This window comes from Salmo salar, chromosome 13, assembly GCF_965601325.2.
Source record: "Salmo salar chromosome 13, fSalSal1, whole genome shotgun sequence".
NCBI lineage: Eukaryota > Metazoa > Chordata > Actinopteri > Salmoniformes > Salmonidae > Salmo > Salmo salar.
This window is the reverse complement of record NC_138303.1, coordinates 71729368-71870132: the sequence shown is the minus strand read 5'-3', so window position 1 is coordinate 71870132 and position 140765 is coordinate 71729368. Positions and strand designations below refer to the sequence as shown.

Sequence of the window (140765 nt, the reverse complement as noted above, 5' to 3'; positions counted from 1 at the left end):
AAAATATGTCAGTCATTATTTGAATATGTTGGTAACCCGTTGTATAAAAGTGATAATGCCCTCGAAGCCGGTGTTTGGAGTATATATCAACTTTGTCTCGGGCTTAACACCCGTGCCAATATATCCTCCAAACACTGGCTTCTTGAGCATTATCACTTTAACAACCAACCCATTTATACTACTCATACACTGACTATAAAACATTTTCACTGCGCAAATCTCTGACCATCTAACCATGAGGGGCTGGTCAGCAATATCCCAAAGACAGCGTGCAGTTTGAAAATCACAGACTTCGAATAGTTCTTATTACCTTCCTTGTAGAAAGCAATTGGTTCCAAATATGAAACTTCTTTAAACCCCAAATAGGAGCATAATCGTACCTGGCCTTTTGAGGGAATTAGTTGTAGGTCTTGTGTTTCTCATAGGAGTTGAAGTGGAAGATGCACTCGATGAAGTGCTGCGAGAACCTCACTGGGTTCTTCTTGAGCAGGAGTTGGAGGGGAGGGTGGGGATTAATTTAACAGTTCCCTCAGTTAATTAATTTGGTAATTTTTTTATTGGAACTGGTGACTGATGAATGATCATCACTTACCTAGCGATAATAGGGTCAGGATCCACCAGCACGGCAACGAAACGGATGAACAGTGAGCACTACCATTTGACAAACTCCTACAAACAGCGATAGACAGGATTCATCATTACACTCTTTCTGACAGTGCCAGGTTTATTGGGAAAAACTTTACATTGTGGCTTTGGCAAGCTGAATTTAGGTGTAAGAATTGTTTTATTTTATTTATTTAACTAGGCAAGTCAGTTAAGAACAAATTCTTATTTACAATGACGGCCTACCCCGGCCAAACCATTTACATTACATTTACATTTTAGTCATTTAGCAGACGCTCTTATCCAGAGCGACTTACAGTAGTGAATGCATACATTTCATACATGGCCCCCCGTGGGAATCGAACCCACAAACCCTAACCCGGATGACGCTGGGCCAATTGTGCGCCGCCCTATGCAACTCCCAATCACAGCTGGTTGTGATACAGCCTGGAATCAAACCAGTGTCTGTAATGACACCTCTAGCACTGAGATGCAGTGCCATAGACCTCTGCGCCATTCGGGAGGATTAGACAGAAAATAGGATTAGAAATAGGATTAGACAGTCCTATGCGTTGAATAGGAATCCCAAGTATATCGACACTACTGTTCAAAGGTTTGGGGTCACTTAGAAATGTCCTTGTTTTCCATGAAAACATACATTAAATTAGTTGCAAAATGAATAGGAAATATAGTCAAGACATTGACAAGGTTATAAATAATGATTTTTAATTGAAATAATAATTGTGTCCTTCAAACGTTGCTTTCGTCAAAGGTAATCTGTTGAGGTAATCTGAAGAGATTTCACCCCATGCTTCCTGAAGCACCTCCCACAAGTTGGATTGGCTTGATGGGCACTGCTTATGTACCTTATGGTCAAGCTGCTCCCAAAACAGCTCAATAGGGTTGAGATCTGGTGACTGTGTTGGCCACTCCATTATAGACAGAATACCAGCTGACTGCTTCTTCCCTAAATAGTTATTGCATCGTTTGGAGCTGTGCTTTGGGTCATTGTCCTGTTGTAGGAGGAAATTGGCTCCAATTAAGCGCCGTCCACAGGTTATGGCATGGCGTTGCAAAATGGAGTGATAGCCTTCCTTCTTCAAGATCTCTTTTACCCTGTACAAAACTCCCACTTTACCATCACCAAAGCACCCCCAGACCACCACATTGCCTCCACCGTGCTTAACAGATGGCGTCAATCACTCCTCAAGCATATTTTCATTTTTTCTGCATCTCACGAAAGTTCTTCTTTGTGATCCAAACACCTCAACTAAGATTCGTCTGTCAATAACACTTTTTTCCAATCTTCCTCTGTCCAGTGTCTGTGTTATTTTGCCTATCTTAATGTTTTCTTTTTATTGGCCAGTCTGAGATATGGCTTTTTCTTTGCAACTCTGCCTAGAAGGCCAGCATCCTGGAGTCGCCTCTTCACTGTTGACATTGAGACTGGTGTTTTGGGTGTACTATTTAATGAAGCTGCCAGTTGAGGACTTGTGAGGCGTCTGTTTCTCAAACTAGACACTCAAATGTACTTGTCCTCTTGCTCGGTTATGCAGCAGGGCCTCCCACTCCTCTTTCTATTCTTGTTAGAACCCGTTTGCACTGTTCTGTGAAGGGAGTAGTACACAGCGTTGTATGAGATCTTCAGTTTCTTGGCAATTTCTCGCATGGAATAGCCTTAATTTCTCAGAACAAGAATAGACTGACGAGTTTTAGAAGAAAGTTCTTTGTTTCTGGCCAGTTTGAGCTTGTAATCAACCCCATAAATGCTGATGCTCCAGATACTCAACTCGTCTAAAGAAGGCCAGTTCTATTGCTTCTTTAATCAGAATAACAGTTTTCAGCTGTGCTAACATAATTGCAAAAGGGTTTTCTAATGATCAATTAGCCTTTTAAAATGATAAACTTGAATTAGCTAACACAACGTGCCATTGGAACACAGGAGTGATGGTTGCTGATAATGGGCGTCTGTATGCCAATGTAGATATTCCATAAAAAATCTGCAGTTTCCAGCTACAATAGTCATTTATAACATTAGCAATGTCTACACTGTATTTCTGATCAATTTGATGTTTTTTTAATGGACAAGAAAATGTGCTATCGCTGATTGGTATTGATACATTTGAATCATATCACAATCAAGTCATAGTAGCATAGTAGTGTCACTTCTACTAATTTTCAGTCTGTTTATTTTCCTTCGGCCACTAGATTTACATTTTAGTCATTTAGCATTTAACTATTTTCCAGAGCACTTTACAGTTAGTGCATTCATCGTAAGATCGCTAAGTGGGACAACTACACGTCACAGGCATAGAAAGTACATTCAAGTTGAGGAGGAGGATTATTTAAGATACTGTTTGAAGGGTTTTAGATGTTGTCAGGAAGATGGGCAGTGACTCTGCTCTCCTAGCTTCAGGGAGAAGCTGGTTCCACCATTGGGGTGCCAGAACAGAGAAGAGCATGGACTGGGCTGAGCGGGAGCTGCCCTCCCGTATGGGTGGGAGAGCCAAGAGACCTGAGGTGGCAGAACAGAGTGCTCGGGTTGGGTGTAGGGTTTGACCATGTGAGGATATGACAGAGCCGAGTGACTTGTATAGAGTGAAGAAAGCCTAGAACTGAGCCCTGCGGGACACCAGCAGTGAGAGTACATGGTGCAGACACAGATCCTCTCCACATCACCTGCTAGGAGTGGCCTGCCAGGTAGGATGCAATCCAAGAGTGTGCATAACCTAAGTGTGCATAACCTCATCTCCACCCCAGCCTTGAGAGGGTGGAGATGAGGATCTGATAGTTCACAGTGTCAAAGGCAGCAGATAGATCTAGGAGGATGAGAAAAGAAGAGAGAGAGTCAGCTTTGGCAGTGTGGACAGCCTCTGTAACACAGAGAAGAGCAGTCTCGGTTGAATGACCCATCTTGAAGCTTGAGTGGTTAGGGTCAAGAAGATCGTTCTGAGAGAGATAACGAGAAAGTTGAGCAGAGATAGCACACTCAAGTGTTTTGGAAAGAAAAGAAAGGATACAGGTCTATAGTTTGACGTCAGATGAGTAAAGTATTGGTTTCTTGAGGAGGGGAGAAACTCCAGCCATTTATAAGTCAGAGGGGACGCAGCCAGTGGTTAGGGATGAGTTGATGAGGTTAGTGAGGAAGTCTCCAGAGATGGTCTGGAGAAGGGAGGAGGGTATGGGGTCGAGTGGGCAGGTTGTCGGGCGGCCAGACCACACTAGTCGCAGGATGTCATCTGGAGAGAGAAGGGAGAAAGATGACAACTTTTTTTCTAAGTCGTCCACAGAGAGGGAGGGGGTGGAGGATTAAGGAGGGAGGAGAAGGTGGAAAATAGTTTCCTAGGTTTAGAGGCAGAAGTTTGAAATTTAGAGTTGTAGAAAGTAGCTTTAGCTGCGGATACAAAGGAAAATAAGGTTGAGAGGAGGGAGTGAAAGGATGATAGGGCCCCCGGAAGTTTAGTTTTCCTCCATTTTCACTCAGCTGCCCGCAGCACTGTTTCGGTTTATGGATGAAACGGTACATTTTGTGCTTTTCTATCACTCATGCAATGATGTCCGAGGGAAAAAACAGTGTTTCATTGTTTGCAGTAACTTCTTTGTTGTTGTAATATCCCAAATGGACGTGGCCGTTTCACCATTAAGAATTCCAGCTTTAAAGGGGTTAGCTACTTGTGTCAAACAAGTACTTGAGGTTAAGGTCAGCTAAACAGAAAAGACAATGCAATTTGCAAGTTACACTCTTAATAAAACAGTTCTTACTTGTGATGTGCGATCAGTTCTTACAGTGGACACCTCAGGTTCAGTAACATAGGGTAACAACGTTTTCAATTCCTTGGATCCATTTTTTATGACAATGGCAGTATCCAGTTTCAGTGAATTCAAAATCCCACCCTTGCACAAAAACACCAACAATGAATACATTTCAACTCTTTAGCAAGTTACTTGACCCCAACTCTTTTGAACAATGAATTCAAGACTGACTTGACAATACAAAGTATTTTTCCTTGGCTCCTTGAATTGTCGCTATAAGTTGCTAGATTATGTTTTGCCATTGCCACGACGACGTCACCAAACATATGTAACTAGTGACGACCCAACAACAGATAGAACAATGAAACAGATATTTCACTGGATGTATAAATATGTAGCATCCGCTTGACATTTCCACTCGCTACCAAATATGGTCTCTTAACCAACCGTGCTGTTTTTTTTTCACATTGTTTGTAACTTATTTTGTACCTGATATTGCTTCTAACGTCTCTATGACCGAAAAGAGCTTCTGGACATCAGAACAGCGATTACTCACATCGAATTGGGCGAAGAATTTTTCTTCAATGAGTCGGACATGAAGGATATAATTCAAACACCCGAACAGGCTGAACGACAACATTAATAACATACAGCTAGCGGGTTATACACTATCGGCAGGATAGAACAGCAGCCTCTGGTAAGACACAGGGTGGGGCCGATGTATTTTTGTAAACAACAGCTGGTGCAAGATATCTAAGGAAGTCTCTAGGTTTTGCTCGCTTGAGGTGGAGTATCTCATGATAAGCTGTAGACCAAACTATCTACCTAGAGAGTTTTCATCTCTATTTTCGTAGCTGTCTACATACCACTACAGACCGATGCTGGCACTAAAACCTCACTCAATGAGCTGTATACCGCCATAAGCAAACAGAAAAACGCTCCTCCAGAGGCGACGCTCCTAGTGGTCGGGGACTTTAATGAAGGGAAACTTAAATCAGTTTTACTTCATTTCTATCAGCAAGTTAAATGTGAAACCAGAGGGAAAAAACTCTAGACCACCTTTACTCCACACACAGAGATGCGTACAAAGCTCTCACACACCCTCCATTTGGCAAATCTGACCATAATTCTATCCTCCTGATTCCTGCTTACAAGCGAAAATTAAAGCAGGATGCACCAGTGACTCGGTCTATAAAAAAGTGATCAGATGAAGCAGATGCTAAACTACAGGACTGTTTTGCTAGCACAGACTGGAATATGTTCCGGGATTTTTTTGATGGCATTGAGGAGTACACCACATCAGTCACTGGCTTCATCAATAAGTGCATTGATGACGTCGTCGCCACAGTGACTGTACGTACATACCCCTACCAGAAGCCATGGATTACATGCAACATTTGCACTGAGCTAAAGGCTAGAGCTGCCGCTTTCAAGGAGTGGGACTCTAATCTGGAAACTTATAAGAAATCCCGCTATGCCCTCCGACGAACCATCAAACAGGCAAAGCGTCAATACATAACTAAGATCGAGAGAGCTGCCCAGTGACACGAGCCTACTAGACAAGCTAAATAATAAGTAACACTGAAACATGCATGAGAACATCAGCTGTTCTGGACGACTGTGTGATCATGCTCTCCGCAGCCGATGTGAGCAAGACCTTTAAACAGGTCAACATTCACAAGGCTGCAGGGCCAGACGGATTACCAGGACGTGTACTCCGAGCATGCGCTGACCAACTGGCAAGTGTATTCACTGACATTTTCAACCTCTCTTTGTCTGAATCTGTAATACCAACATGTTTCAAGCAGACCACCATAGTCCCTGTGCCCAAGAACACTAAGGTAACCTGCCTAAATGACTACCGACCCATAGCACTTACGTCTGTAGCCAAGAAATGCTTTGAAAGGCTGGTCATGGCTCACATCAACACCATTATCCTAGAAACCCTAGACCCACTCCAATTTGCATACCGCCCCAACAGATCCACAGATGATGCAATCTCTATTGCACTCCACACTGCTCTTTCACACCTGGACAAAAGGAACACCTACATGAGAATGCTATTCATTGACTACAGCTCAGCGTTCAACACCAGAGTGCCCTCAAAGCTCATCACTAAGCTAAGGACCCTGGAACTAAATACCTCCCTCGGAAACTGGATCCTGGACTTCCTGACAGGCCGACCCCAGGTGGTAAGGGTAGGTAACAACACATCCGCCACGCTGATCCTCCACACGGTGGCCCCTCAGGGTTGCGTGCTTAGTCCCCTCCTTTACTCCCTTTTCACCCATGACTGCTCGGCCAGGCACGACTCCAACATCATCATTAAGTTTGCTGATGACACAACAGTGGTAGGCCTGATCACCGACAACAATGAGGCAGCCTATAGGGGAGGAGGTCAGAGACCTGACTGTGTGGTGCCAGGACAACAACCTCTCCCTCCACGTGACCAAGACAAAGGAGATGAATGTGGACTACAGGAAAAGGACTGAGCACGCCCCCATTCTCATCGACGGGGCTGTAGTGGAGCAGGTTGAGAGCTTCAAGTTCCTTGACGTCCACATCATCAACAAACTAACATGGTCCAAGCACACCAAGACAGTCGTGAAGAGGGCACAACAAAACCTATTCCCACTCGGGAGACTGAAACGATTTGGCATGGGTCCTCAGATCCTCAAAAGGTTTTACAGCTGCACCATCGAGAGCAGATGGTAGTGTGTACGGCCCAGTACATCCCCGGGCCAAGCTTCCTGCCATCTAGGACCTCTATACCAGGCTGCGTCAGAGGAAGGCCCTAAAAATTGTTATAGACTCCAGCCACCCTAGTCATAGACTTTTCTCTCTGCTACCACTCGGCAAGCGGTACCGGAGCGCCAAGTCTAGGTCCAAGAGGCTTCTAAACAGTTTCTACCCCCAAGCCATAAGAGTCCTGAACATCTAATCAAATGGCTACCCTGACTATTTGCATTGTCCCCCCCTTCTACGCTGCTACACTCTGGTATTATCTTTGCATAGTCACTTTAATAACTCCACCTACATGTACATATTACCTCAATTACCTCGACACCAGTGCCCCCGCACATTGACTCTGTAACAGTACCCCATGTATATAGCCGCTCTATTGTTATTTTACTGCTGCTGTTTAATTATTTGTTATTCTTTTATTTTACTTGTTATTCTTACTTTTTTGTATTTTCTTAAAACTGTATTGTTAGTTAAGGGCTTGTAAGTAAGCATTTCACTGTAAGGTCTAGACCTGTTGTATTCTGCGCATGTGACAAATAAAATGTTATTGTATTTTGGGAGAAGGTTGATGGGAGAAGGTTGAAGAAGATTTTGGCCTTCATTCTGCAAATTGTCTCATCATGAAACATTTGATCTCAATACAGTTTTATGTTCCCAAAACTGGAATCTGTTATGAACTGAGTGGACTACGTTTTTTAGACTTTAGCCTTCTTCAAAGTTTTTAAAAATCACGTTGTTTAGGAGTGCAAAGTTGATTGAGTTATTGCACACATGTATTTCACAGTATGCGTTCCCTAACGGAAATATGCAAATATGTGCTAGAACGGGCCAATAGGATCTCGCTAGCTCGTATTTGGCTCTGCCCACTTCCTTGCTTGTTCTGCCCACTATGCCTCATATGTTCCCATTGGAAACGACAGGCTGTGGTTTATCTTGAATTAGTTATAAAAAATCTGTGACCCAACTCTGCAGGCGCGGCACTGCGCGCTTGTTTTATGTCATCAGTGGTTGTTTTCGCACCAGAAATGTTGGGTTGAAATGGCGCAGAATCTGACGCTAACAGCAAAGATATTGGATAAATTAAAATGTCCCACTCAGGCCGTTTACCGTTGATTCCGTTCTACTTAAGAGGTGGCTCTCTCGATAGCAGTGGGGACTTGTCTACTAAGTGCGTTAACTGTATATGACCCAGTATATGACTATTTTAACCAGAAAAAAATGAGGAAGTGGGATGTGTCACTTCTTCGGTCTCTGCTGACAGCTTTGGCTGAAGCTGACATATCTATCTTGTTTCATTTATTTAGAATATCATAATTATCATAAAGAGAGAAACCACCTATCTGAATGTCTGTTTTTCTAATGCACCCTGCACTTACACGCATGCGCATTTAAAGAGGACGCTCAACATTGGACATTGCTTCATCAACAGTTGCCCTATTTAGTTTAGGTAGTTGCATAGTACAGCACAATCTAAATTTCGGAAGAAATCACTCGCTACTGTAGCAAGGATTTGAAATACAGTAACGTAGGATTTTTGTTGTACATGCAGAATCTACAAAGGCTCTGAAACAAGGTGCAGTGATGAGCTTTTTTAGTTTAGGTCAAAGTGCACAAATCGATATAGTTTTGAATGACGCTGAGACAAGAAAGAAAGCCGAACATAAGACCGAAGATGGGAAAAAGGACCAATATTTTCTGTTTTATGATGGCGATACAGTATCTGGAAAAGTCAGAGTTTATTGGGCAAATTGGTAAGTGTGACAGACCCATCTTTGTGTTGTCTCTACCAAAATAACTAAATAAGCTACACAAACATCCATGGTGCAAAACATTATTAACAAGTCTCTGTTCATGATATTGTCATCCTAATTAATTGCCAGGCTGATCAAATTAGCTATCTGTGTCCATTGATTGAACAGTGACGCAACACGTAGCCATGCCATGCTCATTCACTGCATGCAACTTGGGCACGGGTTAAAGCATCGTGACCTGTGGTGGGCTGCGTGATATACTGGAAGTGATCAACAGAAGAACCATTGTGCCACAGAAACTCTCCTAAAGTAGATTCTGCCTGGTCAGAAGTTCAAAAATGTGTGAGAATCATGAGGCTAACTTAACCAGTCAGAAGTTCAGATGTGCAAATCATGAGACTAACTTCACCTGTCAGTTACACTTGGTCTGTATCATGTCCTTTATAGTTAGGCCTACATTGTAATAAACGTTATCAGTATCCGCAGACAGGAATAAAGAACTCTCCGGTGGTGTAATTTTTCATTAACTACTCATGGTGTGATTGTGATAACATACAGAAACTCAAGTCCTTTTGTTCACCCGACCTAGAATACCTCACAACCAAATGCCGACCCCATTACCTTCCAAAGATAATCATCTTCGGTTATAGTCACATCCGTGTATATTCCCCCTCAAGCCAATATCACGACGACACTCAAGGAACTACACTGGACTTTATGCAAGCTGGAAACCACATTTGAACACCGCCTCGATTCGGTCCTATGTAGCAAAATTCATATTTTTTTAATTATTATTATTATTATAATTTTTTTTTGTACATTGGCTAAAAGTAGAGACTCGGAGCTAGAAAATCGAATATTATACTCTGCAGTTGCGGAACAATGAGAAAGTAATTCTGCTTTTAAAGTTGATAAATTCCACTTTTGAGAAAATGGCCCTTGGATGTTTTGGTATTGGAGAGCTCCTCTGTCTACGCCAATTCAGCATCGTTCACAACCCTCTTAAGCATTAGCCCCACCCATCTCTTTAAGGATTTACATGTGAGGCCATGTAAATGTAAATGTATTTGTCACATGCACAGGATACAGAAGATGTAAACGGTACAGTGAAATAGTTACTTGCATGGTAGCAATATCAAAAACATTAAGTGTCCAGATACGATATTTTTGTAATTATTAGAAGACGCTTACCCGACACTTGTCTAAATTGATGGGTCATGTGAAGGAAATGCTATAACCAACCCCAACAACATCTAGCTAAGTGGATGGGTCACTATTCTCTAGACATGTACACATGTTCATTAAATACAATAGATAGCCGTAATCACCCCCATACATACCTGCTAACTTGATGGGCCATTTACTAATCCGGCCGAAGTGGAGTCTTTTGTTTAGACATGTAGCTAGCTAAACAATGGACCGGCATAATCCCAACTCCTTCTACTACCACCAATGCAATTATCATAGCTGTAGTATGAATCTGCAGGTAGCTAAAGCTAACAAATTAGGTTCAATGTTAGCTAGCTAACATAAGGCTATAACTAGCAATACAAATGGGTTTCTGATTCAAATAATATTACTACACAGATCATACACGTAACATTAGCTAGTGAGCCAGCTAGCTAACAGTACGCTTTATCTTGCAATGAAAATGACTTTCTGACAAAATTAGTAACTTATATCTGAAACTATAGCTAGACTCTTACCCGTATACATGGATGAATGCTTCACGTCAGACTGGAACTATTTAACTCCGCTTTGTTTGTAGCTACATCTTGTTGGCCAGGGTTGTTTCAAGTCACTCTGGTTCACACTGACCGTGGCGTGTGCAGAAAGTAGACCATAATTTTTTCCAACTGATCTGTCGATAACGCCTGTTAAATTCAGGGCATCAATATTGTTGAGAAGTTGCAACTTTTGTAGTTCTTGATGGCTAATGTTATATCTTTCAAAAACGGCGAGGCAGACCAATCCAAACTCATCTCCCGGCATGTCCAGCCCATCCATTAACTCAGCCAATCATGGCCAGCGGGAAGGTTCCTGTCTTTTTCCATGGCTAAACCAACTAAACTCAGCAAAAAAAGAAACGTCCCTTTTTCAGGACCCTGTCTTTCAAAGATAATTCGTAAAAATCAAATAACTTCACAGACCTTCATTGTAAAGGGTTTACACACTGTTTCCCATGCTTGTTCAATGACCCATAAACAATTAATGAACATGCACCTGTGGAATGGTCGTTAAGACACTAACAGCTTACAGACGGTAGGCAATTAAGGTCACAGTTATGAGAACTTAGGACACTAAAGAGGCCTTTCTACTGACTCTGAAAAACACCAAAAGAAAGATGCCCAGGGTCCCTGCTCATCTGCGTGAACATGTGGCCAGGGCAATAAATTGCAATGTCTGTAGTGTGAGATCCCCAAGACAGTGCTACAGGCAGACAGGATGGACAGCTGATCGTCCTCGCAGTGGCAGACCACGTGTAACAACACCTGCACAGGATCGGTACATCCGAACATCATACCTGCGGGACAGGTACAGGATGGCAACAACAACTGCCCGAGTTACACCAGGAACACACAATCCCTCCATTAGTGCTCAGACTGTCCGCAATAGGCTGAGAGAGGCTGGACTGAGGGCTTGTAGGCCTGTTGTAAGGCAGGTCCTCACCAGACATCACCGGCAACAACATTGCCTATGGGCACAAACCGACCATTACTGGACCAGACAGGACTGGCAAAAAGTGCTCTTCACTGACGAGTCGTGGTTTTGTCTCACCAGTGGTGATGGTCAGATTCACGTTTATCGTCGAAGGAATGAGCGTTACACCGAGGCCTGTACTCTAGAGCGGGATTGATTTGGTCTGGGGCGGTGTGTCACAGCATCATCGGACTGAGCTTTTACTTTTAGATTTGTCTGAATTGTTAGATACTACTAGATAACTTGTTAGATAAGTATTTTGCTACACCCGTAATAACATCTGCTAAATATGTGTTTGTGACTAATAACATAAAAAAATGTACACCCTTGTAAGATGCAGTAACCAGTAGTAATTTTGTTGCATTACCTTGAATCTCTCTCTATAGTACATGTAAGGCCTTTTAAAGGGATAGATTAGAAAGTAATCTGTAAACTGGTGATACCAACAACCATTTCTCTCTTGTCAGAGCTGTACTACGACAGGGGAAACAACTTTGAGTTTGTGTCTCTGGTTAAAGACTTGGCCCAACCGGGAGAGCTAACGCAGTCCCGAACCTTCGACTTTGAGTTCACAAATGTGGAGAAACCATACGAGGCCTACACGGGCCAGAATGTCAAATTACGGTAAGCAACAGCAAGCATCTGGCAAGACTAAACAAGTCTATTCTCTGGATTTATGGTGCTTTCAAAACAACTGAGAACTCTGGGGGGGGGGGGGGGGGGGGGGGGGAAACAAGGTTGAATCATGATGACATCATTGATCTTCAGGTCGTAGCTCTAGAAAGAGGCTGGATTCACAGTTGGATGACCGTTCAAAATGTATTTTCCCAGTCGGAGCTTGTTTAACTCTCTGAAGTCAAGTTTTCGCAGTTCCGAGTTAAGTTGTTTTGAGCGTGGCACAAATCATGCTTCATTGATAGCATGGCCTATGTTGAATGTTTATTATTTTAAACTTGGAAAAGAGCCCCTTAATCCCAGATTTGTGATCACACAGCCACTGTCACTGATTCCTTCCAAACCACTCATTGTTGAATTTGCGATTTCAAATTGGTTGTGTAATGTTTATGTCCAATGGTCGATGAGCACCGATACGTTTTATCTATAATTTCTCTTCATATGAAAAAGAATTTGCCAGTAGCTTGTTGACTTGATTCATGATGATGAATGCTAGCTTGCTAGCTATGATTTTGAAAGTATGATGTTGACATGATCAGTCAGTCAAAGCTAGAGTAGATATATAACGTGATTTTACGTCATTTTATCTGTGGCCGATGACCTTCAGCCTTCTTGGATGGGCACTTCTAATGTAACTTTATGGCAGCACCCAAGGGGCTCAAATTTGAGGTCTACCCTTAGATATGGTGGTGACGTAGTGTCAGAACACTGAGCCAATCACGGCTCAATGCTCCTTATTTTCTGTTGGCTTGCCCCACACCACAGAAAGCACTGAGCTAGGCTGAAACACCAACATTTTGGAGCTGCCTTACTCAAGAAAACAAGGAGACCATGTTTGTATGCAGCTTTATTAACTAAATTATATATATTTTTTAATGGTTTGCAAACTGATGTGACACGTATTAATGCCAAAATAACATGCAAAACAGGCAAGCCCCCTAAAAATGTGGGGCTCAAAACAGGGGGGCCTGAGTTCCAAATGCGATTTCACTGTTATTTCTATCGCCTAATAATAGTGCATTCTAGTTGTTGTCTTTGGTAACAGGTAATTGTTAATTGGTTGCATGCGATTCTAGGCCATTTAGTTAAATGTAACCATTTGAAGAATCGTAAAACTGATTGTCTGTGGTAAAAATGCCTGGGTCTGAATGGATTCACCTCCAGAGTGCCATTTTAAGAGTTTTGGATTCAACAATAATAAAAATGTACTGTAAGTCGCTCTGGATAAGAGCGTCTGCTAAATGACTAAAATGTAAACAAAACAGAATTGTTGCCTTGGCAAATAGAAACAGAAATGATAGAAACTGAAAATAGAGACAGACTAGACTAGAGTCTAGAGAGTTGCCACTTCCCATGTCTCCAGGACAGTGCATATCTACAGTATCTTAACTTCTGTAAATATGTTAACTCTAGAGAATCATTTGTCTTTTAAGTGAAGTGCATATTTATTATTTTTATTTATTTGTCAGGGACCATGTACAACATTCCATTGCATCAGATTTAATTAGATGGCTCATTTTCATCTGTAATCCCTGGGCAGAAAACAATGAACATCAATACAATGCTACAGTATAACACACTATTAAAATATCTATATGTAAAAAATATACAGTGCCTTCAGAAAGTATTCAAACCCCTTGACTGAATCTACATTTTGTTGTTGCAGCCTGAATTTAGTGTATTGATACACCATCCAAAGCCTAATAATAACTTCACAATGCTCAAAGGGATATTCAGCGTCTGCTTTTTTATTTTGACATGTTTACCAATCGGTGACCTTCTTTGCGAGGCATTGAAAAACCTCCCTGGTCTTTGTAGTTGAATCTGTGCTTGAAATTCACTACTCTATTGAGGGACCTTACAGATAATTGTATTGTGTGGGGTACAGAGATGTGGTAGTCATTCAAAAATCATGTTAACCATTATTCTTGAACACGGAATGAGTCCATGCAACTTATTATTCGATATGTTAAGCACATTTTTACTCCTGAACTTATTTAGGCTTGCCATGACAAAGGGGGTTAAATAATAATTGACTCAAGACATTTCAACTATCATTTTTTTTAATTAATAAAAAAAATACGCTTTGACATTATTTGGTATTGTGTGTAGATCAGTGACATGATCTCAAATGAATCAATTATAAATCCCGGCTGTAACAACAACAACAACATTTGAAAAAAGTCAAGTGGTGTGAATACACCTCCCTGTAGGCTGTCTCGTCATTGTTGGTAATCAGGTCTACCACTGTTGTTGTCTGCAAGCTTGATGATTGAGTTCAAGGTGTGCGTGACCAAGCAGTAATGGGTGAACAGGGAGTACTTATGGTAATATACTAGTGTAAACAGTAGTAATAGTGACCGTAGCAGGATAAATAAATGGGTACTAATGGTAATTGCAATCAATGAACATCAGCATAGTGGTAGTATTACATCAAATCAATAATAATTTTAGCAGCAGGGTCGTTGTGAGGGGGAGCAGTAGTTGTTAGCTATTTAACAGTCTTATGGCCAGGGGATAGAAACTGTTTTTAAAGGGATCCTAATTAGCATTGGCTCATGAAGCTATCTCTTAACTTCCTTCATACTGGACACAGAGACATAAAAATGGTATCCACGAGTTCATATGACCCTGGGAATGTAGATAAAGGGCCTTATTGCCAAAATCCCGATGTATCCCTTTAAGAGTCTGTTGGTCTTTGCCTTGATATTACTGTATATGCATCATGGCTCAGACTTCACTTGATTTCTTCTATGTCTCACCAACTATTTGTGGTCTTTATGGAGAGAATGTGACTCCTATCAGTGTTATTGGTGACCTTCTGAATAGTTTTTTGTGCATCCTGTATTATTACCCAATAGATTAGTTGACTCTTTTTCTTTTTTATATTGCAGCTACTTTCTGCAGGTAACTGTAAGCCGGAGACTGAACGACATCAGTAAAGAAATGGAAATTGTTGTTGCACACGCTCAGTATGTACCCAGAACTCAACTCGTCTATCAAGATGGAAGTGGGAATCAAAGACTGCCTGCACATCGAGTTTGAGTACAACAAGTCTAAGTATGACTCTGTTACCATGGTTTATCATATACATTGATTGGAAGTCTTGCGATATTCTTGTTTTTGAATGGCGTGAGAGATAGCAGAGCTTTAGTGAAACTTCAGTCTCCCTGGCTGAACTTCCCTAAACTCCCATGATAATAGCGTTTTTATATCATATGATTTGTGAGGGAAAAACCACCTGAACATAGTAGAACATTTGAAGTAGCTTTTGTCGCAAATCTATATAAACACTGACCGGTTTGAGGGGAGTGAAACATTGTCGTAGTTCTCGTTATTATGACAACTTCTGTCAGTACTGTTTATTAGCATTTGATGGTAGTGACTAGTTAAACAAAACCAGTTTGGTTTTCAGTCTCTCCTTGTCCATAGACCGCTCTCAAGGTAAGGAAACCAATACCTAAATATGTAATTTTTGCTGTGAACTGTCATTTTAACACAGGTACCACCTAAAAGATGTCATCGTGGGGAAGATTTACTTCCTGTTGGTATGGATCAAGCTCAGACACATGGAGATTAATATCATCAAGCGAGAGATGACTGGCACGGGCACAAACGTGTACCATGAGAACGACACTATAGCCAAGTACGAGATTATGGATGGAGCACCAGTGAGAGGTGAGTGGCATTGACAACCAGTGGAGGCTGGTAGAAGGGGAAATCGGAGGACGGGCTCATTGTAATGGCTGGAATGGAACTGTATGTTTTGATAATTTTCCATTCACTTCATTCCAGCTATTACAATGACCCCATCCTCCGATTTCCCCTTCTGCCAACCTGCACAGTTGACAAGGCTGGATTTACACACTGGGCATGGGACGTGGACAGAAAGCGTCTAAACAACGTTTTGGGATTTTACAGTGAACTATCACTTTAATAATATGGGTTTTGTCTCTTTCAGGGGAGTCCATCCCTATTCGACTTTTTTTGGCTGGCTATGAGATCACTCCTACGATGAGGGTCATCAACAAGAAGTACTCTGTGCGATACTACCTCAATCTGGTGCTCATAGACGAGGAGGAGAGGTGTTACTTCAAACAGCAGGTACATGCAGACACACGATAGAGACAGTACAAACACTAGACCCGTGGTAGAGAGAATGGAAGATGGGTAGGTGTTGGTTCATAATGCTCTACGCTGTTGTTCTATTTGGTATAATTTGTGGTACATCTCAATAGTCAAGGTCAGCACCTTGTTCATTTCAACTCTGTGCATGAGTGCTGTGCAACAGTACGGCTTTAACAATACATTGATTTTGTATAATGGATGTAACGAAAGGAAACCAAATAGAGGTCTTATCATACCTGTATCACACCATGCTGAATCATAACATGAGGTGTACACCACTATATACTAGTTGACTGTGTGTTACCTGGGGTGTGTTGATTAGCGCAACAGAAAAGTGATATTGAACATTCTTACTGGACAAGTCCAGGTAGTCTCTCCCTGATTCCTTCTGTTTTTGTCCATTTGGTGCCTCATTAACGCTACCCTGTTTTGTTGCGTTGTTCTAGGAGATCACTCTGTGGAGGAGGGGGGACGTAGTGAGGAAGAGCATGTCCCACCAAGCGGCCATCGCCTCACAGCGCTTCGAGTGCTCGTCCAGTGACGACAAAGCCCTAGCTCATGCCCAGGCTACGGAACAGTAGCTAAGCCCCAGCATAGTCTACAATCCATCGCTTCGAAAAGGTGTGTGTGTGTGTGTGTGTGTGTGTGTGTGTGTGTGTGTGTGTGTGTGTGTGTGTGTGTGTGTGTGTGTGTGTGTGTGTGTGTGGCAGCACTATGTTGTGCACATGTCTGTGAATCTACGACTGTGAGAAAGAATGCATGTGTGTTGACTGCATCTATGAATGTGTGCGTGCTCGTCAGGTCATATCTATGACAGAGCATGTGCGTGTGTGATGTACAAAATTATGTGAACGGCAGCCATTTTAGGCATTTATAACCTCGCCCCTTTCAACGTCGTCATCTCATCAACAACACTGATGATGTCACTTTCTCCAACAACTGCAGCTGAAAAGGGATGAAAGATGTCACTTTATAATTCAATGTTTGAAGAAATAAGGTGTTCTCATGGTATATTTTATATGCTTTTAGCCAGGTTTTTCTGCTGTACTGATTATCGTAATGTCTTTTTTCTGCCCTTTGAATTAGTGATGTTTCTTAACTCAAATCAAGGGTGTAAACAGCTGCTGTTGAGAAACCTTTTAGGCATCTCTTAATGAGTACTTCTCTTTGGCAGTTGGACTCAATGGACATGCAAGACCTCTTAAGGCCTGGTTACACCTTGCATTAACATGTGGGCGTCATCCAATCAAGATGATCAGATCTCTATCTGATCAAGGTTTGTGGTGTACACACATGGTATTACAATTAGTCTCTTATCCGTCCACTGTATGCGTCCAGTGTCCGCATGTTAGTGCAAGGTATAAACGTGGCTTTAAAATCAGAATGCGAAATGTCATGCAACTTTAGATGCACACCAGCTTAGGGAAAATTACATTTGAATCGTCAAACAAATCATTTGTATAAAACATTGCATTCCATTTGAATTCCACTCTATCATCAAAAATAACATTACATTCCAAACTTTGTCATTATCAGTAGATGCAAACATGTATATTTTTTATGTATTTGATATTTTATCAGCATTATACATGTTCTGGGTTTGTCTAGTTGACTTATGTCCATTAACATTGGGTGAGTTGGTTTTGCATGGCCCAGTGTGGTACACTAATGGTTTCTCGGAACTGATGGCTTCTACGGTTGCTTTAGGGTAGTTAAAGTAGTAGGTTAAGATAATTAACGTTACAGGTTAGGATAATTAATGTAACAGGTTAGGATAATTAACGTTACAGGTTAGGATAATTAATGTGGCAGGTAGCCTAGAGGCTAAGAATGTTGGCACTGTAACTGAAAGGTCGGCGGTTCGAATCCCCGAGCGACTAGGTGAAACATCTGCCGACGTGCCCTTGAGCAAGGCACTTCACTCTAATTGCTCCTGTAAGTTGCTCTGGATAAGAGCGTCTGCTAAATTACTAAACCTAATTGTCCTAACATTTCACATTTAAGGTTAGGAAAAGGGTTAGGCTGTGCAAAAATGCGCTACTCCATCCTACCATAGAAACCATCAGTATCACCACACCGGTTCCCCGGGTAGGCAGAGTTTTCTCATTTTAGACCATTCCATTGGTCCTGATGAAATCACTACCCACCCAAAACAAACTCCGCCCACTGCTACTGCTGTTAATACAAGTGTGGCAGATTTTGGTGTAACCTTTCCAACGTATGAACTGAATATATGATCAATTTAATATATATTTTTTATTTGCACAAGATCCACAGTGTTCTGTCTGTGACTGGTTTGACAAGTACCTAGAAAACATTACCAGCACTGGTTAACTTTTTTTCTTATGGTTAATTGCCAAATGGTTCTAGTTCAATTCTAGAAACATCACAGCTTATTTATTCTGTCATCTCCAACCATTTTACACCAGGTACATGACTTCCGGTGTGAATGCACTGAAGTCCTCATAATGTGTGCCGGCACTGTAGTACTGACTGGAAATAATATGAAGAAACAAAGAATGTGTTAGTCTTTTAGAATGGTGTTTGTATTATGCTCTAACTAGACTTCAGGCTAGATTCAATCAGGTTCACGCTAGCCGACTCCCTCATAGCTGTTGTTTTGAAGGTGTCGGAGGTGGAACTGGGTTAGAGCTGTCAAATCCACAAGGGTCTCCCGGGATTATACCTATCGTGAACATTGCCATTGGCTGCACATAGTCGCATTAGTATAAATCCCATGCAGCCGTACATTCTCATTCTGAACTTCTAGCGTGAGTAGGGTGGTTGTGGTTTCGTGACAATGAACACACGAGCAGTTGGTCACCAAATTACATATTGCTTAAATAAAAACAAAGATCTGCCTTGTGTGTACTGGTTAACGCTGAAGTGAATTCATCTAGGCCTTCATACCTTACATTTACATTTGTCATTTAGCAGACGCATTTAGCAGACGCTCTTATCCAGAGCGACTTACCTGATAAATGAACTGAAACTGTATTGTTCATAGACATGTGGGTTCATTAAATCCTATGGGCTGGGCTACAAGTGTCTTTAAAAGTCCCATGTATTATAATTATTACTGCGGTTTCTCAATGCGGGCTTTATTTGTAGCTTGATTTACTTGATAGTGTCCCTGAGTCTGAAGGGTAACACTGTGGATGTGTCCCAAATGGCACGCTATTCCCTATGTAGTGCACTACTTTTGACCAGGGCCCATAGGACAGTGCACTATTACCTATGTAGAGTGCCATTTGGGACACAGCCCTATGACTCTGTAAACACTTTTTAAAGGGGCACTTCTCTACTTTTTATCAGCATACTGTATTCGGGTTAAAAACTGCTGAAGTGTCCCTTTAACCTTCCATGACCTGGCTTGTCGCTTTTGGTGTAAAACACCCATCAGAAGATATTGCAAATTATCACTGTGTATCATTTTAGAGATTAACACTTTGCTTTGCAATAGGTTCGATTTCTGAGTATGCTTTATCAATGCTAAACAAATGTTCTTAAACATATTAGAGAATGGTGGATTTAATTCAAAATGACTCAAGAAATGGACATAGATCAAACATAAATATGTTAACAAAGTCATCATACCAACCTTTTAAAACTACAATCTGCAATTGGAAAAACTACAAAATGTCCATCCTGCCACTTATTTTGGTATACAGCCAAGGGATGGGAAAATATAACTCCACTTGAATGCATAGACAGCGCTCCAGATGCAAGGACTGACAGTTTTGAGGCTATAAATTGTTTGTTTACGATGTCATTGTTTACAAACAATTGAATACAACAAGCGCATGGGTTGTATTCTTCAAGAATCAATGCCTTCAGAAAGTGTTCACACCTCTTGACTTTCTCCACGTTTTGTTGTGTTACAGCCTTCATTTTAAATTGATTAAATTGAGATGTTTTGGTCACTGGCCTACACACAATACCCCTTAATGTCAAAGTGGAATTATGATTTTTGAAAAATGGACTAATTCAATGAAAAGCTGAAATGTCTTGTCTGAGTATTCAACCCCTTTGTTATGGCAAGCCTAAATAACTTCCTGGAGGAAACATTTGCTTAACAAGTCACAATATGTTGCATGGCCTCACTCTATGTGCAATAATAGTGTTTAACATTTTTGAATGACTGTCTCATCTCTATACCCCACACACACAATTATTTGTAAGGCTTCTTAGTCGAGCAGTGACTTAAAACATTTTAAAAGCAGACATTGCATATCCCTTTGAGTATGGTGAAGTTATTAATTACACTTTGGATGTTGTATCAATAGACCCAGTCGCTACAAAGATACAGGTGTCCTTCCTAACTCAGTTGACGGAGAGGAATGAAACCGGTCAGGAAGTTCACCATGAGGCCAATGGTGACTTTAAAACAGTTTGAGTTTAATGGCTGTGATAGGAGATAACTGAGGATGGATCAACTATTGTAGTTACTCCACAAAACTAACTTAATTAACCTGTACAGAATACAAATATTCCAAAACATGCGTCCTGTTTGCAACAAGGCACTAAAGTAATACTGCAAAAATTGGGGCAAAGCAATTCAGTTTTTGTACTGAATACAAAGTGTTATGTTTGGGGCAAATCCAATCCAATACATTACTGAGTACCACTCAATATTTTCAAGCATGGTGGTGGATGCATCATGTTATGGGTATGCTTGTAATCGTTAAGGACTGGGGAGTTTTTTCAGGATAAAAAAAATAAACAGAATGGAGTTAAGCCCAGCAAAATCCTAGAGGATAACCTGGTTCAGTCTGCTTTCCACCAGACACTGGGACATTAATTCACCTTTAAGCAGGAGCATAACTTAAAACCCAAGGACAAATCTACACAAGTTTCTTACCAAGAAGACAGTGAATGTTCCTGAGTGGCCGAGTTACAGCTTTGACAAAATCGTCTTGTAAATCTATGGCAAGACTTCAAAATGGCTGTCTAACAATGATCAACAACGAACTTGACAGAGCTTGAGGAATGAAAAAAAAAGTATGAATGTGCAAATATTGTACAATCCAGATGTACAAATCTCTTAGACTTACCCAGAAAAACTCACAGCTGTAGTTGCTGCCAAAGGTGATTCTAATATGTATTGACTCAGGTGTGTGAATACTTGAGTAAATAAAATATTTCTGTATTTCATTTTCAATACATTTTGCGAAAATTAAAAAAAACATGTTTTCACTTTGCCATTATGGGGTATTGTGTGTAGATGGGTGAGGGAAAAAAAATAGGTTTAACTCATTTTGAATTCCGGCTGTAACACAACAAAATTTAGAATAAGTCAAGGGCTGTGAATACTTTCTGAAGGGATGTCCCTAGCTTGTTGAGACAACAGTGTACAAAATAATACATTAACACCCTATATAGTAAGTGGTTAAAAAAGCCAAAGCAAGAAGTATTGCAGACTATATTTCAATATTATCCACAGCCAATATGACAGAGCTTGAAGAATTTAAAAAAATAATTATGGCCAATTGTTGCACAACCCAGGTGTGGAAAGCTCTTAGAGAAAGACTCACAGCTGTAATCGCTGCCAAAGGTGGTTCTTACTGTATCTTGTCAAGCTATATTAGTATTTTTTTTACAAGTGTTTCTTCCACTTTGACATTACAGAGTATTTAGTGTAGATTTAAAAAAAGACAATTAAATCCATTTTAATTCCACTTTGTAACACAACAAAATTTGGAAAAAGTCAAGGGGTGTGAATACTTTCTGAAGGCACTGTATAATTCTTTAAAAGACAAAAAGTGGATGTACCAATCCTTTAAAAAAAAAAAAAGTGGATGTACCAAGCTTTAAGTGTATTTACAGAAATGTAGGTATATATCTTATCCTAAAATAAATGTAATGTATCTTTCATAGCAAGCTATAAGGTACTAGCCCATTTGTGAAAGGGAATGTTAGTATACAAACAAAAGCTGTAGGCTAAATGGCATACAGGATACAAGTACACAAAGTTACCTTTTCCCTTTTAATAGTTGTATTTTGTGTTTCTGTATTTGAAAATAGTTTTTAATCTAATTTCTCTGATTTAAAAGAGAGACTAAAATGGTCATGTTTTTATTAAATGCCTGGCTTGCTCCTCTCATGATGTGAAGCACAAACATGATCACTAGGGGGCAAGCTTGCATGCACTCCTGGTTAGATATACCTTACTCCCATCTTTTTCTGTAATATCTTTCAACCCATTCAAACACAGAGGATGCAAGTAGTCTCGGTTGCTCCCGCTCATCTCCTTCATCTGTAATGATGAAAGATGGTGAAAGCAAATTTAGGTGAAAGCTAATTCCTGATAGGCATCCACAATATTTCCACCTATCCTGTGACTCCAAATGAGTGTAAAGGAGATAAGGAAAGGAAGCCACTGTAGACTATTAAGATACACCCTAAAGTACATGCATTACACTGTGAGTGAGCGTCCTTAGTACTGACAGAGGCTGGTTGCTAGAGGAGATGGATAGTTTATTCTAAAAGATTGCTGATAGAATGCTGCCACTGACTGACTAGTGTTCTAACTCCTCCATGCTTAGGCTATTGGTATTGATTGAGCAGCAAATGCTGCTGACTGATGTATTTTTATCAGTTGAGGAATGAAGTCATGGGGAAAAAGTGTGCTGTGTTCTTCAGTATTGATTATTTTCAGGTAAAGCCCACTTATCCACTGGGCCTGTTGAGCTACACACTATTAGACTACGTTGCACCCCAGAAAATTGAACGGCAGCCACATTGACACATTCTTAACGTTGGACACCAACAGTGGAAGTGTATGGTCTTCCCTGTGTTTGATTTCACATTATGGTTCTTCCTATTCAATCAAAACTGCTATCCAGGTGTTGCTGGTAATGTACACAGAAAGGATTTGCTCAACTAGAAAGGCCCACAAAAAAAGGCCCATAGGCCAACTATTTCTATTTGTTTAATCATGATGTCCTTTATGTATGTGACCTTGCATCACCTATTGGGGTCACATTAAAGGTAATGCATTTCTAGATGGTAAAGCTCTTTGAGTTTTATGGTTTGTTTGATTCTTACGTTATGCAGCTGACACATTTTAGAGGAACTGTGGCTCCCTCGTCTCGCAACCACGGCAACCACCTCTAGTGCAAAGTTCAGATGTGTGAGCCAGGTTTCCATGGTAACGGGGGCCTCTGTCGGAAGTGCGTTTTTTTATTACTTTTTTTACTGTTGTAGTGGGGGGGGGGGGTTGTGGCTTATAATGCAGAGTTATTAGATTGTTGGCCAGTGTTGATTCCAGAAATACATTCTTACAACATGAGGACCATGAATCAAATATCATCGAAAAACATGAGGTGTGTGAGCTGAATCCTGGACAATGAACATAGAACCATCCTATCACATCAATAATGCAACAGCTGGATATTTCATAATGACATAAGACACTATCCACTTCACAGTTAGTCCTGTAAAATCCTAATTTTACCAAAGATTGGTAATATATTGACAGTAATAGACATTTTCTCACACGAAATAGACTTATCTTGCCCCTCAAACTGATTAATGAAAAAATAACACGATTTAAACGTGTAATGAGTCTGTCTGATATCGTGCCTCATCCCTTTCTACCGCAGCAGGTGGGCACAGCGCCTCTTGAGTGATGTCATTTCTGCCATTGAGCTTGGCAGAGTTCCCACTCTCTCTTTTACACTCTGTTCTACATGATTCTAACCACTCACACCCTTTTGCGCCTTCTCTTCTTTGCTCGCTCTCTCTCCCCCACTCCCCCCCCTCTCTCTCACGGTTCCTTTATCACACTCATTTACACTCGCAAATCCACTCTCTGCACTCAACGGTTGTCGAGGGTTAATTTAGTGCCACTCACGCTGAGTTTCCATCTATCGAAATGGCCATAATTTTGAAACGCTAAATACAGTGGGTATCATAAGTATTCAGCCACCTTGGATTTTTTCACATTTTGTTGCGTTGCAAAGTGGGATTGAAATATATGTAATTGTGATTTCTTTTGTCAGTGATCTGCACTAAATACTACATAATGTCAAAGTGAAATAGTTTTTTTACAAATTAATATTTTTTTTTTATAACTAAAATATACTTGTATAAGTATTCATCCCCTTTGTTTAGGTAAGCCTAAAGTAGTTCTGGAGTAAAATGTGGCTTTACAAATCACCTAATACAGTAAGTTACATGGACTCTGTGAGATAATAGGGGTTGACATTCTTTTTTTATGACTACCCTTTCCTCTGTCCCCCATACATACATCTGTAAGGTTCCTCAGTCAAGTATAACATTTCATGCCCAGATTCAACTACAAACACCAGGGAGCTTTTCGAAAGCCTCATAAATAAGGGCAGTGATTGGTAACAATAACAAATCAGACATTGAATATCTCTTTAAGCATGGTCAAGTTAATAATTATGCTGTGTGTGAAGTATTAAACCACCCATACACACCAAAGATAGTCATCCTTCTGAACTGAGCTGCAGGACAGGAAGGAAACTGCTCAGGGATGTCACCATGAAGCCATTGGTGAGTTAAATAGCTATGATGGGAGAAAACTGAGGATGGATCAACAACATTGTGGTGATTCCAAAATAATGACCTAAATGACAGAGTGAAAGGAAGAATACAGATGTACAGAATAAATAGATTCCAAAGCATGCAATAAAGCACTAAAGTAATACTGCAAAAAAACAAGGCAAAGGAATATACTTTTTTGTCTAAATGCAAAGCCTTATGTTTGGGGCAAATACACCACATCTCTGAATAACTGCATCCTTATTTTCAAGCATGGTGGTGACTGCATCATGGGATGGGTACAGTATGCTTGACATTGGCAAAGACTGGGGTGTTGTTCAGGATACCAAGAAATGGGAAGGAGCCCAGCACAAGCTAAATCCTAGAGGAAAACCTACTTCAATCTGCTTTACACCAGACACTGGGAGAGGAATTCACCTTTTGAGCAGGACAATAAGCTACAACACATGTTGAAATTTACATTGGACGTGCATACCAAGAAGACAGTGAATGTTCCTGAGTGGCCAAGTTACAGTTTTGACTTAAATCTGCTTGAAAATCTATGGCAAGACTTGAAAATAGCTGTCCAGCCATGAATCCCCAACACCTTGACAGACTGAAGAATTTTGAAAAGAATAATGGGGAAATATTGCACAATCCATGTGTACAAAACTCTTAGAGATTTACCCAGAAATACTCACATCTGTAATCACTGCCAAATGTGTTTGACATTGTTTTATTTTTCCTAATTCTTTTTTGGTGAGTATTTTTCCTTCCAGACTCATATTAAGCATCTTCAATCCAAAATTAAATCTAGAATCGGCTTCCTATTTCGCAACAAAGCCTCCTTCACTAATGCTGCTAAACATAACCTTGTAAAACTGACTATCTTACCGATCCCTGACTTCTGCGATGTCATTTACAAAATAGCCTCCAACACTCTACTCAGCAAATTAGATGTAGTCTATCACAGTGCCATCCGTTTTGTCACCAAAGCCCCATATACTACCCACAACTGCAACCTGTATGCTCTCGTTGGCTGGCCCTCGCTTCATATTCGTCACCAAACCCACTGGCTCCAGGTCATCTATAAGTCTTTGCTAGGTAAATCCCCGCCTTATCTCAGCTCACTGGTCACCATAGCAACACCCTCCCGTAGCACGCGCTCCAGCAGGTATATTTCACTGGTCATCTCCAAAGCCAACTCCTCCTTTGGCTGCCTTTCCTTCTAGTTCTCTGCTGCCAATGACTGGAACAAATTGTAAAAGTCACTGAAGCTGGAGACTTATCTCCCTCACTAACTTTAAGCATCAGCTGTCAGAGCAGCTTACGAATCACTGCACCTGTACACAGCCCATCTGTAAATAGCCCACCAAACTACCTCATCCCCATATTGTTATTTATTTTTGCTCTTTTGCACCCCAGTATCTCTACTTGCACATCATCATCTGCACATCTATCACTCCAGTGTTAATGCTAAATTGTAATTATTTCGCCACTATGGCCTATTTATTGCCTTACCTCCCTAATCTTACTACATTTGCACACACTGTATATAGATTTTTCTATTGTGTTATTGACTGTACGTTTGTTTTATCCCATGTGTAACTAGGTGTTGTTTTTGTCGCACTGCTTTGCTTTATCTTGGCCAGGTCGCAGTTGTAAATGAGAACTTGTTCTCAACTGGCATACCTAGTTAAATAAAGGTAAAATAAAATAAATAGGTTGACCACTTATCGGTTTCCGGGTCACGGAGAAGAGGAGGACGGAGGAGTCTAGGGGAGGACGGACCTTTGCCCAATTGAGTGAAGGCCATAATCTTCAGTTTAATTTTGTATTGATGCTTGGGTGTCAGTTTGGAAATCTATTTGAACTTTCCTTCTTTTTGAAACAAGAAGTATATTTATCATGTTCTGGGGTGTATTCATTATTGCACACCATAGCAAAATGTTTTGCAATGAAAATGAGTTTCTTTTATGTCCCCTTTCGTTTCGGCCTGTTAATTTCAGTTTGGTTCCTAGTAAATACACCCCCAGTTTAGATCAGTGAAAAAACAAAGCGCATGAAATGTTGGTTTAAATTTATTTTTTTTGTGTTACATAAGCACACTGAGTCAGTCACACAATATAAGCTCATTGTCACTTGTATGACTTTGCCACAGTGGGTAGGGGAACATTGGAACTGTGTAATCTAAGCACTGGGTGACCATAACCATGTTCTGATCGGTAAATTACGGTGATGATGTTACGGCTTAGAAACTCAGCTCCAAAACATTACATCAACAGTCATCTACAAGACAAACTGCATTAGCCCCATAACAGACTGCCTCTAATCTGATATGCTAAACCATTTAGTGCGGCTAGCAGAAGAGTATAGCCCTAATGTACCAAGGAGAGATCATGGCATGGCCATATGTGTCTGCATCACTCTGTGCACCACAGTGTTAAAATAGTGTGTAAAACTGTAACACGAGCAAATCGGGTTCAATTCCTATGCCGGCTATGAGGCTTTCAAAGGGATTTCATCTCCACCACAGAATCAGATTAAATCCAGTCAGGGATTAGGGACAGGGAACAGGCCAGGGATTGACAAGGAGCTGAGTGGGTTTATATTGTGGAAGTGTGTGTGCGGGGTGGTGGGGATCTGTTGGTGTGTGTGTATGACGTAGTGTGTGTAAAGCCATCTGTAACTCACATGGTGACAAAAACCAAGTTGACAGAAGTGCCTCTACAACAACCATCTTTGTCTTCTGGCATGGTGGACTGCTGCCTGTTTGGCATTCTCTCAATCTTTCACTGCCTTTCGGTCTCTCTCTCTCTCACTCTCACTCACAGTCACACACACTCACAGGACCACCAATAAATACAGGTACAGTAAAAATAAAAGGGCAGGTTTCTTTGACGTCATCACAGATTCTCACCATACTCCCTCTGCTTACCGCTCTCATTGAGGTGGGACCAACAATTACAACCTTCTTCCTTCCCAAGCTAGCAAGCAAACTAAACTAACCACTACCCCTAGTCTCAGGGCCCCTCCTTTCAGCTTTGTTTCCGCACCAGCAGCACTCTGTCCCTGTCAAAATGCTAATCAGCCTAGCATATTCACAGGCATGGTGCTAGCTGGCTCAGTTGAATTAAGCTAGCTTCCCTGCAATTCTACCCATAGAATGATAAGTAGCAGGTTCCGGGAAAATATAATAATGCAGCCATGGCAGACAGTCTGCATGGTCTCTACAGTACACACAGGGTGCAGCTGCCTCTCCCTTCTCCTCATTAATATTGAGGGTTTGAGCCTTGGAGGAGGGAGGTGTGGACAAAGGGAGAGGGGGAGAAGGAGGAGGAGAGAGGGGGATGATGATTCCGCAGGCAGGCTGTAGAGAGCGAGCGAGCAACGCACAGGCTCTCTCTCTCCAGTAAGGTTGAGGCTGAGGTTGCGTATTGTTTGGAAAACAACGTGCAGCTGCTGCCAGCGGAGAGAGATAAGCAAGGGGGCTGTGGGCTACTGGAGGAGAACGGACAGACAGAACAGCACCGGCCATTGTCTTTTTTTTTCTTTCTTTCTCTCTGTTTCTTTTCTCTCCAGTCTCTGGAATGACTGTGATTGCTGTTGGTTGGCCAGTGTTGGGATTTGCAGAGGAAGGTGGCGTATTGCAGATCTGCCTTGCCTAGGAGGGACTGTCTCTCTGTTTCTAAGCCATATTACAGGAGGCACAGTTACTGCAGGTAATCTATCGTTCTATCTATCCTTCTCTACCTCCACCTCCCCCCTCCATCTCCCTCCCTCATATGTAACCATGGTCTTGTCTTCCATCTCTTCGTCCTCTCATCCTCTCCTTCTCTCCCTCCCCCTCCTGTTTTTCACCCTAAGAAGCACTGATGACATATACAGTCAGTGCTTGGTGTCCATTTTTATTATAGCAGTATGCCTGCCGAACACGCATTGATTTTTGTTATATCAATGCAAAAGATGCTGTGTAAATTATATGCCGGTATGAATGTTGGAATAAAGTAGCTTTCAATTTTGTTATACTGTATCTTAGCCAAAACCATCTTCTTCCACAATGGGACTGACAAGGATGTTCTCATGAAGCCAATGGTGGTAAAAGATGTAAACATATTCATGTTCACCCCAGGAGAGGCTTCGGTAGGCAGCCACACAGCCATATGAATATGAATAGCAAAAGACATGGGTTTGTATTGTTCTGAGATAAATGCAACCATATGATCCACCCATCACTGTTGCAATTTAATTGAAATCACCCAAATATGTTTAAAAAAATCAACAATATAAAAAATGGGCTTGATTTATTTTATTAAATTATGGCAATAGATTTGGCATAGCAACAAATATTGATTTGTTGTCCAGTCAGTGGGCTGGCAGTTATTTTTTTCCAGTATAATATGGGGACAGCCATTTATTCCTCTTTGTAACTTTTTGGGCGACCTGACCCAATTCATATAGAAATGTGAGTTATAAATCTAAGAAGTGGTAGATTCATTCAATGTGCTCTATTTCTATGCATCCTGTTCTTAAGTTTCGTTTTTGCGTCTTTTACTTTCGGTTTTGTACACCAGCTTCAAACAGCTAAAAATACAATATTTTTGGTTCTGGAAAAAATATTTCACAGCGGTCTAGATTGTACAATGATTCTCTACACTACACTTGCTTGTTTTGTTACATCAACTGAAATTAGGCAAACTATTATTATTTTTTGCAACCAGGAAATGGCGGAGCAATTTCTGCATAGTGTATCTTTAAATTACCTCTGATGAGGTTCTATGATTGGTTGTTTTTGGTGTTTTTGGCCTCTGGCAGGGAGCGAAACAGTGGGAGGGTAACACAGCCATACACCTGGGTCCATTGGTTAAGGTGAAGGTCAAACGTCACACACATGAGTGCATACACTCATGCACATACAGTACATTCACATACACAAACACACACACACATCCATATTGTCACTCTCAGCCTGCTGTCATGATTTCACTTGTTTACCAGAACAAAAGGATGTTCTCCTGTTTTCAGTATTTTCTTTGTATCCACCTGCAAGATGTCCATTAGCATATGGTCTAGGAACAAACAAAGGCTAAAAGCTTCTTATGTAGCCATAAAAAGCTGCAAATATCTTTAACAACATGACTAAAATGACATTGACACTTCATTTTAGTTGCCTAATAATTAATTTGAAGGAACAATAATACACATGCAATGTGCCAGAGCGCATGTCACATTGCCATACATGCATTGTGTGTTTTCAAATGCCAGTTGTCAGTCACATAATGGAGACGGGATGATTCATCGTCGTCTCTGTTGGAAGGGATTGTGGGACTTGTAGTCATTTCCTGGACTGTGCATTTCATGTCAATTAGACATGATCAGCGCCCATTTTTTACAAAGCATCTCAGAGGAGGAGTGCTGAGGATCAGATCCCCTCTGTCCATATAATCTCATTCATTATGATATAAAAGGCCAAACTGATCCTATATCAGCACTCATACTCTGGGATGCTATATGAATACAAACCCAGAGGCTTCTCTGCAGAAAATAAGGGCGGGTATGACGGAAATAAGAGACAAACAGAGAGAGAGGAGAGGCTGAAGAATAATATCTGGCTTTTGATGAAGCGGCACTTTGCTGAGTAATGTGATGGAGACAGAGGAAGACGCTTACACAAGCTTGTTTTAAATTGGTTTCTCTCCACTCCACTCCCTGGATACAGGCGAAGATCCAGGAAAAGCGTTAGTACATCTAGCCCTCACTCTTGTAATTGCACTGCGTCAGAACTTGGACTCAAACACAACTTTTATCCAACAGTTCTTGCTTCATTATCTATTATCTACAAGAATCCATTATATACAGGAATCAATAGTTCTTGGCAATTTCATACAGATCACTCTGTACTTTCCAGAATAGTTATTAAGAACAAGAATTACATACAGAGTAATTCACCATTGGGGATGACTGATTTATTATTGCAACAGTCAGTGGTGTAAATTACTTAAGTAGTAGTTTAAAGTATTTTTACTTAAGTAGTTTTTTGGGGTATCTGTACTTTACTTTACTACTTATATTTTTGACAACTTTTACTTCATCACATTCCTAATGAAAATAATGTACTTTTTACTCCTTACATTTTCCCTGACTCCCAAAAGTACTAGATACATTTTGAATCAAATAAAATTGTATTGGTCACACACACATGGTTAGTAGATGTTAATTAATGCGAGTGTAGCGAAATGCTTGTGCTTCTAGTTCCGAAAATGCAGTAATATCTAACAAGCAATCTAACAAATTCACAACATCTACCTTATACACACAAATGTAAAGGGATGAATAAGAATATGTACATATAAATATATGGATGAGCGATGGCCGTGCGGGATAGGCAAGATGCAGTAGATGGTATAGAATACAGTATATACATATGAGATGAGTAATGTAGGATATGTAAACATTATTAACGTGGCGTTATTTAAAGTGACTAGTGATACCTTTATTAAGTCAATTTATTAAAGTGGCCAGAGATGTGAGTCTGTATGTTGGCAGCAGCCTCTCTATGTTTGTTTTTTATTTAATTTATTTTTATTTCACCTTTATTTAACCAGGTAGGCTAGTTCAGAACAAGTTCTCATTTGCAACTGCGACCTGGCTAAGATAAAGCAAAGCAGTTCGACACATACAACAACACAGATATAGCCTGACAGTGATATAGCCTGACAGGATGCTCTCGATTGTGCATCTGTAAAAGTTTGTGAGTATTTTAGGTGACAAGCCACATTTCTTTAACCTCCTGAAGTTGAAGAGGCGCTGTTGCGCCTTCTTCACCACGCTCTCTGTGTGGGTGGACCATTTCAGTTTGTCTGTGATGTGTACGCCGAGGAACTTAAAACTTTCCACCTTCTCCACTACTGTCCCGTTGATGTGGATAGGGGGGTGCTTCCTCTGCTGTTTCCTGAAGTCCACGATCATCTCCTTTGTTTTGTTGACGTTGAGTGAGAGGTTATTTTCTTGACACCACACTCCCAGGGCCCTCACCTCCTCCCTGTAGGCTGTCTCGTTGTTGTTGGTAATCAAGCCTATCACTGTAATGTCGTCTGCAAACTTGATGATTGAGTTAGAAGTGTGCATGGCCACGCAGTCATGGATGAACAGGGAGTACAGGAGAGGGCTGAGAACGCACCCTTGTGGGGCCCCAGTGTTGAGGATCAGCAGGGTGGATATGTTGTTTCCAGCTGGTCTGTGCATGCTCTGAGAATGCGGCTAGGGATGCCGTCTGGGCCGGCAGCCTTGTGAGGGTTAACACGTTTAAATGTTTTACTCACATTGGCTACGGAGAAGGAGAGCCCGCAGGCTTTGGTAGCGGGCCGTGTCAGTGGCACTGTATTGTCCTCAAAGCGAGCAAAGAATTTGTTTAAAATGTCTGGGAACAAGGTTTTCTTTTTGTAATCCGTGATTGATTGTAGACATAGGTCTCGTGTTTGAGCCGTTGAATTGCGACTCTACTTTGTCTCTATACTGACGTTTTGCTTGTTTGATTGCCTTGTGGAGGGAATAGCTGCACTGTTTGTATTCGGTCATGTTCCCAGTGGCCTTGCCATGATTAAAAGCGGTGGTTCGCGCATTCAGCTTTGTGCGAATGCTGCCGTCAATCCACGGTTTCTGGTTAGGAAAGGTTTAAATAGTCACAGTGAGTACGACATCTCCAATACACTTGCTAATAAACTCGCTCACCGAGTCAGCGAATACATCAATATTATTGTCTGAGGCTATCCGGAACATATCCCAGTCCACCTGATCGAAGCAATCTTGAAGCGTGGAATCCTATTGGTCAGACCAGCGTTGGATAGACCTAAGCACGGGCGTTTCCTGTTTTAGTTTCTGTCCATAGGCTGGGAGCAACAAAATGGAGTCATGGTCAGATTTGACGAAGGCAGGGCGGGAGGGCTTTGTATGCATCACGGAATCCAGAATGCAACCAGCTCGTGTCGCGCATTCGATATACTGATAGAATTTAGGAAGTCTTGTTCTCAGGTTAGCTTTGTTAAAATCCCTTAGCTACAATAAATGCAGCCTCAGGATGTATGCTTAGCAGGACAGGAAAATTGTCTAATTCACACACTTATCAAGAGAACATCCCTGGTCATCCCTACTGCCTCTGATTTGGCAGACTCACTAAACAAATGCTTCATTTGTAAATGATGGCTAAGTGTTTAAGTGTGCCCCTGGCTATCCGTACATTTAAAAAACAATAAAATCATGCTGTCTGGTTTGCTTAATATAAGGAATTTTAGATTATTTATACTTGTACTTTTACATTTGGTACTTAGGTATATTTTAGCGATTACATTTACTTTTTATACTTAAGTACATTTTAAACCAAATACTTTTAGACTTTTACTTAAGTAGTATTTTACTGGGTGACTTTCACTTTTACTTGAGTCATTTTCTATTATGGTATCTTTACTTTGTATGACAATTGGGTACTTTTTCCACCACTGGCTACAGTATATATATATACGTTTTTAGGATTTGTGCTAAATTTGGTAAGTGTCCGACTTGAACAATGTTCACCAAGTTTGATGGTGCTTAGTACCATTTTGTTGTGACACAGAATTTGCCACAGAGATACATCTATAATTAGCACATTATCAAAATGTAGGGCTAGCTAAGCTATTTCTTTTGTTGAGTGTCGAGACAAGTTAGAAAACATAATGGGTGGCCACAGTATTGTCTTTATAATGACTGTCTGTCCCTGAATCCCTTTCCTCATCAATTAAATCCCACCAGTATTGCTGGTACCATTTTGTCTTCCTGTGGGACTGGTTCTTTCCTCTTTTTTGGGAGGGACTTTGCCATTATAGAGTTGCTGCCACATAAATGTCAAACTGAAATTACTCAAGATACCTGAGATGCCATAAAAATATATTATGTGTAAATTTAGCATGTAATCAAGTATTTTTACTCTAGCCCAGCACCTGATTCAACTAATCACCAAGCCTTTGTTTTTTTTAATCACATGTGCGAGTGCTGATGTAGCAGATACCCGAATTAGCATCACTACTGCCTTCCTGAGACCTGAAATACTGGTGCCTGGGCTGGGACCCAGACATGCTTTGTCTTTTCTGGGTCACTGGTGTTTAATGTGTACCTCTTTGGGATGGATGACAAAACCCTGATCTAATGGCGTGAATTGAAAAAAGCAGCCCCCTGTAAAGTCCATGTTTTCTCATTTCCCTTCCTTCCCTCTCTTAGGGCTCCTTTCTCTGTCGTTGACTTGTGACTGGAAACACCCACCATGGAGGCTCCCCTTGTGTGCCTGGATGAGGAGTTTGAAGACCTCCGGCCCTGCCGGGTAGAGGACATGGATCGGGCTGTGCCCCTCAGCCGACCCCCCTACAGCACCATCCCCCTGGCCCCAATGGCCCCCCTGGCTCCCATCACCCGCGAGGACTTCTCCGAACTGGAGAACTTCTCGGAGATGATGAGCTTCAAGTCCATGGAGGACCTGGTCAATGAGTTTGACGAGAAGCTGAACGTCTGTTTCCACAACTACAACACCAAGACGGAGGGCCTGGCCCCTGTGCGCAACCAGTCCCACACCGAGGAGGACGAGGAGCGGCTGCAGGATGAGGAGTGAGTGTCGGCCACCACCTTTGTGTTTTTGAAGCTTAAGTCTGACTTCAGCATAAAGAGTATGTGCTTTTGAGATACGAGCTAAAGATACAAATGGTGTATCACGGGGGAGTGATTATTTTTTTCTTGAGCTGCTTGCCTTTTGGGTTGTACAATGCACCCCTGTATTATTTTTGATAACATGGCACATCCATTGCAGCAATCTTCTGAGCAAAGCATTAGTCAATGCTTGCTTGTTTAGGTAGTACATCATGTCTGATGATGTCTTCCTCTTCTGTCTTCAAATTGCATACTTTTGTGGCTATACAGTCCCATTCGTAAGGCACACCATTTACTGCAATCAGAGCATGTAAATTCTGGGTTTGGTGTGAAACGAGCAGCTATGAACACTACACCTATGCATTCATAGCAGTTCAGATAGAATCCCACAAGGCATCACAGCTATCAGTTAAACAGAGCATTGGCTGATACTACAGTGAGCTCAGAAAGTATTGGGACAGTGACACATTTTTTGTTGTTTTGGTTCTGTACTACAACACTTTTGGGTTTGAAATGATACAATGACTATGCGGTTAGAGTGCAGACTTAATTTGAGGGTATTTTCATCCATATCGGGTGAACCATTTAGAAATTACAGCACATTTTGTACATAGTCCCCGAATTTTACGAGACCAAAAGTAATGGTACAAATTCACTTATGTGTATTAAAGTAGCCAAAAGATTAGTATTTGTTCCCATATTCCTAGCACACAATCATTACATCAAGGTTGTCACTCTACAAACTTGTTGGATGCATTTGCTGTTTGTTTTGGTTGTGTTTCAGATTTCAGAATTTTGTGCCACTAGAAATTAGTGGTAAATAATACACTGCTCAAAAAAATAAAGGGAACACTTAAACAACACAATGTAACTCCAAGTCAATCACACTTCTGTGAAATCAAACTGTCCACTTAGGAAGCAACACTGATTGACAATAAATGTCACATGCTGTTGTGCAAATGGAATAGACAACAGGTGGAAATTATAGGCAATTAGCAAGACACCCCCAATAAAGGAGTGGTTCTGCAGGTGGGGACCGCAGACCACTTCTCAGTTCCTATGCTTCCTGGCTGATGTTTTGATCACTTTTGAATGCTGGCGGTGCTTTCACTGTAGTGGTAGCATGAGACGGAGTCTACAACCCACACAAGTGGCTCAGGTAGTGCAGCTCATCCAGGATGGCACATCAATGCGAGCTGTGGCAAGAAGGTTTGCTGTGTCTGTCAGCGTAGTGTCCAGAGCATGGAGGCGCTACCAGGAGACAGGCTAGTACATCAGGAGACGTGGAGGAGGCCGTAGGAGGGCAACAACCCAGCAGCAGGACCGTTACCTCCGCCTTTGTGCAAGGAGGAGCAGGAGAAGCACTGCCAGAGCCCTGCAAAATGACCTCCAGCAGGCCACAAATGTCCATGTGTCTGCTCAAACGTTCTGAAACAGACTCCATGAGGGTGGTATGAGGGCCCGACGTCCACAGGTGGGGGTTGTGCTTACAGCCCAACACCGTGCAGGACGTTTGGCATTTGCCAGAGATCACCAAGATTGGCAAATTCGCCACTGGTGCCCCGTGCTCTTCACAGATGAAAGCAGGTTCACACAGAGCACGTGACAGACGTGACAGCGTCTGGAGACGCCGTGGAGAACGTTCTGCTGCCTGCAACATCCTCCAGCATGACCGGTTTGGCGGTGGGTCAGTCATGGTGTGGGGTGGCATTTCTTTGGGGGGCCGCACAGCCCTCCATGTGCTCGCCAGAGGTAGCCTGACTGCCATTAGGTACCGAGATGAGATCCTCAGACCCCTTGTGAGACCATATGCTGGTGCGGTTGGCCCTGGGTTCCTCCTAATGCAAGACAATGCTAGACCTCATGTGGCTGGAGTGTGTCAGCAGTTCCTGCAAGAGGAAGGCATTGATGCTATGGACTGGCCCGCCCGTTCCCCAGACCTGAATCCAATTGAGCACATCTGGGACATCATGTCTCGCTCCATCCACCAACGCCACGTTGCACCACAGACTGTCCAGGAGTTGGCGGATGCTTTAGTCCAGGTCTGGGAGGAGATCCCTCAGGAGACCATCCGCCACCTCATCAGGAGCATGCCCAGGCGTTGTAGGGAGGTCATACAGGCACGTGGAGGCCACACACACTACTGAGCCTCATTTTGACTTGTTTTAAGGACATTACATCAAAGGTGGATCAGCCTGTACTTTAATTTTGAGTGTGACTCCAAATCCAGACCTCCATGGGTTGATAAATTGGATTTCCATTGAGAAAGTTAGACGCACAAATCTCTCACCATTACAGTAATAGAGGAGGTTATCATTTTTTGTGGGGGTATGATATATGAGTGTCTAACTTTCTCACTCATCATTATTCACAATTCATTCAGGACTATCCATAATCATGGTAGAATTCACATGAATGTAGAAGTGTTTAGGAACATATGTTATTCTTATTTACAATAAAAATTATTCCAAATTACACAATACATTATTTACCATTAATTTGTATGGGACACAAAATTATTTATTATCAAGTTTTATAGAGTCACATACGTGATGCAGTCATTGCGTGCTAAGAATATGGAACCAAATACTTAACTTTTGACTACTTTAATACACATATAAGTGAATTTCTCCCAATACCTTTGGTCGCCTAAAATGGGAAGACTATGTACAAACAGTGCTGTAATTTCTAAAGGGTTCAACCAATATGGATGAAAATACCCTCAAATTAAAGTGGAGAGTCTGCACCTCAACCTCATAGTCTTTGTGTCATTTCAAATCCAGTGTGTCACCAATACCTTCGGAGCTCACTGTATGTCATTATTTAACATTGCTCAAACAATACCACTGCATATCTCATGACCCAACTCTCAGATCCTATGATGACCAACGGTGAAGCTGTTACTCAGCCTACCTCACAGTGACCAAATCGCCCACCAGCAAAATCCACAACGCAACCCAGCAGTCCACAGTCGGGATAGGCCTTGAATTATTCAATGTATTTTTGTACTCTCTTGTTCCTCTGTTGGTCTGTCTACTGCCTCTACCAGCAGGCAACCAGAACTCCCATTTGCCAACAGCCTCTGAAGAGAAAACGCAGACAGTCTCACATTGGGTGGAAATAAACCCTCTTGCTAAGAATAGCTTTGTTGTATGTGACCTTGGCTATGCCTATTGATTCATATTCAGAAATCATTATGATATAATATTACAATGGCATACAAAGATGCATGTTTGGGATGCTATTGTTAGCATGTGGGTGTACCTGAATGATGTTTTGCTTATCTATTCTACAGTACACCACAGAGTTAGAAACCGCATCTTATGATGTTTCTGATTTGAATGTTTTGAAATTGGTTCCCCCATCACTATCCATGTAGTGACGCAAGGAACATGGACACATTTATCTGTTGTAAGCTTGATAGATCCTTTATGTTATGCGACACAGTTGGTGGAATGATTGGTTAAATCTAAGTTCCAGATTAACTAAAGGTTTGCAAAATATATGGGACGGTGCTGTACCAGTTAGTTCCTGTTTGGCAGATGGAGAGGTGTGTGTGTGTGTGTGTGTGTGTGTGTGTGTGTGTGTGTGTGTGTGTGTGTGTGTGTGTGTGTGTGTGTGTGTGTGTGTGTGTGTGTGTGTGTGTGTGTGTGTGTGTGTGTGTGTGTGTGTGTGTGTGTGTGTGTGTGTGTGTGTGTGTGTGTGTGTGTGTGTGTGTGGACAACACAACAGGCATGACCTGTGAGGTCATGAGTCCCGATGAATGGCTGCTTGTTTCCTGTTTGGCGCATGGCTGGGCAGTGCCACTAAGAGGAGGGTAGGGTGTGGGTGCCATGCCAAGCTGGGTGGAAAACAAAGAAAGCGGAAACAAAGGGAGAGTTCTACTCTGGTCATTTTCACAATGCTGCAGCCTTGATTGGACCGAGGTGCTTATAGTTCGAGGAGGACCTGCACAATGCTGTAAGGGGCTGTTTTTATCTATACTTCTTCACATTGGACACCTTTAAAAAATTTGTAAACTGTGGGCTTGTCTTTAATTGTTAGTTGACAGTGTGCATTGCAGCCTGGAGTGCAATACGGAGGATTATGATGTGCATTTTGGTGTTATTTATTATGTTGGCAAGTTGAGGGACAGAATTGGGAACAAAGCACAATTATGTCATGTGAACATCTCCTCCTCTGAATTCACTGTCTGCAAATGGTCAAAGGAACACTAATAGAAGGAAATGGCTGCAGATATACAATTGATCATTTCTATCAAATATGACTTGGGTAGAGGAGGGTCATCTAGAGAGGAAGAGAAGGATGGTCCTCTTATGTAATCCATCCTCCTCCTCAATTCTTTAAATCACAAACCGGCACTGGATTTGGGATTAGGCTGCTGTGCCAAACAAAAAGCCTATTTCCAAATAGTTTCAGCCTTGAGGACTGATAGTGTATTGTGCTTTGTTGTGAATGTCCTGATCATTCCAGCGTTGGTGGCTGTGTGTTTGTCTTGTGTTGCAGTGTATGAGATGACCTGTTACAATGTTGGTGGTTGTGTGTTTGCATCTGTTTTTTTTTGTTTGTTGCATTTTTACTGTGTACTTCTGTTGTGTTGCAGTGACTGAATGTGTGTTTGTGTTGTCCATGTTTCAGTGTGTGGGATGCTCTGACGGATAACTACGTCCCTTCCTCTGTCTCCAGCTGGGACGACCCCAACTCAGAGGGATTCAACGGCAACCTCTCCGATCAGGAGGTAATACTTTCTAATATACTTCATTATAATTTAAGGTCATGGGAAGAATCATCTTTCTCTCCCTTCTCACCTGGAAAGACCTGAAACATTTTGAGACAAGAGTTTGAAAGGCTATCTTGGAATTGCATTTTTCTTTAAGACTTTTAGGCTTATTTGAATGGATTTCAGAACAATTGGATTTCAGATTTGTATTATCAATTGGATTCTAGTGCAAGGAATGGTCTTTTCTGCTCAAAACCTCACCTCTTTCATGTATGACTGACTAGTGTGTTCTGTAGGGAGGCAATGTGGGAGGACGTGCTGTAACTGAGCAACGTCTTAGAAAGAATGCTAGCTAGAGTGTGCTGGCTGGCTGACTGGCTGGCTGGCTGGATGTCATTCATGCCTTGTGGTTGTGGCGCTGACGTCACCTGACCTGACACCAAAAATCAAGGCTGAGCTGCCTTGACTGCCTGCTACTCAGTATCAGTCAACCACCCTCCTCCTCCTACACCCTTTCGCCCTCTCCTCCCCTAATCTGCTCTCACGTGCAACTGCAGGCACTCAAAGAGTCAGGGCCAAGGCTCAGGGCTGGGTCAGGGCCAATACGCAGACACACAGTCTCCAGCAGAAGCTATAAGAGACTCTACAGACAGTGAAAAAGCAGTCCATCAGCATTTAGTCTTCTATGCCCCCGGTTTAGTTTATTGCTGATTGATATCCTTGCCGGGATTAACTTGGTTGAGGCCAATGGCATAAGAACAATGAGCATCAAAAGCAATATTTTTTTTAGAGGGAAGTAGAAAATAAACAGTCAATAGATAGAATTATGGCAATTTGAATGCGACTAAGCACAACCCAAACACTTTCAAGATGGCTTCCATACTCGAGGGGCTTAAATGGTATTTTCAGATGAAGAGCAGAGAAGGGAATGATGAGGTCAAATTTGGGGAATGTTCATTAGCTCCCCAAACGCCAGTGCTAATATGCTAAAGCTAAATTCAAAATGGGTGAATGGCTTTTCTGTAATCTTATTTTTTGAATGCTAAGATGCTAACGCTAACACCAGTGGGGGTAAACCTTGTTTCCATGGTTTCTATTTCTAATACTAAGAAGTTAAGATTCCACTAATGTGGCTGAAGGGGTTTCCATGGTTTCATTCGTTCTCTCTCGCATTCTCCAGATTCATGAAAAAGAGGAGGAGGAGATGAACGAGAAGAACGACAATGCCAATTGCCTAAGTGAGGAGCCTCTTATCACTGCTGATCAGGTGACTAAAGACACACGTACTTTCTGTTATACAAACAACTTGGTAGTACTTCCAGTTACAGTGCCTTCAGAAAGTATTGGCACCCCTTGACTTTTTTCACATTTTGTTGTGTTACAGTCTGGCCTTCACACAATATCCCATAATGTTCAAGTGGAATATTGTTTTTAACAAATTATTATAAATGTATAAAAAATTAAACACTATATTGTAAAAATCTGCTTAACTAGTCACATACGTTTCATGGACTCGCTCTGTGTGCATTAATAGTGTTTAACATTATTTTTGAATGACTACTTCATCTCTGTACCCCACACATACAAATATCTGTAAGGTCTCTCAGCTGAGCAGTGAATTTCAAACACAGATTTAACCACAAAGACCAGGGAGGTTTTACAATGCCTCGCAAAGGAGGACACCTATTGGTAGATGGGTAAAATAACAAAAAGCAGACATTGAATATCCCTTTGAGCATGGTGAAGTTATTAATTACATTTTGGATGGTGTATCAATACACCCAGTCACTGCAAAGATACAGGCCTAACTCAGTTGCCAGAGAGGAAGGAAACCACTCAGGGATTTCACCATGAGGCCAATGGTGACTTTAAAACAGTTAGAGTTTAATGGCTGTGATAGGAGAAAACTGAGGATGAATCAACAACATTGTAGTTACTCCACAATACTAACCTAAATGACAGAGTGAAAAGAAGGAAGCCTGTACAGAATACAAATATTCCAAAACATGCATCCTGGTTTGCAATAAGGCACTAAAGTAAAACTGCAAAAATATGGCAAAGAAATTACATTTATGTCCTGAGTACAAAGCGTTATGTTTGGGGCAAATCTAACACAACACATCACTGAGTACCACTCTTCATATTTTCAAGCATGGTGGTGGCTGCTTCATGTTAGGGGTACGCTTGTCATCTTCATTTTTTGGGGGGCTAAAAAGAAACAGAATAGAGCTAAGCATAGGCAAAATCCTAGAGGAAAACCTGGTTCAGTCTGCTTTCCAACAGACACTGGCTGCAAATTCACCTTTCAGCAGGACAATAACCTAAAACACAATGCCAAATCTACACTGGATATGCTTACCAAGACAACATTGAATGTTCCTGAGTAGCCTAGTTACAGTTTTGACATAAATCGGTTTGGAATTCTATGGCAAGATTTGAAAATGGCTGTCTAGCAATGATCAACAATCAACTTGACAGACCTTAAAGAATTATTTAAATAGTAAATGTGAAACTATGGTACAATCCAGGTGTGCAAATCTCTTAGAGACTTCCCCAGAAAGACTCACAGATGTAATCACTGCTAAAGGTGATTCTAATATGTATTGACTCAGGTGTGTGAATACTTACGTAAATGAGATATTTCCATATTTCATTTTCAATAAATTTGCTTACATTTCTAAAAAACATTGTTTTCATTACGGTGTATTGTGTGTAGATGGGTGAGAGAAAACATATATTTAATCAATGTTGAATTCAGGCTGTAACACAACAAAATGTGGAATAAGTCAAGGGATATGAATACTTTCTGAAGGGACTGTATGTATATTCCTAGCTTATTTAGACAGTTAAAAAAATATATACGAAAGCAGAATACATTAAAGCCCCATATAATAACAGTGGTTAAAAAAGCCAAGGCGAAAAGTATTGCAAGACTATACTCTATATATTCAAAAGTACGTGGACACCCCTTCAAATTAGTGGATTCGGCTATTTCAGCCACACCCGTTGCTGACAAATCGAGCACACAGCCATGCAATCTCCATAGACAAACATTGGCAGTAGAATGGCTTTACTGAAGAGCTGAGTGACTTTCAACGTGGCACCGTCATAGGATGCCACCTTTCCAACAAGTCAGTTCGTCAAATTTCTGCTCTGCTAGAACTGCCCTGGTCAACTGTAAGTGCTGTTATTGTGAAGTGGAAACATCTAGGAGCAACAATGGTTCAGCCGCGAAGTGGTAGGCCACACAAGCTCACAGAACGGGACCACTGAACGGGACCACGGGAGTGCTGAAGCGTGTAGCGCGTAAAAAATGTCTGTCCTCTATTGCAACACTCATTACTGAGTTCCAACCTGCCTCTGGAAGCAACGTCAGCACAATAACTTTTCGCCGGGAGCTTCAAGAAATTAGTTTCCATGGCCGAGCAGCCACACACAAACCTAAAATTAACATGCGCAATGCCAAGCGTTGGCTGGAGTGGTGTAAATCTCACTGCCATTGGACTCTGGTGCAGTGGAAACACGTTCTCTGGATTGATGAGTCATGCTTCAACATCTGGCAGTCTGACGGACGAATCTGGGTTTGGCGGATACCAGAAGAACGCTACCTGCCCCAATGCATAGTGCCAACTGTAAAGTTTGGTGGAGAAGGAATAATGGTCTGTGGTTGTTTTTCATGGTTCGGGCTAGGCCCCTTAGTTCCAGTGAAGGGAAGTCTTAATGCTACACCATTCAATGACATTCTAGACGATTCTGTGCTTCCAATTTTGTGGCAACAGTTTGGGGAAGGCCCTTTCCTGTTTCAGCATGACAATGCCCCTGTGCACAATGCGAGGTTGATACAGAAATGGTTTGTCAAGATCGATATGGAAGAACTTGACTGGCCTGTGCAGAGCCCTGACCTCAACCCCATCAAACACCTTTGGGATAAATTGAAACACCGACTGCGAACCAGGTGTAATCTCCCAACATCAGTGCCCGACCTCACTAATGCTATTGTGTCTGAATCGAAGCAAATAACCGTAGCAATGTTCCAACATCTAGTGGAAAGCCTTCCCAGAAGAGTAGAGGCTGTTATAGCAGCAAAAGGGGTCCAAATCCATATTAATGCGAATGATTTTGGAATTAGATGTTTGACTAGCAGGTGTCCACATACTTTTGGTCATGTAGTGTATGTCAAGTAGCTCCATTCTGCATTACCTCATGGACTACTGCACATGAATAATGAATGCCTGAAGACCATGAATGTTTACCTTTTGGTGATGCATAGATTCTTTAAGTGCTATTTGTGAAAGTGTATGTATTCATCTACCTTCCCTCAATCCCTTCCTCGATCACTCTCTCTCCAAGGTCATTGAGGAGATAGTTGAGATGATGGAGAACTCTCCGGACCCTGGTGAGACCGAGGAGGAGGACGAGGAAGAGAGTGGACACTCCTCATCCAAGTCCAGCCCATCCCTTCTGGAGGAGATTAGACAGCTGTCCCAGGCCTCCAATAACAACATGCCCTCCTATGAAGGTAAGTGTACAGAAACTAATGTTGCCTGAAGGGTTAAACACCAAGTCACATAAACCAAGGAGTTGGATAAACAGAAGCGAGTGCCAATTTAAGCAATTCAACATCCAATTAACATTGTCATTGGAGACACCTTTTCCCAAAATCAATTTCCTGTCCATACAATACTGTGTACAAATAAAGTGACCTTTGATCTCATAGTGGTTAAGTATGTGCTCATATAGCAGAGCTGGCTCTATGAGCATTGATTGTGAAATAAATAACCTTGCAAGAGACATATGTAAACTTGTTTGAGTTACATTTTACATTTTAGTCATTTAGCAGACGCTCTTATCCAGAGCGACTTACAAATTGGTGCATTCACCTATAATATCCAGTGGAACAGCCACTTTACAATAGTGCATCTAAATCTTTTAAGGGGGGGGTTAGAAGGATTACTTTATCCTATCCCAGGTATTCCTTGAAGAGGTGGGGTTTCAGGTGTCTCCGGAAGGTGGTGATTGACTCCGCTGTCCTGGCGTCGTGAGGGAGCTTGTTCCACCATTGGGGTGCCAGAGCAGCGAACAGTTTTGACTGGGCTGCGCGGGAACTGTGCTTCCTCAGAGGTAGGGAGGCGAGCAGGCCAGTGGTGGATGAACGGAGTGCCCTTGTTTGGGTGTAGGGCCTGATCAGAGCCTGAAGGTACGGAGGTGCCGTTCCCCTCACAGCTCCGTAGGCAAGCACCATGGTCTTGTAGCGGATGCGAGCTTCGACTGGAAGCCGGTGGAGAGAGCGGAGGAGCGGGGTGACGTGAGAGAACTTGGGAAGGTTGAACACCAGACGGGCTGCGGCGTTCTGGATGAGTTGTAGGGGTTTAATGGCACAGGCAGGGAGCCCAGCCAACAGCGAGTTGCAGTAATCCAGACGGGAGATGACAAGTGCCTGGATTAGGACCTGCGCCGCTTCCTGTGTGAGGCAGGGTCGTACTCTGCGAATGTTGTAGAGCATGAACCTACAGGATCGGGTCACCGCCTTGATGTTGGTGGAGAACGACAGGGTGTTGTCCAGGGTCACGCCAAGGCTCTTAGCTCAGCAGGCTATTGCACTGCTTGTAGGACTTTGATTGTGTGAGGGGTCATAGATCAGACAATATGGAAGTGTTGTCAGTTTACCTGAGTAAACATCTGGATATTTCATCAGTCTTCAGCTTCTATGGTGAATGTAATGCAAAAAGGATAAATAACTGGATAAAGCTGCAGCAGGCATTTTTTTTATATGAGTCTCATCGTTTCAGAGGGCCAAGGCACGCACTCAATATGGTTCCCTGTGGAAAGACATATGGTGTGACCATGTGGCTCCCCTGCATGAGAGACACGTTTCCTGCTTAGTGTGTGTGTGTGTTTATGGAAGCACATTTGGGTATATGTCTGTGAATCCATATGTCTGTGTGTAGATGCACTGCATGTGTTTGAGTATTTCTTTGTATTTGGAATTGGGTGTGTCATCTTAAATATGTTTTACGCAAAGTCGGTTTACTTCCAAAAATATAAGTAATATTAGACAGCATTTACAGTCACAGAAACAGTCAAAGGCTAGTAACTCTACTCAGAATTTAATATCAAGGTAATGAAAAATGTAAATGGATGATGTACAAGTGATATCATCCCACTTATGTCATCTATCCCTATATTGTATGTACTGTATACAGCAGGACTATTTAATTCCTGCCCCTTGAGGCCTGAAGTGGTACTTGGCCAATATTCATAAAGTATCTCAAAGAAGGAGTGATGATCTAGGATCCATATTGCCTTTAAAAAAATTCAAAAATAATTCACCAAGTACTGTGCATTCGGAAAGTATTCAGACGCCTTCACTTTTTTCCACATTGTGCTACGTTACAGTGTTATTCTAAAATTGATTTTAAAAAATCTACACACAATACCCCATAATGACAAAGCAAAAACAGGTTTTTATAAATTTGTGCAAATTTATAAAAATAAAAAAACAGAAATATTACATACGTATTCAGACCCTTTACTCAGTACTTTGTTGAAGCACATTTTAGTCATTTAGCAGACGCTCTTATCCAGAGCGACTTACAGTAGTGAGTGCATACATTTCATGCATTTTTTTTTTGTACTGGCCCCCCGTGGGAATCGAACCCACAACCCTGGTGATGCACACACCATGCTGGCGTTGCAAACACCATGCTCTACCAACTGAGCCACAGGGAAGGCTTTGGCAGCGATTACAGCCTTTAGTCTTCTTGGGTATGATGCTACAAGCTTGGCACACCTGTATTTGGGGAGTTTCTCCAATTCTTCTCTGCAGATCCACTCAAACTCTTTCAGGTTGGATGGGGATCGTTGCTGCACACCTATTTTCAGGTCTCTCCAGAGATGTTCGATCGGGTTCAAGTCCGGGCTGTGACTGGGCCACTCAAGGACATTCAGAGACTTGTCCTGAATCCACTCTTACGTTGTCTTGGCTGTGTGCTTAGGGTCGTTGTCCTGTTCACCCCAGTCTGAGGTCCTGAGCGCTCTGGAGCAGGTTTTCATCAAGGATCTCTCTGCACTTTGCTTCGTTCATCTTTCCCTCGATCCTGACAAGTCTCCCAGTCCCTGCCACTGATAAACATCCCAACAGCATGACGCTGCCACCAACATGCTCACCGTAGGGATGGTATTGGCCAGGTGATGAGCAGTGCCAGGTTTCCTCCAGACGTGATGCTTGGCATTCAGGCCAAAGAGTTCAATCTTGGTTTCATCAGACCGGAAACTCTTGTTTCTCATGGTCTGAGAGTCCTTTAGGTGCTTTTTGGCAATCTCCAAGCGGCCTGCCTTTTACTAAGGAGTGGCTTCCGTCTGGCCACTACCATAAAGGCCTGATTGGTGGAGTGCTGCAGAGATGGTTGGCTTTCTGGAAGGTTCTCCCATCTCCACAGAGGAGCTCTGAAGATCTGTCAGAGTGACCATCGGGTTCTTGGTCACCTCCCTGACCAAGGCCCTTCTCCCCGATTGCTCAGTTTGGCCAGGCGGCCAGGTCTAGGAAGAGTCTTGGTGGTTCCAAACTTCTTCCATTTAAGAATGATGAAGGCCACTGTGTTCTTGCGGACATTCAATGCTGCAGATATGTTTTGGTACCCTTCCCAAGATCTGTGCCTCGACACAATTCTGCCTCGGAGGTCCAAGGACAATTCCTTCAACCTCATAGCTTGGTTTTTGTTTTGAAATGCACTGTCAACTGTGGGACCTTATATCGATAGGTGTGCACCTTTCCAAATCATGTCCAATCATTTGAATTTACCACAGGTGGACTCTAAGTTGTAGAAACATCTCCAGGATGATCGTATGGAAACAGGATGCACCTGAGCTCAATTTCGAGTCTCATAGCAAAGGGTCTGAATACTTTTGTAAATAAGGTATTTATGCTTTTTTAATATATGTGAAAAAATGTCTATGGTCATTATGGGGTATTTGTGTGTAGATTGATGATACATTTTTTTTATTTAATCCATTTTAGAATAAGACAAAATGTGGAAAAAGTGAAGGGGTCTGAATAGTTTCCGAATGCACTATGGTATATTTTCACAACGCTTAGTACAAAACTCAAAACCGATAATCAAAAAGGCAGTTGTTTCAAAACTCTAAGCATATGTTTAATTAACTAAGTACAACATACACAATCATAAAGTCACTTTTTCACCAAACTTAATCATTGTTTTATCTAGAAATACATGTTTCACATGGCTCATGTTCATATGAAGTTATTGCTTTTCACAATACAGTGCTCACATTATTTTTGACATAATTGTCTTCTCATTTGTTAAAATACATTTTACTCTTACTTAATTGATAACAACTTAACCGTTTAGTAAACCTATAGGTTTTAAACTGGTTTGTCTACTACAGGTCTACTGCAGAGAACTACATAATGAACATGTATGTTTGTAAAGTATAAAACTTGATATACTGTAATGTACTATAATTTTGATTTGACTTTACAGTAAGTTTTAGAGATGTACTGTATGTAACAAATGCATCCCCTAAATAGCTAAAAAGATGAAGCTGCTGGGGTCTTTTTAATGGGGGATTTTCACACTCCTTTACAAAAATTGCATTGGCCAATACAGTACTGTAATATCGTAATATATGCCATTTAATATACATGGGAATAGAACCCATAACTCTGGTGTTGCTAGTGCCATGCTCTTACTAACTAAGCCACAAAGGACCACTACAATACATAAGTACAATACAATACTGTAAAATACAATACATTATGAAAATACAAGTCAAAGGTGTATGATTGTATCACCATGAGTGTACCATCCTCCTTCAGGCTATAAATGAGGCATGCAATGACATCAATCCAGACCTATGTCAGCCTTGGATTTGTCATGCCAAATGTTTTTTCCCCAGGTGCATGAACAATGAAGACCTTTGCTGTGATGTCGATGAGAACTTACCAACTGTTCAAGACAGGCTTGATGCAAACTAGTTCCTGCTAAACATTGTTTCTTTCTTTCATTCATTTCATTTGATTACAGTACACCTACAGTGTAATTATATCTGAACAATACATGTATTTTTTGCATCAATGATTGTGGAATATTTCTTCAATAATTCCAACTTTAATCACACATGGGATACAGATTATGGAAATGTGAGTTTCAGTAAATTTTGATGGGTAGTGCAGGTGTATTGCCTAATGTGAAAACAATGTTATGTACTGTAATTTACAGTACTGTATCATACAACATTCAAAGTTTTGAAACCTGTATCTTGCATTTTTTTTGCTATTGGTTTAACAGTTGTTTTTTTATAACTACTGTTCATGCAGAAAATACTCTCATTATGTTTTGGTGATTAAATCGATTTTCGCTTGCTGTTTCACAGTAAACATATATTTTTGATCAATGGTTGTGTGGTGAAAGATGTCTCCAAACCAAATGAATGCACAATTAAAGGTTTTGAATATAAGACTTACAAGTGTTACCAGTTCGGAGAATTGTACTAAGAGTTTAGAAAAATCACCACATACAGTACTTGTGAAAATAGCACCAAAGTGATTGAAAAGAAAACTGTGATTTCTGATCTTTCTGATCTTAAATCAGCACTCCTACTCCTATCAGCACTCCAGCACTCCTGCTTTATGAATACGGGACCAGGTTTTATTTTTTACCTTGAAGTTTGTCATTGTTTGGCCAGAGAGTTCACTTCGTCCTGATGCGCCAGGTCTGAGTCAATCCCTGATAATAATGATAACCAGCAATGCTTTGGCCCTCGAGGGAAGCAATTTGATATCCCTTGTACAGTATATAATATTATGAATATTGAATCTCGGTTCACCTCTATGTACAGTTAGCCTGGTCCCAGATCTGTTAGTGACAACGACTGTAGGAGTTGGCTATACAGGACAAACAGATCTGGGCTCCAGGCAAAGCTATAGTAGCTCCATACCAGACCATGCCTCTCTCTCTCCAGGCCTAAGTCTGATGCCCAGCTCAGCCCTGGTGGAGCTGCTGTGCCGGGTGGAGTCGGCCATCATGGAGTACTCCGAGGAGCTGGTCACCCAGCTGGCGCGCCGTGACGAGCTGGAGTTTGAGAAGGAGGTGAAGAACACGTTCATCACGGCCCTCATGGATGTGCAGAACCGCCAGAAGGAGCAACGGGACACGGGCAAGCGCCGGCGCCGGAGCGATAAGGGCCTGAGTCTGCAGGGTAACGCGGTAACCACGACCGTGGTTGGTGGTACTACTACTACAACCAATGCCCCGACGGACTCCAAGCCCGCCTCTATGCCTATGAAGGTAAGCACTGAGGGAGGGAGATACATGAGCGGGGGGGTATGTTTGTATGGGAAATGGTATTAGTGTATAGGCTGATGGTGGTGTGTGTGTGTGTGTCTGTCTGTCTGTCTGTCTGTCTGTCTGTCACACACACACACACACACACACACACACACACACACACACACACACACACACACACACACACACACACACACACACACACACACACACACACACACACACACACACACACACACACACACACACACACACACACACACACACACACACACACACACACACACACACACACACAAGCATGAGTGTGTGTGTGTGTTAATGTCCATACGGATGCATTTCCAAGCCAGACAGCGCTCTTTCCCTCTCTCTGCCTCACACATCGTCATGGATAATGGACATAGAGGCCATTAGGCCCTAACTAACTGCACAATAATTTTTTTTGTTATTATAAACTGCACTTACGGGAAGAAAAACCAACAGAGTACTCACAGAGGAATTGGCCATAGGTTCTTATACAGTAAAAGCATAGACCAGCCTGTCCATATCCAGGAACAAATTAACAACACTTAACAGCCCCTCTTTACTCATAGCAAAGGACACGCTTGTGTTTACCTGTCCAATACCATGGTTGTTTTATCTGTTTAGTAATGACAATGTAGGAATGGAGTCAATTACTGTAGCCCTGATCATGATGTACAACCAGTCTATATACAATTGACGTGGTAATGTCTGATTGTAATGTCACAAGCATTCATAACGGCTCCTTTTAAATTAACAGCCTTTATAAATGCTGTTAGGTTACATGCATTATAAAACACACTATTATGCATACTATATTCATAAAAGCTCCTCATAAGCTTTATAAATGCATAGATAACTGATAACTGCATTTAGAATGCATCACAAGACAGCTGTCTCATAGAAAGTGTTACTGTGTTGTGGTGACAGAGGGTCGTTGTCACTCACAGCTGGTGATTGTCTGTGTTCCAGCGTTTCAGCATGGAGGGCCTCTCCAACATCCTGCAGACGGGCATCAGACAGACATTTGGCAGCACAGGGACGGACAAACAGGTGAGACACTTAAGCATTTACAGCTCCTAGCCACCAAGTATGTTCAATGTGTTAACTCTACAATGATTCAACACTGCTACGTCGCTTCCCTAACTGTCTCTCTTTGTCTTCGTTGTTCAGTATCTAAACACGGTAATTCCATATGAGAAGAAAGCAACTCCTCCAACTGTGGACGACCTTCAGATGATCACCAATAGTAAGTAGGCGGGATAATGTAATTGAATGCTAAGCTAATGGGTCGTTTTCCTAGTTTGGGTTAGCTGATCATACAACCACATCCCCAAATGTTCAACTCCGTTTACATTTTCATTGGATAGACACACAAATTGACCCTCAAAATGTTGTTTTGCTCAGTTAGCCCGGCACAAACATCATTTTCAATTTGATTAGTCTCTGTCCCACATAACAGCTATACAAGTAGCATAGCTCAGAAATGTGCCAATGCCCAGTACTACACTCAGTGCTAAGAACCGCCTTGTTTTGATTTTCTCCCCACAGTTCTTTACGCCATGAAGGAGGACAGTGAGAAGGTGCCTACACTGCTAACTGACTACATATTAAAAGGTAACTAATGCTTGATTAGGTTTAGAAACACTTAACATTACATATGTATTACTCCAAGTGTAAGGGAATAACTAATTGAATACAATTATATTATCCAAGTAAAGATAACAAAAGTGGAAAGTACAGTATCCACTTACTAGTCTGATACATGGTACCTAAAGGGGCTATTCCACTGCTATAATAGTTAAGTGAAGCCTGTTCCGATGGGAAACTCAAGTGTTTGCATATCGAATGTTTCATAGAATCAGCTGAGATTGCACCAATTGGATTCAAACAACACGTCCTACCCTAATATGGCTATTTAAATTGACCAGATCTGCACACACATCATCTGCTGCTGCATTGCGGCTCCACTATAATAATATAAATATATGCCATTTTTAGCAGCCGCTTTTATCCAAAGTGACTTAGTCAAGCATGGATACATTTTACGTATGAGTGGTCCCAGGAATCAAACCCACTACCCTGGCATTTCCTGTGCCATGCTATACCAAAGGACCAAGCTAAGCTGTATGCTTGGCATGTCTTTGCTGCTTAATGTTGCTGCTGCAACTATTGTTGCCACCTGCCATGCGTTGTCTGTTTTCTGCTAGCCTACCACCACCCCAGCCTCCACCCGTTTGGTTTTGTTACCATCAGGGGCATTGGAATATCTCTCTCACTGCCTGTAGTTTATTATAATGGTAATGGGTTGTCTTCTATTTTCTAATAAATGGTTAGATTAATGTGAATTTCCTGTCTGAACTTATTTAATTTGAAATGTGCCTGTAAGAAAAAAAAGGCTCATTATAATGTTTTTTAGCTAATTTGATTAGCACAGTTGACGAAGACTAGGCGATGACATTATGATGATAATTATTATAACGATGATTGAAGTATTCCTAATTATCAATCTATTTTTCTTCTCCAGTGCTGTGTCCTACTTAAAGAATTCAAGCCATGGGCTGCTCTCTGACGGAGACTTCGGAGAGGGCTCTCCAATCTGGTAACCCTCCACCCCTCCTCCAGTCCAAGCTGCATGAGCTCCCCCCTGTTTCATAATCAGCCATGGATCATTACCATCTAAATCATTGTACCTAACTCATGTAATAAAACTACTGCCTTTTGCTGAGCTCACCTTGTCCTTCCTGCACACTAAGATCCGTCCAGAGCCAAAATGGCAGCCGCCTGAATACTAGTGTATGGGGCCACTGTACCCCCGTTGAAGAACTGACTTACTGATCTCTTTTCAGAGCATGATAAGCTAATACTGACCACACAGTTATACAGGGATTCGTTTTTAGTTTTATTTTCTATTTTTTACAGAGATTATTTGATATCAGATATTCACATGGCTATGTTTTACTTCACTGTACCTCAGGCCTAAAAGGGGTTTGGTTCTTATGCCATTTTGTCTGTCTACCCATATGTCACCTTGTACAGATTATTGAGGATTGATGGGTTCAACTTAAATGTAGGAAATCTGGACTGAACATTTCTCTCATTATTCGAGGACAATAACCTGTAAACTTAACAAATTTGAATAAAAAAGCCATTTACCTTTTCTGCCATGCTAGTACTGTAGCTTAATATTACGGGTGCAGTATATTTGAATGTTTTTGTTATTTCAACCAATAATGTTTGAATATTCAGTGCTCTTCAGACTTTTGATAATTTCTTTTTACTGTGATCTTATATTTCATATAGGCCATCATGTACTGTTGTTTTGTTTATTTTATACTTTTATTTAATGAATAATCAGAGTATGTGTCACCCCATTCTGTCACATGGAGTTTTATCATTGAGTTTTCATTGTCACTGATGACATGGGCTCATTTGAATACGGTATAGGCCTACTTATTTATGAATTCCTGTGAGCCACGTAGGAGAATACTACATTGCTAATCGCAAGTTCAAATAAACATGCTACCCTAAAACTGTGTGCCAGATGTGTTTTTTTGTCCCTTCTCTCTGTTGACTGAATCAAGGCAACACAACCCACTGGGAACAACCTCAACGTTGTTTTAACATAATTCGTCAACGTATTGTGACATGGAATCTACGTGGAAAAGACATTGGATTTGAAAAAAGTAATCAACATAAATGGTTGTTTTAAGGGTGAAATCTCAACCACAGGACTAGGTCGACATGGTAACTAAATTTCAACATCGAGAAACCTTGTTAAAAATATGTTGAACTTGTATCTTTAAAACAACATCAGATCTTCAATGTTATATCCACTATCAGAAAGTGTGGGCAGCACTTCCTACTGGAGAATTGAACTATCTACAGCTCCCCTTTGGTCTACCATCCAGGGTTTTAACCAAGTCCAGCGCTGTTTAGCTATGATATTTTGAAAAGAAGGTTGACGATATCCGATCCTCGTTTGCTAAGTCAAACGACACCGCTGGTCCTGCTCACACTGCCCTACCCTGTGCTTTGACCTCTTTCTCCCCTCTCTCTCCAGATGAAATCTCGCGTCTTGTGACGGCCGGCCGCCCAACAACCTGCCCACTTGACCCTATCCCCTCCTCTCTTCTCCAGACCATTTCCGGAGACCTTCTCCCCTTCCTCACCTCGCTCATCAACTCATCCTTGACCGCTGGCTACGTCCCTTCCGTCTTCAAGAGAGCGAGAGTTGCACCCCTTCTGAAAAAACCTACACTCGATCCCTCCGATGTCAACAACTACAGACCAGTATCCCTTCTTTCTTTTCTCTCCAAAACTCTTGAACGTGCCGTCCTTGGCCAGCTCTCCTGCTATCTCTCTCAGAATGACCTTCTTGATCCTAATCAGTCAGGTTTCAAGACTGGGCATTCAACTGAGACTGCTCTTCTCTGTGTCACGGAGGCTCTCCGCACTGCTAAAGCTAACTCTCTCTCCTCTGCTCTCATCCTTCTAGACCTATCTGCTGCCTTTGATACTGTGAACCATCAGATCCTCCTCTCCACCCTCTCCGAGTTGGGCATCTCCGGCACGGCCCACGCTTGGATTGCGTCCTACCTGACAGGTCGCTCCTACCAGGTGGCGTGGCGAGAATCTGTCTCCGCACCATGCGCTCTCACCACTGGTGTCCCCCAGGGCTCTGTTCTAGGCCCTCTCCTATTCTCGCTATACACCAAGTCACTTGGCTCTGTCATATCCTCACATGGTCTCTCCTATCATTGCTATGCAGACGACACACAATTAATCTTCTCCTTTCCCCCTTCTGATAACCAGGCGACGAATCGCATCTCTGCATGTCTGTCAGACATATCAGTGTGGATGACGGATCACCAGCTCAAGCTGAACCTCGGCAAGATGGAGCTGCTCTTCCTCCCGGGGAAGGACTGCCCGTTCCATGATCTCACCATCACGGTTGACAACTCCCTTGTGTCCTCCTCCCAGAGTGCTAAGAACCTTGGCGTGATCCTGGACAACACCCTGTCGTTCTCCACTAACATCAAGGTGGTGACCCGATCCTGTAGGTTCATGCTCTACAACATTCGCAGAGTACGACCCTGCCTCACACAGGAAGCGGCGCAGGTCCTAATCCAGGCACTTGTCATCTCCCGTCTGGATTACTGCAACTCGCTGTTGGCTGGGCTCCCTGCCTGTGCCATTAAACCCCTACAACTCATCCAGAACGCCGCAGCCCGTCTGGTGTTCAACCTTCCCAAGTTCTCTCACGTCACCCCGCTCCTCCGCTCTCTCCACTGGCTTCCAGTTGAAGCTCGCATCCGCTACAAGACCATGGTGATTGCCTACGGAGCTGTGAAGGGAACGGCACCTCCATACCTTCAGGCTCTGATCAGGCCCTACACCCAAACAAGGGCACTGCGTTCATCCACCACTGGCCTGCTGGCCCCCCTACCTCTGAGGAAGCACAGTTCCCGCTCAGCCCAGTCAAAACTGTTCGCTGCTCTGGCACCCCAATGGTGGAACAAGCTCCCTCACGACGCCAGGACAGCGGAGTCAATCACCACCTTCCGGAGACACCTGAAACCCCACCTCTTTAAGGAATACCTAGGATAGGATAAAGTAATCCTTCTAACCCCCCCCCCTTAAAAGATTTAGATGCACTATTGTAAAGTGGTTGTTCCACTGGATATCATAAGGTGAATGCACCATTTTGTAAGTCGCTCTGGATAAGAGCGTCTGCTAAATGACTTAAATGTAATGTAAATGTAATATGCAAACAATTTGGAATTTCCAACAATGTTTCTTATAAAAACAAGACGTGGAAACGTGTTCAATAACCAGCCTCCTGTGATCTCTAGTAAAGAGCAACATTGTATCAAATCAATCAACTGGGTCCGGCCTGAAGCTGTCTCTAGAAAACTTGCAACTGTATCAACGAGCCTATTCTGGGCCGTCAAGTCCCCCACCAGTGAGCTTGAGGCAGACAGCTGTTTTGTGTAAAGTTTCCACTGGATATCTGGGATCAGCACTCATATTATGCACTTTCACACCGAGGCTTGGTGATCGGCGAGGTCGGGAGAGTGTCAAAGATTTTTTAAATACTGTGAGGAACTACTGTGAGGAACTATTATCATTCGCAATGGATGTTAAAAAATAGTTCATTGCCTTACTGTGTGAGACAAAGAAAAAATGACTGAGGAGCTCAGTTTATTGGTGATGGACATGGTGAGTTAACACAATCAGAAATCAGACTTCTCCAATTGGACACTTTCCTACATTTTCCTGCAGCAGACCAGGTACTTGTATGTGTGCGTACTCCCTCAAAATGACTATGACAGAGAACCCAGACGACAGGGCCAAACAGGCAGGATATTGCCCCACCCACTTTGCCAAAGCACAGCCCCCACACCTCTAGAGGGATATCTTCAACCACCAACTTACCATCCTGAGACAAGGCCGAGTATAGCCCACGAAGATCTCCACCACGGCACAACCCAAGGGGGGGCGCCAACCCGGACAGGAAGATCACATCTCCTAGGGACGGCATGGAAGAGCACCAGTAAGCCAGTGACTCAGCCCCTGTAATAGGGTTAGAGGCAGAGAATCCCAGTGGAGAGAGGGGAACCGGCCAGACAGAGACAGAAAGGGCGGTTCGTAGCTCCAGTGCTTTCCCATTTATCTTCACACTCCTGGGCCAGACTACGCTCAATCATAGGACCTACTGAAGGGATGAGTCTTCAATAAAGACTTAAAGGTTGAGTCCGAGGCTGCGTCTCTCACATGGATAGGCAGACCATTCCATAAAAATGGAGCTCTATAGGTGAAAGCCCTGCCTCCAGCTGTTTGCTTAGAAATTCTAGGGTCTATAAGGAGGCCTGCATCTTGTGACCGTATCGTATGTGTAGGTATGTACGGCAGGACCAAATCGTAAAGATAGGTAGGAGAAAGCCCATGTAATGCTTTGTAGGTTAGCAGTAAAACCTTGAAATCAGCCCTTGCCTTAACAGGAAGCCAGTGTAGAGAGGCTAGCACGGGAGTAATATGATCAAATATGATCAAAGACAAGAGCAATTATATCAATTTGGTAAAACATCAATTTACTTCAGGGAAAGCCAGGATCTGAACCGTGGACTCGCCCACTTTCCTTTCCAATTTGCAAATGGCTGAAACCAGAAATCTGTATATAATGACGAGATGCTCATGTCGCTGCCCTAACAATGGGAGTTGTTGCCCCGAAGGCGGGAAAGCAGGCGACAAGTTTAGGTCTGCGTATTAAGCCCATAGAAATGCATTGGGCTTATTCTGGACAGATTTTGGCTAGTGAGCCCTCTGTCACCTCTTCCTCTCTGCTGAAACTCTCTCACTGGAGAAAGCATCTGAGCGAGCAATACATGGCTCCTCTGTTTTACAATATCTAGCCCATGGATCTGATGCTGTCTGGACAGAAATAGTATGAGATGCCATAATTTTTTTTGTCCAGACAGCATCAGATACATGGTCTACCCATGCTGAGACAGAGTGGTGCGATTTCTATCGCTCCGATGCTTTATCTGAGATTTATGAGTGTCGGCACGTGTCTCGCTCAAATAAATGATCAACATTTCAATACCTTATTTGAACGGGCAAGGTTTTGGTAGTGCGAGCCAGGCCCCCTAAATCCCACCCGTAACGCAGGCCCTGGCCGCAGATTTGTGGAGAACTTCACAATTGCGGTAATAATCTGCGCAGAATGTCATTGAGCACTTGCACCATGTACTTTCATGTAATCTCAACTGCAATGCAGGTCATTTGATGAAGTACAGTGATAACACATTTATCTGTTGTATAAACAAACATCTGACATTGTATTCTCGTTTGAATTTTGCTGTGCTTTAAAATGGTTGAAGGCACAGGGATAGACATTTGGGTGACAACTAAACCAAAACTATGACATTGTTTTTTTCAATTGGAATTTAGTTCTGCGTTTAGATGGTTGAAAGCATTGCTATAACACTTTGAAAATTCAACAAACTTTTGGCTTTCTTTTTGAGTGGGTTAATAGGTTGTAATGTTATTGATCAACATCTCAACCAAATATTACCTAAATATCCACATTGAAATGACTTGGTGTGCCCAGTGAGAAGGATCAGTCTCCCAGACAGATTAGTCCTGGACTAGAAAACTCTTCCAACTGAGAAAACTGGTCCCGAGTGTTATATTTGGATCCATTTCAGCTCATTTTCATATCTTGTAATTCTGCACTTAATCTTGGAATCCATATACTGCATGTCTTTCCCCCATTTTTGTATGCAATAATCTTCACAACCAATAGATGGCAGGAGTGAATGCAAACTGCAAAGTTATATTTAGGCCACAGGGTGATGACAAAAGAAAAAAGGTTGTTTGGATTTCTCTTTCCATGAACAAAATCATGCACTGATGACAAGTTAATTTAAGATATGGCCCATAATGTTGTAGGCCTTCACACATTCATTGTTACTCATCCGGTCTGAGATATTGGTTATTGGATCATACAGGTGTAATGCTTTCTCCAGGTGGTAAAATAAATAAATTATACACCTTTACAACCATTCCTCTTTTAATTAAAAATATTGAGAGAGTATTTTCAATATACATATAAGTTGAAGAAACTTAAACACTGTACATAGTTGTCTATGGTTGAGCATATATACATACATACATTTGCACAACAGCCATCAGTGTGTCTTCTTACGTTCCATTATCAGTTATAACTAATCGATTACTAGTATTTATAAGATGTTCTGTGATATTCAATGTTATCATTTTGTGTTTGTGTTTTGTAATTCTATCTTTGTACTACATAATGCATATACATTACAGTATCACAAATGGCCAGTCTTGAACATTGTTTCATATTTTTATCTTTAAAAAACAGCAAAAGCATTTGCCATTGAATACCACTACACATACAAGTATGTCACATACTATATGTTATTTTGAGTCTGAGCTAGTCTCCATACAACAAAAATTGTCACACATCCTCAGCGATGTCGTGGCTAATCCTTTTTAGCATTTGGCTTTTCTTCCGGTCTGACCTTCTGTGCGCATAAAAACGGACATAAGACTGTGTCTTACATCAAATCAAATAACATTTTATTGGTCGCATACATATGTTTATCAGATGTTATTGCAGGTGTAGCGAAATGCTTGTGTTCCTAGCTCCAACAGTGTCTCTCTGCTCCAGTGTACTGGCAATAGCTATTCTCCAGTGATACAGAGGTTGAGGATAGGCTTAGAAGGAAAACCTACATGCTTCATTTAAGCTGTTCTATTCATTTAACTCCAGCCATTAATATGAACCAGTCCTCGGATTTAAAGTGACACAAACCTCCACTTCATATTTAATGAGTAGTCTATTATGTGCCACGCTTTGTTTCTTGAATCTACTACAAGTATCTTGTTCATAACCTAGTGGAACAATATTACCTTGCTACACACAGACATGTCTGAATAGAGCAATCAAGACTAAGGGTAAAAATTGGACAGTAGAGTTTTGCCAAAGTAAATGCTATCAAAGAAGTCCAGATTGTCTCAAGGGTAGTTTGATCAGTGACATAGCCAATATCACGTTGGAATTGTTTTATGCCTTGTATCTTTTATGCCTCATCTTAGACTCATTTGATGTGACACCTTTTGGGTCTATTAACCATTAATATATTTGTCATCAGCTTGGGATGTTGACAAGTTGAAACCTCTTTGGTTTTGTATCCAGTCCAACAAATAGCCTCAAATACAATTGAAAGAAAAATAGTAAATATCTTATTTACAATTTCCTTGTGGAGAGCAACCAAAAATCATTACAACTCAATGGTGGAACCATATATAACCACCATCTTAGTCGATAAATTCAAATGTAATTGATAAAATGTGTCAAATTGTATTTTATACTATAAGCTATTCCTATGCAGTAAAATAGTAACGTTTTAAGCGCTGTGTCTAAAGAGCATTGGCGTGAAGTTTTATACAAGGTACATGAAAAGGCAACGGATTACCTAGGATTTAGAAAATGTTGCAGAAAGTCATTCTAGTCCACCATATTTGAGAATAAAATGTATAATATATGCAAATTTGGTTTGAAGCACAGGGTGGCAGGTAGCCTAGTGCTTAAAGCGTTTGAATACCCCAGCCAACAAGGTAAAAATCTGTCAATGTGCCCTTGAGCAAGGCACATAATCCTAATTTGCTCCAGGGGTGCAGCACTACTATTGCTGACCCTGTAAAACACATTTCACTGCACCTATCCGTGTATGACAATTAAAACATATATATTTATTTTATTTGGTCCTAATCTACAGTTGTCATACATACATCGATACAATCTGCGCGGAATGCATAAAGTAAAACATCAGTGGGATCCACGCATTGACTGTTCTTGCTGTAATACACAGGCACACACACACGCATTGACCAGTGGGTGTCATGACATCTTGTCCCCATTTTTAAAGTGATGTCATAGAATGGCCTTCATAGGACATGGTAGATAGAGTAAATACAATCTCGAAAAAAGTTGCATTGGAAAACTTTGTAAAACATACATTGATCGATAGTACAATAATAATTTAAAAAAAGATACTGCACAAATGTATGAAATCCAGATCTATGCATCCTTAGCACACAAACTGAGTATAAAAAGTGTAAAAAAAAATGTACTTCCATATACTTAAATAAAACTGCCTTATGTAGCAACACAGTCCATCTCTTTTAAGGTCTTACTACTGATCTCACTGCATTTTGACCGGGTCAAATGCCCCAAGCTTCTCGAAGGCCAATTCAAGCTTTAATGCTCGAATTAGACATATCTTAGTGGCAGTTGAATCTTTTCCTTTTGAAAATCTACATGAGTAAGTACAGCGTTGAAGGGTAAAGGGACAACGCACCATGGCAGACTGGCGTTACACCAGCGAGCCAGCCTGGTTCTGAGCTGGCACCATGATGGGCACCCCTCCCATGCGGGAGATGTTGGACGCAGTCACAATGGTGGGCAGAGGTGGTGGGCGCGGGGAAGCAGGTACTGCCTGGGGCTGGGTATAGGACTGTGGGTGCTTGGTTCTGGGCATGGGGCTACCGTTGGCACTGGATGCTGCAGAATTAGCCAGATGACCGCGGGGCAGGGGTGTAGCCACGTTGTAGCCGTAGTCCGGCACGGCGTGGGTGGAGGCTCCATGGCGTGGTCCAGCTCGGTAGCCAGAGACGCTGCCTGTGGCTGTGATGATGGAGGCTGTCTCAGAGGGAGGGCGTTGGGGATAATGCTGGAGGTGGTGGTGGTGCTGGGACGAGGGCTCCCTCTGGTGGGGTCTGTTGGCAGTGGTGGTGATGGAGGAGAGTGTGCCGTTCTTGGAGACCACGTCCGATCCTGAGCCGGCGCTCTTGGCCCACGAGATGCGCTTGGGCGCCTGAGCGTCCTCCCTGGGGATGAAGAGGGGAAAAAGAGAGGAGGGAAAGAGAGAGGGAGCAAGGGAAAAGGGGTGAGAGACTGGCTGACATGCATTTGGGCACATGAACGCATGCAACACATCAATATTGTGAAAGGGAGTCTAACTTGATGTCGTTGGCCCGGTCCTCTTCATAGTCTCTCTTTCGCCTCAGAAGGTAGATGAGGAAGAGGATGATGAATATGAAGACCAACACAGAGCCCACCGTGGCTCCAGCAATCATCCCTGCATTAGTCGCTGGGGAAACACACATACACATTTGCACTACAGATCTGTGGAATAGTACCTTCACTCTCCAGGGTAAATAACTTCAGCCGGATCAAGAGCCTTTGTGGATGAAACGATAAAACTACGGTAGTGTCGTGTTTTTGTACATTAGTCCTGTTTTTACATGAACTCTACTCAGCTCTCTTCCCCCAACAGTGCAAGAACAGCAGCCTGTGACTGTTCAGTGTTTTTAAAGGACTAGGCAGAGTTGACTTTTTTGTGGACGCGTAAAGACACAAAGAACGTACATACAAAAAAGGCTATTAAACCTCATTCAATTTCGATGAATTTATTTAACAGAACAGCATCCCTGCATGGCCTTTTCCACCAAATTGATGTTTCCTTTAAAAAAAAGCTTTATTGCATCTAATCTAGAGTCTACCAGACCACGTTTTGAGGAAATAAAACTTTAGTGGGTCCTAGATGAGAGAGAGAGAGATGACTTAGCTACCTAGTGCAGGAATTTCAACAAAACAAATTAATATATACAATTTTTTTTTTAAATAAACATGAAATGTGCATTACACCCTTTTTAGAGGAATGCACATTTAAGTGAAGGGCAGTGCATCAGTCCCGATTAAAATTCATTGTTAATTACTTGCTCTGGATATCTGCATGCTCTGGTTTTCTAAGCCATTTCACGTACCAGGAGTCAACAATATTAGGAAGCACATTTCTCTACATTCTGACTGGTCGATATAGTGTATAGTGAGTCATGTGGGTACTTCAGTACGTACAGGTAATGACCTCCAGGTTGATGTAGCAGCTGTCATTGCCAGCTGTGTTGCTGGCCGTACAAACGTACTTCCCCGACATGCTGCTGCTCAAGTTGCTCAGCTTCAGCGTGCCTGTTTTTTCATCTGTAACGCACGCACGCACGCACACACACACACACACACACACAAAGAGAGATAAACTTATACAGTGTCCATATTAGGACAGCATTGTCAGTCTTACTGAGGCTGTGGCTGTCCTTATATGGACACCGTGTATTCGTCATATGAAATTCCTCATCATTAAATCCCTACTAACCAGAAAATAAAATGTACCAAACAATGTGGGATACCTATCTAATTACTGCATACCATAAAGGAGAGGAAATAATTGATCTAACTATGGGAACACTGACTATGCATTTGGAAGAGAGGTTCAAACGAGTGCATTTGAGGCGAGTCAAATGAGGATTCAACCTCATCTGTGCTTTAATCTTGTTCCAAACAGATTAGCAGCTAAATCTCCAAGTCAAAACCAAAACGGAACAGAACAATGACACAGGCATACCAAAAGAAAGTCAGATGTGTTTATTCACCATCCTTTTGATTGCCTGTGCCATTTTACATTAAGTGTCCTTAAATCCACATAGATACATGGTAGCCACATACGCATGTAGTGTATTACTAAGTACAGATTGAAATAACACTCACAATTGTTATACCTGGATGTGGTTACACTGTCATTACCTAGCGCCTGTAACTTTAGGACACATCATGTAAAGTGAGACCTGATTGTCTCAATTCACATTTCACTTTCCAAAACCCTTTGCCACTGGCAAAGTTATACCCTCTGCTTTGTCATTACATGTGCTTATTGTAGATACAGTACCTTTCTAATCCAGAGCAACTCACATTAGGTGCTTACAACAACTTGGCTGAACTACATACTATTACAGTACTCTCAAAGTTCTTATTCTCATCAAACTGTAGAAATAGAGCACGCTCTAGCTGAAATATAGGACAACTACAATAAATACACTATTTCATAGTAAGCCCCGAAAAATTATTAGGATGTTGGTTAATAAAGCTAGGCCACCATGTTCCAGATGTCACACAGCAGGTAGTTACTCACTGAGCATGGGAGAGAAGAAGACCTCGGACGGGGGGCTGGTCTTCTTCCACTTGTACATTGGGATGGGCTTTCCTGACTTGGACTTGCAGCTCAGTGTGACGTTGCCCTTCAGAACAGGCTTCCCTGACAGAGAGCACTCTGGGACAGCAGGAGGGACTGAGACATAGGAGAGAGGTTTAAGAGATAGTTAGTTGACCATTTGTGATGAGATGCTGAGTTAGAGACAGTATTTGAATAACAACTGATAAAATAATGTTTAGGATTTAGGGTAGTGGCAAACTGACAAACTATTGTATTAAGATACCTGTACACACATGTTCCTGTATGTGGTGCGCATGTACTATATATGTGGGTATAACTGCAAGTACAGCACATCTGTAAGTGTGCGTGCACCCCTTCCCTTTTCCACATTTGTTACAGCCTTATTCTAAAATGGAAAGAAGAAAAAAAAAATACATTTTCCTCAATCTACACACACACTATCCCAAAATAGCAAAGTTAAAAACAGGTTTTTCGAGAAAACCCACCCAGAAATATCTTATTTACATACAGTACTGGTCAAAATTTGGACACACCTACTCATTCCAGGGTTTTTCTTTATGCTTTACTATTGTCTACATTGTAGAATAATAGTGACGACATCAAAACTATGAAATAACACATATGGAATCATGAAGTAACCAATCATGTAGTAATCAAAATATATTTTATATTTGCGATACTTAAAAAGTAGCCACCCTTTGCCTTGATAACATCTTTGAACACTCTTGACATTCTCTCAACCAGCTTCATTAGGTAGTCACCTGGAATGCATTTCAATTAGCAGGTGTGCCTTGTTAAAAGTTAATTTGAGTAATTTCTTTCCGTCTTAATGCGTTTGAGCAAATCAGTTGTGTTGTGACAAGGTAGGGGGGTATACAGAAGATAGACCTATTTGGTAAAAGACCAACTCCATATTACGGCAAGAACAGCTCAAATAAGCATAGAAATGAAAGTCCATTATTTTAAGACATGAAGGTCAGTCAATCAGGAAAATGTCAAGAATTTTGAAAGTTTCTTCACATGCAGATGCAAAAAACATCAAGCGCTATGAAACTGTCTCATGAGGACTGCCACAGGAAAGGAAGACCCAGAGTTACCTCTGCTGCAGAGGATAAGTTCATTAGAGTTACCAGCCTCAGAAATTGCAGCCAAAGTAAATGCTTACCAAGTAACAGACACATCAACTGTTCAGAGGAGACTGTGTGAATCAGGCCTACAAGGTCGAATTGTTGCAAAGAAACCACTACTAAAGGACACCAATTTGAAGAAGAAGAGACTTGCTTGGGCCAAGAAACATGAGCAATGGACATTAGACCGGTGGAAATTTCTCCTTTGGTCTGATGAGTCTAAACTTGAGATTTTTGTTTCCAACCACCGGTTTGTGAGACGCGAAGTATATTAACAGATATTCTCCTCGTGTGTGGTTCCCACCGTGAAACATGGGGAAGGAAGTGTGATGGTGTGGGGGTGCTTTGCTGGTGACACTGATTTATTTAGAATTCAAGGCCCACTTGGCTACCAAAGCATTCTGCAGCAACACGCCATCCCATCTGGTTTGCGCTTAGTGGGACTATCATTTGTTTTTCAACAGGACAATGACCCAAAACACACCCCCAGGCTGAGTAAGTGCTATTTGACCAAGGAGAGTTATGGAGTGCTGCATCAGATGACCTGGCCTCCACAATCACCCAACCTCAACCCAATTGTGATGGTTTGGGATAAGATGGACCGCAGAGTGAAGGATAAGCAGCCAACAAGTGCTTAACATTTGTGAGAACTCCTTGACTGTTGGAAAAGCATAAGCTAGTTGAGAGAATGCCAAGTGTCTGCAAATATACTTTGGTTACTACATGATTCAAAATGTGTTATTTCATAGTTTGGATGTCTTTCACTATTATTCTACAACGTAGAAATTAGTCAAAATAACGAAAAACAGCTGAATGAGTAGGTGTGTCCAAACTTTTGACTGGTACTTTAAGTATTCAGACACTGCTATGAAACTCAAAATTGAGCTCAGGTGCATCCTGTTTCCATTGATCATTCTTGAGATGTTTCTCAAACTTGATTGGAGTCCACCTTTGGTAAATTCAATTGATTGAACATGATTTGGAAAGGCACACACCTGTCTATATAAAAGGTCCCACAGTTGACAGTGCATGTCAAAGTAAAAACCACACCATAAGGTCGAAAGAATTGTCTGTAGAGCTCCGAGACAGGATTGTGTAGAAGCACCGATCTGGGGAAGGGTACCAATAAAATGTCTGCAGCATTGAAGGTCCTCAGGAACAAAGTTGCCTCCATCATTCTTAAATGGAAGAAGCTTGTAACCACCAAGACTCTTCCTACAGCTGGCCGCCAGGCCAAACTGAGCAATCGGGGGAGAAGGGCCTTGGTCAGGGAGGTGACCAAGAACCCGGTGGTGACTGACAGAGCTCCAGAGTTCCTCTGTGGAGATGGGATAACTTTCCAGAAGGACAACCATCCCTGCAGCACTCCACCAATCAGGCCATTATGGTATAGTGGCCAGACGGAACCCACTCCTGAGTACAAGGTACGACAGCGTGCTTCGAGTTTGCCAAAATGCACTTAAAATACTCTGACCATGAGAAACAAGATTCTCTGGTCTGATGAAACCAAAATGTAAATCTTTGGCCTGAATTCCAAGCGTCACATCTGGAGGAAACCTGGCACCATCCCTATGGTGAAGCATGGTGGTGGATGTTTTTCAGTGGCAGGGACTGGGAGACTAGTCAGGATAGAGAGAAAGATGAACGGAACAAAGTACAGAGGGATCCTTGATGAAGTCCTGAGCACTCTGGAGCAGGTTGTCAGACTGACTTGACGGTTCACCTTCCAACAGGACAACAACCCATAGCACACAGCCAAGACAATGCAGGAGTGGCTTTGGGACAAGTCTCTGAATGTCCTTGAGTGGCCCAGCCCTTTGGCAGTGATTACAGCCACAAGTCTTCTTGGGTATGACACTACAAGCTTGGTACACCTCTATTTGGGGAGTTTCTCCCATTCTTCTTTCACAGAACCTGATCGAACATCTTTGGAGAGACCTGAAAATAGCTGTGCAGCGACGCTCCCCATTCAACCTGACAGAGCTTGAGAGGATCTGCAGAGAAGAATGGGAGAAACTCCCCAAATACAGGTGTGGTAAGCTTGTAGCGTGATACTCAAGGCTGTAATCGCTGCTGTAAGGTGCTTCAACAAAGTACTGAGTAAAGGGTCTGAATACTTAAATAAAGTGAAATATCACATTTACACATTTCGCAAAAAAGTCTAAAAAACAGTTTTTGCTATGTCATTATGGGGTATTGTGTGTAGATTGATGATGTTTTTATTTAATCCATTTTAGAGTAAGGCTGTAACGTAACAAAATGTGGAAAAAGTACAACGGTCTGAATACTTTCAGAATGCACTGTATGTACATGATTGCCTCATTCTTCATATACAGCTCTTATAAGAATACACAGATGGAATGCTGTATGACTACATAAACTACAAGAACTGCATAAGGGGTCTCCTTGTCCTTACCATTGACGTTGAGGCTAAGTTCTCCAGTCAGGCCCATTGCCCCGGGGATGATGACCTGGCAGAGGTAGCGTCCTGAGTCCGACTCCTGCGTGTTGTTGATGTACAGGGACAGGTTGGTTGAGGGCATGGTGGCTGTGAAGCCCACACGCTCCCCGAACTGGGGGCTGCCAAAACTGATCGAGTCTGGGGTGTACGAGATGATCTGTGTGGGGTGGATGGTGGGGACAAGAGCCATGAAGATTGTTGCAAAGCTCCCTCAAAAATACTGTCCTTTTCTTAATTTTACACCATCTGCCATTACCAAGATGTTCTCTTAGCTGATGTTATGTTCTTAATAGAGCCATGAAAAGTATTTGAGTAGGAATATAATTAGAGTACTTTAAAATATGACAAAGAGATTAGAAGATAATAACAAAACCACATTCTTTCAAATCATATAGACCTTTATGCAAACAAGTGAAACAGAGTTGAGATAAGGGTTCTCTAGTTATGTCAGACTACCACCCCATGACTGGGCCTTTAGCCAAAGCAGCTTGCCATCTCAAGGTCAACAACTGCAATCTCCCAATCAACTGCTGGTGAATGCTACTGTAGTGGACTTTTTGTGTTTGTTTGATCCCCTTTGGGACTTGGTCCGTCTGTATACTATGGTAGGATAATCTGGAATAAGCAAACATACAGTATAAACCCACATAGGTCATTAGATAACATTGTCTGTGGATGTAAGTTTGGGGGAAAAAGTCAGATGACAGTTATGGCCCACTTTCACCAGCTTAATTTGTTTTTGTTTTGTAAAGGGTTAAACCCAACCTTACCCCAAAATCACAACTCTGTTCAGTGGTTTAGCATTGTTTCACTTGATGGCCTAATTTTCAGAAATGTTACATTTCAAATGTATGCATTTTCAAGCAAGGGTAAAATACAGTGGATATATGGAATGTTAAGGCTTTTATTTGATTCATTTAGGAGGGTTTCCAAAGGAAGAGCGTTGCCAGATTAACAGTATAACAGCAGTCAAACATCCTTCATGATAATAATCCTCCACGTTACAGCCACAGATGGCCAAGCAAGTCAGATTTTCAGTTTTCATTGGAAGCTTTTGAGCAAAAACCGGACAGAACATAAACATATTTTTCTGAATACTCAGACAAATTATGTGAAGCGTCACAGAAGTCAGAGTTTAACATTAAAACAAAACCTAACAAAATAGAATACATTCATCATTTCAAGTTGACTTAAAAAAAAGGCAATATTACAGATGAGTTTAATTTTTACACCAAAAAACCTTTCCATGTACAAAGTACTTCTGACAAGGCAGTATGTAACTTGTATGCAGAGCTAATGCAGGTACATTTTATTGTAGACTTATGATATGTCACAGCAAATATGCCTTTGCCTTAATGTTTGGTGCAAAAGTTCAAGTTACTGTACGCATCTCAAGTGAGGACAGCCCTTAAATCGTCAGACGATCAGCACAGATGCTAGAGGCACCACACACAACAAAACAGATCCTAAAACACACTCACCAGTTGGGTGTTATTGGCCACAAAGTTCCAGAGAACGGTGTTCTTGACAGTGAGGGAGCTGGTGCTGTACCAGGCCTGCAGCACCACTTTCTGACCCTCGATCACTTCCATGGTCCTCTGCGGCATCTGGATCTGGGCCAGCACACCTGGAGTTGGGAGAGGGGTACTTTACTTATACTTTGGATATCACTTTTCAACAAAGATTTATAAAATAATGAGATTATTCATACACATATACATGCATACAGTTGAAGTTAGAATTGTACATACACTTTAGCCAAATACATTTAAACTCATTTTTTCACAATTCCTGACATTTAATCCTAGTAAAGATTCCCTGTCTTAGGTCAGTTAGGATCACCACTTTATTTTAAGAATGTGAAATGTCAGAATAATAGTAGAGAATGATTTATTTTAGCTTTTATTTCTTTAATCACATTCACAGTGGGTCAGACGTTTACATACATTAAATTAGTATTTGGTAGCAATTTGGTAGCATTGCCTTCAAATTGTTTAATTTGGGTCAAACGTTTGGGGTAGCCAATTCCTTCTGACAGAGCTGGTGTAACTAAATCAGGTTTGTAGGCCTCCTTGCTCGCACACGCTTTTCAGTTCTGCCCACAAATTTTCTATGGGATTGAGGTCAGGGCTGTGTGATGGCCACTCCAATACCTTGACTGTGTTGTCCTTAAGCCATGTTGCCACAACTTTGGAAGTATGCTTGGGGTCATTGTCCATTTGGAAGACCCATTTGCAACCAACCTTTAACTTCCTGACTGATGTCTTGAGATGTTGCGTCAATATATCGACATAATGTTCCTCCCTCATGATGCCATCTATTTTGTGAAGTGCACCAGTCCCTCCTGCAGCAAAGCACACACACACACACAACACATGATGCTGCCACCCCCGTGTTTCACGGATGGGATGGTGTTCTTTGGCTTGCAAGCCTCCCCCTTTATCCTCCAAACATAACGATGGTCATTATGGCCAAACAGTTCTATTTTTGTTTCATCAGACTAGAGGACATTTTCCCAAAAAGTACAATCTTTGTCCCCATGTGCAGTTGCAAACCGTAGTCTGGCTTTTTTTAATGGCGGTTTTGGAGCAGTGGCTTCTTCCTTGCTGAGCAGCCTTTCAGGTTATGTTGATATAGGACTCGTTTTACTGTGGATATAGATACTTATGTACCCGTTTCCTCCAGCATCTTCACAAGGTCCTTTGCTGTTGTTCTGGGATTGATTTGCACTTTTCGCACCAAAGTATGTTCATCTCTAGGAGAGAGAACGCGTCTCCTTCCTGAGAGGTATGACGGCTGCGTGGTCCCATGGTGTTTATACTTGCGTACTATTGTTTGTACAGATGAACGTGGTACCTTCAGGCATTTGGAAATTGCTCCCAAGGATGAACCAGACTTGTGGAGGTCTACCATTTTTTTCTGAGGTCTTGGCTGATTTCTTTTGATTTTCCCATGATGTCAAGCAAAGAGGCACTGAGTTTGAAGGTAGGCCTTGAAATACATCCACAGGTACACCTCCAATTGACTCAAATGATGCCAATTAGCCAATCAAAAGCTTCCAAGTCTTTTTCTGTAATTTTCCTAGCCGTTTAAAGGCACAGTCAACTTAGTGCATGTACATTTCTGACCAACTGCAATTGTGATACAGTGAATTATTAGTGAAATAATCTGTCTGTAAACAATTGTTGGAAAAATTACTTGTGTCATGTAAAGTAGATGTCCTAACCGACTTGCCAAAACTATAGTTTGTTAACAAGAAATTTGTGCAGTGGTTGAAAAATAAGTTGACTCCAACCTAAGTGTATGTAAACTTCCGACTTCAACTGTGTGTGTGTGATTTATTAATTAGCTGGAGAACGTCTTTAAAAAGGACCCACCCCCAGAGGAAGTTGCCGCCACTATTTTGATGTAATTTCCTGTCCTAGAAAGGCAATGCACATGTAGGTTCCACCTCCGAAGAATATCAATGACTACTTATACATATTCATGAATTGGGTGTGTGAATTTCCATGTGGAGTTGATAAACTAAAATCGGGCACTAACAGCTGTCAGTGTTGCTAGCTACCTAGATCTTGCTAACCTTATCTTGCTATCTAATGTTATTTGTTGTTGCTTTTTTTACACCGTATTCAAAACATTAGCCAGATGGCTCTATGACTGGTTCTGGAGATGGATTTGTCATAAGCATCGATTTATGGAAAACTTTGCCACAAATGGAAACCACCGGCCTCTCTTTGACTTCGCCCTCTTTTGTCAACTCCAAAGTTTTGGCATCTTCCATAAATTGCAGCCATAGAAATAGTTAAAAAGAATAAGCTGATGCTCCAGTAATATGGGTAACTATTGAAAGATACAATGTAGAAAAACACATCTACAGTAAATGGACACGTGCATCCTTTGGTAGGTCGGCTGCTGGCAGGCTGAGGCTGAGGTACAGCAAAGCCAAGTCAGCCTATGCTCATGGTTTTCACAGGGGACGTGAAATGATAGGCGACAATGACTTTGCTCATGATCATGTACACTGCAAATGACATGCAACTATAAGTTCCTTGAATTTCCTTCACAGGTGCTTTTCATTATCTGAAGACACTTCTAGCTAACGTTACACAAATCAAAGCAGTGGAGCAAAACTTTAGTGGTCAAAACCATTCATCTTGGGGCGATGGGGGAAGCGAGTTTGCAAAATGCTATCATGTCACACAATTATACTCTTAATACAGAAAAAATTGTGAAAATCATCAAATTATCCAATGGATTATCTGATCAAGCTGATCCTAACTGTTAGAGGCAATTTCTATTTTGCCCTGCATATCAAGTGTTGGAAAAACTAGTCAATAATCAACTGACTGGCTTTCTTGATGTCAATAGTATTCTCTCTGGTATGCAATCTGGTTTCCACTTAGGTTATGGATGTGTCACTGCATGGTCCTAAATGATGTCACCATTGCCCTTTAATCTAAGCAATGTTGTGCTGCTATTTTTATTGACTTGGCTAAAGCTTTTGATACGGTAGACCATTCTATTCTTGTGGGCCAGCTAAGGAATATTGGTGTCTCAGAGGTCTTTGGCCTGGTTTGCTAACTCTCTCAAAGAGTGCAGTGTATAAAGTCCTTAAATCTGCTGTCGCAGCCACTGCCTGTCACCAAGGGAGTACCACAAGGCTCGATCCTAGGCCCCACGCTCTTCTCAATTTACATCAACATAGCTCAGGGAGTAGGAAGCTCTCATCCATGTATATGCAGATGATAGTCTTATACACAGCTGGCCCTTCTCTGGATTTTGTGTTAAACACTCTAGAACAAAGCTTTCTTAGTGTCCAACAAGTTTCTCTGCCCTTAACCTTGTTCTGAACACCTCCAAAACAAAGGTAATGTAGTTTGATAAGAAGAATGCCCCTCTCCCCACAGGTGTGATTACTACTTCTGAGGGTTTAGAGCTTGAGGAAGTCACCTCATACAAGTACTTAGGAGTATGGCTAGATGGTACACTGTCGTTCTCTCAGCAGATATCAAAGCGGCAGGCTAAGGATACATCTAGATTTGGTTTCCTCTACTGTAATGGCTCCTCTTTACCCCAGCTGCCAAACTAACCCTGATTCAGATGACAATCCTACACATGCTAGATTATGGAGACATAATTTATAGATTGACAGGTAAGGGTGCTCTCGAGTAGCTAGATGTCCTTTACCATTCGGCCATCAGATTTGCCACCAATGCTCCTTATAGGACACATCACTGCACTCTATACTCCTCTAAACGGGTCATCTCTGTATACCCATCGCAAGACCCACTGGTTGATGCTTATTTATAAAACCCTCTTAGGCCTCACTTCCTATCTGAGACCTACTGCAGCCCTCATCCTCCACATACAACACATGTTCTGCCATTCACATTCTGTTAAAGGTCCCCAAAGCACACACATCCATGGGTCGCTCCTCTTTTCAGTTCGCTGCAGCTAGTGACTGGAACTGCAACAACAACAAAAAAACAAAAAAAAAACTCACTGGATAGTTCTCCATCGCTTCATTCAAAGACTCAATCATGGACACTCTTACTGACAGTTGTGGCTGCTTTGCGTGATGTATTGTTGTCTCGACTTTCTTGCCCTTTGTGCTGTTGTCTGTGCCCAATAATGTTTGTACCATGTTGTGCTGCTGCCATGTTGTTGTCATGCGTTTCTACAATGCTGTGTTGTCATGTGTTGCTGTTGTCGTCTTCAGTCTCTCATCGTGATGTGTGTTTATCCTATATATTCACATTTTATCCCAGCCCCTCGTCCCTGCAGGAGGCCATCATTGTAAATAAGAATTTGTTCTTAACTGACTTGCCTAGTTCAATAAAACATTTTACACTTTACTGGTAAAATAAAGGAGCTGCAAAAACAAGTTTACACCCACAATTTTAATTTGCTCAATTGCTCAGGCGGCAACAAGGCTGTTTGGCTCATCTCAGTCACAAAGAGGAATAACTTTGCAGCTGTTTTTGATTAATAAACAAATCCATGCTGGTGGGTGCTAACATTCAAATGAAACACAGCCCTGAAACAAAACATAGGCTTAAAATGATTTGTATGTCATATCATAGGAAAAGACACCACATTCATACGGATTTGCACAAAGTGGGCAGTTCAGATTAGTCACTTCAAGCCCAAATATATCATACTTTGACAAAAACGATGACATATTGACATAAATCGTCGTGCAACATCATGAGTAAGCTCTGGCCATCATCGTTCAGCTCGAAGGCTAGCGGATTTTTACTGGTGCGGGTGTTTATGGAAACTGTCTGAGTGTAGTTGTGACCATCTGGCTGAATAAATTGCAAAATGCATGGGGCCTTAATCAAAAACAGTTGAGTGTTTCTGGTAGAAAGGGAAAATGCACTTTGTCGTCAGTGTAACACTTGTCACCCTTCAAGAAATGATCCTCCTACTTCATGAGATCTCACATACTGTAAAAAAAGAAAAAAAAGAAGACCATGCTTAGTAAGCCAACACAGGGAATTAATTTGCTAACAAAATACTTACTATTTCTCTCCCAGAGCTATTGGAACCAATGATAAGTCATCACAGTCTTGCCAACAACAGTTCATTGCCACAACCACTTTGCGCACAATACATAACACCATAAAACAATTGTTCCTACCAACCAAAGACGGAAAGATATCCAAACAGGCAAGCACTTTTCTTCATAACTCTTCATGACCACAAGCTCTTCATTACCACAAACACAGCGCTAGATGGTTACTTGGTCCCAATAAGTCATAGCGACTGACACACAGAGCCCCTTCAAAAAATACATCTTATGATGTAATTGAAGCAGAGGGGAAGAAATGGACTCCAGACAGCACTCCCCGTTGAAAGTGGATCAACTGTAAAATTAAAAAAAAACTTGAATGAAAATGAAATAAAGAAAGTGGATGAATCTCTACCCGCCTGGGTTGCCAGCTTGGCCACTTAATGGGTCAGTCAGGTTTGTCCATGGTCCACTCAGGGCACTCCCCACCGACCCACACTATCCACTCAGGCACTTCTATTCCCTTCTTTATCCACAGCTAATCGTCTTTACCATTATTATTCTTCTATGTTCTATTGAGCTTTGGGAATTACACAGACCTCATCATGGCATAAAGCAATATAGCTAGCATAGGATCTTAACCTCTTACATTCCAGCTTTGGAGGCAGCCGAGCAGAGGCATTTCTTACAGAGCAGTTTGCTAGACATTAAGAATAGCGGTAGCTATATGCAGTGGTGGATATACTGTATTATGCTCTCCTGGCAATTCTCTGACTTCAGAGAGTTAAGTCACAATGTTTAATCGCTAAAGAGGATGGGTGGCTAGCTGTCTCAAAATTCCTGGAACGTTCAATAAATTACCTGGTTTTCCCTAAATCCCGGTTGGAGGATTAGTGGAATCAGGAGGGAATAAGCAAAAAGTCTGGAATCCTCCAAGCAGGTTTTCTGGAAAAGCAGGGAATTTAATGAAAGTTCCAGGAATTTTGCAGCCCTACTCAAAGTCTCCAGCTGGTTTAGGTTATACAAGTTATGTTGCTTTATGGAAGGGATAATCAACGAGGGGCTATGCGTTCTATGGAAAACAATGAATGACGTGGAAGGTGTGTTCCACGAAGCGCTAGCGGAGAGGAACTCACCTTGCACGGAGTTGCATTATTTTCCAGAGAATGCATCCAGCCCTGAGTTGATTGTCCCTTTCCTACCATGGCTATAATGTATTACATTTGCCACTAGAATTTTTTTTATTTGCAGGTAGACATGTGTTCAACATCTACAGAAATAGCTAGCAAGTTACTAGATAGCTACAGTAGTTGCCTTGGTAACCAAAAATACTCGCTAGTTTAGCTAACCAAACTATCAGCTTGCTATTACGAAAGTCGAATTCAACAATGCCATTAATGGTTTTCAATTCAACTTTTGCTTTCAAAAGCAGCTCAAACATCGAACATGTAAGAATTAATTAAAAGCCATTGAATTCTACCGTGCTGACATGCTGTGCGTTACAGGGAATTATACAACAGGTGAGTCTAATCCTGATTGGTTATACCGCTTTCCAGCCAGTGTCTATTCCACAAGTTACCACCGGCTAAATCTATGACGTTAAAATGTCTATTTAATCTGTTCCATCTGACTGCGCAATCCACTGTCTCATCAGCCAAGCCAGGCAATTTATAAACTTGATCTTCACTATTAAAAGCATCTAGACATTGTCTCATTTCTTTTAGACTAACATTTCGTTTTCAACAGCGGAGCTCTGAATAAACCTTGCTGTCTGTCTGTCTCTCTGAAATTTGCAACATTGTTTCAATATTCAAATTCGATCTCCGGCTGTCCCATAGTGATGAACGTGTCGGGAGTCGGGATGAGACAGAGGCAGGCAGCTTTTCTCAGCCAGTCGAAATCATGAATCAGCATCATTTTTATGGATATACAGTGAGGGAAAAAGTATTTGATCCCCTGCTGATTTTGTAAGTTTGCCCACTGACAAAGAAATGATCAGTCTATAATTTTAATGGTAGGTTTATTTGAACAGTGAGAGACAGAAAAACAACAATCAAATCCAGAAAAAAGCATGTCAAAAATGTTATAAATTGATTTGCATTAAAACAAGTTAGCTGTAGTTGGCTAGCTAGCAAGCAAGGGATAAGAACGTTGCCAGCTAGTATGCCAATAGAACGAACGACTGGGCCGCATCTCTGGCAACCGAACCGATAGAACAAACGACCAGCTGGCTTGGGTAGCAACCATAGATGTGTGTCAGTGGAAGGATAAAATAGTATGAATAAATGAATCAAAATAACTTTGAAAATATGTAAATCATTATTTGAATATGTTGGTAACCCGTTGTATAAAAGTGATAATGGCCTCGAAGCCGGTGTCGACTTCGTCTCGGGCCTAACAACACCCGTGCCAATACAGTTGAAGTCGGAAGTTTACATACACTTAGGTTGGAGTCATTAAAACTCGTTTTTCAACCACTCCACAAATTTCGTGTTAACAAACTATAGTTTTGGAAAGTCAGTTAGGACATCTACTTTGTGGATGACAAGTAATTTTTCCAACAATTGTTTAGACAGATTATTTAACTTATAACTCACTATGACAATTCCAGTAAGTCAGAAGTTTACATACACTAAGTTGACTGCGCCTTTAAACAACACGGAAAATTCCAGAAAATTATGGCATAGCCTTAGAAGCTTCTGATAGGCCAAGTGACATTTGAGTCAATTTCAAAAGAAATCAACCAAGACCTCAGAAAAAAAAAGGTAGACCTCTACAAGTCTGGCTCATCCTTGGGAGCAATTTCGGTCTCCTAGAGATGAACGTACTTTGGTGCGAAGTGCAAATCAATCCCAGAACAGCAGCAAAGGACCTTGTGAAGATGCTGGAGGAAACAGGTACAAAAGTATCTATATCCACAGTAAAACGAGTCCTATATCGACATAACCTGAAAGGCGGCTCAGCAAGGAAGAAGCCACTGCTCCAAAACCTCCATTAAAAAGCCAGACTACGGTTTGCAACTGCACATGGGGACAAAGATCGTACTTTTTGTAGAAATGTCCTCTGGTCTGATGAAACAAAAATAGAACTGTTTGTCCATAATGACCATCGTATTGCTTAGAAGAAAAAGGGGGAGGCTTGCAAGCCAAAGAACACCATCCCAACCATGAAGCACGGGTTGGCAGCAAGGAGGCCTATAAACCCGACTCAGTTACACCAGCTCTGTCAGGAGGAATGGGCCAAAATTCACCCTACTTATTGTGGGAAGCTTGTGGAAGGCTACCCGAAACATTTGACTCAAGTTAAAGGCAATGCTACCAAATACTAATTGAGTGCATGTAAACGTCTGACCCACTGGGAATGTGATGAAAGAAATAAAAGCTGAAATAAATCACTCTACTATTATGACATTTCACATTCTTAAAATAAAGTGGTGATCCTAACTGACCTAAGACAGGGAATTTTTACTAGCATTAAATGTCAGGAATTGTGAAAAACTGAGTTTAAATGTATTTGGCTAAGGTGTAAGTAAACTTCCGACTTCAATTGTATATCCTCCAAACACCAGATTCTCAGGCATTAAATAATGCACGCTATAAAATGCCCTTCAAGCCAATCAGAAACTATTCAACAATGCCATGGTATGAAGTCATGTTACTCTGATTTCCTGTATGGGTCAGTAATAATAATAATAATAATAATAATAATAATGCTGAAATAATCACATTTATATGAGATGGAAGAGATGCCCTTCAATGTCATTTGTTGTTTCTTTTGGGTAATCATGTAATATCCTTGTCTTTCAATAAAATTACATTTCCAATTTTAAAGAGCTGTGTGTAATCTTCCTTCATCTCTCAATCCAGTCCATCACTGCATGCCGTGTGTTTGTGATTGCGTGCATTTTGCGTCTGCTAGTGTGTGTAACTATCACATGGAGTGTGTAAGCTTGTCAGGGTGCGTCTGTGTCATATGAAATGTGACGTGTGTATAGGTCTTGTCTGATGTCCCATGTTCCCACTCCCAAATTATTTAAATAAATGTGTTATTTTAGCCCTACTCTAAATTATTTGCCCAATGTTATCAGAACACATGAGGATACCGGTAGGTCATTTCTGATATTTTGATTATTCATTAGAATAAACCCCTAACTTTAATCTCACGAACATGCATGCACACACGCTTACAAGCATACATTCACAACTGCACACACACTTTTTAAAAGAAGCCATCTTTCAGATAACTGACATGATCAAAATACCTTGAAAACACCTTGAAGGGTTAGTTGTTGTAAGATGCCCAATCCCCAATCACCCAAGCAGGACCCGATCACCATCACAGTCATCCTAACCTAATGTAGCAGGTGTAAAAGAAACACCTGAGCGGTGTTCCCAAATCTAGTTCTCACCAGAAAAGGAAGCTAGGTTGAAGATGGCTGTATCCCTAAAAAAACAGATGCATCCAGTTGTTGGCAAAGCCACTAAGGATGTCATCACCCCAATCCACTGCCTGTTCTGATTGAGCGGAGATTTACTCAATAAAAACCACATGGCCAGAGAGACTGCAATGTGTCCAAATAACCAGGTGGGGGAAGCAGATAACCAGCACCTGCCACTGAGCACCAATGAGCTGAAACAACAGTGATAGAAGATCAGTACATTCATGCAAATATAATTTGAATCTCTATTCCACAGTAGTATAGTTTAACATACCCATCAGAGGTAATCTTCCTGGGTTCATATACAAACACAATACAACCAGGGATGTAGTGGTAAAAACATAGGTGAATAAACCCTGAGCACCATGGGTATAAAGGTGTGTAGGTAATGCAAAATAACATGAATGTACAGTAGCATAATAGGTGGTTAAACCCTATTCACAAACTAAAAAGAGGATGGTAAACCGAGTTCCCTCCAGAAACAATATAAAGGGTCTTAGAATGTAAAGGATTAATAGAGAGGATCCTTTAAAACAAACCATTCACTAACGATAATGCAAAACTTTCATTGCTTTCACAGATGAAAAAAAAACGCATCAAGGGTTGAACTGTGAGAAGCAAAGGCGCTCTCTGAGTGGTATGTTTACATTCGTGATTACAGGGTGTATGTGTGTTTAATGCATGTTTACTATAATTAGCAGAGCTGACAGTCTAATGGATGCCATTTGCCCCCTCTTGTGAGGCGGTGTGTGTGTCTCTGAGTCATTAGGCAACAAGCTCCCCTCTCCGCTCTCATCCCTCCATCCTTGCTAAGACGCCTCAGTAAGGGGGGAATAATCCAGCAGAGGGATGTGCAAAGGGGGGGGGGGGACCAGAGTCTACAGCGGCCCGCTGTCATTAAGTAGAGAAGCTCTCCTCCGTCCCATTTTTAAGTTACCTCTCTCCGCTCATGTAGCCTCTCTCACTGCCTACCCCAACAAGGGTCTTAGCTGGCCTAATGCCTTTCTTCTTTGAGACAAATCTACCCCCACCCCCACCCACCACCGCTGCTGCTGAACCGTCACACAGGTGATGGTTGGGGGTAGGGCTCCAGGCCTTAGAAACTACATGTTCAGAAGCCAGTGTGCGTGTCTGCATGTGCTGGTCTATGACACAGCTCCCTGGTTAAGGCAAGCTGCTTGGCAGTGATAATGATGAAAGGTGAGAGGTCCTGCTACTTGCTGCTGCTTAGACAGAGACTGGAGTCCGGTGTCAGACACCCAGCGGGGTGCATTCTCCGACAAAACTACTGTATCTAACACACCATTCCTCTAATTTACTACAAGCTTTCACTCTTCACATTACTGCTACCTTGGTCATATTCAAGATGTAGCAAAACAAATGAAAACAAGTGTGTCTTATTGGACAAGTTCAAGTAGTATCTTTGTTTCAGTCAATTTTCTACCATGTGGTGTATATGGAATACAACCTTGCTGGCTTCTTAAACAGTAAGCATTGGATGCATTTTAAAATGACCCAACTGGATGTAATAAATGGAGGATAGTAAAATTGGAGGACAGTAAATCAGAGAGAAAATGAAAAAACGAAAGAGCGTGCGAACAAGAGAGAAACCGGAATAAAGCGTGAGAGACAGGGAAAGAGAGACAGAGGATAGTAAATCGGAGTGAAATTAAGACAGGTGAAGATAAGGCGAAGTTGAGAAGCTCACCAGACGAAAGATCAAGAAAAATCTTGATCGTCAATGGATACTCGACTGCCTGCACCTCCTCTCGAGATTTCAGTCAATCTTTCTCCAACAACGTTCTCGTTGAGAAGCTATAGCCTTCTTGATCAAGGATGAATCAATGGATAGATGGTAGTACAGTGTCTATTTTAGTACAGCCTCAGTCTCACAGTCGATTTGCTCCAACAACTATGTAACTGAAGCTATAGCCTCCTTGACCACAGAAGTGTGGGATGAATGGATAATGAATTGAAGTAGAATGGTGTCCATATCAGGACAGCCTTAGTCTAGGGGCAGCTTTACAGCAGTGAAGATTAATCTTGCCCAGGACAGTAATGCCCCGCCACAGTCTCATTCGAGGCTGTCCTAAAATGGACACCGTAGGAGTAGGGATACTAGGGGCAGCTTTGCATTGTGAAGAGTTATCTAGCCCAAGACAGGTTGACGTTTGCCCCTGGGGGGGACCTACACATCCTCAACACTGAAGAAAATGTACGGTGAGATTGAAATCATTTAAAAGCTTACAAACAGGGTTGTCAAACTGTTTTCTAATAAAAAGTATTTTTTTTAATCCTTAATCATCAATTATCTAAAAACGCTTAAACGCCAATGGTTTTTTCATATTCACATATGTTGTAGCTTAGACCTTATTTTACATCTGAGGTTTTTGTGTTGTGACTGCCATCAGTTGAGACAGAACATGCTCTTGAATACAGGGTGGGTGTTATGTTTTGGCTGATAAATGTAATAAAATGAAAACGTCTACATTCAAATGGTACCACAAAGATGGTTGGATGTCCACACATCAGAGAATGTTGACTTGAATGGAAATGTTGTTTTAAATTATACCATCAATCCTCCATAGGAAACCTATTGAAAACATCAAAATATATAGAACAGACATGACCATTTAAAGTTGACATTCGACGGTGGGTGGACCAGAAGCCTTCTTTGTGGTAGTATTTAGAAGTTAAAATGTCAATTCAATTTAAATGTCAAAGGTGTACCAGCTAAATTGCAGTGGTCTGAAGGGATAGGTCAATTCTATTTCTATGATTGAAATGACACCCACCCTGTATTCAAGACCATGCTATGTCTCAACCAATGGTGGGCACAACAAACAACTCAGATGATGTAAAATAGAGTCTAAGCTACAACATTTGCGAATATGAAAAAAATTGGAGTTGATGTGTTTAGATAATTGAAGTTAAGGTAATATAATAATTATACATAAAATATTTTCTCAAGAAATGTAAAAAAAAAAAAAAAAAGGGTCCGTTTTGAAATGTTATCAAACTCAACCATTTATCTTTTTCAGTGATGAAGAAATGGATGTCTCATGGTATGGTTGGGTATACAAAAATGGGTCAACTTTGAGCACCTCCATCTCCTGAATGTTTGGTCGCTTTCTGACCATTTCTTCCATGGGCAAGTACTGCATGTATAGACAGTTTTGTTTAAATCAAAAAAGGATGCTGTCAAAAAGTTATTGAATTCATATGGGTTACTCATCTGTGTTCGAAGTTCTTTAATCCACTCACATTCCTAGATGGATCGGCTTATAATATTGCGTTATAACTGACGGCGGCAAGATTGAATATCAGTCAGTGTGGATGAAAAAAATGATTTACGTGAAATGTGATATGACACGTGTGTGGGGAGGGAAGTAACAGAGTCTGACTTAACAAATCATTAATTTCAGCTCCTTGTGGCAGCAAGGGGTTATCATCGTCATCATCCATCTCCACACAGACAGTCTGGGTAATTAGTATGAATCGAGCACTTGCAGTTACACAGAGGCTTACAGTGGTACTGTAGTAGATACAGTTGAAGTCGGAAGTTTACATACACCTTAGCCAAATACATTAACTCAGTTTTTCACAATTCCTGACATTCAATCCTAGTAAAAATTCCCAGTCTTAGGTCAGTTAGGATCACCACTTTACTTTAAGAATGTGAAATGTCAGAATAATAGTGGAGAGAATTATTTATTTCAGGTTTTATTTCTTTCATCACATTTCCAGTGGGTCAGACGTTTACATATACTAATTGAGTGTTTGGTAGCATTGCCTTTAAATTGTTTAACTTGGGTCAAATGTTTCGGGTAGCCTTCCACAATAAGTTGGGTGAATTTTGGCCCATTCAACCTGACAAAGCTGGTGTAACCAAGTCAGGTTTGTAGGCCTCCTTGCTCGCACACGCTTTTTCAGTTCTGCTCACACATTTTCTATAGGATTGAGGTCAGGGCTTTGTGATGGCCACTCCAATACCTTGACTTTGTTGTCCTTAAGCCATTTTGCCACAACTTTGGAAGTATGCTTGGGGTCATTGTCCATTTGGAAGATCCATTCGCAACCAAGCTTTAACTTCCTGACTCATGTCTTGAGATTAGAGGTCGACCGATTAATCGGAATGGTCGATTAATAAGGGCCGATATCAAGTTTTCATAACAATTATTTGTATTTTTTTCACACCTTTATTTAACTAGGCAAGTCAGTTAAGAACACATTCTTATTTTCAATGACGGCCTAGGAACGGTGGGTTAACCTCTTGATGGTCGCCTAGGATAGGGGGCGCCACAGCGCATTTTGAAAAAAATTCGTGCCCATTTTAAACAGCCTACTACTCAATTCAGAAGCTAGGATATGCATATCATTAATACTTGTGGATAGAAAACACCCTAAAGTTTCTAAAACTGTTTGAATGGTGTCTGTGAGTATAACAGAACTCATGGCAGTCAAAACCCCGAGACAGATCGAAACAGGAAGTGGAATTCTGAATTGCGGACTCAACTTCATCACGTTGCCTATTAATCACACAGTGAGCTATGGTTCATTGAGCACTTCCTATTGCTTCCACTAGATGTCCCCAGTCTTTACAAAGTGATTTGAGTCTCCTACTGTGAAAACTGACAGAATGACACGCTGTGGAACGTGGACACGCTGTGGAACGTGGTCACACGGAGAGGGCCATCACCATTATGACGCCGGCGCCCCTGGCTACCCTCCCCTTTCGAAACGTTTTGAAACACAATGCAATCGTCCCCCTTGAATCTTATTGGAGCTCTGGTTGAAAAAGGCCCTAAAGATTTATGTTATACAACATTTGACATGTTTGAACGAACCTAAATAAGAAAAAAATGCATTTTGTTGAAAGAGTAACCCCGCGCACGTCGGAACTTTTGGTGCAGCCTTCAGAACGCGCTAACAACAACAAGCTAATGGAACATAAAGGATGAACTTTTTCGAACTAAAATACATTTGTTGTGGACCTGGGATTCCTGGAAGTGCCTAAGGATGAAGATAATCAAAGGTAAGGGATTATTGACAATAGTATACAAGACTAGATTTGATATGCGATTGTTCCAAGATGGCGCTGACCTGTATTGCTAGCCTATTGTTCTGAGTATCGCAAAGTGTGATTACCCAGTAAAGTTATTTTTAAATCTGGCATTACAGGTGCTTTCAAGAGATTTTCATCTATAAATCTTAGAATGACAATATTACATTTTAAAAATGTTTTCGAATAGTAATGTAGTAAATTGTAGCTCTGTTTCATCGGATGCATGAGGTAAAATAGTTAATCAACGTTACGCACCGATGTAAAATGCTGTTTTTATATATAAATATGAACTTTATCGAACAAAAGAATGCATGTATTGTGTAACATGATGTCCTAGGTGTGTCATCTGATGAAGATTGTCAAAGGTTAGTGCTGCATTTAGCTGTTCTTTGGTTATTTGTGATGCATGTGGTTGGTCGGAAAATGGCTATGTGGCTACTTTTACGATATACTCCTCTAACATAATCTAATGTTTTGCTTTTGCTGTAAAGCCTTTTTGAAAATCGGACAACATGGTTCGATTCAGGAGAAGTGTATCTATAAAACGATACAATTTGAAATTTTTTTTTGAAAAAATAAAATTATTACATTTTGTTATGCTAATGGCGATAGGATTTTTCGCTGGATGTCCGTCCCGTATGCGGCCGCACAGGGGTTAAACTGCCTTGTTCAGGGGCAGAACGACAGATTTTTACCTTGTCAGCTCAGGGATTCAATCTTGCAACCTTACGGTTAACTAGTCCAACGCTCTAACCATCTGCCTTACATTGCACTCCACGAGGAGCCTGCCTGTTACGGAAATGCAGTAAGAAGCCAAGGTAAGTTGCTAGCTAGCATTAAACTTATCTTAAAAAAACAATCATAATCACTAGTTAACTACACATGGTTGATGATATTACTAGTTTATCTAGCCTGTCCTGCATGGCATATAATCGATGCGGTGCTCATTCGCGAAAAAGGACTGTCGTTGCTCCAATGTGTACCTAACCATAAACATCAATGCCTTTCTTAAAATCAATACACAAGTATATACACTGCTCAAAAAAATAAAGGGAACACTTAAACAACACAATGTAACTCCAAGTCAATCACACTTCTGTGAAATCAAACTGTCCACTTAGGAAACAACACTGATTGACAATACATTTCACATGCTGTTGTGCAAATGGAATAGACAACAGGTGGAAATTATAGGCAATAAGCAAGACACCCCCAATAAAGGAGTGGTTCTACAGGTGGGGACCACAGACCACTTCTCAGTTCCTATGCTTCCTGGCTGATGTTTTGGTCACTTTTGAATGCTGGCGGTGCTTTCACTCTAGTGGTAGCATGAGACGGAGTCTACAACCCACACAAGTGGCTCAGGTAGTGCAGCTCATCCAGGATGGCACATCAATGCGAGCTGTGGCAAGAAGGTTTGCTGTGTCTGTCAGCGTAGTGTCCAGAGCATGGAGGCGCTACCAGGAGACAGGCCAGTACATCAGGAGACGTGGAGGAGGTCGTACGAGGGCAACAACCCAGCAGCAGGACCGCTACCTCCGCCTTTGTGCAAGGAGGAGCAGGAGGAGCACTGCCAGAGCCCTGCAAAATGACCCCCAGCAGGCCACAAAAGTGCATGTGTCTGCTCAAACGGTCAGAAACAGACTCCATGAGGGTGGTATGAGGGCCCGACGTCCACAGGTGGGGGTTGTGCTTACAGCCCAACACCGTGTAGGACGTTTGGCATTTGCCAGAGAACACCAAGATTGGCAAATTCGCCACTGGCACCCTGTGCTCTTCACAGATGAAAGCAGGTTCACACTGAGCACGTGACAGACGTGACAGAGTCTGGAGATGCCTGCAACATCCTCCAGCATGACCGGTTTGGCGGTGGGTCAGTCATGGTGTGGGGTGGCATTTCTTTGGGGGGCCGCACAGCCCTCCATGTGCTCGCCAGAGGTAGCCTGACTGCCATTAGGTACCGAGATGAGATCCTCAGACCTCTTGTGAGACCACATGCTGGTGCGGTTGGCCCTGGGTTCCTCCTAATGCAAGACAATGCTAGACCTCATGTGGCTGGAGTGTGTCAGCAGTTCCTGCAAGAGGAAGGCATTGATGCTATGGACTGGCCCACCCGTTCCCCAGACCTGAATCCAATTGAGCACATCTGGGACATCATGTCTCGCTCCATCCACCAACGCCACGTTGCACCACAGACTGTCCAGGAGTTGGCGGATGCTTTAGTCCAGGTCTGGGAGGAGATCCCTCAGGAGACCATCCGCCACCTCATCAGGAGCATGCCCAGGCGTTGTAGGGAGGTCATACAGGCACGTGGAGGCCACACACACTACTGAGCCTCATTTTGACTTGTTTTAAGGACATTACATCAAAGGTGGATCAGCCTGTAGTGTGGTTTTCCACTTTAATTTTGAGTGTGACTCCAAATCCAGACCTCCATGGGTTGATAAATTGGATTTCTATTGATTATTTTTGTGTGATTTTGTTGTCAGCACATTCAACTATGTAAAGAAAAAAGTATTTAATAAGATTATTTCTTTCATTCAGATCTAGGATGTGTTGTTTAAGTGTTCCCTTTATTTTTTGGAGCAGTATATTTTGTTAATATTGCCTGCTAACATGAATTTCTTTTAACTAGGAAAATTGTGTCACTTCTCTTGCAACAGAGTCAGGGTATATGCAGCAGTTTGGGCAGCCTGGCACGTTGCAAACTGTGTGAAGACTATTTCTTCCTAACAAAGACAGCCAACTTCGCCAAATGGGGGATGATTTAACAAAAGTGCATTTGCGAAAAAAGCACAATCGTTGCACGACTGTACCTAACCATAAACATCAATGCCTTTCTTAAAATCAATACACAGTAGTATATATTTTTAAACCTGCATATTTAGCTAAAAGAAATCCAGGTTAGAAGGCAATATTAACCAGGTGGAATTGTGTCACTTCTCTTGCGTTCATTGCACGCAGAGTCAGGGTATATGCAACAGGACATTTCTCCATGTGTAGTTGCAAACCGTAGTCTGGCTTTTTAATGGCGGTTTTGGAGCAGTGGCTTCTTCCTTGCTGAGTGGCCTTTCAGTTTATGTCGATATAGGACTCATTTAACTGTGGATATAGATACTTTTGTACCCGTTTCCTCCAGCATCTTCACAGGGTCCTTTACTGTTGTTCTGGGATTGATTTGCACTTTTCGCACCAAAGTACGTTCATCTCTAGGAGACAGAACGCCTCTCCTTCCTGAGCGGTATGACGGCTGTGTGGTCCCATGGTGTTTATACTTGCGTACCATTGTTTGTACAGATGAACGTGGTACCTTCAGGCATTTGGAAATTGCTCCCAAGGATGAACCAGACTTGTGGAGGTCTACAATTGATTTCTTTTGATTTTCCCATGATGTCAAGCAAAGAAGCACTGAGTTTGAAGGTAGGCCTTGAAATACATCCACAGGTACACCTCCAATTGACTCAAATTATGTCAATTAGCCTAACAGAAGCTTCTAAAGCCATGACATCATTTTCTGGCATTTTCCAAGCTGCTTAAACTTAGTGTATATGTAAACTTCTGACCCACTGGAATTGTGATATAGTGAATTATAAGTGAAATAATCTGTCTGTTAACAATTGTTGGGAAAATTACTTGTGTCATGCCCAAAGTAGATATCCTAACTGACTTGCCAAAACTTGGCATACTGAGCCTGTCTGCTCCCTTCGGGACAGCAGAGTGCGTCTGTGTCTAACTCATGTAAGCATGCCTAATTTACAGGAAGGGCTGTAGCTTGGCCTGGTTTACTCCCTCCCAAATCCTACCAGTAGATAAAGCTGTAGCTAGCTCTTTGATGGAGGTGCTGGTTTATATAGTGTCCCTTCAAGCTAAAGCTAAGTGAAGGGAGGCACCCATTTCACTTCCTCACCCGCCTCATCAACAGCTCAAAGTTAAGAGAGGGAGTCACATTGTAGGAATGTCCCATCCATGTCTCTGTAAGATGATGATGATAACTGGAGGAAGTTATTTTAGAGCCTGTATGAAATATGAAAGCCCTAAGTGCTAGTGTTTGACGAGAAGTAAAGTACTTTCAAAAGATCTAATCTTATGCCGGTCATCGCGATTACAATTGTCCCCAATTGCAGGGGAATATCGATAGAAATCAAAGCGAAAGATGAATGCACACGCACATCAGAGAGGAAAAAAGGGGGATAGAGTCAAAGTACTTAAATCTTCTGAAGACGATTCAATGCACTACAAAGAGAGAGAGGCACATCGACCCATGACGATGGGCGTAGTATCGCAACTCCCAATTGCACGAAACAGGCTCCAGGGAAAAGTCACCCAGTCACACCGGGGTCATATTTATTAGGCACCAAACAGAAGGACATTGACAGAAAAAGGGAGGTGCTACCTGGACTTATCCAATAAGACATATATATTTTATTTTTCATTGCAAAATGTTTTCCATTGCATGCCCTAATGACTATGCCCCAGATAGAGGATCACGGTGTAGAAATCAAAGCACTCAGGGCTGAAACATAAAACTCAATGGCACCAAAATATTATCTGTACATATTGTCTGAGCAACTTTGTGGAATGGTCTACATTTTTATCAGAATCTGGGAATCCAAGCGAAGTTTAATGGCACAAGGACTGACAGACTGGTGGAGTGATGGAATTTTGGGGTGACGCTAAACCATGCAGAAGTGAGAGCAGCAATCCATATACAGTACCCCGTCCAAACACTTTACTCTGACTCACGCAAACCACCTCATCAACCAAGTGTGAGATGACTGGAATTTTGGAGCCGCACAGACACAGCTCTTGGCAACAGACAGTGAAGAAGACTTGCTCATCATCTGATAAGCCTCTGTCGTTCCCAGCCCCGTCTTCCAGTATAATGAAAAGAAACAGCGGACTTGAGAAAAACGTGCCGGCCCTATCTCGCCGAAACAGTTTCTCCTCCTGCTCCCTCCTTGGCTCATCTATATAGCCTCAAGAGAGAGAAGAAAAAAAACATTTCAGTTTAATTGCAGGGGTGAGGACATTGTGTGTGTGCCTCTTGCATGTGTCTGCTAGTGTGTGTACAAATGTAAGTGTGTTTGTGCGTAGTGTGAGTGTGTGTCTACATTTAAGTGCGGGTGTACACTTCTGTGTGATTACGTGCGTGTGTTCATATCGGCGTGTGTTCGTAGTGTGTATGTGTAGTGGGCCTGGGCCTGGGCCATGGTGGTGATGTGCGGGGCTGATAAAGACCGAGAGAGGCTGAGCCTGGAGGAGCTCGGAGCACAGAGAGGTTGAGATTAATTGAAGTGGTAATGACAGCTTTGAGTTGGATCTGATTGGGGTGGTCTTTAGGGGGACTGACAGTGAGACACAGGGTATTACTAAACGCTTGTAATGATGTGTATTGGCGGAGGGAAATCAAGAATAGACTACCGAAGCATAAGGGTCTTCTTATAGAGATGGCTATGAAGGCTTTTTGTTATCTAATAGGGTATATTCATCCGATGACAGTAACAAGCATGATGGTGTGGAAGCAACACCTTTCCATTCCAATAGAAGACCACACAGTACACCTTTTCACATGATCGTGTCACTAAATAGTAACATTTTCAAGAAACATTGCTTTTGCTAAGACCTGATAGAAGAGTATTAAGTTCAGAGAAGTGTTTTGAGTGCTACAGATCTACTGCAAAGCACAGATTCAGCATCCTCTACACAGGGCCAAAATCAAAGAAACTCCCCCTCCACCCCACACACTTCCTTTACATTGTGCAGACAGGAAAAACCTGGGCCTGCTGATAGAGCTCAGGATCGGGCGGTGCTCCAGAATTAGCGGGGTCTGGCACAGAAGCACAGGTCAAACAGGAAGTGACAGACAGGAAGTCAGCTAGAGTCACACCGCCGTGGACACCTGGCTTCAAAAAACAGGCATTCTGGAATTAGACTTAAACTCGAGACCTCCGGTAACTTACTTCAAATTTACTCTACAATCACAGCCTGTGATGTCATACTGTACCATGACAGGTCAAATGTATCTTGCACTGATTCGTGTAGGAACTGGGGGAGATGGTAGCACTGTAAAGGTATAATAAATATTATGGTACATTAATATAATAATGAAATGCCGGCTCGGCACACTACTTATAGAACTAATCCATATTTGACCTGTAACTACTTTTTGATTGGATTTGTTGTAAAGAACCTACAATATCTATAGACTAAAAACCTGCGGCTTACTCAAAATGTAAATAACAGAACACAATACACACTCATGTCGAACACTATAGTGCATAATCCAGCCATTCATAACAACACACAAGGTAGGCAGACAACCTAAACTACACCCCATGAGGCCCATGTGCTTTATTTTGAGACAAGTCGCCAGTCTATGGTGATGAAAAGTGACCTGGTGTCGTAAGGTGATGGATTGGAGCGTCACCACAGCACCATCTGATCTGCCCAGGGATCCCATCTGACAGACAGCTGGGAAAATCAATCTGCATAATACTGAAAGGTGGCAGTTGACACAATCCTCCTAGGACACGTTGGATTACAGCCATGACAAATTCTCCCCTCCCCCTCAGATTATTTCTCTCCCCCCTGCCCTTGTCTGATGGGAAGGAGGCACCGCATGAACATGTCTCTGAGCCGTGAAATATTAACCCGCCTGCCTTCAATATCTGATTCTAGTGAGAGAGCGAGGTGTGTGTAAGAGAGAAAGCGGGTGTCTGCGTGAGAGAGACTTGTGTGTGTGTGTGTGTGTGTGTGTGTGTGTGTGTGTGCGTGCGTGTACACCTTTCCATGTGTGCGCATATGTGTCTGATCATTTTTCAATTCTTATCAAACTCTGGCTGGCATCATCTTGCAGGTGTAGTCAGGGCTGTTATGGTTCTTTGTTGTAGTTTGGTGTCGGGATCAAAGCAGTCACTAGGAAAGCTGATTGTGTCTTGATGTGTGATGGTGATAGAGGACTTATGGGGGAGAGGAGGAGGGTTAAGGTGGGGATGGAAAGGGTTACATTTGGTAGGGATGCAGTAGAATGTTTCATTTGTATTATGTTCGAGGGAAAGGGGCTGTTCAGTTGTGCAACTGAATATATTCAACTAAATGTGTCTTCCACATTTGTGTCAATGTAGATGTGGTTACTGAAAGCCTACCATTTAAATGGAGTTCCACCAAGGTCAGCCCAAAATCTCAATCCAACCTCTGGTTAGAAGTGTCCAGTGAGAGTTCAGTAGTGGGTAGAGAGGGACAGCGGAGAGAAGTCTTTAGAGAGTGGGGACTATCGTGATAAAATGGCCAGCAGCAGAAGGCAGAGTCTTCGATTGGTGTGAGAGAGGTTGGCGTGTGCTAGGGGTTGGCAGGGAGGACCACTGAAATAGACCTCAGAGAGGGGGCTCATCTGAGTCCTGTGACTGCCAGAACAGAGCTCAAAGCAGGCAGGAATGTGTGAGGATTGTCCCACTGGCCTGACATCAGCATAATCACAGGTTGACCTTCAACAATTTACACTGGGACAATTCTATAATAACAGATTTATGCTGAGACTCATATTTTTCTCTTTAAAATGTATGTTAAACAGAACTTGGCAAACATTTCAAAGTTTAACAAACCATACAACTGCACAAGGACTACTTTGAACAATTTAAACAGAATTTCACAAAAACATTTACTGGATGAACTGTGCTGATATAAAGCTTGGAAACATAATTACGGTAAAATGTATGCGACAACGTTTTCCAAAAATGAATTATGTGCTCTGAATTAAGATTCAAAGATGTCTGCAGAAAAATGGGGTGTCAGCTATGACATGACACCTTGAATTAGAAAAAAAATCTATTTTGGTTATTTAACTATAGTAAGTGAAGTGGATTTACACCCGGCAACAGAATTACGGTATGGGTCCCTGATCTGTACTACACAAAAATGCATTATTATGGATATGAATGTCATTCTCTTCATGGTGATGTATCATGAATAGGTACATAAAAGGTAGAAATATGGGATATCATCCTTTGCATATATGGGTATTATTCTACACACTGGCTAATATTCTAATGACCTCTGCCCCCAAATAAGACCAAATTTGGTTGGTCCGGACCAGACTAAATCTGAACCAATCATAGACGCCCATGTTCCACAAGATTAGACATCACAGTAGACTACAGCACAGTAGAGTATAGTACATTATACTGTACTCTGTGTGTCCTTTACTGTACTCTTTCACTGTACTGTGCTGTCCAAACTTGTGACACAGACGTTTATGATTGGGCCAGATCTGAACCAATCACCAATCATGGCTGTCTATGTTTAGGCCAGATCAAGGCTGGCTCGGAGCAAAAAACAATCATGGCTAGAGTGGACTGACCAAATTCCAACTACTTTTAACTGGAGAGAGAGAGGCAGAGAGAGAAGAGCAAGAGAGAACAGAGAGAGCAGGGTGTCCAGACTGTTTCCCCACTCACTTTGACCCCCAGACAACAGACTGAAACAAACAGTTATGAGCTGAACATGCCAGTATACCAGTGGAAGTGTGGACAGTAGCAGATGACCGAACCGTAGTTCCCACTACTGACTACTATGATTTCCCATTGTGTCCAGTTGAACCATTACCTAAGCCTCATTTTTAAGATGGAAATGGTTGAACATTTTATTTATGCTAAAAATATAGACTCTTAGCTTTCATTTGACACCCAATTCTATTAATTTCACATTGGTGCTCATGGGTCATTTTATATGGAAATGACCACTGCTATACTCTTGACAGCGTCATACCTTGATTAAATCTTAAAGAAACATTAAGAATTCTGATGAGGTGTTTAATATTTAAAGAGGCTTGACTTACACACCCTTGAGAAGGCGGGAGAGGGGAGATTCAATATCAAAGATAAGGGGGAGTGAGGCATTAATCTTGTTTTGACATGAACACTGATAACGGCTCACTTGAATGGCAGCAAGGACGCGGGCCTGGTGTACCAATACTAATTGAGGCTGTTCAAAATGCTAATAACACCCATAGATGCCATCTGTGTCAGTGAAGAAACCAAGATTACAATGCCACTGGATATGTTTTCATATGAAGCTTAGGAAAAAAAGAGGGGGAAAGTGACTCACAATTATGAGGCTAAATATAGACGGGCTATGGTTGTTACGATCAACCAAAATTTGAAACACCACAATCTACAGTGCAACTGAGACAGGCAGCGAATCATCATTGGGGCTGGATTACATTACACTCTCTCTGAGGACTTAGCCGTTTTCCCACACCCTGTCAGATCGGTTTAGTGACACTTTCTGTAAACATACCGGCCCAGATTTCACAGAGGGATCCAAACTCTTAGCCCTGGCTTACTCCAGCCCACTACAACATACAACGTATACCACACACAGAAAGATTGGTCTAATAAAAACAAACACACAATAATTGGCAGGGGAAATGAAAATGTAAGTTACAGTTGTAATGTGTTTACCAAGCCTATGAACATCTGAGGGACCACTTGTGTAATAATACCATATTTGGAACTAAACGGTCATCCTTGATAAGGTCTGGTCTCTTCCTGCCATGAAGGCGTATCTTGGGGCCTAATTGGAGAGATTGTGAGTGCCCTTGAAGAGGTCATCAGAAACAAACAGATGCATGGAGGCTGCTTGTCCTGTCGCACGTCTTTAGAGAGACAACTCACTTCCTGGAAACTCTGGTCATGTTTCCTCTCCCAAAAGGTCATGTCCCACAAACTGGGAACTCTCCTTGTCACCCTCTATGACTGCTGCCCCCGAAACTGGCTGAGTAGGAAATTAAAACAAAAAAACTACGTTTTAAGTGAAAAGTAAGCATTGGTCTGAAGCTGAAAAAGATAATTCACATGAGCACCAGAATGCCTACTCCACCCATGCTCTACCAAGGTTTTCCAGCACACAGCTTTGACCTACTACAGTAACTTAGTTGGTCTATTGTACTTCAAACAATATGTAGGCAGGTTGCTTAGGATTCAAACCTTCTCCAAACACACCGCCACAGTTTACACCTGAAGGTGATTAACCAACATTACAGCATAAAACTGCAATACAAGTCAAATACACAATAATGACAATGGCAAAATAAATAATGTAGCTATTAGTATTTATGTAATATTAACTGCTGACTTAACAGAGGGAAGTGAAAGCCAGAAAGCCAAGCCAATATGGAGTAAACTTAAACTGTTACCAAGAAAATTGAGAAAGCTCCTGGAAAATACACACAAACATGTTACTTTACATTTTACTGAAAAAAGGCCTACTACTACATTACCTGTAAACAAAGTGAGTTGTCACAAAATATATATTTTTTCCCCAAACGTACATTAATGAAATAGTAACATTTGTACATAGTGCCTTCAGAAAGTATTCACACCCATTGCCTTTTTCCACGTTGTGTTACAGCCGGAATATAAAATTGATAAAATAGTTTTTTTTTTAGTCACTGGCCAACACAAAATACCCCATAATGTCAAAGTGAAATTATGTTAAGACATTTTTACAACTTAATAAAAATATATAAAACTAAAGTTTAGTCAATAAGTATTTAACCCCTTTGTTATGGCAGGCACAGACAAGCTAAATCGGTTTTACGCACCATGTTCCGTCCCTAATTGTACCCATCTGCTAAACTGCCACGTAGACAAAATAAGTTGTACTTTTTCTATAAGAGAGAGAGAGATCTCTGCTCATGGTGCCTTCAACTCTGACTATTCTTAGTGATGGTTGTTAGATTTTTTGCAAAACTTATAAAATGGTTGTTTGAAAGAATCTACAGTCTCTTCCCTTTGATTAAAATGTCTATGACAGTCCACAATATTAACGTAATTGACAGAGTGAAAAAGGGAAGCCTGTACAGAAAAACATATTCCAAAACATGCATACTGTTCGCAACAAGGCACAAAAGTAATACTGCAAAAAAAAAAAAAAAAAAATGTTCTGAATACAATGCGTTATGTTTGGGCAAATCCAATGCAACAAAACTGTATTGGTGGCTGTAACAATTATAAGCATATGATAGGATGCAGACTGTTTTTTCCCCCAGGATAAACAAACTGAATGGAGCTAAGTACAGGAAAAATCCTAGAGGAAAACCTGGTTCAGTCTTCTTTCCAACAGACACTGGGAGACAAATTCACCTTTTAGCATGACAATAACCTACAACACAAGACCAAATCTACACTGGAGTTGCTTACCAAGAAACCAGTGAATGTTCTTGAGTGGCCAAGTTACAGTTTCGACTTAAATCTGATTGAAAATCTATGGCACAACCTGAAAATGGTTGTCTAGCAAATGAGCAAAAACCAATTTGACAGAGTTTGAAGAATTAAAAAAAGAATTCAAGGTGTGGAAAACTCTTAGAGACTCACCCAGAAAGACCAAGCTGTAAATCGCTACCAAATGTGCTTATACAAAGTATTGACTCAAGGGTGTGAATACTTTAATACATTTGCAAAAATGCCTAAAAACATGTTTTCACTTTGTCATTATGGGGTATCGTGTGTAGATGGGTGAGAGAAAATTATAATTATACACGAAAGAGAATGTTCAAAATGTCTCCTCCTGGGTGCAAACTCACAATCCTCCAATCCCCGGAGGGTATGACGAACCACTATCTTGCTTGGTAAAAAAACAAAGGTCTAAAACAGTTGATGTGTTTTAAACAGTCTAATTTATAGTTAACCAAGTCAGCTAGCAAGCATGGCCTTCTCTTTTTACTGTGCACAGGTCACGCAAGCAAGCAATGAGATGTTGTTTTAACTGGGTACGTGTGGATGGCATGTTTGGATTTTTGAGAACACACTGAAAAGTAACTTGACACTGTTGATCAGTCAACGCAAATCTGGAATATAGTGACAAATTGACAGAGGGAGCGTACTGAATTAATGCATAAGGTAAGGGCTGTAACGTTAGCTAATGTTAAATTGCTTTGGATGGTCAAAAAGCAAACGTGTCTGGTGTGTTGATCTAGCTAGCTTGCATTTACCTGCATGTGGCATTGGCCGGGTTCTTAGATTCAATACATCTGTTTCTTAGCAAAGCAATTTGATCAGCAACAGCTTAAGTCGTGAAATGCATGGCTGAACTTGGTCGAGGATAGCTAGCAGCTGTTATGTGCTGAAATCTGGTTGCACACTACGCATTAGCTAGTAAAACAGTTTGACTATGTCAGTAGCTAACATTAGATGAGCAATTCCCATTGCATGTAAATTTGCAGTGTGACAGTTTCCAAAAGTTTGGTGTTAACTATGAACTTCACTTAGCTAGCTAGCTAGCGATGCGGAAGATTGTGGGATATAAGTTATTATCAACATTGAGTTGTTAATGGCTAGCTCGTTGGCTAGCTAACTGGCAGGCAAGGACGTTCACTAGATTAATTTGTGCTTAACGTTATTTGCTTGTTTACACAGATGACGTCAGCCTTAGATTAAAAAACCTTCCTTGGCAAAATATAGCTAGCTAGCTTTCCTCGCTTGTTGGTTAGCTAGCTTGCAAACGTTAGCGCTCATCTGATTGGTATTCTATCTGTGGTACAACAGTACGTAGCTAGCTAAGGTTATGGCTGCTGCCTAGCTAGCTACCTAACATTAGCTAAAAAAAGAAAAAGAACCACATTCAGCTCACTAATAACAACTGACACATTTTTCATGACGGACAATTATCTGTATGCATTTAGGTGCCAATTACGACTCAAGTTAAGCATGCGTAAATGGAACATAATTCCCTATTCTCTGTGTGTATTCTGACCTTGAATTTAAGCATGAAAATGGCATACTATTTACCTACTTTCGTAAAGGAAGGTGGGGCAGTGATGTGTGTACAGATAGAGTATTCTGAACCTTGACTTAATTCCCTAATAATTCCAATACCTTTACTTGCAAGGAAACCATGAATAAGGTCTAGCAAACCTACAGGTTCCAAGAGAAAAAAAGCATCTACTTAATTTTTTAAAGATAGAAATAACACCATTATCCTGTAATTGAAAACTTGATAATAGCAATTGATAAGTGCAAGGTAAATGAGTAATGTGTAAGGATAAGGGAATTGTACATTTAAATTACTTGTTTTAGATCTAGTTTACCTTATAGTCGCTGGAGACAAATGTGAAACCAGTCATATGCCAGCAAACTGAAGCATATCAACATTCTCACAGTAAAGTTTATGAAATGCTGTCATTATGCAGAATTTTGAATGTGTTACTATAGGCTACCCTGAGATTCTGTTTCCTATTATGTTAAATATTAGCCACTATCAGTAGACCGTCGGTAGGACTAATAACCGCACATATTCAACAGCCAATTTACTGTTAGTTCAGTTGGTATAGCCTACGTTATGATTCCATTTAATTAATTTGTTACCTTAAATTTGCTTCCACTGTAAATTGCCGTCATGGCCGTGTGGTTGTTGCTGAGGATCATTAGTAACAGCTGACAATATAAAAAAATTACAAAAATTGCAAAGTGCTTATTTCCAGTGTGTGAGTGAGACTCCAAATTGTGATCAGTATAGCTACAATAGCCACTGCTTATTGTGTTTCCCCACCAGCTGCTGTCGGGGGACACCAACTCGATGCCGAAAACTTCAGAACTCAAGAACTCGGATACCCGTGTCAACACTGGCTACCAACTAGCTGTATGGTTGAGAGGGATGTGGCAAAATGAATTGCAAATAAGTCTGGCTGCACAACCAATTGGCAAACATACTGCAAATTGAGAAATCATGAGACTAAACTGAATAAAAAGAAGAAATTATACAATGAAACAAAGATAAATGACAAAGAATGATAGTAAAAAGCTTTGGAGCATTTTAAATGACATTTTGGGCAAAAAGGCAAACTCGGCTCCATCATTAATTTAAATCAGATGGCTCATTCATCACAAAACCCACTGATATTGCCAACTGCTTTAATGATTTTTTCATTGGCAAGCTTCGCAAACTGATGCAGAACATTGGAACATCTACATTTTAAAGTCGAAAATACATTTAATATAGCCTACAACCATCACAATAAATCCTTTATTTTAGACAGGTCTAAAGAAACATGATATGAAGAAAATGCAGCCCATTTCAGAAGAACAGACTAGCATATTATGAGTTATCCTTATGTTATGCCCTGACCTGTCTATGGCATATGGTTGTGGGCTACACTAGTTCATTTGAAAATAAATTTGTTCTTAACTGACTTGCCTAGTTAAAGATAAAATAAATAAACATTTGGCAGACAAAATTTGCATAGAATATTGTGGCATTATTTTCTAGTATGAAGGAAAAAAAATGTTTTCAAGCTCTGTCAAGTTGGTTTTTGATCATTGCTAGACAGCCAATTTCAAGTCTTGACATTTTAAAGCCAATTTAATTGAAAACTGTAACTAGGCCACTCAGGAACATTCAATGTCATCTTGGTAAGCAACTCCAGTGTATATTTGTTATTGTCCTGCTGAATGGTGAATGTCTCCCAGTGTCTGTTGGAAAGCAGACAGAACCAGGTTTTCCCTCCAGGATTTTGCCTGTGCTTAGCTTCATTCTGTTTCTTTTTTTAGGATTAAAAAAAAATAAAAATAAAAATAAAAAAAAAACTCTAGTCCTTGCCGATGACAAGCGTACCCATAACATGATGCAGGCACCACTGTGCTTGGAAATATGAAGAGTGGTATTCCATAACGAGTTGCATTGGATTTGTCCCAAACATAACACTGTATTCAGAACAAAGTTCATTGCCAATTTTTTGGCAGTTTTACTTTACTGCCTTATTGCAAAACAGGATGCATGTTTTGGAATATTTTTATTCTGTACTGGCTTCCTTTTCACTCTGTCATTTAGATTAGTATTGTGGCATAACAATGTTGTTGATCCATCCTCCGTTCTCTCCAATCACAGCCATTCAACTCTATTTGAAAGTCACCATAGGCCTCATGATGAAATCCACGAGAGGTTTCCTTCCTCTCCAGGAACGGAGTTAAGAAGGACGCCTGTATCTCTGTAGTGACACACTATCCAAAGTGTAATGAATAACTTCAACATGCTCCAAGGGATATTCAATATCTGTTTTGTTTTTTTACCCATCTACCAATAGGTGCCCTTCTTTGTGAGGAATTGGAAAACCTCCCTTGTTTTTATTGTTCTAATTCACTGCTCAACCTTACCAATAACTGTGTGGGGTACAGAGATGAGGTTGTCATTCAAAAATCATGTTGAACACTAGTATTGCACACAGAGTGAGTCCATACAACTTATTGTGACTTGTTAAGCACATTTTTACTCCTGCACTTATTTAGGCTTGCCATAACAAAGGGGTTGAATACTCATTGACTCAAGACAGTTCAGCTTTTCATTTTAAATGAATTTGTAAACATTTCTAAAAACATAACTCCACTTTGACATTATGGGGTATTGTGTAGGCCAGTGACACAAAATAGCTATTTAAATCCATTTTAAATTCAGGCTAACACAACAAAATGTGGAAAAAGTCAAGGGGTGTGAATACTTTCTGAAGATTGAATCCAGGCTGAATCACAACCGGCCGTGATTGGGAGTCCCAGGTTTGGTCATCATTGTAAATAAGAATTTGTTCTTAACCAACTTGCCTAGTTAAATAAATGTTAAATAATGGCCTAAGATTTGGTATGTAAAAATGTTCTCCATTTAGTATGATACAGTATTACGCCACATAAGTTATGTTATTTTTTACATTTAAGTCATTTAGCAGACGCTGTTATCCAGAGCGACTTACAGTAGTGAATACATACATTTCATGCATTTTTTTTTGTTTGTACTGGCCCCCCGTGGGAATCGAACCCACAACCCTGGCGTTGCACACACCATGCTGGCGTTGCAAACACCATGCTCTACCAACTGATGGAATAGCAGTCGTGCAATATCATACAAATTAGACGTGTAGTATCATACGTTTTACTCGGTCGTACAATAGCATACAAATTGGATGATGCAACTTATCATACATTTTAGTCATTTAGCAGACACTCTTATCCAGAGCAACTTACAGGAGCTATTACAGTTAAGTGCCTTGCTCACAGGTAAGTCGACAGATTTTTTACCTAGTCAGCTCAGGGATTCGAACCAGCAACCGTTTGGTTACTGGCCCAACAGTCTTAACCGCATGCTATCTGCCGCTTGGAGGACATAAAGTATACTGCTTGTTGTGTCATTAAGGAGAATGACGAGGAGAATTTACATTGCTGGTTAGGAGAACTAACGACAAAGGTTAGGAGAATTTACGGAGCAGGCTATGTGAATTAAGTTAAGGTTAGGAAAAGGGTTTATTTGTTGCATATACTTAACGGAGGTGCACAAATTTACCTAAAATAGTCAACGTCTGTCCAGTGAGTCCAGTCTAAGCAAGTAGCCCTTTCCTTTGTCATGACCTCATGTCAGCCCTGTAATAGCAAATACTTTGAACATCTTCCACAACGAGTAGTAAAACAAAGACTGCAAACCTGACAAAATATTTTTGAATTTTTTTATCCACTGTCGACAAGAACATTGGCCGATTATCAAAGAGCCTATAAAACAAATATGCTTCACATGCTCTGGACAACACATTTCCACTTGGGAGTCACGTCTACCTGCAAGGTTTTCATTGTAGCAAGCGTTTTCCCTCTGAAAAAAGTCATTTGCACAGTAATATAGCTCTATCCTTGAGAAAGCTGGTGTATTGGGCTAAAATGCGTAGTCGTCCATTTACCGGCAAGCACACCAAGTCCTTAACCCTACTGAGGACTGTGTTAAAAGGGCTTAGCTTTTCATACACAACTCCGCTGAACATTCAGAAAAAGACAAGCAAATCTGTCAAATGACTGGGATATTTTGGTCAGCATAGCTGCAGTCAGAAATGAAATGGCCTTTCGATGACGGGGGGGTGTGGGCTAGGTTTTTGCACATGAAGTGTTTTAGAGATACCCAATGGGATAGATGACATGACACTAATCCCATCTCATCGAATAACACAGCTATATTGGCTCATTGTTATGGGGATTGTTCAAAGTTAACATTTTTTAGACGAGTTTACACGGGGGGGGTGAAATCTGCTCAGTACATACGGCTCATTAGGGGAACTATGCCTGTAATGAGTTGCAAGACCTCGGTATGGCTATGGGAGGTATGACTGGTCACTGCCATGTTCATATGCCTAGTCGGTTGGTTATCATGTCAGCCACCAGACGCAGGAGGGTAAAATGAGGTGTCAGGCTACATTGTATTGTACTTTTCCAATGGTATATTCCACCTTCAAAACACTGACTATAGGACCCTTCAAACACATGCACATCGATTTAACTAAGTATACAATGGCAGTCTGTTGCTTGTGAAATAAGCTGGATCCAGCAGGGTTGATTACACACACAGTGTGAGTTGTCGTCTGCACCAGCAGGAGAGTGAGTAAGTGTTGGCGCAATACGATCCCGGCCTTGAGCTGCTGTAAGACGACACGTTCCACTGAGCCCTTCCACTAAGGGGTCAGTGTTACAGCAGAGAAGAATTGTTATCATAGCTGAGAATCAGGGGGAAAGAAGGGAAGCACTGGCTCAATGTGATACCTTGGACCAAATACCGAAAAAAGGAAACGCAGACGTCAATATCGACAGTGACAAAATCCTCCACAAAGAATGTGTGATATATCAGCCGAAGAACAATCTCCATTACATCAAAGCCTGACTAGTCTGTCGAAACAGGCAATTCAATACATCAGTGGATGAAGCATCAGTGGATGGGGCTCAGCGGTCTAAGGCAATGCATCTCAGTGCTAGAGGCGTCACTACAGACACTGGTTCGTTTCTAGGCTGTATCACAACCGGCCGTGATTAGGAGTCCCATAGGGCAGCGCACAATTGGCCCAGCGTCGTCCGGGTTAGGGTTTAGCTGGGGTAGGCCGTCATTGTAAATAAGAATTTGTTCTTAACCGACTTGCCTAGTTCAATAAAAGGTTACATAAAATAAAAAGCACTTGGTTGTCAAGCTTGTGTAATAATATGAATATGTAAGCGTCAGACAGTGGAGAGGTCGAAGGGGGCCAAGGCTGCATCAGGTACCCAGGTGAAAAGGTTATCCTGGTTGAATCGTCAGAGGCGCCCCGCTGCTGTTGGGCTCATTGCAATCCGTCTCTGTTTCAGGGTATGGAGGGACAGGAGGAGCTTTCGGCAGACGACTGGAAAGGAGGGTTGGCGAAGGAGGAGTGGAACGAGACAGGCACTCAGAAAACTGGAGACTTGGGATCACGTAAGGACGAACATAGGCCCCACTTCACTCCTCATGCACACACGCAAACCAAGATCCCTCAGACATATTTCCAGTGACAGTGTATGACACCCAGAGAAATCGGGGGAGCACAGAGGACGATATTGCTTCAGTGAAAGATGACTATATTCACCAAGCAAGATACGGGGTGTGTGTGGACACGGGGATTGGTGACACAGCTTCCCCCTCCACCACTCTCCCTGAACCCAGTCCTGGAGACTGGGCGATACGAGGAGCGCTGTGACCCTGCTCGTCACACTCTAATCCTATCAGCTTTCAATGCCCTCCCTCTCTGAAGGTACGGCCCCCAAAGACAGGCGGATCTGGTGCCAGAGGGAGAACTTGACTTAGAGTGATGACTTTCAGGGAAAAAACACACACATGCATCCACACACTGACAAACACCCACACACATACAGAAGAATAAACCAAATGACAGACAACACGCCCATAGAATGAACTCACAAGCAGCTAGCAATATTAACACCTGCCAGTTAAGACAGTGTTAGAGGTTGGCATAGCATGTACAGCGAGTGATTGCGTCGCTGGAACGTCAAAATTATTTTTGAAACAGATTAAAAGGAATTACGAGAGGTAGCTAAATGGTGAATGTTCACTATGCGTCATTTCCATATAACCAGTGTTTCCCCTAGGATTTTTTTCAGCAAGCTAGCCAGCTAGTTACCTTGGCGGTTTCTCGGACGATCTGATGTTGACATTAAAAGCGTGTCCCGGCAGAAATAGAAAAAAAAAATATATATATATATATATATATTTTTTTTTAAAGGGTTTTGCAGTGACGGCAACGATTTAGCCGCGGCGGTGCGCTGCTGCTAAATGAATATAGGGAAAACACTGAACCATGTAAATACAAGGAATTACAAGAGGTAGCTAAATGGTGAGGTTTGCTATGAGTCATTTCAGTATAACCAGGTAGGCCTACAGGCAACCCACAACTACATTAAAGTCATGTCAAACATGACATGTTATTATAAAACTAAGGCCCGGAAGCAGATCGTACAGATCACTCCTCTCTCTGGCTGCACATATCCCTACGGGCCTCTCCATTTAACAGATTCCTAAAGGCTAGGTTGTCTGATTGGGGAGCCAAATAGCCAGGGAGTAGTGTTGTGCTCGACTCCTATACAGGTAGGGCCCCTCCGTTTCTAAATGAGGCCATTGTGTCCAGACCCAGCTTCTAAGAGCCTGTGGCTGCTTGCCAAAAGGCACCCTATTACCTTAGTGTACTACTTTTGGGTCAAAAGTGGTGCACTATATAGGGAATAGGGTGACATTTGGGATGCAGGTTGTGTCAGTGGGACTTGTGCTGAATGGCGAGCACGGGCAGTCTTTCTCTGGTAACACCTAGCTCCCTTCCCACAATCCAACAGGCCAATAGACAATGGAAGTAGGACTTGAGTCACCACTGTCCCTCACCCCACTCAACCCAACTCCAACCCCCTCCCCCTGATCCATTCTCTCCAAAGGCTTCCCTCTTTTCTACCCCTCTCCACAGTAGGGTATCCGGTTTCAGGAAGGATGGGTGTGGTGTTCACATTTCCTTTTCAGGTCTGTGTGAAAGGGGTTTGACGGTGAAGGTTCTATAACTGAACAGACTGCCATTTGGTTTCATCATCCTTTGATAAACATCATGGCAGAATGACATCTCTTCACAGAATACCTAATCTACTAACAAATGTATTGTGGTATTCTCTACCAGAAAGGACTGGTGAGCTGTAGGAAATTAATTCAGAGCTGTAAGTGAATATTTAATTCCATTGCAAAACAGATAAAAGCTGAGTATTTAATTTTTTTTTACATTTAATCCATTTTAATAAATTTGCTGTAACGAAACAAAATGTGAAAAAAAGTCAAGGGGTCTGAATACCTTGATGGCACTGCACATACATACAGCGCATTCGGAAATTACCCAGACCCCTTGACTTTTCCACAATTTGTTGACGTTAACCTTATTCAAAAATAGATTAAATAAAAAGATTCTCATCAATCTACACTCAATACATCAATGACAAAGCGAAAACAGGTTTAGAAATGTTTACAAAATAAACAAATACCTTACTTACGTAAGTATTCAGACACTTTGCTATGAGACTCAAAATTGAGCTCAGGTGCATCCTGTTTCCATTGATCATCCTTGAGATGTTTCTACAACTTGATTGGAGCCCACCTGTGGTAAATTCAATTGACTGGAAATTATTTGGAAAGGCACACACCTGTCTATATAAGGTCCCACAGTTGACAGTGAATGTCAGAGCAAAAACCAACCCATGAGGTCGAAGGAATTGTCTGTAGAGCTCTGAGACAGGATTGTGCTGAGGCACCGATCTGGGGAAGGGTACCAAAACATTTCTGAAACACTAAAAAGGTGCCCAAGAACACAGTGACCTCCATCATTCTTAAATGGAAGAAGTTTGGAACCACCAAGACTCTTCCTAGAGCTGGCCGCCTGGCCAAACTGAGCAATCTGGGGAGAAGGGCTTTGGTCAGGGAGGTGACCAAGAACTCGATGGTCACATTGACAGAGCTCCAGAGTTCCTCTGTGGAGATCGGTGAACCTTCCAGAAGGACAACCATCTCTGCAGCACTCCACCAAATCAGGCCTTTATGGTAGTGTGGCCAGACGGAAGCCACTCCTCAGTAAAAGGCACATGACAGCCCGCTTGGAGTTTGCCAAAAGGCACCTAAAGGACTCTCAGACCATGAGAAACAAGAATTTCTGGTCTAATGAAACCAAGATTGAACTCTTTGGCCTGAATGCAAGCGTCACGTCTGGAGGAAACCTGGCACCATCCCCTACGGTGAAACATGGTGGTGGGAGCATCATGCTGTGGGGGATGTTTTTCAGCTGCAGGGACTGGGAGACTAGTCAGGTGCCACAGGCACTTCAAGAAAGTACTGAGTAAAGGTTCTCAATACTTATGTAAATGTGATCATTTTTAATAAATGTCCAAAAGTATCTAAAACTGTTTTTGCTTTGTCATTACGTGGTAGTGTGTAGATTGATCTAGAAAGAAAAACAAGTAATCCATTTTAGAATAAGGCTGTAATGTAACCAAAAGGTGGATTTTTATTTTACCCTAATTGGTGTAAACTAATGGAAAACACTTAGGCTTCTACATTTTACAGTCACTGTATTTTGCAATAGTTATCTTTTGTTTGTTTTTAATCCCATCCTTCAGCTACCCTCAACCCCTCCAGTTTTGATTTCTATTTGGCATATTTTTAACTGTGCTGTTACACAAAAGTTCTGAACCTTTCTATTCTCATAGTTTCTACAGATTGTAAAGTGAAGATCAACATTTTTGCAAAAAGTTTTATATCATTGATCGATTGAATGACTTTTCAAATAACCCAGCAGTGCTATTTGCAGAGTTAAGTTCAGGAATGGCAACATTTACCTGGAGTTGCGACCAAAAAACAAGCTATATATAGACAGTACCAAACTAATGATTGTCTATTTGCAACAAAATATGCAGCGCTGGGATGGTTGTATCCTTCATATATAATATTCTATAGGTTGCAAGAATTTTGTATAATATACTGCTCAAAAAAATAAAGGGAACACTAAAATAACACATCCTAGATCTGAATGAAATAATCTTATTAAATACTTTTTTCTTTACATAGTTGAATGTGCTGACAACAAAATCACACACAAATAATCAATGGAAATCCAATTTATCAACCCATGGAGGTCTGGATTTGGAGTCACACTCAAAATTAAAGTGGAAAACCACACTACAGGCTGATCCACCTTTGATGTAATGTCCTTAAAACAAGTCAAAATGAGGCTCAGTAGTGTGTGTGGCCTCCGCGTGCCTGTATGACCTCCCTACAATGCCTGGGCATGCTCCTGATGAGGTGGCGGATGGTCTCCTGAGGGATCTCCTCCCAGACCAGGACTAAAGCATCCGCCAACTCCTGGACAGTCTGTGGTGCAACGTGGCGTTGGTGGATGGAGCGAGACATGATGTCCCAGATGTGCTCAATTGGATTCAGGTCTGGGGAACGGGCGGGCCAGTCCATAGCATCAATGCCTTCCTCTTGCAGGAACTGCTGACACACTCCAGCCACATGAGGTCTAGCATTGTCTTGCATTAGGAGGAACCCAGGGCCAACCGCACCAGCATATGGTCTCACAAGGGGTCTGAGGATCTCATCTCGGTACCGAATGGCAGTCAGGCTACCTCTGGCGAGCACATGGAGGGCTGTGCGGCCCCCCAAAGAAATGCCACCCCAAACCATGACTGACCCACCGCCAAACCGGTCATGCTGGAGGATGTTGCAGGCATCTCCAGACTCTGTCACGTCTGTCACGTGCTCAGTGTGAACCTGCTTTCATCTGTGAAGAGCACAGGGTGCCAGTGGCGAATTTGCCAATCTTGGTGTTCTCTTGCAAATGCCAAACGTCCTACACGGTGTTGGGCTGTAAGCACAACCCCCACCTGTGGACGTCGGGCCCTCATACCACCCTCATGGAGTCTGTTTCTGACCGTTTGAGCAGACACATGCACATTTGTGGCCTGCTGGGGGTCATTTTGCAGGGCTCTGGCAGTGCTCCTCCTGCTCCTCCTTGCACAAAGGCGGAGGTAGCGGTCCTGCTGCTGGGTTGTTGCCCTCGTACGACCTCCTCCACGTCTCCTGATGTACTGGCCTGTCTCCTGGTAGCGCCTCCATGCTCTGGACACTACGCTGACAGACACAGCAAACCTTCTTGCCACAGCTCGCATTGATGTGCCATCCTGGATGAGCTGCACTACCTGAGCCACTTGTGTGGGTTGTAGACTCCGTCTCATGCTACCACTAGAGTGAAAGCACCGGCAGCATTCAAAAGTGACCAAAACTTCAGCCAGGAAGCATAGGAACTGAGAAGTGGTCTGTGGTCCACCTGCAGAAGCACTCCTTTATTGGGGGTGTCTTGCTAATTGCCTATCATTTCCACCTGTTGTCTATTCCATTTGCACAACAGCATGTGAAATTTGTCGTCAATCAGTGTTGCTTCCTAAGTGGACCGTTTGATTTCACAGAAGTGTGATTGACTTGGAGTTACATTGTGTTGTTTAAGTGTTCCTTTATTTTTTTGAGCAGTGTAATTTAAATTCAAAGACTCTACATTTTGAATCCGTCGTCATTTTGTGTATCAGTTCATAAACCATGTGCCATGGAATTGGTACATCCAAAATCTCTTCCAACTATTTTGCAATCTATATGGCACAGCGATAAATTTTTTGGTCCTTAAATGAAACTGGTATACTTTATCACAATTTTCTTTAACCAATTTTGGTCTTTAATGCAGGGTCAATAGACAAGTTCTTACTTTCCCCCCTTCCACTTGCCTTCTTCCATTTTTGCGGTAATGCTGCAATTAGTTGGCTGTAATTTTGGGTAGAGCAGACACTTCCATATTTGTGTTAGCTGCATGCGTGACAACTCCACCAGTCCTATTTATGATATAATTTAAAGATTTGACCTTTATTTTTTTATTCCAATGTTTTTGTATCAATTAGTATGTTTGAGTTTAACCATAATATTTGTTATATTATTTGTTCTGTCTTTTCTGATGGCTTTATGCTTTTTTTTATTTTACTAGTGTTTGCTTAATAGCCAGAACAATGTGCGTGTGGTCATGTGATCCTCAAAAGGTTCTACAGCTGCAACATCGAGAGCATCCTGACTGGTTGCATCACTGCCTGGTACAGCAACTATAGAAGGTATTGTGTACGGCCCAGTACATCATTGTGGCTAAGCTGCCTGCCATCCAGGACCTCTACACCAGGCAGTGTCAGAGGAAGTCCCTAAAAATTGGCATGGCAAGCGGAACCGGAGCGCCAAGTCTAGGACCAAAAGGCTTCTCAACAGCTTTTACCCCTAAGCCAATGGACTCCTGAACAGGTAATCAAATGGCTACCCGGACTATTTGCGTTGTCCCCCCCCCCCCCCCTTCACGCTGCTGCTACTAGTGTGCGGCAGACACGGATAGAGAATAGACAGAAGAATGCGCGATTGAGTGATAGAGAGTAGTTGCTTCGCGAGGTATCACTACCTGAAAATACATGATCTAAGTGACTGGTAGGTGGTATTCAGCAGTCATACAAGCATGACTTATTTACTTAAAATACTGATTGTCAGATATCTCTAGAGCTGTTGCCTAAGCTGAGAGTTAGAATTAAAAACGTCAAATAAAACAAAATGTAATATACACTGAAATATTTTAAAGTAAAGTGAATTAATGGTTAACATGTGTTAAGCCGTAATGGGCAGTCACTACCATCATGGGACTTGTATTAATTGTTTGATTCTGTTATAGCATTCAATCCACATAATGCATAGTGTATTTAATGTAAAGAAAGAAATCGAAACCACTTATTGTTTTCTAATCGAACAGACCTCAAAAAGCACTAATCGCTCAGCACTACATCACGTGACCCGCCTACCTTCAAAATTATTGGGCAATCATAATTGAATCGAAAAACAGTTTCCAACATAATTTGTCGCAATAAAGTGAGACAAAATAAAAATTCCATCCCGTTGAACGGATAAAAATTGTTTGAAAATGTCTCCTATATCTGCTGTTTCCATTACATGTCGCAATGATTTTTTTTGCCACATTGCTTTTGCCGAATAAACCTGAGTCAATGGAAACCTGCCTAGTGTAAGAAAAAGTTTGGTCAAAATTGGATGTTAGGCACTATATTTATTGAATATTTTATGAATCCTATAAATTAAAATGGCCAAACACTCACCCCTACAGGGCTGAGATGAGGACTTTATTTTTTACTTAACTAGGCAAGTCAGTTAAGAACAAATTCTTATTTACAATGACGGCCTACACCGGCCAAACCCGGACGACGCTTGGCCAATTGTGCACCACCCTATGGGATTCCCAATCACGGTCGGTTGTGATACAGCCTGGATACGAACCAGGGTGTCTGTAGTGACGCCTCAAGCACTGAGATGCAGTGCCTTAGACCACCGTGCCACTCAGGAGCCCGGAGGAAAGCGAAATGGGAACACATATCTAGGGCCCCCAGTAAAAGCCTGAATGAGAAAAATAAAAAGTGCGTACACACACCTCTCTCTGACACTGACGTCTGTGGGGACACTGGCGTCTGTGGGGACGCCAGAGACAGAGACTAGAAAAGAATAGTGGAACAATATTAAATGTTATAATATATATCTAATCTGTAGTCCAGGACCCTATAAATGTAGTGGCGGAGGGATCTTATAGCCCTTCGCCTTCTATTAATACAACATAAGCGTAATCAATTATTATAATACATCAATCATTTGGTGCAGCCCCTATTGTGACCCCATCATTATGGTAATGAGGGAGAGGAGGTTGTGGTCCATTTTGGTGGCCTATTCTAACAGAAGTGGATTCTGGGGCCATGCCTTATAGTTATGCGGTGTTTTTGCACTACACAGGAACGTCAGACCACTCAAGAGTACAAGAGGGCCATTTCAGGAGCCCATGCATTATTTCACAGGCATAGTCACAGCACCACACATGGCCACACGGGCACCGTGTGTGGTGCTGTCACTATGCCTGTGAAATAATGCATGGGCTCCTGAAATGGCCCTCTTGTACTCTTGAGTGGTCTGACGTTCCTGTGTAGTGCAAAAACACCGCATAACTATAAGGCATGGCCCCAGAATCCACTTCTGTTAGAATAGGCCACAAATGGACCACAACCTCCTCTCCCTCATTACCATAATGATGGGGTCACAATAGTGGCTGCACCAAATGATTGATGACGCTTATGTTGTATTAATAGAAGGCGAAGGGCTATAAGACCCCTCCGCCACTACATTTATAGGGTCCTGGACTACAGATTAGCTATATATATATATATATATATATGCATTATAACGTTTAATATTGTTCCACTATTCTTTTCTAGTCTCTGTCTCTTATAAGAAACGGTCTGAGAGATGTGTGAGTTATTGCAGTCAAAACAGGGTGTCTGAGAAAGCGCCTCAAGTCTTAAAAGCGATTAGACACAGAACCCTGCAGGGGAGTGAAAGAGACAAGTTAACATAACACTATATAGCAACTTGGGGAGTGGAAAATTACTTATGCGCCCTTAGAAAAGACGAACAATTGTTCTCTCCTGCAAGTTTGTATAACTGTATATGCATGGGCTTGGTCTCATGAATAGAAGGTGTTGACGTAGGAAGTTACATCACTAGGGGTTGACTGCAAGCATATTAAAAAGGAACTTGGACTTATTTTTTTTATTTTGCAGAACTCACGAGAGACATTTATGTTTGATCCTTGACTTCTGTCTACAGCTGTATTTTGATTAAAATTGATATGATTTATAATTTCACATTGAGTATTGATTATTAAATAGAAGCCCAAGAAAAAGAAGCACAACAATAACATGACCACAGAGAGCGATAGAAAGAGATAGAAGAGAATGTGAGACAGGGCTATAAAAAGGAGGGGTTTAAAATGATCACCAATAAAGCTATCTACTGAACAGATGACAACTACGCCAGACAGTGCATGTCATGAAAATAACAAATGCAATAAATAATGGCAGTTAGTTACTCGACTACATGCATAAACCGTCCATTTTGGACGTAACTATTGTGTCCTCTAAAAAACATTTTTTTTCTCTTGATTCAAAGGGTCTTGATCGCATGTTATAAACTATGGCCATCTTCTCTGAGCGAGAGAGAGCACTAAACTCTCATGTAGCCTACAGCAGGCAGGAGCCTCCATCGGGATTGAGCCTATAATTACTTGATAGGCGATAGCCATATCCTCCCTTCTCAGACGTGGGCAGTGGGAGTAGCATGGATCGGCCCTATTCGTCCCCTGGGGATGCCTTGCGCGCCTACACCCTGAACAAACAAATCACTAAATGGAGAGGGGATTAGTTGAACGTAGAGGGTCGAAAATGAAATTTACACAGCCTAAAAGATACACCACGCCAACCTTTTTGAAAAACACCTTCAAAGTGATTCTATCCATTCAGCAATAAAGCAGGCTACAGTTGAAGTCAGAAGTTTACATACACCTTAGCCAAATACATTTAAACTCAGTTTCACAATTCCTGACATTTAATCCTAGTAAAGATCCCCTGTCATAGGTCAGTTAGGATCGCCACTTTATTTTAAGAATGTGAAATGTCAGAATAATAGTAGAGAGAATGATTTATTTCAGCTTTTATTTCTTTCATCACATTCCCAGTGGGTCAGAAGTTTACATACACTCAATTAGTATTTGGTAGCATTGCCTTTAAATTGTTTAACTTGGGTCAAATGTTTCAGGTAGCCCATTCCTCATGACAGAGCTGGTGTAACTGAGTCAGGTTTGTAGGCCTCCTTGATCACACACGCTTTCAGTTCTGCCCACAAATTTTCTATAGGATTGAGGTCAGGGCTTTGTGATGGCCACTCCAATACCTTGACTTTGTTGTCCTTAAGCCATTTTGCCACAACTTTGGAAGTTCGTTTGGGGTCATTGTCCATTTGGAAGACCCATTTGAGATCAAGCTTTAACTTCCTGACTGATGTCTTGAGATGTTGCTTCAATGTATCCACATAATTTCCCTTCCTGATGATGCCATCTATTTTGTGAAGTGCACCAGTCCCTCCTGCAGCAAAGCAACCCCACAACATGATGCTGCCACCCCTGTGCTTCATGGTTGGGATGGTGTTCTTCAGCTTGCAAGCCTCCCCCTTTATCCTCCAAACATAACAATGGTCATTATGACCAAACAGTTCTATTTTTGTTTCATCAGACCACAGAACATTTCTCCAAAAAGTTTGATCTTTGTCCCCATGTGCAGTTGCAAACCGTAGTCTGGCTTTTTTAATGGCGGATTTGGAGCAGTGGCTTCTTCCTTGCTGAGCAGCCTTTCAGGTTATGTCGATACAGGACTTGTTTAACTGTGGATATAGATACTTTTGTACCCGTTTCCTCCAGCATCTTCACATGGTCCTTTGCTGTTGATTTCTTTAGATTTTCTCATGATGTCAAGCAAAGAGGCACCGAGTTTGAAGGTAGGCATTGAAATGCATCCACAGGTACACCTCCAATTGACTCAAATGATGTCAATTAGCCTATCAGAAGCTTCTAAAGCCATGACATCATTTTCTGGAATTGTCCATGCTGTTTAAAGGCACAGTCAGCGTAGTGAATGTAAACTTCTGACCCACTGGAATTGTGATACAGTGAATTATAAGTGAAATAATCTGTAACAATAGTTGGAAGAATTACTTGTGTCATGCACAAAGTAGATGTCTTAACAAACTATAGTTTTGGCAAGTCGGTTAACAAGAAATTTGTGGAGTGGTTGAAAAACAAGTTTTAATGACTTCAACCTAAGTGTATGTAAACTTTGACTTCAACTACGTGAATAACTGTTCACCACGATCCCTTAGGAAGTCCATTGTAAAACCAACGCATCCCATCAAAAAGCCTTAATATACAGCAAATAGATTAAATTATATTCTTTGTGTTTTGGTTACATCATTTTTTAAATACTGTCCTTTGGTGTGCTAGTTAAGAGTTGTAATACGCTGGAGTAGCCAACTACCCAAAGGCCTCTGGTGAAGAGTGAAGCATGGCATGGAACAAGCGGAAAACGCACACGCCTATTCCTCAGATTGGACCGTGATTCCAATGGACATACAGGGACAAAAAAAAAAATAAATGGACGTGCTAGCTACGCTAAAACGTATGTTGTAAATGAGTGGTGTAAGCAACTTGCCTTCCCCTCTGCACATCTTTGAGAAATTAATGTGTCAGATGTTTGTCTTTTTTTCCCTCGCAAGGTGCACAGTCAGTCATTGTGAGAGATTTACCTTACATTATGCCACCAGAAATAGAAAATAAGTGTGCTAGGGTACAAGGGGCTGACGGGGCCCCCTCCACGGTGTCAGAGGGGCTGCGCTGGCTCCTGCTCACACTACTGGAACTATCTAAGCCAGTACTGAGAAGAGCCTATCCTTCACTTCAAATAGCAAAAAGAGGAGAAATAGATATGAGGTCATTTATGCAGCTGTTCGTTTCTCTAAATGGTATTCTTGATGTATTGCTCAGGTGGTAAGAAGGCTTACCAGTCTCATTTTGTTCAATTTTCAGCTGTGATATCCATGGTGTTTTTTTTTTATATATATTTTTTTACTGGTAATGTCCTACACATCTTTCACTGGGCTCTATGTCATTCTGTACTAGAGAGCCTTCCCGTATCTGTTTTTTAGAATGTGATATTTCACATTAGGTTTAATGAAATGCAACAGCTGTAAAATACTACATGGTTACATATTCTATCCCTTTGTCCTTTAGCCATTTAAATATAGTCAGCAAAAATTCAGACATCACTATTAGCACTGACTCCACACATCCAACTCTTAGATGCAAGCCCACACACACACACAACCACCCATAAGCAAACACACAAGCACACAGACACACACTTGTGTACGTGACAAAAATGATTTGTTTTTAAAATCCTGCATTCTCAAAATAACAGGCTATAAACAGGGCCGGGCGAGTCGAAGGTGAGTCTGTGTCCGTCTGTCTCATCCACCCTCCACCATCATCATAAGATTAAATAGCAGACAATACCCATCCCCCTAATATTACTTCAATTCACACAGCAGCCACCACAACACACACCCTGTTCACTCGAGTGGCTGAGGCTTCGCCTGGTTCTTAGATTAAAGCCCAGCGAGCTAATTTGCTGATACTCCACAATTCCTGCATAATCCCAGTCTAATCCTCACAAGCTCGATCAAACAGGCAAATCTCCAGATCAGTATCTCCCTGTATCTTCTGTGCGCGCACACACACAGGCAGTATAATGAATACGTGGACACTCAGCAGGCCCTTCAGAAGCCATGTAAAAGTTACAGTCTATACATCTCCAGGGTCTGAGCTAACTAAACATGACACACTAGTAGACTGATAAGAACAATCTGACACCATAACATGTGCGCGAACAACTATTTACATAACCGTGTACCCAACTTTAAAGTCTTCAGGTAAAACAGTTGTAACGCCATAGAACTCGAGTTCTCTGTGAGGAATTTGAAAATGTGTGTTATTAACTGCGATGGGAGGTTATTATTTTCTGTAACAAATGCAACTGCTGAGGTGTGGAGTTGGGGAGAGACAGGCGAGTGATTAGGGAGGAGATTAAAAGGAACGGTATGAGAAAAGCCAGTCGTGTCACCCGAGAGGACCTGGGCAAAATGAATAGAGGGGCAAACTGAATAGAGGGACGAAATAAATGGAAACTGAGTCGCTGGTGGTGAAGGGTTTGCACAGGAATAGAAAATATTTGCAGGAGGATATGCGAAGAGTGTTAGGGAAATTGACTGATTGGGAGTTGGTCTCTGAATGTCAGTTGGAAGATTGCTGGGGGTTTGCTGTCATAGTGTACTGCATTTCTATAGGGCCTTTTCATCATATGGATTTGTGAGAGACTGTATAGATTGTGTGTGTGCACCCAGTTAAGTATAACAGTCAAAACCAAATCATCTTCTGGTGTGGTCTAACTCACCACTTGCTGCCAAGCATCACAGTGAAGCCTTTCTCACCTCAAAGTGAGGGCAATCCAGCAGCATTTCCCAAATGGAGGGTCAGAACCTACTGCCGAGTCTTCTGAGTAGAGGCCGAGACTACACTAAGTTCATATGCTGCATCTTGTCATTGGTATATTTCAGGGCAAAGAGTTAGTGTGGAAAAGCCAAACAAGACCAAAACTGAGTGCCCCACCCACCTAGCAAACTGTGCTTAATGCCAGGTTAATGGACATGACTCCCATGGATCGTAACTCCCTGTGAAATCAATGGCTGTAATGAACAGTCACTAATGAAGTCTCAAAACATCAATGACCACTGAGGGAAAGCTTTCAATTGAGAGACTAACAAAATGGCAATGATGACCAGTTAAGCGTCATTTGTGGCTGTCTAAACCTACAGTGCCCATTTAACTACAGATCTTACACATATACTGCTCAAAAAAAGAAAGGGAACACTAAAATAACACATCCTAGATCTGAATGAATGAAATAATCTTATTAAATACTTTTTTCTTTACATAGTTGAATGTGCTGACAACAAAATCACAAAAATAATCAATGGAAATCCAATTTATCAACCCATGGAGGTCTGGATTTGGAGTCACTCAAAATTAAAGTGGAAAAACACACTACAGGCTGATCCAACTTTGATGTAATGTCCTTAAAACAAGTCAAAATGAGGCTCAGTAGTGTGTGTGGCCTCCACGTGCCTGTATGACCTCCCTACAACGCCTGGGCATGCTCCTGATGAGGTGGCGGATGGTCTCCTGAGGGATCTCCTCCCAGACCTGGACTAAAGCATCCGCCAACTCCTGGACAGTCTGTGGTGCAATGTGGCGTTGGTGGATGGAGCGAGACATGATGTCCCAGATGTGCTCAATTGGATTCAGGTCTGGGGAACGGGCGGGCCAGTCCATAGCATCAATGCCTTCCTCTTGCAGGAACTGCTGACACACTCCAGCCACATGAGGTCTAGCATTGTCTTGCATTAGGAGGAACCCAGGGCCAACCGCACCAGCATATGGTCTCACAAGGGGTCTGAGGATATCATCTCGGTACCTAATGGCAGTCAGGCTACCTCTGGCGAGCACATGGAGGGCTGTGCGGTCCCCCAAAGAAATGCCACCCCACACCATGACTGACCCACCGCCAAATCGGTCATGCTGGAGGATGTTGCAGGCAGCAGAATGTTCTTCACGGCGTCTCCAGACTCCGTCACCTCTGTCACATGTGCTCAGTGTGAACATGCTTAATCTGTGAAGAGCACAGGGCGCCAGTGGCGAATTTGCCAATCTTGGTGTTCTCTGGCAAATGCCAAACGTCCTGCACGGTGTTGGGCTGTAAGCACAACCCCCACCTGTGGACGTCAGACCCTCATACCACCCTCATGGAGTCTGTTTCTGACCGTTTGAGCAGACACATGCACATTTGTGGCCTGCTGGAGGTCATTTTGCAGGGCTCTGGCAGTGCCCCTCCTGCTCCTCCTTGCACAAAGGCGGAGGTAGCGGTCCTGCTGCTGGGTTGTTGCCCTCCTACGGCCTCCTCCACGTCTCCTGATGTACTGGCCTGTCTCCTGGTAGCGCCTCCATGCTCTGGACACTACGCTGACAGACACAGCAAACCTTCTTGCCACAGCTCGCATTGATGTGCCATCCTGGATGAGCTGCACTACCTGAGCCACTTGTGTGGGTTGTAGACTCCGTCTCATGCTACCACTAGAGTGAAAGCACCGCCAGCATTCAAAAGTGACCAAAACATCAGCCAGGAAGCATAGGAAGTGAGAAATGGTCTGTGGTCCCCACCTGCAGAACCACTCCTTTATTGGGGGTGTCTTGCTAATTGCCTATAATTTCCACCTGTTGTCTATTCCATTTGCACAACAGCATGTGAAATTTATTGTCAATCAGTGTTGCTTCCTAAGTGGACAGTTTGATTTCACAGAAGTGTGATTGACTTGGAGTTACATTGTGTTGTTTAAGTCTTCCCTTTATTTTTTTGAGCAGTGTATATTCGAATCACCAATCTCAAGGTGGAGTTTCCCTCAAGAAAATGTATTATTTGTACAGAGATTGGTTAACATAGTAGTATTTACATATTCATTCCACCCCTCAACCTTTTTTTTTTTTTAAAGTCACGCTAAGCTAGACTGCCTCAAATCCAGACTTAATCCTGATAGATCCTGTTTAGCATTCAGTTTAAAAACATCTACCTCTTCAAAGACATCCAGAGAGATTATGGAAGCTCTCTGCCTGCGGTACGGTGCTGTTCCTTTATACTGTAGATACACACAGAAAAAGAGAGAAACCACCACACGAGAGGAAATTTCTCAATTGCCAGCAGAAAGGGACAATCCAAAGGCAGAGAAGGACATTGGGGAGGCGGAAACGTTCAGAGAGATAGAAATAACACGTGGTATTAGCGTCAAGCAGTTTTTTCCAAACCTATACTTGAGCACCCCTCGCTGTTTCACTTATTTGTACTATTCCATAACTAGCACACCTGATTCAACCGATCAACTAATCACTAAGCCCTTGATTAGTTGAAATCAGCTGTGCTAGTACTGGAATGGTTCAACTACTATAAGTGGAACATCTAGGGATAGTCGAGGAGAGGTTTTGGAACCACTGTATAGCATAGTTTGCAATTAGTTTAAAACACATTTCTCTGACTGATATGCTTTTTATATTCCATTGTTATTTCTCACACACAGAATAGTGTGCTTACTTCACTTCAAAACATATACAGCAAGGGAAGCTACTGAAGCCAAAATGGCCAATCAACACTGAAATGGCCCATAGCAATGTTGATTATGAACAACTGGGGACAGTGATGGGAAAGTCAACCCCAGAGGCATATTCCTTCAAATCAATGCCTTTTAGTGGCCATTTAATGCTGGTAGGCTATTGTAAATTATGAGTGATGGCAGAAAAGCTTTTTTGGCTCAAAAGTCTATCAAGCACATCCTTTGGCAAGGGTCACAGAAATTGTACACTTATTTTTGACAAATGAGAAACTGTTTTTGGGAACAACCAACCCACTCGAGGTTCTGAATTTGATTAGCGGTCCATCTTTATTTCTGCGAAAAAGGATGATTTAATTATGATAATTCTCAGACGACGAGGGAGACTGACAGAAATTGTGAAATGGAGACATCTAGGGTGTCCACCCACTCTGCCCAGAGTTGGTGAAAACGCACTTTGGTGATGACATTTCACTTATTTTATAATACATTTTACGAGGACAAATACGATTCATCAAAAAAAGTTGAATTTCGTAACCTAATGCATCTGATAATAAGCACCGAGCTCTGCAGCTTTCTCTCCAAAACTTTGAGGGTTTTACATTTTGGTCATCTTCCAAGTTGTTTCTGCAGGTCGCAAATAGCAAAATTTGCATGGCACGAGCTGAATAAAATGTTAAACGCTTTGAAAAAAAACAAATTGTTGGCATTTCTGAGATACGCTTGTTTGTGAGAAAAAAACTTTGCATTAATATTCACAGTGTATACTAAAATATTAAAACGTCTCAAATCAAAATCCATCTTACCTCTATTATTGGTTTATGGCCTCTGGATTTGAGAAGAAAGATGACGAGTTCAACGAAAAGCCTGCCAGGTAGCCTTAATTCTCGCATAGCATCCAGCCTAGCTGACAGGATGCTATTTTCCAGATTTGACAATTTTTTTAATATACTTATTTTTTATCCGGCCTGATTTAGTCACCCTAATTTTGACCGTCCTACAAGGGTAAAAAAACACCAATATGTTTTGAATGGATTTTTTGAATGGTTCTTTTAGAGGATTATCTACACAATTAACATTATTTTACCTATTGGTCGAAAGATATATTTTTGATTAGACACCCTAAGACCTCTCATGCTCAACTGGCGGACAGGATCCGGACCGGGATCAATATGGAACAAAAAATTAACTACAAAAAAAAAACAAAAAAAAATACAAAAAAAAAATAAAAACAAAAAAAAAAACAAAAAAAATAGGGCTTCGACCCATGGGATCATAAACACAAATAAGACATGGAAGAATGCATAGAATTGCAGGAAATTAGCTTTAAATTCAGCAAAGAAAATCTCTGCCCCATGCAAAATGCGTAAAATTGCCTTTAAAACTGCAAATTCTCTCTTCACCAACAAGAGGGGTGTGAACAGTTTGGGTCACATGAGTTGCGAGGTGGGAATGTTACTACGCTGATAAATTACATCATCCATCCGGACCTTTGCCACCTAGGAAATTTGTGACCGGATTTTCTCAAATAGTACTTGAGTAGCCCTGCCCTAAGATATCATGCAGAAATGTATGAAAGATGTTGAGTACATTATAAGTGTGTACAGCACCCTGACCCTGGGGGATGCCTTTCATAAACAACAATTACAGTCTGAAGTGGGAAAGCTGCACCTCCATGATATCAAAATAATTACATCATATGGCCGCAGAGCACAGTTGTGTGACCAAAAACACCCCTTTGGATGAAATCCTATAATTACACAGCACCATGGGAAGGCTGAGAGAGGATGATTGGAGGGAAGGTAAGAGCAAATAAAAGGTTAAGGCCAACAAGTGAAGGCTCGCCTACAGATCTATATATAAAAAACAAGTACTGTAGACATACAAACCAACAGACCCACACAATACGTGCTTTCGCCTCCTTTCCAGGCTTGCTTTCAGTGTAATGAGTCCCCCTAGATGTAACCTCATGGTTGACCTGAGATGTGCTGATGAGACACTTGAGCCCCAGCTCTCTGAAGAGAGGAGGGAGGGGGGCAGCAGGGGGAGGCTAGGCTGACAAGTTGACCTGTCCCCCCTGGGGGAAAGCTCTGCTGGGCAGGCAGAGGCTTGAGGGGCACGGACCTGCGAGAAACTACTGGCTATGGAGGTGCTGGACTGAGGAATGACTGTGTGTGTGTGTGTGTGGGGGGGGGGGGGGGGGGTTGTATGATGGGAGATGAGCACAGCGCCGTGACCTTTAGGGCGACTCCTAGCCCACGTTACCCAGTGCCTCTTGATCACTTGCTCCTCCCCTCACTAGGAAAGTGCAACATCCACTCTGCCCTGAAGGGCTTCACTTAATAGTGTGGATATAATGACTTTTTCCACAAGGCTGGCTGCTGCGTTGCTTCTACTGCATACACAATTACTCTGGGTGGAATCGGCAAAGTGTAATTATCAATTTGTTAAGAGTTGAGTAGTTTGGTTCTCTGGAAAAACCTCTGATGTATATAACAAATAGGTGGTGCAAAGGCTGGAATGTGTGCGTGTGTGGACATTCACCAGGACTATTGCAATGCTATTCCTCCCTGCCTGAAAGGCTCTGGTGTAGCTAGCGGGTGCCTTTAAGACGTCGGCTGCATGCTGCAGTAGGGGGATTGGCTGATGGAGCCTGGGCCTTGACTTGCCGTATGGGATTACACTGGATTTCAGGAGGACATTACACAGTCATTTTATAGCAGAGACAGAATCAGTGGGGTTTTGCCCATAAGGGAAATCCAAGCATAAGAAGGCACACTTGTCCAATTGCAATTAATCGACTCAGACACCTAGCGATATCACCTGCCCCAACCAGAATGACAAATAGGTGAGCAGGGATTTGTGATGAATACTGGTATCTTTCTTTCAATCATCAAAAATGTGTGTGATGGGAGTTGGGGATTCAGATTGGGGGCAGACCTACGCAGAGGACAATATGACTGTATTATGACACCAATTGAAAGGCTTTCATCATAGTAAACAGTACACAAACCACAATACCTGCAGGGAACCTAGTTTGCACATGAAAAGATATGACTATCAAAATGTTATAGCAATTGCTCCAAAAAAATAAGGTCTATCTTAACAGAATGGTTAATCAATTACAATAGATTGGATGTACACTACAGTATATAACAGTTAGACGCAACAATGTCAGAAATGTTAGACGCAACAATAGACCCCCCCCCCCCCCCCCCATCGTAGCTGGAATCTGACAGACAGCAACAACATTTGTCAGTGTGTGTCATCTCAGTTGTTGACCTGTTAGTTCTTAGGCCGCATTAGAATTGCTTACTGTAATGCCTCCTAAAAGGCAGAGCGATGCAGGAGAGGTTTGACATCAGCAGCCTGTCGGGGTGCGTGAGCAGAGAGTCGCTAGCAAAGCAGCTTGACAGCCTGTCATGTCACCCGATAAGCTTGAAGGTTTGTAAATAGTAATTAGTAAGCAGATTGTCACTGACCGACTAGATTGTTTGAAATTATTCTGTGGGTTTGACATGCATGTCATTGTTATAGGCTTGACATGTAATTTTACAAGACATTTCGTTGTTATGATTTGGGACATCCCTTTCAAAACCAGTATAACCTGTCTATAAATATCTTCTGGCATTGGTTTGGTGTCTCCAGAGGGACATACAACGCCATACTGAGGGACAAATACATTGAGAGAAATAAAAACACAGCAGGAGACTCAAAATAACTCAGCCCTCCATATGCAAACAATATATAATACAAATTATCTCAGGACATGTTCTTATAACATGCAGCAGTCATGAATCACTCACTTACGGGGGAAATAATATGAGGACTCCAGTACACAGCCCATTTGTCGAGCAGGCTCAGGCCATTTCCTCTTCCAGAAAGGAAGATGGGGAGAAACAGAAACACACACAGAGAGGGAGAGAGAGAGAGAGAGAGAGAGAGAGAATGTGTCTTTAAGGGAGTCCATAGGCCAGACACAGCGTGTTGGGACTTGGGAAAGTCACCCACTGCTTTTCTCATGACCCCTGGCCAGCTTGGAGTCTGCTGTAGCTTGTGGGACAGTGCATGCGGGGAGTCATGAAGCAGAGCAGCAGGAAAGTGCTGTCTGTCTGAGGCATTAGCCTGGGGGATGTCCTGTGTGGCAGAAGCCACTAGTTGAGCTGCGTTTCATTCCAAAAGGTTGCCCCCTCCCTCTCTGCCCACGTTCTCTCCCCTCTGTGGATCAGAGATCACTATAGGTAGGTCTAAACACAGCAGCTCTGCTTATTGTCTAATTGCTTTTCCTATTCAGTTTTATCAGAAACTGATAGAGCTATTTTCTGGGATTAAAGGCAGCCGAGGACAACTTTAACAAGGGGCGGAACTGCTGAGGACGCTTGCTAACGTTATCTTAGCACTAATGCTAGCTGCCCTCACATAACTGTGTGAGAGGCAAAGCACACAACTCAGGTGAACTCATTTCAATCTCCCCAGAGGTCCAAGGATGCATCACAATGTGAGATACATGGCCAGAGGCAATACACAGGATTACAACTGTCCACAGTTCTCTTGGGCTCCAGATTGGACAACCCACATTTTACCTTGTTAGAACTAGTGACATGGGTTGGTGTTCTTTCTGTCATTACATTTGTAACAATTAGTCCAGATAAACCCACAATCCCCTGTAACAAATCAAAAGCATACCAGTTACTCGAGTCCCACACAAGGGACCAGCGACTTCAAATGTGGCCTGTAATCCAGGCTCTAAACACCGTTAGGCAAGCCTCCAGTCCATATTATTTTAAGAAATAAACAATTAGAGATAAGGCACAGTTGTTATAACTTTGATAGATTGCATTCCAGAGGATGGGTGGGGGTGAACTCAACGCACTGCAGCAAATACAATGGAGGGAGGAAACCAACTGCGCCATACGATGAGAACACGCCAGGCAGAGTCGTGTTCATTAGGCACCAAACCAACGAAAACAGACAAACAGGGAGGGACTACCCGGACTTGTCCAATAAGAAACATTGCATGTCCTAATGATCACTACCTAGACTTTAAAGCATGTTGTATCTTGATGAGGGACAGATATGTGGCTAAAATAAAGTCCAGAACCTTCCTCACTATTAAAAACGACACTGAATTCTAGAGAGTAGGTGAAGTGGTACACATGACACTCTTCCCCAGGCACACCTTTCCTCTCCTGGAGCTCAGAGGGATCTAGGCAGCCCATATGGGATGACCTTGTTAAATAAGTTGGTCCTTTGTAGAGCACACCTGGAAAACAAATGAAGATATTATCTTACCAGGGATGGTGTGTCTGGAATGAGTGTCAACTAGCATGTTGTTTCCTCCATCTCATTTTAAACTTGGTCTAAGTATAGCATTTTGAATCCTTTATTGTCCATTAAACCAGTTATCAATTTGAGGAAGTATAAGGTCATTAAAATTGGGTCTAATTATTCATTAAGGATTTTTTCCCATTAAATTACAGGTCCAAATTATCCAGATAACCCTGAACCACCTCTTGCGATCCGACTGAAAGAGCAAAAAGCCTTCAATTGTAACAATACTGGTACAGCTTTCCTTTGACCCACCCCTACCAACTCCAGTAATTAGGAAAAACAAGTCCAGGCACATCAAGTAGCGAGACTTTTTATAAAAACACATTTCTTCAGTAATGAGATTCAGTAAAGTACTGGATACAATACAAGGTAACTGTAAACAATTACAACACATGAGACTAATGGCATTCAAATGAGCAAAACCAAAATGACTAGGCTCAGACTTAACAATCCTAATTGATTTAGGGATCTCAGGAAAATGTAACTAGCACCATGCAATAGATGGTCCTATTAAAATATGATTACTGTATGTTCTATAGGGCCTGACATGACATGTACTGTTGGCTGCTGTGTTGAGAGGACAAAGAGCATGGCCAAGTAATTTTATTTTCCCTCCAAAAATTAAAACTGTAATTTCCATGTAAAAGCACCCATGAGCAGTTTATAGGATCATATCAAATTTGGTCTTGTTGGTGGCGGACCACATTAGAATAATAGCCAGTGTGCAGAATAATACCCAAACGTGCAAAGCAGGATATTACATTTTTCTACCTGTGTGTACTTGTTCAGGATACATCCTCATGAAGAGAATGACATTCATATCCGTAATTATGCATTTCTGTGTAGTACAGATTAAGGACCCATGATGTCATTCTGTTACCAGGTGTTGATCCACTTCACTTACTGTAGTTCAATAAACAAGAGATGTTCTCAAACTCAAAGTGTCATATCATAGCTCACACCCCATTCTTTCTGCAGACATCTTTGAATCTTAATTTGGAGTAAATGTTTAACAGTTTATGGAAATGTGCTCACATAAACTGTGGGAGATTTTACTGTCATTCTGCTACCAAACTTTGCATCTTCAATGTTCCTCAAGTAAAAGTATTTTAGTAACATTTTCAGTGGCAATTGTTCAAAGTAGACTTCTGCATATAGGTGTATGGTTTGCTAAACTTTGCTTGACATACATTTTAAAATGTGAAAAGTGAGCATTACTCTGTTACAGTGGAATTGCCCAAACCTAGATTCTAAAAGGTCCAACTGAGCAAGAAGCTGCGATGAAAAAAAAAAACAATTCTGGCTACTGGCTTAATGTCATCTTAATGGCATTGGGTGCCACACAGTTGCTGTGAAGCAGTGTGTTTACAATACATTAGTCTAATGTAGCCTACTTTAACTCCAGACTTCAGTTCCAAGACACTAGTTTTAACAACTTCACACACAAAACGAACCCCCGCATAACTCAAAAATGTGACTGAAAAGGCAACAAAAAACACACGGGTTATCCTGTTTTCAAAGGAAGACAAACCGTTTCTTATTATAACTAATTATGAAACAACACAGCCATGGGAATGAAAGCATACAAGTAGAACTAGCCATCTTCCTGTTGTAGAGACACTATTCACAACCATTTCCTCCCATGTCTTGGCCCCTACAACTTAGGGGACACACCTGCTGTAGACGGTTGGTGAGTCAAACAGATAACTAATATATAAATCAGATGGGTTATTGTTCAGCTACCGAACAGTATTTTCTGCACTTCATACTTAAGGTAAGAGTTTGAGAAAGGATTGCACTAAACTTGTGTCAAGAAATGATTCCTTGGAATACACATTACTATTTGGCAATGCCACACCCTGATAAGGTGAAATGAGCTAGTGTGAGACTGCCAGCATCAGCACGAGATTGTTTTGGAAACAAAACACTTAAAAGGGCAGAGAATCCTAGGACAGATGTGGGAAAGAGAGATAGGAAGTTTCCACTACATCCCATGTCAGGTGAACACTTTGGTTCCTTTGAATTGTTTTACTGGGAAATAATGCCACTAGTTAAAAATGCACAATATCTGAAAATTCTGTCAAAATCTAAAAACAAATGGTAGTGTTAAGACTATTTCTACATATGACATTGTCCATAAACTTTATATAAAACGTTGTTAAATTGTAAGAGAAATGTCATTACGACCAAAATACTTGATGTTAGAACGCTTGATAGTGTGATATGAAACAAGACTTTGCTAAACAGTGTTAGCCCACTGTTCAGGCAGTGTCTGTCCATTTTATAATAAAGGGATTAATCCTCCCTGGCCAGAAGAATTATGTGTAACACACTTGTTTCAAATCCAATGGAAAACGAACAGGTGTTTCAGGTTAAATCCCCATGTCAAGTACGGGAACCTAATCGACTACTACTCCACAACAAAATTATAAATTCCACTATTAGGTCAAGTTTTGTACTGTCATTCCGAGGCAACTAGAACATTGTTTTATGTTGTCGGTGTTGTCAGCTCGAAGAACATGTTGGTTACAAAACACCTTGCATCCACATAGCCTAATAAACAATAAAACCACTACTTTTGAAATGATAAATTGAGTTATTTCAAACTCAAAATTACTATTGTCTTACCTGTAAAAAACAAGAAAACCGTGAACGACAGCAAGATGCAAAGTTTCCTCGAAGTAAACATCTCCATAGTTCAACATGCGCCTTCTGTTTGACCCACAGCCGCTGTTTCCTGTCTTAATGTATAGTCTCCCCGTTATCTGTGCGCAATTTCGCACTTCCTTGAACCGCCAGAGCAAAGACTAGGGGTAGCGAGTTTACAGTGGGCAATGTGACATTATCCGGAGTTAAATCATCTCGTTCTCAGCAGCAATTGACGTGAGAGTGATAAAGCCTCGCGTTGCGCGCAAATAATTATTCCAGCAGCCTACTTTGGCAAGTGTCCAGATCTTTTCTTACAAAAATGTCTTCGTCGACTTTCTCGTTCATGCTTCGGTCATCGTGAGAATGCTCTGCTCTGCCACCTCAACAACCGACACCTGTGCACATTAGCAACGTCACTCTTGAAATACTACGCACTTACAGGTGTAGTGGTTCTATTTCCAAATAAAGAAACCGTGTGTAAAATAACAATTCCCAATTATCAACTGGGTGGTTCGAGCCCCGAATGCTGATCGGCTGACAGCCGTGGTATATCAGACAGTATACCACGAGTATGACAAAACATTTATTTTTACTGCTCTAATTACGTTGGTAACCAATTTATAATAGTAACAAGGCACCTAGGGGGGTTGTGGTATATGGCCAATATACCACGGCTAAGGGCTGTATCCAGGGGCGAAAATCTGATATCAACTTTGGAGGGGACAATTACATTAAATTTTCTCAAGAGCAATTCCTGTGGGGGACACCAAAAGTAGTGCTGTAACACATAGCCTACATTGTAATATGGTAAATGTATATTGAGGAACCAAAGAAATAAGGTGTTTGCCGTACTCCTAACTAACGGTACCCAAAACTACACAACTAATCACAACAGCAATTCCATTGCCTTTAACAAATCTTAGTTCAGTCACCAGTTTAAGTTGAGAGTGGGGGTATCCATGGCATTTTCCAATTATGTTCCTATTTTACAAGTAAAAAAAATTGAGAACCTTTCATAATGTTGCCAAACAAAGACTCAACAAACTTACCTGAGACTCCCTGTCTCTGCCAGTCTGTCCCTGCATATCTGTCCCCAACTCTGCTGTCTGTGTGCCATCTGTTGCCTGCTCTGCCTAATGACATCATTGTGAAACATTTCCATTAGAATTTCATTTCTTTCTTATGAACATTTTATCAACTAGTCTTTGAGATATTAGGCTACTAGGGTTCTTACTATGCGTTTTGGTGTATTGAAAAATACTCTGATGTCCATCTTTTATTTTTCTGCCATTTTTCTACCTGGCTGGCTGGCTGGCTGGCTGGCTGGCTGGCTGGCTACACACACACACAGTGTGTAGGTTATTTACAGTAGGAGATGGGCTTCTATCATCTTCTATCATTCTATTTGGGCTTCGATCTGCCAACTAAGGAACTGGCAGTGGATCAAACCATTGTGAGGCAAAGGGTGGGGGGGTAGCAATCTTTTTAAACTTAAAAACGCGCTATTAAGTGTCTATAATCAGCACAATTGCTTTCATTGCGTATTATTAATATTATTTAAATTACATAGGTATGTTTCAGTGATATATTGGGGGGGACAAATCATATTTTTCCCAGGATGGGGGGGGGGGGGGGTCGTGTCCCCCCGTCCCCCCCGGGATTTCCGCCCCTGGCTGTATCCAGGCACTCTGCGCTGCGTCATAAAGAAGAACAGTCCTTAGCCCAGCCCTGGTATATTGGCCATATACCACACCCCCTCGTGCGTTATTGCTTAAATAGAACCTTGGTACATTGATTACACATTATTTTTGTATATTGCACATATAGGATACATATGATATATGTTATTAGCTGATTAAGGGTATACCTAGGCTACTGTTGGAGGCTAGTGGAAAATGCCTTATTCAGTTCATAGACACATGCGTTATTTATTTAGCTAGCCATTTCTGGACATTACTATCTAGACAGCCTACACACCTGCTGTGTGTGCTGAGTTCCAAATTAAGAACTCAATGGGGGCTGGCTATGATACAGTATGATGACAGTCAACTCCTTAATTTTTTTTTTACAAATGATTACAATATAACAAATCAGCTGATAAAGATTTTCAGACAATGGCCATGGTTAGCTCATATGTTGATACACACATTGAGGCTAATGCATAAGTGTGCAATCTAGCCAATTCCAAAATGATCTGGTCTATCCCTTTTCTTTCCCTCTCTTGAAACTGCAGTTCATGTTCTATTACTCCTTTAGATTTCTCGGGTGGCTAATGCAAAGAAACAAGCCTCGGTGGCTTGTCAAGAGAGCTTTGGCACCCCCAGCACTTAGCAGGCAACGTGGAAGTGGAGAATGTAGACAAGCCCAACCCTTAGAGGTGAATACCTGACTCACTCTGCTTTCTCTGAGGCTGGTCGGTTGCCATGGAAATACTGGTGAGGGTAATTCAGCAAGATTACTAAATTATTCGAGTCCAAGGGCTACTGGGTCGCATCTATACTTATAAAGAGTTGCCAATGTTGCCAATGGATTACATCGGGACCTCCCCTGAATTGCTACATTCAGAGGGTGGGTGGTTGTGTCAAGGAACATGAGCACTGTCTGAAAGAAAACCGGATATGTTGGCCTCTAGACAGAAAAAGCCAATATGTTGATACATTTTATATTCAAGTTCAGACTATTTTTGATGAATCTCCTATGCAACAATGCAATTGCCTCAAAGCCGATTCTCTACATATAGGTTTACTAGAATATCTTGTAGTTAGTAGATGTGAAGCCCATGCAGGCTATAAAGCAGGGCTGGCTCTAGCCTTTTGGGGGCACTAACTGAGATTTGGTGACCCCCACATAGTTTTAAAGTTCAATCCTGCAATTGTAGAAATTTTACCATGGGGCGTAGAAAAAAAAAGTATAGTTTTAAAGCAAGTTTTCTGCAATTCTAATTTAGCCATGGGGCAGAGAGAAAAATGTGCAATTTTACAGCTAATTTCCTATAACTTAACCCCATTTACCAGAGGGTGGAGAGACATTTTTGCCTTTTTAAAGCTTATTTCCTGCAATTTTACACATTCGGCATGACTTATGACATGTTAATATGATATCTGAGTGAGAGTGACTAACAAAATCAATGGGGGCCCCATGGAGGTAAGGGGCCCGGGGGCCACGTGCCCTGTGTGTCTGGTCATTATTCGGCCATGATTACAGCAAGTTTAGATAGCTGGCTAGAATAAGTAACCGATCTAAAAAATAAATAAAAATTGCTGAGTGACTGTCTGTAGCTATGTTTCCAGTAATTTATTTGTAGACATTTAGAAAGTTTTCATAGAAAATACATGCGACAATTGCCTGTTACAGTGCGATTCCATTTATCTATCTTATGTCAATGAAAAGAGCTGGATGTAATGTCACATTTAAAAAAATTATTTAAAAAAAACCCAAAAACCTACAGTGTCAAATAAAAATTAAATGGTTGAAGTGTTTCCATTACACATTTAGGCAAATTGAGCATGAATACATTTGCGACAGCCTGTATGCCCTCCCACCTATCTGTTTCATGTCTAAGGTAGCCCGTGAAAGCCAGCATGAATAGAATGCAATAATTGACTAACATTTGCTATATTGTAATAATTCTCATCTGCCAACATATTTCCACGGTCTGTGCCATAGTGAAACTTGTACTCTTGCAGATCTGAAATAATTGGATCGTGAAACTTGCCAGCCAACCAGAAAAGCAAGGCGAAGTAATTTAGACATTCTTGAAAGTCAGGACAATCCTTGTCCTGCAAAGGACCATCATTTTTTATAGTTTATATTTTGTATATTGCAAGCAGTCGGCCTAGGCATTTAGAATCAGAGGTGTGGACTCGAGTCACATGACTTGGACTCGAGTCACAAATATGATGACTTGCAACTCGACTTTGACACCAACGACTCATGACTTAACTTGGACTTGAGCCTTTTGACTCGAACTGACTTGATACCCTCCCCAAGTCCAAATAATAAAAATGATGCTATTAAAAAAGTGTGCAGCGCATCAACTCTTCATTTAACGGATTACAGTTTGAATCGGACAGCAGCCAATCAAATTGTGCCAGCTGAGAAAAAGTTGTGCGTGGCAGTGCAGAGGAACGTCGGTGGGTGAATTCAGATGGAGCCCTTGGAAAGATGATACCCAAAATTATTATTTTCGGATATAAAGACTACACTATAGTCATCAAAAAACAGATTGCAACTTGCAAAACATGCGGTAAGAAAATTACAGACGGAGGCGCAACAACTTCCATATTTTTTCCGACATTTGAAGCTGCACAAAGAATGGTAAGTCATGGCTAATATAGCCGACAGCTATATATAACTTTGCTAGTGTAGCATGTAGACTAACGTAACGTTAAATCAATGAGCCTCCACAGTCAGTCAGTCAGTGTGGGAACATGATCATTGCACCCAAGATTGTGCTACAACTGGCCAGGCAGTTGGAAGCCTAAATCCTGCCTGATGTTACTGCTGTTCCTGAAACTATTGACATACGTTAGCCTAGGGTGTGTGTGTGTTACGGTTGGGCAATTGTGTACAAGTCTACATCGCCCGAGTGCGTCCCATAGCAATCCTTGATCGCTCGATGCCATTCCACCTATGGCCCTCCAGCCATTACCACAAGCCTGTCCTCCCCAATTAAGTTATACCACCAACCATCTGTGGTCCCTACTTCCGTTTTTTTCTAGGGGAAAGGGAAGTTAGGTTGTAAATACTGTATCCCTGAAAACTAGAAACATCCACTTTCTCCCAACACTGCTAAGGGTGTGACTGACATAACTAGAGAAAAACTGCTGATACACAACCACATTCTGGAATTGCACCTTGTGTATTCTACTATTGTAACTCTCAACAATAAGTTGAGACCCTGACAGAGTTCCTAAACAATATATAATTGTTCTAGATATCATTGTTCAGAATTGGGACATTCAAATGTTGTGGCCTGTTATGGACGACTATGGGACATTGTGGCATTGTTCGGCTATCCCTGAGCAAATGTCCGTTCTCCTTAACCTCAAAACGTATACAGACGGGGCTTGCTGCCAAAGGCAGGGCCCGCAGCCTGTCAAGAAGACAATGTGCATTGAAGTTAAATACTAGGGAGGTTGAACCAGCCACTACCAGCTCGAAGAGGCAAAAGCAAACTAAGCATCTTCGCTAAAAGGCTAAAGGTAAAGAAGAGGCAAACACCTACACTATCGGTCAAAAGTTTTAGAACACCTACTCATTCAAGGGTTTTTCTTTATTTTTCCTATTTTATACATTGTAGAATAATAGAGAAGACATCAAAACTATGAAATAACACATATGGAATCATGTAGTAAACAAAAAAAGTGTGAAACAAATCAAAATATATTTTATATTTGAGATTCTTCAAAGTAGCCAGCTTTGCACACTCTTGGCATTCTCTCAACCAGCTTCATGAGGTAGTCACCTGGAATGTATTTCAATTAACAGGTGTGCTTTCTTAAAAGTTAATTTGTGGAATTTCTTTCCTTCTTAATATGTTTGAGCCAATCAGTTGTGTTGTGACAAGGTAGGGGTGGTATACAGAAGATAGCCCTATTTGGTAAAACACCAAGTCCATGTTATAGCAAGAACAGCTCAAATAAGCAAAGAGAAAAACGACAGTCCATCATTATTTTAAGACATGAAGGTCAGTCAATACGGAAAATTTCAAGAACTTTGAACGTTTCTTCACATGCAGTCGCAAAAACCATAAAGCACTATGATGAAACTGGCTCTCATGAGGACCGCCACAGGTATGGAAGACCCAGTTCATTAGAGTTACCAGCCTCAGAAATTGCAGCCCAAATAAATGCATCACAGAGTTCAAGTAACAGACACATCTCAACATCAACTGTTCAGAGGAGACTGTGTGAATCAGGCCTTCATGGTCGAATTACTGCAAAGACACCACTACTAAAGGACACCAATAATAAGAAGAGACTTGCTTGTGCCAAGAAACACAAGCAATGGACATTAGACCGGTGGAAATGTGTCTTTTGGTCTTTTTGGTCAACCGTAAAGCATGGAGGAGGTGGTGTTATGGTGTGGGGGTGTTTTGCTGGTGACACTGTCTGTGATTTTATTAACCAGCATAGCTACCACAGCATTCTGCAGCGACACGCCATCCCATCTCGTTTGGGCTTAGTGGGACTATCATTTGTTTTTCAACAGGACAATGACCCAACACACCTCCAGGCGCTGTAAGGGCTATTTTACCAAGAAGGAGAGTGATGGAGTGCTGCATCAGCTGACTTGGCCCCCACAATCCCCCATCCTCAAACAAATTGAGATGGTTTGGGATGAGTCGGACCGCAGAGTGAAGGAAAAACAGCCAACAGGTGAAGCTGGTTGAGAGAATGCCAAGAGTGTGCAAAGCTGTCATCAAGGCAAAGGGTGGCTACTTTGAATTATCGCAAATATAAAATATTTTGATTTGCTTAACACTTTGTTGGTTACTACATGATTCCATATGTGGTATTTCATAGTTTTGATGTCTTCACTATTATTCTACAATATAGAAAATAGTAGAAATAAATAAAAACCTTTGAATGAGTTGGTGTTATAAAACTTTTGACCGATAGTGTATGTTCACTAGGTAGCCTATATCATATAATAGCAATGGTCTGAGTGTTTCAAATATTTAATGAAGACACTAACAGGGAATTTTATCCATTGTCTAGTTCCATCAAACCCAATGTGAACCAGTACTTGTGGTTAGTTTTGTTGTGGTAGTATTCCAACTGACACAATGACCCTTGACCTACCTTGACTCAACCTCAAAGCTGATGAAGTTGGACACATGGTGAGTTAATCATTGACCAGCAGCAGCTTTGATTCAAAGCACATGCATCCTCCATGATCTGCCATTTAGGAAGACCCTTTGCTGAATTCACATTTTCCTGAAGAAACATACAAAAGTATTCATGAATTTGCACCTAAAATATTGGACAACAATGCTAAAATAAAGTTGAGAGTATCAAAATAGTGGCCTACCTGTCATATTTCCCCTCTTGTCCTGTGCACAACATATTGTATATCCTGTAAAAAGTGCATCATCTCTGATAGGCAGTAAGATGAACAGTTGAAGCTTCACATGCTTGCATACATACACACAGACGCACACACTTGACAGCCTAGTATTCACACTATGTCTCTAGAGATCATGGTAATAATCAGACACATAACATGGTCAATAGTCATATGGATTAGTGGTAGGCATGCAGTGAAAACAAACATTTCAGAAGCCTTTTGTCATTACAGAATGAGGGATTGACATTATCTACCAGAGGGGTGAGGATACTAAAAAGCAGGATCAGTTAGTTAGCCGGCTAACTTTGATAAAAGCAGAAATAACTATTGATTTGATTACTACTGACTTAAGCTAAATTTGTGTTTTTGGATATTGAGTCAATTAGACCATGCACATTTGAAGCTTATCTTTAAAAAAAAAAAAGTGAAGTTATTTCAGAATATTTCTTCAAGTTAGATGGCTAAGTCATTGATCGTGCTTTGTAGTATATCCCTCTGGGAAAGTTATGACTTCAAAACATACAAATATCTGCAATAAAATATGTCATGTTATTTTTCAGATTCTGAAAGTAAAGGGAACTGCTAAAATAAAGGAAACACCAGCATAAAGTGTCTTAATAGGGTGTTGGGCAACAACGAGCCAGAACAGCTTCAGTGCACCTTGGCATAGATTCTACAAGTCTCTGGAACTCTATTGCTGCGTTTACAGTCAGCCCAATTCTGATATTTTTCACGAATTGGTCTTTTGACCAATCAGATCAGCACAGAAAATGAGCTTATGTGAATAAATCTGATGTGATTGGTCAAAAGACCAACTAGTGGAAAAATATCAGAATTGGACTGCCTGTGTAAACAGTCTATTAGAAGGCTGCGACACCACTCTTCCATGAGAAATTTGATCATTTGGTGTTTTGTTGATGGAAAGCGCTGTCTCAGGCATCACTCCAGAATCTCGCATAAGTGTTCAATTGGGTTGAGATCTGGTTACTGAGATGTCCATGGCATATGGTTTACATCGTTTTCATGCTCATAAAACCATTCAGTGACCACTCATGCCCTGTGGAGGGGTGGAGCATTGTCGTTCTATGGAGGCATGGCCATGGTAGACAAAATAATGGCCTGCCCAACATTTGTATACATGACCCTAAGCATGATGGGATGTTAATTGCTTACTTAACTCAGAAACCACACCTGTATGGAAGCACCTGCTTAAAATATAATTTGTGTCCATTTACTCAGGTGTTTCCATTACTTTGGCATTTACCTGTATATTCACCATTGGGTTGTATTTAAGAACCGCAATGCCTGTAACTTCTCAGTTATGGCTATCTGCTGCCATCTAGTGACAGAAGTGGTGCATGATGACTTGGCTCTCCTGCAAGGAAGGTTGGTAAGGATAGGACCTACAGGTCATCACTAGATAGCAGTATGCAGACAAGGACCCAACATCTACAAATGAGCACACTGGAATCTAGAACTATTCAATGAGTGGCAAATGACGGTCAGTGCCCTGTTTATTATTTTTTTCAAAACATGTAAACACAAGACTGTGGCCTGGAAACAAAAATACACAAAGACACTGGTTAACCAATAATATATATATATATATCAAAACATTAACATACTTCTTTGAAATTCAAATGTTAATAAATGCTGGAATGCTTGACAACATCAATATATATTCTTAAATATATATTTCTATATAGAGAGAGATTCAATATCTTCATTCATATTGCCCCTCTAGGTCCTCTATAGAATTGGTTCAAGTTCTTTACATGATCTTTACCCCTGGATCTTTTTCTGGCACCTTAGACCTGACGATAGACATCCAAATTCAAAGAAATGTAAAGGCAGTTTTAAAACAAGTGCACACCATCTTCTTGTGACAAATATACTGTATGTCCACTGCTATATCCTCAAGGTAGGGAAATGCATCCAGCAGTAGCCATTCCCCTCTCACATCCCCTAATAAGACAGCATGTACACAGACCGGGGTTCAAACACTATTTCAAATATTTTTTGTGTTTTCTATTGCCTGCCGAGTGTGTCAGATAGCTGGGGTTTACAGTTTTGTGACTATTCTTTTGGTTCCATTGACCAAGGCAAGCTCAATCAAGCCCAGCTGAAGTATTTTAAATGTTTTCAAATAGCATTTGAACTCAGGTCTGCAGTTAAATTGGGGGAAAGAGATATTGCATGTCCCTCTGGCCCCCTTTCAATCCTTCAGTTAATGGGAGTCAAAACAACAAGCGTTACAACGCCTCTTTGTTGTTGTACTTTAAAGAGTAACCAACTGCAATTTCTAGACATTCCAACAGTGAGCCAGCAGAGAGGAAATCTAGCTCCACCTCGATAAATTTTATGTATATGGCCGAATGTTCAGGGCCCAAGGAGAGCCCTTCTTCCCTGGTCTGCTGGCCGGTGCCGCTGCAATTCCCCTGGAGGAAGCATGTTACGGCCGAGATCTCCCTGTGGCTGTAGTGCTTGCCTGAGCTCTGAAAGTGCTGGAACAGACACTGCTGTAAGGTCCTCTCCTCTGCGATGCCCAGGTAGCAGTAGGTCACTTTGGCCCCAGTCCTCTCCCCCTCCCTCGCTCGTCCCCCCGGCCTCACCACACTCTCGGACCCGGACCCGCCGGAGCCCGACGACCCAGAGAGAGGCAAGCTCTGGTCAGTGTCTTGGTGTTGCAGTGGAGAGGCTGGAGCCTCATCCTCCCCTGCGTAGTGCGACTCCGCCACCACGTCCTCGTAGCCTATGGCGTACAGGCCGTAAGTCTTGGGGATACCCCCCGGTAGGAGATACTTGGAGGTCCCGTTGCTACAGCCCGTCACCCTGGCCTGGGCTATGGGGATCCAGTCCACCTCCATGTGCAGTTCCAGGCAGCGTGCTTCGCTAATGGTGATGTCCAGGAACTTATAATACACGTTCTTCCAGTTCATCTTCTGCACTTTGGTCATGATAACACGGCCCTCTGCCTTCTCTGGGTTGAAGTACTCGCGCAGCCGCTTGCCAAGAGGCACCTGGGAGCTGATCTCTGCGTAGTGGTAGCGGATGTCCTCACGCCAGCGCGTGTTGTAGCCCACGCCAAAAATGGCCAGCTTGTTGGAAAGGTGCAGCCGGGAGAAGTCGGTCCACGTCTGAAAGTGCTCCCACTTCACCTGCACCGACTCCAGGATACGGACCACGTTCTGCATCACTTCCTGTTTCCTGACAGGGACAGAAATACATGAACGGTCAAGATTTGGTTGGAACCAATTTAGGGTTGGTAATGAGAACAGCTGCTTAATTTTGATTAAGACTGGACTTGAATGATGCAGAGACCAAGTTTCTGTAAGCGATTTGTTTTTCAAATATATCACATCTTGGCAGTAAAAAAATAAGCATTTAGTTTGGCATTATATTCATATTACCCAGTGTTATTAGGGATCATTCATTCTATGGAAAAAACACATACTGGACTTGCTCCGAAGGCTCAGGTCGCAGCTGCAGGACTCTGGCATTCTTTGGTGGCTGTGTTTCCTCTGAAGAAATTAACAGTATTTTCCATCAACATCAAAATAACACAAATGCTACCTGACAGGTATATGGCCTCATTAGCCAACTCCTACATTATTCCTTTTGACAGAGTGAAGGAATAGCCTGCATACTAACGACAGGGCTTCCAAACATTTCAGTCCCGTAACGACCCCTAATAAGAAATACCAGCACCCTGGATAGTCTACCTACCCCTTTAACAAAAATAAGTCTGCTGACCACTTCACTATAGCCCACTTTTGTCAACCCCACAATCAATCACCACCACTCACCAGTTTCCATCTCTCCCTCCTGGAAGGCGGAGGCCAGCACCTGGTTGCACCAGTCTTCCTGGGAGAAGTCCTCCATGGTGCTGCCGTCAGACTCCATCTCCTGGTACAGGCCACTGCTGTTGATGAGGACAGGGGCACACATCTGGGAGTCCCAGCCCCCCTGACCAAACACCTTTTCCAGCTGCTCGATGGAGTAGCTGCTCTTCCTCTTGCCGACACCGTGCTCCTTCACTCGGCTATAGCACCGTCGCAGCGTCTGCGGGTCATAATGGATGTGTGAATGTTAGAGGAAGAGCTTGAGGTTAGTGTTAGCTACTAGGCTAGCTATAGGCCTATCCAATGCCACAAATACACCAGATTTGAGAAAGAATTTACTGAAATCCTTTGCTTTGAAATTAAACTGAGGATATTTATATCTCTACAATTGTACTAGATGCAAAATTCAACAATCTTCTGCAAACTTCTGGTCAGCTTACCGGATAGCTATCTACATTTGAAGTCGGAAGATTATACACTTAGGTTGGAGTCATTAAAACTCGTTTTTCAACCACTCCACAAATTTCTTGTTAACAAACTATAGTTTTGGCAACTCTGTTAGGACATCTACTTTGTGCATGACACAAGTCATTTTTCCAACAATTGTTTACAGACGGATTATTTCACTCATAATTCACTGTATCACAATTCCAGTGGGTCAGAAGTTTACATACACTCAGTTGACTGCCTTTAAACAGCTTGGCAAATTCCAGAAAATGATGTCATGTCTTTAGAAGCTTCTGATAGGCTAATGGACATCATTTGAGTCAATTGGAGGTGTACCTGTGGATGTATTTCAAGGCCTACCTTCAAACTCAGTGCCTCTTTGCTTGACATCATGGGAAAATCTAAAGAAATCAGCCAAGACCTCCACAAGTCTGGCTCATCCTTGGGAGCAATTTCCCAACGCCTGAAGGTACCACGTTCATCTGTACAAACAATAGTACGCAAGTAAACACCATGTGACCACGCAGCCATCATACCACTCAAGAAGGAGACGCGTTCTGTCTCCTAGAGATGAACGTACTTTGGTGTGAGAAGTGCAAATCAATCCCAGAACAACAGCAAAGGACCTTGTGAAGATGCTGGAGGAAACAGGTACAAAAGTATCTATATCCACAGTAAAATGAGTCCTATATCGACATAACCTGAAAGGCCGCTCAGCAAGGAAGAAGCCACTGCTCCAAAACCGCCATAAAAAAGCCAGACTACGGTTTGCAACTGCACATGGGGACAAAGATCATACTTTTTGGAGAAATATCCTCTGGTCTGATACAACAAAAACAGAACTGTTTGGCCATAATGACCATCACTATGTTTGGAGGAAAAAGGGAGAGTCTTGCAAGCCGAAGAATACCATCCCAACCGTGAAGCACGGGGGTGGCAACATCATGTTGTGGGGGTGCTTTGCTGCAGGAGGGTCTGGTGCACTTCACAAAATAGATGGCATCATGAGGGAGGAACATTATGTGGATATACTGAAGCAACATCTCAAGACATCAGTCAGGAAGTTAAAGCTTGGATGCAAATGGGTCTTCCAAATGGACAATGACCCCAAGCATACTTCCAAAGTTGTCGCAAAATGGCTTAAGGACAACAAAGTCAAGATATTGGAGTGGCCATCCCAAAGCCCTGACATCAATCCTATAGAAAATGTGTGGGCAGAAATGAAAAAGCGTGTGCGTGCAATGATGGCTACAAACCTGACTCAGTTACACCAGCTCTGTCAGGAGGAATGGGCCAAAATTCACCCAACTTATTGTGGGAAGTTTGTGGAAGGCTACCTGAAATGTTTGACCCAAGTTAAACAATTTAAGGCAACGCTACCAAATACTAATTGAGTGTATGTAAACTTCTGACCCACTGGGAATACGTTGAAAGAAATAAAAGCTGAAATAAATAATTCTCTATACTATTATTCTGACATTTCACATTCTTAAAATAAAGTGGTGATCCTAACTGACCTAAGACAGGGAATTTTTACTAGGATTAAATGTCAGGAATTGTGAAAAACTGAGTTTAAATGTATTTGGCTAAGATGTATGTAAACTTCCGACTTCAACTGCATCTCGCTACATTACTACACTGAACAAACATATAAAACGCAACATGCAACAATAAAAGATTTTACTGAGTTACAGTTCATATAAGGAAATCTGTCAATTGAAATACATTCATTAGGCCCTAATCTATGGATTTCACATAACTGGGAATACAGATATGCATCTGTTGGTCACAGATACCAAAAAAAAGGTAGGGTCGTGCATCAGAAAACCATTCAGTATCTGGTGTGACCACCATTTTCCTCATGCAGCGTGACACATCTCCTTTGCATAGAGTTGAACAGGCTGTTTATTGTGGCCTGTTGTCCGTCCCCTCTTTAATGGCTGTGCGAGGTTGCTGGATACTGGTGGAAACTGGAACACACTGTCATACACGTCGATCCAGAGCATCCAAAATATGCTCAAAAGGTGACATGTCTGGTGAGGCATGAGAAGAACTGGGACATTTTCAGCTTCCAGATATTATGTACCGATCCTTGCGACATGGGGCCGGGCATTATCATACTGAAACATGAGGTGATGGTCATTGATAAAATACAATTGTGTTAGTGGTCCATAGCTTATGCCTACCCATGCTTCCCTGAGACGGTTTCTAACAGTTTGTAAAGAAATTCTTCCGATCCGCAAAAACCCAGTTTCATCAGCTGTCCAGGTGGCTCATCTCAGACCATCACGTAGCTGAAGAAGCCGTATGTTGAGGTCCTGGGCTGGCATGGTTACATGTGGTCTGCGATTGTGAGCCCGGTTGGACATACAGTACTGCCAAATTCTCCAAAATGATGTTGAGGCGGCTTATGGTAGAGAATTTAACATTCAATTCTCTGGCAAGAGCTCTGGTGGACATTCCTGCGGAGAGCATGACAATTGCACGCTCCCTCAAAACTTGATACATCTGTGGCATTGTGTTGTGTGACAAAACTGCACATTTTAGAGTGGGCTTTTATTGTCCCCAGCACAAGGTGCACCTGTGTAATGATCATGCTGTTTAATTAGGTTATTGATATGCCACACCTGTCAGGTGGATGGATTACCTTAGCAAATGAGAAATACTAACAGAGATGTAAACAAATGTGCACAAAATTGGAGAGAACTACGCTTTTTGTGTATATGGAAAATGTTTGGGATCTTATATTTCAGCTTATGAAACGTGGGACCAACACTTTACATGGTGCGTGTATATTTTGGTTCTGTATAGCTATCTAGATAGGTAACGTTACTTTGTCATGGGGCATAGCTAGGAAGGTAGCAATGACAACATCCTGGTTAACATAAAATTAATGAACATAGCACGAAGTTGCCTAGCAAGAGTCTGACAGATGGCTAACGTTAGCTACCTAGCTATGTGATAGATGAACATGCTTACTCTGTCCCCCATTACCTTCATCCTTTCCCTGCATTGGGATGGGGTCCTTTCGTAGCCGAGCTCTGCTAGGGCTCGTGAGACCCGCTCGTACATTGCGGGACCAGGAGCCTTTCCAGAGAAAACGGTGCCTGCAACCTCCAGCTGCTGCATTCGTGCCTCTGTCAGTCTTTCATTGCCCCACACCGCAATTAGGGCGTTTGTTTCTGATGGGGTCCACGACATCCCTCGGCAAGCTGTGAAGCTATTTGATGCACAGGCCGATCCACTTCGGCCTGCGCTCCCAGAAATCGACACACCTACGTTGAGAGGCGAGAATCGATTAGGTGTGGAGGGATTGGAATGATATTGGTTGCTGTCACTCAAATCTTCTGATTCTGGTGATGGCACTTCTGTTTTCGGTATCTTTAACGGCGTCGATATCTCTGAAGAATGATCAGCGTTACTGGGCGCCGCCATCTTGCTTCTGTTGCTAAGGGGCGGGGGATGGGAGTTGACGTCTTCTCACTGGATTGGGTGGGCGGTCAATTAATATTGTAAACGAAAAATATGGGTCAAGCCATCTGCACTGTATAATTTGTGTGCGCGCATGCACTCGGTGTTGCCATGTTCTCGTGTAAGTGTTGGGGAGGGCCGGAGGGGTGTGGGTGTGTTTTGAGAGCACTGCAGTTATTGGCTAAGTCACGTGAGAGAGAGGAGCGGGCAGAACGCGTGCACGTTGTGACAACTTTTTACCAGTTGTAGGTAGGCTATTTAGATTGTAATTATGGAGAGAGCTATTTCCAAACCCTTTTTCCAGAAGACATATTAATACGCTAGAACCGATACACATTAAGAAATAATGGAGATAAAGCACTAGAAAACGACTTTGGTTGCACTAGTGCGCATTACACAAATCCGCTCGGAGGTGGTTTAAACTGCACTCTAATGTTGACTGCTTATAGAAAACGCTATCAAGCCAAGCGCTTTACGCATGCTCAGTTCTCGTGTCTCGGGGGCTGCCGGTGTGGACATTTGAAATGTAAATTATGGAACTCCCTCAGGTGGTTATTTTTATAGGGAAAAGTCCTTAATGAAACTGACATTAGGCTAAATGTCGAGAATTATACATTTGCCTCTGTTGGCCATCAAGTAGTCTATTAATGTATATGCCATTGTAGGCTACCTTTTGATGCAATAAATATGTTGAAATTACGATATCACTGAGGTCATTGCAAATCAAATCAAATCAAATTTATTTTTATATAGCCCTTCGTACATCAGCTGATATTCTCAAAGTGCTGTACAGAAACCCAGCCTAAAACCCCAAACAGCAAGCAAAGCATGTGAAAGAAGCACGGTGGCTAGGAAAAACTCCCTAGGAAAAACTCCCTAGAAAGGCCAAAAACCTAGGAAGAAACCTAGAGAGGAACCAGGCTATGAGGGGTGGCCAGTCCTCTTCTGGCTGTGCAGGGTGGATATTAAAACAGAACATGGTCAAAATGTTAAAATGTTAAAATGTTCATAAATGACCAGCATGGTCAAATAATAATAATCATAGTAGTTGTCGAGGGTGCAACAAGCACGTCCGGTGAACAGGTCAGGGTTCCATAGCCGCAGGCAGAACAGTTGAAACTGGAGCAGCAGCACGGCCAGGTGGACTGGGGACAGCAAGGAGTCATCATACCAGGTAGTCCTGAGGCATGGTCCTAGGGCTCAGGTCCTCCGAGAGAAAGACAGAAAGAGAGAAAGAGAGAATTAGAGAGAGCATATTTAAATACACACAGGACACCGGATAAGACAAGAGAAATACTCCAGATGTAACAGACTGACCCTAGCCCCCCGACACATAAACTACTGCAGCATAAATACTGGAGGCTGAGACAGGAGGGATCAGAAGACACTGTGGCCCCATCCGATGATACCCCCGGACAGGGCCAAACAGGCAGGATATAACCCCACCCACTTTGCCAAAGCACAGCCCCCACACCACTAGAGGGATGTCTCCAACCACCAACTTACCGTCCTAAGACAAGGCCGAGTATAGCCCACAACGATCTCCGCCATGGCACAACCCAAATCAATTTGTGCCACCTTTGTAGTCTACCTGGAGCTGGCAAACC

General features: G+C 41.9%; 3 protein-coding genes and 1 pseudogene across 6 annotated transcripts; 2 read left to right on the top strand and 2 right to left on the bottom strand.

Annotated features, from left to right (window-relative positions):
* The first annotated feature begins 8268 nt into the window (after positions 1 to 8268).
* Positions 8269 to 17019, top strand: LOC106567656 (vacuolar protein sorting-associated protein 26B-like; annotated as a pseudogene). The gene is made up of 6 exons (XR_014380142.1): positions 8269 to 8852; positions 12020 to 12176; positions 15122 to 15287; positions 15730 to 15905; positions 16189 to 16331; positions 16802 to 17019. The product of XR_014380142.1 is annotated as a vacuolar protein sorting-associated protein 26B-like (transcript).
* Positions 17020 to 28256: 11237 nt separating this feature from the next.
* Positions 28257 to 53116, top strand: fez1 (fasciculation and elongation protein zeta 1 (zygin I)). Of its 2 annotated transcripts, none has more exons than XM_045692184.2 (10): positions 28257 to 28585; positions 34116 to 34496; positions 39222 to 39273; positions 40436 to 40522; positions 43606 to 43774; positions 49237 to 49562; positions 50556 to 50636; positions 50757 to 50832; positions 51135 to 51200; positions 52111 to 53116. In XM_045692184.2, the coding sequence occupies exons 2-10, from the start codon at positions 34159 to 34161 to the stop codon at positions 52125 to 52127; spliced, it is 1212 nt and encodes a 403-aa protein (XP_045548140.1). In that variant the 5' UTR covers positions 28257 to 28585; positions 34116 to 34158; the 3' UTR covers positions 52128 to 53116.
* A 5024-nt stretch (positions 53117 to 58140) lies between these two features.
* esama (endothelial cell adhesion molecule a) lies at positions 58141 to 124859 on the bottom strand. Its single transcript, XM_014137197.3, has 7 exons — positions 124307 to 124859; positions 68257 to 68402; positions 66731 to 66932; positions 63146 to 63301; positions 62038 to 62160; positions 61141 to 61270; positions 58141 to 61007 (listed from the first exon to the last, which is right to left on the bottom strand). Exons 1-7 carry the CDS (start codon positions 124371 to 124373, stop codon positions 60494 to 60496), a joined length of 1338 nt encoding a protein of 445 aa, XP_013992672.3. The 5' UTR covers positions 124374 to 124859; the 3' UTR covers positions 58141 to 60493.
* Positions 124860 to 132894: 8035 nt separating this feature from the next.
* On the bottom strand, positions 132895 to 139528 carry msantd2 (Myb/SANT DNA binding domain containing 2). 2 transcript variants are annotated; one of them, XM_014137195.3, is made up of 4 exons: positions 138667 to 139528; positions 135205 to 135460; positions 134853 to 134919; positions 132895 to 134605 (listed from the first exon to the last, which is right to left on the bottom strand). In XM_014137195.3, exons 1-4 carry the CDS (start codon positions 139120 to 139122, stop codon positions 133651 to 133653), a joined length of 1734 nt encoding a protein of 577 aa, XP_013992670.1. In that variant the 5' UTR covers positions 139123 to 139528; the 3' UTR covers positions 132895 to 133650. The 2 variants fall into 2 exon arrangements, with proteins under 2 accessions (XP_013992670.1, XP_013992671.1); XM_014137196.3 differs by having other exon boundaries at positions 138682 to 139523.
* Between the last annotated feature and the right edge of the window lie 1237 nt (positions 139529 to 140765).

Excerpts from the sequence above, each read along its gene's own strand:
- esama (XM_014137197.3), bottom strand. The coding sequence starts at position 124,373 with ATGGAGATGTTTACTTCGAGGAAACTTTGCATCTTGCTGTCGTTCACG. Across the intron at positions 62,161-63,145 it reads CTTCTTCTCTCCCATGCTCA|ATGAAAAAACAGGCACGCTG; the intron begins GTGAGTAACTAC and ends CGTGCGTTACAG. Across the intron at positions 61,271-62,037 it reads CAACCTGGAGGTCATTACCT|CGACTAATGCAGGGATGATT; the intron begins GTACGTACTGAA and ends GTGTTTCCCCAG.
- msantd2 (XM_014137195.3), bottom strand. The coding sequence starts at position 139,122 with ATGGCGGCGCCCAGTAACGCTGATCATTCTTCAGAGATATCGACGCCG. Across the intron at positions 135,461-138,666 it reads TGAAGGTAATGGGGGACAGA|ACGCTGCGACGGTGCTATAG; the intron begins GTAAGCATGTTC and ends TATGACCCGCAG. Across the intron at positions 134,920-135,204 it reads GGAGGGAGAGATGGAAACTG|AGGAAACACAGCCACCAAAG; the intron begins GTGAGTGGTGGT and ends TAATTTCTTCAG.
- fez1 (XM_045692184.2), top strand. The coding sequence starts at position 34,159 with ATGGAGGCTCCCCTTGTGTGCCTGGATGAGGAGTTTGAAGACCTCCGG. Across the intron at positions 39,274-40,435 it reads GCAACCTCTCCGATCAGGAG|ATTCATGAAAAAGAGGAGGA; the intron begins GTAATACTTTCT and ends CGCATTCTCCAG. Across the intron at positions 49,563-50,555 it reads CCGCCTCTATGCCTATGAAG|CGTTTCAGCATGGAGGGCCT; the intron begins GTAAGCACTGAG and ends TCTGTGTTCCAG.